Below are 140,336 nucleotides of genomic sequence, written 5' to 3' on the forward strand. Positions count from 1 at the left end.
GTTCGTTATTTCTACTAAAATAATCAAACTCGCGCGATCTTTCGCGGGTCTAGGGTTCCCTTCTAGACACGACCCTCTCTGTCTCTCTGTCAAACTACAGACAGCAGACTGTCTGTAAACAGCACGATGTTAAACTCTGCAGTGTTTCACACAAAGACTTTATTTGTGTGGACACTCAGGTTTGGTTTGTCACCAATTTTGGCATTTTTATTTTTTAAGCAGTCCGAGAGAACGACGGTATCAGTGATTGATTAGTGATCAGTCTGCCCTCCTCTCCTCCCTCACCTGTTCACTCTGCTGTGAGAAGATCTGAAAGTTTCTCACAGAGAAACACAGACTCTCCTGTTTTACGTATAGGCCTCCTCATACAGTTGTTTAATTTTATAAGTGCATCTGGTTGATGTCGATGTCATTAACCATCACGTTAGTTTCTGTTGTAATAAACTCCGTCATTAACATCAGTCTCCTCCACACGCAGCTTCTCTGCAGTTGGTCTGTGTGTTTCCTGATCAGATAAACCAGCGCCGGAAAGACTAGAAAAGTCGCACCAGTTAAAATCGAAGCATCACGTCAAAATTTAAAATCTATTAATAATTTATCGGTTATAGGTCCGGGTCCGTATAGGACGGCGTGTGGGTCCAGACTCGGATCGCGGTCCGCCTGTTAGGGACCCCTGGTACCAGAGGTTGTGCTAGTCTTTTTCATTGTCTGTCATTTTGACTGACAGGGTCATAAAAATCCCGTCATAATCTATTTTTACCTGTCACTTAAATTTTTAAAATGATAATAATTACATATTCAATAGCATTTAATTTTCATTCATTTTTAATTAATATTCAGTCCAAACAAGCTGAACAGAGAATCCACACCGTACCTCTTTTATCAACACCATCATCGTTATTGGGCTTTTTGAAGAAACTTCAGCTGCTGACACTCAGCTGCTGTGACACTAGGTGCGTTCGAGATGATCCAGGCCTGCGCAGAATTGATCAGCGGTGATCGCCGCATAGTGCATGCCGGTTAGATTTGTGTCTGACTTGATCCCGACTTGCACTGACGCCATGCACATGTGGGCAACGATAACCTCATGAGATCGAGGCGGCCGCAGTTTGTAGAGCCAGATGCCGCAGCTGCTCTCCACCAACTGCAAACGCCTGGCTGTCACCTGATTGACAAGCTGACGGGCTCTGATTGGCTCATAATTTTGACAACAAACACTACGTGTTGTATAAAATACTAATTTTCTGTGTAATTGTAATATTTAATGCTGGACATATCAGTCTTCTGTTCTGCAGTGAAGTTTTAATCTGTCAGCAAGCAGATATTTTGTCTGATAATAAAAAAGGTTATGACTTATCAAAAGAACAGTTTAGTGCTTTACAAGGCAGGTAAAAGAACAGATGTTACATGTATCAGAAGGAGGATCTCTTCTATTTTAACTTCAATCAACGATCAAGAACACACTTTATTTCTTCAGCTATGATCATGATCTGCAGACTACAGGTAACCTACAGGTGATCTAACAGGATGTTCGTGTCTCTTCCTCTACTCTCTCTTAAGTCTACTGAAAACTGTCCGACTTGACTGCAGCTTTTTGTCTCCACCTCCTGCTGCGGCCTCCTGATCTCGTCTACTCTCCAGGCGAGGCGCAGTTCATCTCGAACGAACCTAATAGCTAATTAATATGCTCACTCGCCACCAAGTGGTCAGGAGTGTGAATTGCAACCTGTCAAAATGACAGATGACCTTCAGATTTTTAAAAAAAAAAATATTCGGTTAATGCGACCCCTGCCTGGTACAGACAAAACCAGATTTTTCTTTTAGTCAAACCCATTTCACAAGTCAAACATGGTTATCTTATATTGTTACCCTATAAACTTGTCGTGTTTTTCCCCATTATTTTGTGGCCGCATCTCTCCCCATCTTTTTCCACGACACATTCCGTTTTGTTTTCCACTTGTTTGTACTCAAAGTATGTCCATATATCATGTCTTCATTTTCTCCCCGGCTGCCCGGCCATGATCCCACCACAGCTGCATCTAAATAATGCCGCGAGTGAGGATTGGAAGTGACGTCGCCTGCGTCAGTGCAGTGCAACACACAGCCTAGGAAACAGAAACACTGCAAAATAATAAACGCGACTAAACATTAAAACATTATTTCATCTCATTTTGTTTTGGTCAACGAAAATAAAAGTTTTTATTTTGTAAACCACATTTCGTCTCGTTTTTATTCTTCAACAGTATTGCATTATATATTTTATTATAGTTATCGTCACATAACCACCATTTACGTTTCGTCTTGTCTCATTTTCATCACGTGATAAAGATTTGTCGACGACGATATTTCATCATAATTTTCGTTGACGAAAGCAACACTACTGACATGTCACTTCAAATTACCTTACAAATACTTAAAAATTATGCCTATCCGCCCTGGACATGGTGGCATCCTTAAAATCTCAACTGAAATCAACAATAAAAGCAACCCCTTGGATAAATGAAGACATCCGGTCCCTCAAAAGAACATGCAGAAAAGCGGAAAGACAGTGGAAATCAAGTAAATTACAAGTGCATTATCAAACATTAAAAGATCTATTGCAACATTATAATAACAAGGTGAAGGAGGCTTGAGGCCAGTATTTTTCACAGCTTATTTCTGTTAACCAGCATAATCCTACTCTATTTAGCACGATTAATAACCTTGTCAACCCCCAGCAACCAGCTGCAACTGCCTCATCCACTGCAGAGTGAGAAAAGTTCCTCACCTTTTTCATAGAAAAAAATAAAATCTATTAGAGCACAGTTAACTCCCCCTGCATCACCTGCAGATATTCCCGGCCCTCACTTGGATCTAATGAACTGCTTTGAACCCATATCATTACAGGACCTCCTCAACACTGTGTCACATATGAGCATGTCATCCTGCCCACTTGACCCTCTTCCCACCAAACTTTTGAAAAAATCTATGGACGCTTTAGCTCCTCATTTGCTCAATATTATAAATAGCTCCCTTTCCTCTGGATGTGTGCCAGACCTCTTTAAGACAGTTTGCGTTCAGCCACTTCTTAAAGGGCCCACATTGGATCCGATGGACCTAAGAAGCTTCAGGCCAATTTCGAAACTACCTTTTATCTCAAAGATATTGGAAAAAGTGGTCTTAGCACAACTCTTAGAGGGACTAAGGAACAATAACATCTTTGAAAAATACCAGAGTCGCTTTTGAATGTTACACAGCACAGAAACAGCTCTTCTTCATGTGACAAATGACTTGTTACTGGCTGCAGACTCAGGTCACTGCTCTGTTCTAGTGTTGCTGGACTTTGCAGCCTTTGACACTATAGAGCACAGAATTTTTATTGAAAGACTGAGTACATGGGCAGGAATCTCTGGTGTTGCACTGAATCGGTTCTCCTCGTCTCTGGAAAACAGGAAGTTCTTTGTCTCCATTCAGGATTTTAAGTCAACAACAGTGGACATCACTTATGGACTACCCCAAGGATCAATTCTAGGACGAGTTTTATTCTCCCTCTACATGTTACCCCTTGGACATATCATTCAGCAACACAACGTCTCCTTCCATTGTTATGCCGATGATACACAGTTATACCTTTCATTTCATGTCTCAGCATACTCCATCCCTGTTTATCCAGTGTCAAAGACTGGTTGGCAATTAATCTTCTACAGTTGAACAGCAATAAAACAGAGATTTTGATCACAAATTACAGATACAATCCTCTCTTGGTTCACTCACCACCAATGTGAAATCTGTAGCAAAGAACCTTGGAGTAACTTTTGACAGTCAACTATCTGTTGAACACCACACCAGGAAGACCACACAGTCTTGTTTGTACCAGCTAAGAAACATCTCCAAGATTAGACACATGCTCAGTTTTAGTGACACAGAAAAAGTCATACATGCTTCTATATCGTCACGCCTGGACTACTGTAACTCTCTTTTTACCTGTTTAAACTCACACTTGGTCTCACAACTACAACTCATCCAGAACTCAGCAGCCAGATTACTGACTACATCTAGAAAGTCCCGTCATATCACCCAATTTTAGCATCCCTGCACTGGATACCAGTTGATTTTAGAACACATTTTAAAATTGTATTAATTACGTACAAGGCAATCCATGGTCTGGCTCCAGATTATATTAAGGAGCTCTGTACAGTCCAGCCAGGTCCTTGAGATCAGCTGATCAAAACCTTTTGGCTGCTCCTCAGACCAGACTTAAAACTAAGGGTGACCGTGCATTTTCAGTTATGGCCCCTCGGCTTCCCCTTAATGTGAGATCTGCAGACTCCACTGCAGCTTTCAAGTGACTTCTTAAATCTCACTTCTATTGGATGGCCTACTATTATTAATGTTTTATTGTTTTATTGTATTGTTGTTTTATTGTTTTTAAGGAAATTATGTTTGTTTCTATCTGCTCTAAATGCTATTTTAAATGTTTCTATATGATCTTTTATGCTCATGACTGTATTTAACTTTTGTTCTGTAAATCTTTTGATGTGGAAAGCACTTTGTGCATAAGCTTCAAAAGTGCTATATAAATAAAATTATTATTATTATTATTATTATTAAGTTTGTGTTTTGAGAAAATCAAGACATAGAAGTGGACATTTTTAAAGCAGGAGACTTTTGATAAAAGATGCAGACGAACTGGGTGATTACAATGGTCAAAGAATTTTGAGTCTACGCTGAAATGTTTTCAAGATAATTGCAAAAAATGTAAACTTGTTTCTTGTAGCGCCACCTTGAGGTCAATGCCTGAGTAGTGGGTGGAATTTGATGAGTTTGTGTCTGATACACTGCACAAACACTTTTAGCATTTGATTTCATTCTAAATACTATGTAAGTTCTTAAAATCTCTATGTATTTTTTCCTCAAATTCTTTTCTTTTGTCATTTTCATGAAAATTTGCAGTTCTTTTATTGTTTTTAATCTCTACATATAAGAAAAAAGTAACGTGAGAAAATGAACCTATGAAAGCTTCAAGATTCCACCTGGATGAGTTCCCTACACCAACGTCTGATGTGTCGTCCTCTGCATCCAAACAGTCTGTGCAGTAAATATGGTGTGTGACAACAAGCAGCAGGTTGATAATAATCTATAACTGCTCTTCTGAGGAAGTGAGATAAAATACACATGCAAGAATGTGGAAATTACATCAGAGAAACAGTCATGACCAGCAGAAAAGAATTATGAAAAACATTCAAAGTTCACACCCTGTATATGAATCTAGTTTAAGGGGACATATTTATTACACTCATTTCCAACTGTCATGGGCACAATTCTGAAAAAAAAACCTGAGTGTCTTTTTGTCAAATATTTTTTGTGAAATATGTTCAAAAATTAGATTAGATGAAAAAATATTGTGCACACAAGATAAAATCACTGAAAAATATTAAATATCACTACAGTCTCACCGTTTCACTGATCTGAACACAATTCAAAACATTTAACATGTAACAGCTTAGTGAACAGTCCTGAACACGTGTTTGGATTTTCAAGTTGATATCTTTTTATCTTTGTTTTTGCAAATTTCTGAAAATGAGTTATTTTGATAAAAAGCTGATTGGCTCATAAAATCTGAAGAGATTGATGAATCAAAATCCCTCTGATAACTTTACATCATCAAAGTCTGACTCAGTCAAGACAGAAGAATTTTTTAAAGCAGAAGTCTTTTGAGAAAAGATGCAGATGAATTCAGTGATTAAAATGGTGAAATAATTGTGAGTCTATACTAAAATATTTTCAAGATAATAGCAAAAAAAAAAAAAAGCATTTAAAATACTATTTCATTTTTGCATATTTTCTCTGAAATTCTTATTTTTTGTTTTTGTCACTCAATCACAAACTTGTAATTCTTTCAATTTAAAGGAATAGAGATTAAACAAAAAAAAGTCCAAATGATACAAAACATGTTGGTTTCACAGCAGTATTCTGTACACCTACAGTCCAACACTGTCTGCTTGTTACAGTTTGAATATTCATTTTCATGAATACTGCACAAACACTTTTAGCATTTGATTTCATTCTAAATACTTATAATTTCTTAAAATCTCTATGTATTTTTTCCTCAAATTCTTTTTTTTTTTTTGTCATTTTCATGAAAATTTGCAGTTTTTATTGTTTTTAATCATCTCTACATGTAAGAAAAATGTAATCTGGCAAAATGAACCTGTGAAAGTTCCAAGATTCTACCTGGATGAGTTTCCTACACCAACGTCTGATGTGTCGTCCTCTGCATCCAAACAGTCTGTGCAGTAATATGGTGTGTGGCAACATACAGCAGGTTGATAATAATCTATAACTGCTCTTCTGAGGAAGAGAGATAAAATACACATGCAAGAATGTGGAAATTACATCAGAGGAACAGTCATGACCAGCAGAAATGAATTATTAAAAACACAGTTCACACCCTGTATATGAATCTAGTTTAAAGGGGACATATTTATTACACTCATTTACATGAGTTTCCTAGAAAAATCTGTACCATTTTACATTTTTTCATTAGAAGTGATGCCCAGTCTCATTTTCCTCTTTCATTCCTTTGTGACTTCATTTGATTTAAATCTAAACACTAGTTCATTTTTAATTAAACACTATTTAATTGTTCTACATTTTCAGGGTGTTCCTGTTAAACATATTATACATTAGAAAATAATTGGTGGTGCTGCTGTGGCTCAGTTAATGGAGTGTGCTCGGTCCTCTGCAGTGGCTGACTGATTCATTTCAAGTATTTCACTTTGTCATGAAATATACTGCATCAACAGCCAGAACTTGTTGTTCCTCAGAGTTGACTGTCTTAGATTTTTTGGTAAACTTCCTAGTTTTCTTTTAGCCATAAAGTTATGCTTAATAGAAAAAAAGAGCAACAAACTATAAGCACAAGTTTCAGCTGGCAGACTGAGTGAGACTTAAGTTTTCTTAAGAGTCCTCAGCTGTGAGGCATTTCTCACATTAGAGAATTTCAAAATGTAATAAACACTCTCCCTAATGAAGCTCAGCGTAAGTTCGATCAGGAAGACTTTCTTTTACGCTGCCTTCATTCACAACTTCCCTTTACTGTGTTTCACTCCTCCTATTCCCTCTAATCAGCTATTTGTGGGCGTTCACCTTCCTCTTTACTATCCAATCAGATTTTGCCAAAGTCTCATTAGCCAGTCAATTTCCTGCTGCCAAACTTTAAATCGCCTCTGTCTTTGCTACATCAGTTGTCATTCAAACAGTCTCGCGACCCTCCTCCACCCCTCACCCCTCCAGTTTTCAGGTCCAGGCAGCCAGGAATCCAGAGCCACTTCACCTCACCAGTCTCTGCTTCACCACCTCATCTCCACAACCCCGGGGGGTTTTCTCTTCACTACAGCTTCATCACCCCCATTTATATATGTGCATATTGTGTTCACCATGATGGGGTGACTTTTCATGTTTCATATGTCATGCATGCGTTAATAAACTATTTCCTTTTACTCTGAGTCTCTCCTGATTGAATTGTAATTCTGCAGTTGATAAAATGGCATTCTAAGAGGAAAGACTTACAGGAACTGAAACCTAACTCTGTTCATGGAAGAAATATTAAGTCACAAACCTACTACTACTTATAGTAAAAGAAAAAATGACTCCACATGGGAAGTGACATTTATCTCATATACTGTTGACATGTTAAATGTAACATATTTGGATCATGTCTGTGATGATCATTATAATGATGCCTAAAGGTTCTATATTCTACAATGGTACTACAAAAGTTGAATCTTATTCAGTGAAGGTCTAGTGGAGTAGTGGGACGGTGCCTCAGACTAGCGCCCTCTATTGTCCAGCCACCACTGTCAGAGGTGCAGTTAAAATGATGAAGCTCAGGTTTTACCAATGACACATCATCTCATGAAAACTCCTCCCTGGTAACAGCAGGGTTGGGCTTTATGTTCATATAGACAATAGAGATTCATCAGTCAGCAGAGATATGTCTTCATTTATCATTTATTCATTCAGTGAGTTACTCAAAGGCAGACATTTACATTTTTGTCTAGAAACACATTTTAATTGAATATCCAGAAAATATTTCACATAAAATGAAATGGACTGTGATATAATATTTTATCTACATTACCAGGCAAACAACAGCTGCTCTGAATCTCATCCTAAAATGTATCTTGACTACGACTAAAACACCAGAATAAAACTTCTACTGTGGTAAAGATAAACAAACAGCATTTACTTTAGATTGATAAATGATAAAAATACAAAACAAATACAAAGCCATAGAGGCTACAATAGTTATAAGTAAGAATCAAATTAAATGTGTATGAGAGAACAAAAAAGAAAATAAAGACTTAAGATGCTCTCCCTGACATAGAGCCTTCATTAGTTAAAGAAAGACAATAAATAAATATAAATAGATGAAAGATCATGTTGAGAAGTTTATAGCATCAAATGTTCAAATGTGTCTTGTCAAAACTCTTGAGGTGTAAAAGGGTCAGATATATTAGAAATGATCATGTGAATTTATTTGATGTCACTTGTCAACCTCTCATTCAATATGTTGAGATGTCACCGAGCAGAACTGAACTCTACTTACAGCTCTTTGTTGCTGATATAAAGTTGGATCCTTTGGGTCAGAGCTCAGCAACCTTTATTATCAAAAGACACATTTTTTGGCCAAAAAAGAAAAAGAATCTGTCTGGAGTTGCAACTGTTAAATCTCTATTTTACTCTGAGACTTCCCTAAGACTATTTTGAGAGCATTTAATTAAATAGTTGACTGTTACTTTTAGTTGACAATAATCAATTATTTTGATAATCAAATAATCAATTTGTGTAATTTTTTAAAGGGGAACTATTATGCTTTTCCTCTTTTCTGACCTATAAATGTTGTCACAATGTCGGATACTGGTGTTAAACGATTCCAAAGCATCAAATATTGAGGTTCATGCATTTGGAAGTGAGCCCTGCAAGTTGTTTTGGAGGCTCTGCACGCTCTGTTTTACTGTCTTTTTTTTAACGGTGTAGTAACATTGACGTCAATGCGTGCCAGACTTACTTACATGGTCATACCCCGGCATGTGCTCTAGGCCTGCCCGCTCCCCCGCTCTGCTTTGGAAGTTATATCGCTGCTCTGAGGGGTGTAACTATGAAGCGAGATTAATGTGTTAGCGAGCTATGTTGAGTCTAAAGCCAGGATTTTCAGTGTCACGAAAGTGGCTCTCTTTTAACCTGGTAACCATGGTAACTTATACTAAACTCATAACCTGGTCGCGAGCAGGTTATGTTCAGAGTTTCAAATTAAATGGTCTGTAAAATGCGCTGTTCTTTAACTAATTATTGTTCTTAGCCTTTAAACTGAGGGAGGACGTTAACATTGAAAAATTACTGAGCTGTATGTTCGTAATATCACTGAATGAATCCATATAATGTAAAACATGTAACAGCGGCACAAACTGTATACATCACGCTGTCATGATGGTAACCTCCATTTGGTGATGCAGAGTCATTTTTCCTGTTTGCTCCAGATCATATTAACACTTTAAATTGACATGGTATATAATCCACACAGTAAAATAATGATGAAACAACTACAGACACTTTGAATACTTTTTACTGTTATCTGTTTTGTCTCCGTGATTTTGCAGCTCAGATCACTGATTAGAAAATTCATCATCATTTATCACAGACAGTCTTAAATCAGTTACACTCATTTTACGTTGATTTGGTCAAAAACTTCAGTGATGTCCACGTCTCTGTCATCATAGGACAGTGTCAGACAGACTTCACCATGTTTAAATCTGCTGAATGGAGTTTTATTGTTTAATGTGCAGTTTTCATGTTAGAATAAACGGCAGCATTAAGACCACATTTAGTCCATCAGTAATTTTCTGACGACATTCTTCTTCTCCTGCTTTATTTGCAGCAACAATGTTGCTTTTTGCCGTAATGTATTTTGTATATTTTCCACAGCTCATAATTATAACAACTTGATGATTATGACTTAAGTAAGCGGCTCGCGATCGCTTCATTTCATGCAGAAGAAGAGTCAAATGATGCAACAGACGCCCCTTTTATGTGAGCGCGCACAGAGTCTGAAGACAAAAGCCTGGATTAACAAAGTGAGTTGATAACCACCATCATGATACCCGTTATCTCTGATTGCAGTTTTAGGCTTTAGGCTTTGTCGATGCAGATCATGCAGAAAAGCCTGGCTGTGTTGAGCTTCCTTCGTAGTACACCCCCTGCTGTCTACAATGATTTCAGTGTTAGTACGTTGAGCAATGGCTCCCAGAAAATGATTGTTCAGGTGTGAGGGAAAGTTAACTTTGTTTAGCTTTCCTAAAGAGGCGAGCACCAGGCAGAAGTGGATAGAGTTGCTTTTTCCCGGCCAGCAAAGGAAAAATACCTCTATGTTTGTCTACGGCACTTCACAGGGGACTGTTTTGTCAACACGGGCCAGTACGAAGCTGGATTAGCCGGTAGCCGGGCTCGGCAGCGCTCGCCAGCCCTTCGGAAGTCCTCAGGAGTGTGACCAATCACAGCGGAGTGGGCTCGGCGGGAGGCGTACATGGAGGAGGGTCGGGGGTGGAGTAAATTACACAGACCGTTTTCGCGGGATGCAGAAAATACAAGGAAGAGATGCAGCGAGAGGCACAGCGTCCTGAAGATCTACAAAGCTTTCTGTGCAGGCGATCGTGTGTAGCTGCTCTATAGGAGTCCAAAATCAAATACAAAGGCCCGAAAATGAGTATAATAGGTCCCCTTTAAGAACAAAACCCCTACAAATTCTCTGATTTCAGCTTATTAAATGTTCTTTACTCCCCTGACAGTAAAGTGAATATTTTTGAGTTTTGGACAAATCAAGACATTTCAGCACATCACCTTGGGCTTCGGGAAAAACTGATCAACATTTTTCACCATTTTACTACATATGAGAAACCACACAACTGATCAATAAATCAAGAAAATGAATCAACAGAGACAATAATCATGAGTTGCAGCCTTACTTAAGACCAGCCACCAGCAAAATTTAGAGGAAAAGGTGCTGAACCATAGATGCTGGATATGAAGCACATTTTAGTTGATGAAATAATAAAATTTAAAAGTGGTGTATAAGCTGTATACTTTTACTACTGATGAAAGTGACAATGACTTCAGGCCAACAACAATGATTAATGAAGATTAAAATTTTTAAAAACATTTCTTCATTTCTAAATATTTTTTGTCAAAATCCCAGGGAGCCACTGGAGTGGAGCAACAGAGCCACATGCAGCTCCAGAGTCTCAGGTTGTTGAGCCCTGCTTTGGGTGATGTAGCTGGATGTGGGTGGGTTGGGATTTTTTTTTTCTTTTCTTCTACTGTATTTTATATTTGATTACCTGGTTTGCACATCCAGCCACAAACAATAGGTTTACTTCAAAACATGTGCATCAGACGCTTTCAGAGTGTTTGGGTCTTTGGGAATAAGACGGTGTGGCGCTATAATGATCTCAGTTCATCAAATAATAATATCTGATTCTTTATCCTTTCTATTTGTCTACATTTCTCCTTCTGTTTTCTCTCCTCTCTCTTTCTCTGCCTACATGAAACTGACTGTGTGAATGTTGTCATCATTCATACTGATGGACTGTTGGTATCATCACTGTCCATTCTGCAACAACACACAGAGGACAAAAGCTTGTCTATGATCCCTTTCCTCATGAAAACATACAGAATCAAGTCTGCAAGAGGACTCAACTTAAGAAATATGAAAGACACGCTGTCGAGGGTAAAGTTAAAGTCCTGTCCAGTTATCCATTCCATCATGAAAATAATGTTGGGCAGGAACAGCAGTGTGTAAATCAGCAGCACCAGAACCAAAACTGCCACAATCCTTCGCTTTTCATCAGTGGGAACACGTGTGGTGGACAGGGCTTTGAGGGTCCCACCCAGGAAGAATATGAACAGTGGAAATGGAAGGAGGAGGAAGACAGTGAAGGTAATATCACTATAATAGCTATAATATGTAAAATAAAAAATTAGCCCAAAGACAAGAGCAAGGACCCAGACCAGGACACAGACCCCCACAGAGATCTTGATGGTTCGTCTGAAGTGGTACCACAGTGGGTGGGCGATGACCAAATACCTGTAATACAAGATGGACACATAGTCTTTGATGAGTTTCAGAATTATATAGTAATATAATGGTGAGACACAGAAGTAGTTTCACACATACTGGACAGACAGATAGCTACCTTTCCAGGGCGATGCACACCATGAAACAAACACTGGCCACCAGAGCTGGGTAGTAAATATGAATGGAGATGTCATCTATCACTGAATCTTCAGTTGGTGTCACCTCTACGATCAAGCAGCAGAACTGAATGATGTCAGAGATGAGAAGGTTGATGATGTAGATCGGAGCAACATGATCATTTTGTACCTGCAGGAAAACATTGATAAAAGTAAACAAGCAGCTGTAAAAATGTTCTAAACTCCATCTTTACTATATTTGCCATCTTAGCTAAAATCTGCCAATTAGCAATGTAAAGTCCACCTGAGGCTGATGAAGCAACATATTGACCTGATGATGGCGCTAAATGAGTCACAGGATCACAGAAGTTATTATGATTCAACCTCTGGACACCATGAATGTCTGTATCATTATTTATGTCAAACCATCCAGCAGCTGTCGAGACATTTCACTAAAAATGAAAAACATCAACCATGAATGTCGACATGATTTGAAATGTTTCTGGAATGTTCTTGAAGCCACACATTTAAACTACATGTGTTTAGTGTCCAATCAACTGCATGTAAACTTTAATTATGATGTCAGATCAACATCCTTTACAAACAGACAGTCAGACTGTACAACAGACACATGATATAAATCTCAGTCATAATCTACATACCTGAGAGTAAAGAGCATAGATGGCTATGAGGGTCGAAAAAAGGCCGACACCAATGATGACACATGTCACCACATATATGATGTGCATAACTTGTTCATAATCACTGTAGTCGTAGGTGTTCTTGCTGTAATCATAGCTGTTGTTCTGTGAGGTGATGTTCATGTAGAAATCTTCCATTCTTCAGAGTGAAACCTGTTTGAGAGATCAGGTTATAGACAGAGAACAAGTTTCTAATATCTTCCAAACATTGTTCAGTGACATCACTGAAGTTCACACAAAAACAACCTGTAGCATCTTTACAATCATATGACAAAAATGGTCTTTTCAGTTTTTATTGTTCTTCTTTCATATTTGTGACATTATCTGTTAATAATATTGACTCCAATAATTCAGTGTTAGATGGAACAACAAGTTGTGGTGATGTATACAGATATTTTTATGTGCTGATGTGAGTTCATTACTGCAGCTACAGAACATGCTCCACTTGTTTCAGTCATTTAATGTCATCTTTAATCTTCATGTAGATTGTTTAGGACATTTTGTCTGTCTCCTGTCCTCGATGGTCCACCACTTGTTGAACATCCCTCTGCCCTCTGATTTTAGATGAGGATGTTTACATGACTTATTAATCCACTTGATGAAACATCTCTCAGTTTCACCGATCTGAACATAATTTTGAAACACTTCATCTCTACTATCTAGAGAACGTCTGTGTCCATTTTGGTAGCATTTAAAATAAAACTTGTGGAGATACAGATGTTAATTGAGTTTTCATAATTTTAAAACTATAGAGTGACGGACTTTAAAATTGACCCCACATTGCAGTGAGACAAACTTTTGTCACAATTCAGCAGATACGTTGAAGAAATTTCAGCTGTGGAGGACGTATGTAAGATTTTTTTGGAGTTTGGAAGTATCAGTAAATTTAGATTTAGATACATCATGCCCACCATCAATCAGATCAAGTTCATGCATCCACGGAATCATGACCCAAGATCCTGCAAAATGATTTTTGTATAAATCTATGCTGCCAATTACGAGATATAAACTTTTCAAATTTGTGGTGCCCCCTAGAGGTGAAATGCAATGCACTTGAATACATTAGCTTAGTGAACAGTCCTGAACACAACTTTTAATTTTCATATTGATATCTCAATGTGTTCATGAGGTATTGCAAATTTTTGAAAATTAGCTGTTTTCTTAAAAATTGTTTGGCTCATAAAATCCAAACAGATTGATGAATCAAAATTCCTTTTATATCTTTGGATCATCAAAGACTGTAGATGATGCCGACTCATTTTCAGGATGATTAGCCCAACAGTCTGAGACGAGTTGGCCAAAATAAGGTTATAAGAAAATCAAGAAAATGTCATGAAAGTTGACATTTTTAAAGCATAGCAAAGCAAAACATTTTTTAACTTTTGAGAAAAGATGCAGATGAAATGAACATAATCACAAACTTTTAATACTTTAAAAAAAATCCAAATGATATAAAACATTTTGGCTTCACAGCACTGTTCTGCACACCTTCAGTCCAAAGCTGTCTGCTTGTTACAGTGTTTTGTGGACTAAAAATCTAAACCTGACCTTAAATCGGCATGAGGGTGAGTAGATAATGACTGGATTTTCATTTTTGGGTGAACTATCCCTTTAACTGACTAACCTGTCTTATTTTCATAACTCCTGCTGGACACTTTTCATAAATTATCACGTTGTCATAACACACAAAACCTTTGCATATCTCACCTGGCACACACCTCAAAAAATAACTCTTACTGGTGGATCAGACTAATAGACATGATAGACATAACAACAACAGCAACAACAATAATAATAGGAAGAACACACTATATAAATATATATGTGAAGCAAGGTTGATAACAATCTGTACCTGCTCTTCTAAGGCAGAGAGAAAAATAGTGAGGCATGAATGTGGAAATGACATTAGAGGAACAGTGAGGATCAGCAGGAAAGAATAATTAAAACAGTCAGAGTTTATATACTGTACATTGATCTAGTTTAATATATATGGACTCCATTCCTGAAATGTCTGAACAGTAGTACTACTTCTCATTAATTGTACTTTATCTATAATGCTCAGTCTCATTTTCTTCTTTCATTCTTTCTTTACCTCATTTTTATTTCATTCAACATACTATGTCCTTTTCCCATGTTTTACTTTTTTTATATATTGTATTATATATTGCATATGTCGCTTACAAACTTGCAAATCCTTCACTTTAAAGGAAGTTTAAAAGAATTTAATGATAAAAAACATTTTGGTCTATACACCTACAGTCCAAAGCTGTCTGCTTGTTACACTTGAATATTCATTTTCATGAACATTTGCACTTCTTTTGTTTTTAATCATCTCTACATATAAGAAAAAAGTAATCTGACAAAGTTTACCTCTTAACGCTGCAAGATGAATTCCCTACACCAACGTCTGATGTGTCGTCCTCTGCATCCAAACAGTCTGTGCAGTAAATATGGTGACAACATGCAGCAGGTTCATAATAATCTATACCTGCTCTTCTGAGGAAGAGAGATAAAATAGACATGTATGAATATGGAAATGACATCAGAGGAACAGTCATGACCAGCAGAAAAGAATTATTAAAAACATTCAGTTTACAGCCTGTGTATTCATCTAGTTTAAAAGGGACATTTATTACACTCGTTTACACAAGTTTCCTGGGAAAATCTGTACCGTTTTACATGTTTTCATTGGTGTTAATAATTATTATTTCCTACTACACTGTGCATGCCCTATCTCATTTTCCTTTCATTCCTTTTGTACATCTGTCTTTTTAGCTATTTTCTCAAACTGCTGTTACATTGTGTTAGTGGCACTTCAACTTAAATATTACAGTTGCCCCCAGCCTCTCCGGTTTCAAAATAATGGCTTTGTATGTATGTCATTTTTTGGAATGTTTTTCATTATTTTGAGAAGATTTCTCATTATAATGCTTCATATTGCCTCTGGTACAGTGAGGTATTTGTAGATTTTATCTGTTGGAGGGCCGGTAGTGAGAAAGAAATAGACAGCCAGCTGTCTAAGTGACAGTGTATCGGGTATTGCCCAGATAGCACACAACGTCTGCATGATGAATAAAGTTTAATTGCATTATACTATACAATACTATACCCATACTTCACAAGTAAAAACAAAAAAAATAGACACACCAAGGAAGGAAAACGTCGCTGTCTTTTTTCCTGGCCACTGTCCTACCTTACAGAGCCACCGTAGTTGATAAGAGACCTGTAGCTAATAGTGTTAGCCCTATGCTCTTTAGCTATTAAACATGTTAAAAAGCACCACAACAAGACCTACAAATAACCCATGTTTAATACAGTGTCACAGGCAACACTGTATGAAGCACCAGCAGAAAGCATGAGTTGAAAATATGAACCACAAACATTTTGCATGTATTATTTTGCGGTGTGGTCTGACAGCCCCAGCTTCACTGTGGATAGCAGCTGAACTCCAGCCAGCTCTACAGGAGAGGCGGAGGCGTTGACTGGAGGGACATGACAGAAACAACAGAACCAGAGCTTCCCTTTGTTAGCTGCCAGTTAACTGCTAAAGTTAGCTCCGCAGCTGTAAAAACACCAAAGGTAACTAATGTTACCTGACCCGTTCCCAATTTCAACACTGATTCGTTGTCCAGATGGAGATTGTTTGTGTGCTGGAAGGACTTATGGCTACCTATCAATGGCTAAATTAAGTTGATACATTTGCTGCTCAGGTCTGTGACGTTTGCTAAGCTATCTAGCTACCCAGTGAGGGCTTAACAATACATGGTGCTAACCCTGCATGTCATATTTATATTTTTTATATATTTGCTTAAAATGAGCTTATCTGAAGACTAGTCCTGGCTGACATGAAGTAGCCTCTCTGTCTACAACACCTGCTCTCAGTTCCGTTGGCACCAGTTGGATAACGTGCAATGTATCGATCCATAGCCGACCTATCACTGACTTTGAAATGGAACACATAAACCCACCCTCTGGCAAACCATGTACCTGCTATGGGCTGATGCTTCTCAGATGTATTTACAGACTTTACGAGTAGAATGCTGACACATGATCTGAGGCTGACGTCGGCGAGACGTATGCGTGCTATCTGGGTGAGCACAAGATGTTCAGTGTTTCTCTTCACATTGCGCCACTCAACTTTATTGGAAAACAAAATAAATTAATTTTTAAATTAAATTTTTTAAATTTAAAAATTTAAAATTTAAATTAAAAAAAGCTGATATATATATATATATATATATATATATATATATATATATATATATATATATATATATATATATATATATATATATATATGCTCAGGGGGGTGAAGTGAGGGGTGCTTGTGGAATGTCAGCAGGGGAAGTGACTGGAGCAGGAGAGGTTGTGAGATGAGTGTTGACTTGGTTCATTGGGCTGCTGAGTTGAGAGACACTTAAGATAAGGGCTTGTGGATTCCCCACAACTTCCTGTATATCTGTTGTCCCACCTGAGTGCCCTGGGAAACTGCCACTTGGTGAAGTGAGTCCACTGGGTCCATAGTGGCCAGATTGTTTAGTTAAGGCAATTGTTTAGGACCCAAATGAAGACTTGGACACCAAACACAAAACACACACAGAGGGGAGGAGACACAGGGGAAAACAGGGAGAACACAGGAAAACAATGATCAAAGTCTGAGCTGTGACAGACCTACAATCTGTCACCTCTAACTTGCTTTCTTCTGGTGTCCTCCGCAGTGTTGATGTTCTTTCTGATGTCTTCAGCGTTGTGTCCCAGTAGCAGTGGAAGTGGTGTTTGTTGCAGATCAGATCAGATCAGATAGACTGGTTCCTGTAGGGACAGCTCAGGACTAGCAGTCCTCTCCAGTCCCTGTTTTCCAATCGGAGTTGGTCCGGGCTGGGGGATTGGGTGGGAAGAAAAGGTTACCACAGTTCACCATTAATTCACCATTAGTTCACCATCACCTCACCTCAATCGCCATAATTTTCAATTCATACCATAAAAGTGGTACAAAGAATAAAAGAATATTATAATTGTACCATAATTAAGAATAAGAGAAAGTATAATAATAAAAAGAATAAATAAATGAAAACTTTTATGATAAGAACCATAAAAAATTGTTGTCCTTTAAAATACTGCATATGTAATGTTGTCAGGTTACTGTGTCAGTACTTCACTAAGACACACAGGGGAGTGCTGCTGGGTAATCTGTAGCACATTTTTATGGTAATATTTTGGACAGTCTGGATTTTTGTGAGCTGTGTTGTCCCTATATTGCCCCAGGCAGGAAATGCGTATTCAAAGAGTGGTCTGATGTATGACTGATCCACCCTCACAGCTGTTTCAGGATTCGCTCCTCCTTGTTTTCTGCAGAGAACTTTCAGAGGTGCCAGGAGGTGTCAGAGGTGCAGTTAAAATGATGAAGCTCAGGTTTTACCAATAACACATTATCTCATGAAAACTCCTCCCTGGTAACAGCAGGGTTGGGCTTTATGTTCATATAGACAATAGAGATTTATCAGTCAGCAGAGATATGTCTTCATTTATCATTTATTCATTCAGTGAGTTACTCAAAGGCAGACAACTACATTTTTGTCTAGAAACACATTTTTAATTGAATTTCCAGAAAATATTTCACATAAAATTACATGGACTGTGATATAATATTTTATCTACATTACCAGGCAAACAACAGCTGCTCTGAATCTCATCCTAAAATGTATCTTGACTACGACTAAAACACCGGAATAAAACATCTACTGTGGTAAAGATAAACAAAGAGCATTTACTTTAGTTTGATAAATGATAAAAATACAAAACAAATACAAAGCCATAGAGGCTACAATAGTTATAAGTAAGAAAAAACAAACCAACCAAATTAAATGTGTGAGAGAACAAAAAAGAAAATAAAGACTTAAGATGCTCTACCTGACATAGAGCCTTCATTAGTTAAAGAAAGACAATAAATAAATATAAATAGATGAAAGATTATGTTGAGAAGTTTATAGCATCAAATGTTCAAATGTGTCTTGTCAAAACTCTTGAGGTGTAAAAGGGTCAGATATATTAGAAATGATCATGTGAATTTATTTGATGTCACTTGTCAACCTCTCATTCAATATGTTGAGATGTCACCGAGCAGAGCTGAACTCTACTTACAGCTCTTTGTTGCTGATATAAAGTTGGATCCTTTGGGTCAGAGCTCAGCAACCTTTATTATCAAAAGACACATTTTTTGGCCAAAAAAGAAAAAGAATCTGTCTGGAGTTGCAACTGTTAAATCTCTATTTTACTCTGAGACTTCCCTAAGACTATTTTGAGAGCATTTAATTAAATAGTTGACTGTTGTTGACAATAATCAATTATTTTGATAATCAAATAATCAATTTGTGTAATTTTTTAAAGGGGAACTATTATGCTTTTCCTCTTTTCTGACCTATAAATGTTGTCACAATGTCGGATACTGGTGTTAAACGATTCCAAAGCATCAAATATTGAGGTTCATGCATTTGGAAGTGAGCCCTGCAAGTTGTTTTGGAGGCTCTGCACGCTCTGTTTTACTGTCTTTTTTTTAACGGTGTAGTAACATTGACGTCAATGCGTGCCAGACTTACTTACATGGTCATACCCCGGCATGTGCTCTAGGCCTGCCCGCTCCCCCGCTCTGCTTTGGAAGTTATATCGCTGCTCTGAGGGGTGTAACTATGAAGCGAGATTAATGTGTTAGCGAGCTATGTTGAGTCTAAAGCCAGGATTTTCAGTGTCACGAAAGTGGCTCTCTTTTAACCTGGTAACCATGGTAACTTATACTAAACTCATAACCTGGTCGCGAGCAGGTTATGTTCAGAGTTTCAAATTAAATGGTCCGTAAAATGCGCTGTTCTTTAACTAATTATTGTTCTTAGCCTTTAAACTGAGGGAGGACGTTAACATTGAAAAATTACTGAGCTGTATGTTCGTAATATCACTGAATGAATCCATATAATGTAAAACATGTAACAGCGGCACAAACTGTATACATCACGCTGTCATGGTAACCTCCGTTTTGTGATGCAGAGTCATTTTTCCTGTTTGCTCCAAATCATATTAACACTTTGATTGACATGGTATATAATCCACACAGTAAAATAATGATGAAACAACTACAGACACTTTGAATACTTTTTACTGTTATCTGTTTTGTCTCTGTGATTTTGCAGCTCAGATCACTGATTAGAAAATTCATCATCATTTATCACAGACAGTCTTAAATCAGTTACACTCATTTTACGTTGATTTGGTCAAAAACTTCTGTGATGTCCACGTCTCTGTCATCATAGGACAGTGTCAGACAGACTTCATCATGTTTAAATCTGCTGTATGGAGTTTTATTGTTTAATGTGCAGTTTTCATGTTAGAATAAACGGCAGCATTAAGACCACATTTAGTCCATCAGTAATTTTCTGACATCATTCTTCTTCTCCTGCTTTATTTGCAGCAACAATGTTGCTTTTTGCCGTAATGTATTTTGTATATTTTCCACAGCTCATAATTATAACAACTTGATGATTATGACTTAAGTAAGCGGCTCGCGATCGCTTCACTTCATGCAGAAGAAGAGTGAAATGATGCAACAAACGCCCCTTTTATGTGAGCGCGCACAGAGTCTGAAGACAAAAGCCTGGATTAACAAAGTGAGTTGATAACCACCATCATGATACCCGTTATCTCTGATTGCAGTTTTAGGCTTTAGGCTTTGTCGATCCAGATCATGCAGAAAAGCCTGGCTGTGTTGAGCTTCCTTCGTAGTACACCCCCTGCTGTCTACAATGATTTCAGTGTTAGTACGTTGAGCAATGGCTCCCAGAAAATGATTGTTCAGGTGTGAGGGAAAGTTAACTTTGTTTAGCTTTCCTAAAGAGGCGAGCACCAGGCAGAAGTGGATAGAGTTGCTTTTTCCCGGCCAGCAAAGGAAAAGTACCTCCATGTTTGTCTACGGCACTTCACAGGGGACTGTTTTGTCAACACGGGCCAGTATGAAGCTGGATTAGCCAGTAGCCGGGCTCGGCAGTGCTCGCCAGCCCTTCGGAAGTCCTCGGGAGTGTGACCAATCACAGCAGAGTGGGCTCGGCGGGAGGCGTACATGGAGGAGGCTCGGGGGGTGGAGTAAATTACACAGACCATTTTCGCAGGATGCAGAAAATACAAGGAAGAGATGCAGTGAGAGGCACAGCGTCCTGAAGATCTACAAAGCTTTCTGTGCAGGCGATCGTGTGTAGCTGCTCTATAGGAGTCCAAAATCAAATACAAAGGCCCGAAAATGAGTATAATAGGTCCCCTTTAAGAACAAAACCCCTACAAATTCTCTGATTTCAGTTTATTAAATGTTCTTTACTCCCCTGACAGTAAAGTGAATATTTTTGAGTTTTGGACAAATTAAGACATTTCAGCACATCACCTTGGGCTTCGGGAAAAACTGATCAACATTTTTCACCATTTTACTACATATGAGAAACCACACAACTGATCAATAAATCAAGAAAATGAATCAACAGAGACAATAATCATGAGTTGCAGCCTTACTTAAGACCAGCCACCAGCAAAATTTAGAGGAAAAGGTGCTGAACCATAGATGCTGGATATGAAGCACATTTTAGTTGATGAAATAATAAAATTTAAAAGTGGTGTATAAGCTGTATACTTTTACTACTGATGAAAGTGACAATGACTTCAGGCCAACAACAATGATTAATGAAGATTAAAATTTTTAAAAACATTTCTTCATTTCTAAATATTTTTTGTCAAAATCCCAGGGAGCCACTGGAGTGGAGCAACAGAGCCACATGCAGCTCCAGAGTCTCAGGTTGCTGAGCCCTGCTTTGGGTGATGTAGCTGGATGTGGGTGGGTTGGGATTTTTTTTTTCTTTTCTTCTACTGTATTTTATATTTGATTACCTGGTTTGCACATCCAGCCACAAACAATAGGTTTACTTCAAAACATGTGCATCAGACGCTTTCAGAGTGTTTGGGTCTTTAGGAATAAGACGGTGTGGCGCTATAATGATCTCAGTTCATCAAATAATAATATCTGATTCTATATTCTTTCTATTTGTCTACATTTCTCCTTCTGTTTTATCTCCTTTCTCTCTCTCTCTCTCTCTCTCTCCCTCTCTCTCTCTCACTCTCTTTCTCTGCCTACATGAAACTGACTGTGTAAATGTTGTCATCAATTCATAGTGATGGACTGTTGGTATCATCACTGTCCATTCTGCAACAACACACAGAGGACAAAAGTTTGTCTATGATCCCTTTCCTCATGAAAACATACAGAATCAAGTCTGCAAGAGGACTCACATTAAGAAACATGAAAGACACGCTGTCGAGGGTAAAGTTAATGTCGTCTCTGATTATCAGTGTCAGCTCTAATATAATGGTGGGCAGGAACAGCAGTGTGTAAATAAGCAGCACCAGAACCAAAACTGCCACAATCCTTCGTTTTTCATCAGAGGGGACACGGGTGCCAGACAGCGCTTTGAGGGTCCCACCCAGGAAGAATATGAACAGTGGGAATGGAAGGAGGAGGAAGACAGTGAAGGTAATATCACTGTAATAGCTATAATATGTAAAATAAAAAATTAGCCCAAAGACAAGAGCAAGGACCCAGACCAGGACACAGACCCCCACAGAAATCTTGATGGATCGTCTGAAGTGGTACCACAGTGGGTGGGCGACAACCAAATACCTGTAATACAAGATGGACACAGAGTCTTTGATGAGTTTCAGAATTATATAGTAATATAATGGTGAGACACAGAAGTAGCTTCACACATACTGGACAGACAGATAGCTACCTTTCCAGGGCGATGCACACCATGAAGACAACACTGGCCACCAGAGCAGAGCCGTAAATATGAAAGATGTCATATATGTTCCAAGGTGCAGTTGGTGTCACCTCTACGATCAAGCAGCAGAACTGAATGATGTCAGAGATGAGAAGGTTGATGATGTAGATCGGAGCAACATGATCATTTTGTACCTGCAGGAAAACATTGATAAAAGTAAACAAGCAGCTCTAAAAATGTTCTAAACTCCATCTTTACTATATTTGTCATCTTAGCTAAAATCTGCCAATTAGCAATATAAAGTCCATCTGAGGCTGATGAAGCAACATATTGACCTGATGATGGCGCTAAATGAAAAGTCACAGGATCACAGAAGTTATTATGACTCAACCTCTGGACACCATGAATGTCTGTATCATTATTTATGTCAAACCATCCAGCAGCTGTCGAGACATTTCACTAAAAATGAAAAACATCAACCATGAATGTCGACATGATTTGAAATGTTTCTGGAATGTTCTTGAAGCCACACATTTAAACTACATGTGTTTAGTGTCCAATCAACTGCATGTAAATTAATAATTATGATGTCAGATCAACATCCTTTACAAACAGACAGTCAGACTGTACAACAGACACATGATAGAAATCTCAGTCATAATCTACATACCTGAGAGTAAAGAGTGTAGATGGCTATGAGGGTCAAAAAAAGGCCGACACCAATGATGACACATGTCACCACATATGTGATGAACCAAAGTGATGAGTAATACCCATCACTGTAGTCAGAGTCGTCATAGTAGTCGTCGGTGTTGTTGCTGTAGTCGTAGGTGTTGTTGCTGTAGTCGTAGGTGTTGTTGCTGTAGTCGTAGGTGTTGTTGATGTAGTCGTAGGTGTTGTTGCTGTAGTCGTAGTCGTAGTTGCTGTAGTTGGAGGTGATGTTCCAGTAATCATAGCTGTTGTTCTGTGAGGTGATGTTCATGTAGAAATCTTCCATTCTTCAGAGTGAAACCTGTTTCCTGAGAGATCAGGTTATAGACAGAGAACAAGTTTTTAATATCTTCCAAACATTGTTCAGTGACATCACTGAAGTTCACACAAAAACAACCTGTAGCATCTTTACAATCATATGACAAAAATGGTCTTTTCAGTTTTTATTGTTATTCTTTCATATTTGTGACATTATGTGTTAATAATATTGACTCCAATAATTTAGTGTTAGATGGAACAACAAGTTGTGGTGATGTATACAGATATTTTTTTATGTGCTGATGTGAGTTCATTCCTGCAGCTACAGAACATGCTCCACTTGTTTCAGCCATTTATTGTCATGTTTAATCTTCATGTAGATTGTTTAGGACATTTTATCTGTCTCCTGTCCTCAATGGTCCACCACTTGTTGAACGTCCCTCTGCCCTCTGATTTTAGATGAGGATGTTTACATGACTTATTAATCCACTTGATGAAACATCTCACAGTTTCACCGATCTGAACATAATTTTGAAACACTTCATCTCTACTATCTAGAGAACGTCTGTGTCCATTTTGGTAGCATTTAAAATAAAACTTGTGGAGATACAGATGTTAATTGAGTTTTCATAATTTTAAAACTATAGAGTGACGGACTTTAAAATTGACCCCACATTGCAGTGAGACAAACTTTTGTCACAATTCAGCAGATACGTTGAAGAAATTTCAGCTGTGGAGGACGTATGTAAGATTTTTTTGGAGTTTGGAAGTATCAGTAAATTTAGATTTCGATACATCATGCCCACCATCAATCAGATCAAGTTCATGCATCCACGGAATCATGACCCAAGATCCTGCAAAATGATTTTTGTATAAATCTATGCTGCCAATTACGAGATATAAACTTTTCAAATTTGTGGTGCCCCCTAGAGGTGAAATGCAATGCACTTGAATACATTAGCTTAGTGAACAGTCCTGAACACAACTTTTAATTTTCATATTGATACCTCAATGCGTTCATGAGGTATTGAAAATTAGCTGTTTTCTTAAAAATTGTTTGGCTCATAAAATCCAAACAGATTGATGAATCAAAATTCCTTTTATATCTTTGGATCATCAAAGACTGTAGATGACGCCGACTCATTTTCAGGATGATTAGCCCAACAGTCTGAGACGAGTTGGCCAAAATAAGGTTATAAGAAAATCAAGAAAATGTCATGAAAGTTGACATTTTTAAAGCATAGCAAAGCAAGACATTTTTTAACTTTTGAGAAAAGATGCAGATGAAATGAACATAATCACAAACTTTTAATACTTTAAAAAAATCCAAATGATATAAAACATTTTGGCTTCACAGCACTGTTCTGCACACCTTCAGTCCAAAGCTGTCTGCTTGTTACAGTGTTTTGTGGACTAAAAATCTAAACCTGACCTTAAATCGCCATGAGGGTGAGTGGATAATGACTGGATTTTCATTTTTGGGTGAACTATCCCTTTAACTGACTAACCTGTCTTATTTTCATAACTCCTGCTGGACACTTTTCATAAATTATCACGTTGTCATAACACACAAAACCTTTGCATATCTCACCTGGCACACACCTCAAAAAATAACTCTTACTGGTGGATCAGACTAATAGACATGATAGACATAACAACAACAGCAACAACAATAATAATAGGAAGAACACACTATATAAATATATATGTGAAGCAAGGTTGATAACAATCTGTACCTGCTCTTCTAAGGCAGAGAGAAAAATAGTGAGGCATGAATATGGAAATGACATTAGAGGAACAGTGAGGATCAGCAGGAAAGAATAATTAAAACAGTCAGAGATTATATACTGTATATTGATCTAGTTTAATATATATGGACTCCATTCCTGAAATGTCTGAACAGTAGTACTGCTTCTCATTAATTGTACTTTATCTATAATGCTCAGTCTCATTTACTTCTATATATTGTATTATATTTTGCATATGTCACTTACAAACTTGTAAATCCTTCACTTTAAAGGAAGTTTAAAAGAATTTAATGATAAAAAACATTTTGGTCTATACACCTACAGTCCAAAGCTGTCTGTTTGTTACACTTGAATATTCATTTTCATGAACATTTGCACTTCTTTTGTTTTTAATCATCTCTACATATAAGAAAAAAGTAATCTAACAAAGTTTACCTCTTAACGCTGCAAGATGAATTCCCTACACCAACGTCTGATGTGTCGTCCTCGGCATTCAAATAGTCTGCAGTAAATATGGTGTGTGACAACATGCAGCAGGTTCATAATAATCTATACCTGCTCTTCTGAGGAAGAAAGATAAAATAGACATGTATGACTAGGGAAATGACATCAGAGGAACAGTCATGAGCAGTGGGAACAGAGATAAAATAGACATGTATGAATATGGAAATGACATCAGAGGAACAGTCATGACCAGCAGAAAAGAATTATTAAAAACATTCAGTTTACAGCCTGTGTATTCATCTAGTTTAAAAGGGACATTTATTACACTCGTTTACACAAGTTTCCTGGGAAAATCTGTACCATTTTACATGTTTTCATTGGTGTTAATAATTATTATTTCCTACTACACTGTGCATGCCCTATCTCATTTTCCTTTCATTCCTTTTGTACATCTGTCTTTTTAGCTATTTTCTCAAACTGCTGTTACATTGTGTTAGTGGCACTTCAACTTAAATATTACAGTTGCCCCCAGCCTCTCCTGTTTCAAAATAATGGCTTTGTATGTATGTCATTTTTTGGAATGTTTTTCATTATTTTGAGAAGATTTCTCATTATAATGCTTCATATTGCCTCTGGTACAGTGAGGTATTTGTAGATTTTATCTGTTGGAGGGCCGGTAGTGAGAAAGAAATAGACAGCCAGCTGTCTAAGTGACAGTGTATCGGGTATTGCCCAGATAGCACACAACGTCTGCATGATGAATAAAGTTTAATTGCATTATACTATACAATACTATACCCATACTTCACAAGTAAAAACAAAAAAAAATACACACCAAGGAAGGAAAACGTCGCTGTCTTTTTTCCTGGCCACTGTCCTACCTTACAGAGCCACCGTAGTTGATAAGAGACCTGTAGTTAATAGTACTAGCCCTATGCTCTTTAGCTATTAAACATGTTAAAAAGCACCACAACAAGACCTACAAATAACCCATGTTTAATACAGTGTCACAGGCAACACTGTATGAAGCACCAAAGGTAACTAATGTTACCTGACCTGTTCCCAATTTCAACACTGATTTGTTGTCCAGATGGAGATTGTTCGTGTGCTGGAAGGACTTATGGCTACCTAGCAATGGCTAAATTAAGTTGATACATTTGCTGCTCAGGTCTGTGACGTTCGCTAAGCTATCTAGCTACCCAGTCAGGGCTTAACAATACATGGTGCTAACCCTGCATGTCATATTTATAAAATAGCTATTTTTTATATATTTGCTTAAAATGAGCTTATCTGAAGACTAGTCCTGTCTGACATGAAGTGGCCTCTCTGTCTACAACACCTGCTCTCAGTTCCATTGGCACCAGTTGGATAACGTGCAATGTATCGATCCATAGCCGACCTATCACTGACTTTGAAATGGAACACATAAACCCACTCTCTGGCAAACCATGTCCCTGCTATGGGCTGATGCTTCTCAGATGTATTTACAGACTTTACGAGTAGAATGCTGACACATGATCTGAGGCTGACGTCGGCGAGACGTATGCGTGCTATCTGGGTGAGCACAAGATGTTCAGTGTTTCTCTTCACATTGTGCCACTCAACTTTATTGGAAAACAAAATAGATAAAATTTTTAAAATTAATTCAAAAAGCTGCTATATATATATATATATATATATATATATATATATATATATATATATATATATATATATATACAGTATATTTTTCCAATCGGAGTTGGTCTGGGCTGGGGAATTGGGTGGGAAGAAGAGGTTACCACAGTTCACCATTAATTCACCATTAGTTCACCATCACCTCACCTCAATCACCATAATTTTCAATTCATACCATAAAAGTGGTACAAAGAATAAAAGAATATTATAATTGTACCATAATTAAGAATAAGAGAAAGTATAAAAATAAAAAGAATAAATAAATGAAAACTTTTATGATAAGAACCATAAAAAATTGTTGTCCTTTAAAATACTGCATATGTAATGTTGTCAGGTTACTGTGTCAGTACTTCACTAAGACACACAGGGGAGTGCTGCTGGGTAATCTGTAGCACATTTTTATGGTAATATTTTGGACAGTCTGGATTTTTGTGAGCTGTGTTGTCCCTATATTGCCCCAGGCAGGAAATGCGTATTCAAAGAGTGGTCTGATGTATGACTGATCCACCCTCACAGCTGTTTCAGGATTCGCTCCTCCTTGTTTTCTGCAGAGAACTTTCAGGTGGTTGAGTCTCCTTCTCGATGTGGGGATGGTCTGGAGAATTTGCCCATATAGGCTAAGATTTACCTGCTTATTTTTGCATGGATGTTTGGAAAAGAGCACACATTGTGTTTTTGAGGGGTTTAGTTTGACCCTCCCAGGCTTCCAGCTCAGGAGGCTAATAGGTCTGTAGTTGACAAGCAGGTGGGGGTCTTTGTGTGGTTTGGGCACCAGAAACACCAGAGCTGATTTCCAGGGTTTTGGGAAGTAACCAACATGAAGGCAAAGTGTGTACAGAGCCACAAGAACGGCGAAAAACTCTGCTGATGCTTCCTTGATAAGCTGATTGTCCACTGTGTCTTCTCCAGAGGCTTTCACTTTGAGCTTCTTAATGTGCTCCTGGAGTTCAGTTATTGTAACCACCTTGATTAAAGGGTGATTGGTTTCTAAATCTTTGATGGGTAAGTGGGTAGGTAGACAGATCTGCCGCTCTACTATTTCCTTCCACTCTGGGTCAAACAAGGGATCATCTGGACATTAATGGACATTTTGCAGGTGTTCCTTAAAACCTGTACCTTTTCTTTTTCTTCATCAATCAATTGACCATTATGTGTTAAAACTGTGCTTCTCTAATTAATTTTTCTTCCATTAAGCTGATTGATTTTTTTGCCAGAATGTTTTTGGATTTGGGTCATTGTTTAAGTTTGTGTAAAATCAGTTCCATGTCTTTTCTCATTCCCTCCTGATTGCTTTCCGTATTTGTGTTTGTAGTTGGTTGACTCTTTGTTTGATCTCCAGAGACCTTGTTTTCACAAATTCTCTCCTTAGTCTTCTTTTTACTTTAATAAAGCGTATCAGAGAAGGGGGGAGGTTGTTTGGGCCTTTAGGATCTCCTCTGAGGCCCACAGAGCGTTCTCTGGCAGTGAAGAGTATCTGTCCAAGCAAGATGGATCTGGTCCATGGCAGAAGGTTCTGGGTCGCATAGAGGAAGTTGGACACTTTGGTTGGTGGCAGAGAGTGAATGCTTTCCCTTGCTGATTTATAGTCATATCTTGGCTGTTTCTTAATAGCCTGGACTTCGAGACCGAGTGAGGTGAGTATTGGTAGATGGTCACTGCCGATGTCACCACAGACAGAAAACATTGTTACTCTTCCAGCTAATTCTGGGGTGTAGAGGCAAAGATCTAAGATGTCCACTGAGTTGTGTGTTGTGGAATAATATGTTGGCTCATCATTGTTCAGTACAACTAGATCAGTCTGCTCAATTAAACTATTTAGTACAGTGGAGGGATCTGTCTTTTCTTAGAATGTCATAGCCTAGTATGGAGAAGTGATGGGGAGAGAAACGTTTTATTTATTGAAGCTGCATGAACATCATTTTCCTGTAGGATGTGGAGAAGCTCTTTGTTTCATCTGATACCCCTTATATTTATATGTAAAATATTAAGTTGGTGTATATACAATAAGGGAATAAATAAATGAACTATTTACTGAAGGTGCTTCTCGAGGCATTTACAAATGGCTTCATATTGTTTTTTATCCTGGCATAGAGTCTTGAGGTCATTTTGGAGAGCAGGGCATTGTGTCAGGGGTCGAGGAGTTTTCTGGCTGGGGTGAAGATGGGGGAGAGGCTGGACCTTGGAAAAACCATTGAGCTGAATCATGGACAGGTAGGTAGGTTGCTTGGAGGCAGCAGAGTGATTGCGACCGCAGTTTGCGCAATTAGGTTCATGTTTTAGTCTTTCACGTGATTTATATAAGTGACCTGCCCCACATCTAACACATTTAGTTTCATTTTTACATTGCTGGGCTGTATGATAGAAACCTTGACAACTGAAGCATTGCTTTATCTTGGTTGCTGTGTGAGCTTTTTTCACATGGTAGTGGAAAAGAACCATGACGAATCCTTCACTGAGGAGATTGACAGAGTCTTCAGGGTTGGAGAGATGAACTCTGATGAAGTTTGTTGGTTGTTCAGTTTTCCTACTTATGATGCGGTGAGCTTTCTGGATTGGGATGCTTTGGTGGTTCGGTTCCTCTTTGATTTGTTCAATAGTGATATTTGGGGGTGGTCCTTTAATAACAACTTGGTTGGTAGTTTGGTTTGTGTTACTCTGATGGTTTGCCAACATTATGCTGAGTTTGGTGCTTTTGAATGCATCATCAGGCCATGGAGCCAGGAGCTGGTTCATTGAGCTTGGATCTCTTGGGAAAACCAGAAGCCCTCCTCTCTGCAAATTGACCAGCTTTTGGACTTTGATTGTTGGTTTGCATCACATTATCTCCTTTGCAATGTCTTTTTCAGTTTTTAAAACTGTTCTGTTGATGTTGTCTCTGATTATTGGTGGGGGTGAGTTGATACATTCCTATGATCTGCCAGGTGGTGTGTTTGTTTTGGGGCTTGTGCTGGGTCTGAGTTGCTTCTTTGGATTTTGTACAAGCATAAAGTCCTGGTCATCATGGTTGTCTGTTACTACTTATGTGTATGTTTTATGTCTACAAGCTGCAACTGCATTATTTTCATTTAATAATAAATTATTCATTCTTGTAAGTTTTTGCTGTAGGTCTGGCACAAATGAAGCAAGTGGTGTCTTTTGGATATGTAGACTTAGGTCTTTGAATGAGGTCTGGATTTGTCCAAAGATGGTTTTTAAAATCTCCTCTGATTTATTGTCGTGGTCCAAGCTGTCGCTGTTGTTGATGTTGATCAGAGGTGGGTCTGGGGCACTCGTTGATCTTTCCATTTGTTCAGTATTTTGTAGAGCATTTTAAAATAAAATTATCCAGGCTCTGGTTGGGATCTTGGTGGAGGTGTGCAGAAATGAGAGGTGATTTGGGCTTAATGCGTTGTTGGGGCTTAGGCTTTGTTGGTTTGGATGAATCAGTTTGTTTTTGATTGGTTTGCTTTGCTCTGGAATCAAAGGCTTTTGACCACACTGCTTTCCTCTGATCAGGTGTCAGTGTTTTTGAGACTTCCATGGTTGCCATTATGATAAATATCTCAAATTAGAAGCAATAGTAACAGTGTACTAAGGTAATTTAGTGAAAAGATGTGGCCCAACATTCCTCCTCCCCTGCAGCTGCTCTGCTGCAGGTAAACGCCTGTGTGTCGGTGCAGATATAGAGCGTGTACCATGGAAAACACGCAACTGGATCAGTGACATTTAATCTCTCCTGCATCAAGGGTCTTTCAGGATTTCAGATGTCTGCTGTGTTCGCTCGCCTCTGCTGTACTCGCTAGCCCTCATGTTTGTTGCACAGATTTGTCCCAACTTAAATACTGAATGCCACCATTTGCACAATTCTCCGCCTCCTTTTTGGACAGTGGTGAGTAAACAATCAAACCATTTGTACTTGATGATCAGACGACCATCGTCTCATATACATGCATGCCATCAGCAGCCGATGAGTGGCCAAGTAGACTTGAATAGGTTTCAATCTCATCAGATTCACAGGCAAATTAAGCACTGTCATAGACAGTCAGGGAGTTACAAAAGTTCATTTGTATCTGCTGCTAAAATTTGACTCTGATTTTTAGAATCTTCAATCAGCTGTGTGGAGATACTTCCACCAGGGAACTCGTCACAACCGAGACAGTCCCGCAGAGAAGCAATTGTGAACTCAACATGTACCAGTGGTATTATCTGACATGATCTGAGAGTGATTTTCCTCAAATATGGTCTCCCATACATTCTGTTGTTTCCAGCAGTTAAAATTACCCCAACAAGTAGCACTTACTGCATTTTAAACTCAAGTCAGTGCTTGTGTTTGGGTAATTTTCATGCAAAACTAATGTCTTTTGCTAGACATGTTAAAATGATGTTCACTGACAATGACCTCATTTTTCATATGATATGTCTGCAGAAGAAGTCACAACCAAGACAACCCCAAAGAGAAGCACTTATGGGTACCAAGAATCATCAGTGTCTCCATTTGAGGTGATCTGGATTTGATTCCAATGACATTTGTCTCAAGTTGCAGCCTTTTGTAGCATTAGTGACGTGCAACCGCCCCAACAAGTAGCACTTACTGAATTCAACAGCCAAGTCAATGCTCAGGTTGGGCCAATAACACAGACTTGCAGTGAGGAAGCTTGCTTTCTTCTGGTGTCCTCCACAGTGTTGATGTTTCTTTCTGATGTCTTCAGCGTTGTGTCCCAGTAGCAGTGGAAGTGGTGTTTGTTGCACAGATTTGTCCCAACTTAAATACTGAATGCCACCATTTGCTCAATTGTCCATCTCCTTTGTTGACAGTGGTGAGTAAACAATCAAACCATTTTTCCTCAAATATGGTCTCCCATACATTCTGTTGTTTCCAGCAGTTAAAATTACCCCAACAAGTAGCACTTACTGCATTTTAAACTCAAGTCAGTGCTTGTGTTTGGGTAATTTTCATGCAAAACTAATGTCTTTTGCTAGACATGTTAAAATGATGTTCACTGACAATGACCTCATTTTTCATATGATATGTCTGCAGAAGAAGTCACAACCAAGACAACCCCAAAGAGAAGCACTTATGGGTACCAAGAATCATCAGTGTCTCCATTTGAGGTGATCTGGATTTGATTCCAGTGGCATGTTTCTTCAGTTGTAGTTGCTAACATCTCTCATACAATCACCACAACCAGAAGCACTTCTTAAATTGAACAGTCAAGTAAATTTTGTGAATGGAATCCAGAGTTTCAGAGGTCACCAAAACTACCCCAACAAGTAGCACTTACTGCATTCACAAGTCAAGTTAGGGCTTGTGTTGGGATAATGTTGGTGACAAATTCATGTCTTCAGGTAGATAATGTCAACTGAAGTCACTCCATTTTTCAAATGATAAGCCAGTTGAAGGAGCACAACTAAGACAACCCCAATGAGAAGCACTTATGAGCACAAAAATCATCAGTGTTTCTATTTGAGGTGATCTGAATGTGATTCCAATTACAATTTGTCACGAGTTGCAGCCTTTTGTAGCATTAGTGACATGCAACCGCCCCAACAAGTAGCACTTACTGAATTCAACAGCCAAGTCAATGCTCAGGTTGGGCCAATAACACAGACTTGCAGTGAGGAAGCTTGCTTTCTTCTGGTGTCCGCCGCAGTGTTGATGTTCTTTCTGATATCTTCAGCGCTGTGTCCCAGTAGCAGTGGGAGTGGTGTTTGTTGCACAGATTTGTCCCAACTTAAATACTGAATGCCACCATTTGCACAATTCTCCGCCTCCTTTTTGGACAGTGGTGAGTAAACAATCAAACCATTTGTACTTGATGATCAGACGACCATCGTCTCATATACATGCATGCCATTAGCAGCCAAGTAGACTTGAATAAGTTTCAGTCTGATCAGATTCACAGGCAAATTAAGCACTGTCATAGACAGTCAGGGAGTTACAAAAGTTCATTTGTATCTGCTGCTAAAATTTGACTCAATTTTTAGAATCTTCAATCAGCTCTGTGGAGATACTTCCACCAGGGAACTCGTCACAACCGAGACAGTCCCGCAGAGAAGCAATTGTGAACTCAACGTGTACCAGTGGTATTATCTGACATTATCTGAGAGTGATTTTCCTCAAATATGGTCTCCCATACATTCTGTTGTTTCCAGCAGTTAAAATTACCCCAACAAGTAGCACTTACTGCATTTTAAACTCAAGTCAGTGCTTGTGTTTGGGTAATTTTCGTGCAAAACTAATGTCTTTTGCTAGACATGTTAAAATGATGTTCACTGACAATGACCTCATTTTTCATATGATATGTCTGCAGAAGAAGTCACAACCAAGACAACCCCAAAGAGAAGCACTTATGGGTACCAAGAATCATCAGTGTCTCCATTTGAGGTGATCTGGATTTGATTCCAGTGGCATGTTTCTTCAGTTGTAGTTGCTAACATCTCTCATACAATCACCACAACCAGAAGCACTTCTTAAATTGAACAGTCAAGTCAATTTTGTGAATGGAATCCAGAGTTTCAGAGGTCACCAAAACTACCCCAACAAGTAGCACTTACTGCATTCACAAGTCAAGTTAGGGCTTGTGTTGGGATAATGTTGGTGACAAATTCATGTCTTCAGGTAGATAATGTCAACTGAAGTCACTCCATTTTTCAAATGATAAGCCAGTTGAAGGAGCACAACTAAGACAACCCCAATGAGAAGCACTTATGAGCACAAAAATCATCAGTGTTTCTATTTGAGGTGATCTGAATGTGATTCCAATTACAATTTGTCACGAGTTGCAGCCTTTTGTAGCATTAGTGACATGCAACCGCCCCAACAAGTAGCACTTACTGAATTCAACAGCCAAGTCAATGCTCAGGTTGGGCCAATAACACAGACTTGCAGTGAGGAAGCTTGCTTTCTTCTGGTGTCCGCCGCAGTGTTGATGTTCTTTCTGATATCTTCAGCGCTGTGTCCCAGTAGCAGTGGGAGTGGTGTTTGTTGCACAGATTTGTCCCAACTTAAATACTGAATGCCACCATTTGCACAATTCTCTGCCTCCTTTTTGGACAGTGGTGAGTAAACAATCAAACCATTTGTACTTGATGATCAGACGACCATCGTCTCATATACATGCATGCCATTAGCAGCCGATGACTGGCCAAGTAGACTTGAATAAGTTTCAGTCTGATCAGATTCACAGGCAAATTAAGCACTGTCATAGACAGTCAGGGAGTTACAAAAGTTCATTTGTATCTGCTGCTAAAATTTGACTCGATTTTTAGAATCTTCAATCAGCTCTGTGGAGATACTTCCACCAGGGAACTCGTCACAACCGAGACAGTCCCGCAGAGAAGCAATTGTGAACTCAACGTGTACCAGTGGTATTATCTGACATTATCTGAGAGTGATTTTCCTCAAATATGGTCTCCCATACATTCTGTTGTTTCCAGCAGTTAAAATTACCCCAACAAGTAGCACTTACTGCATTTTAAACTCAAGTCAGTGCTTGTGTTTGGGTAATTTTCATGCAAAACTAATGTCTTTTGCTAGACATGTTAAAATGATGTTCACTGACAATGACCTCATTTTTCATATGATATGTCTGCAGAAGAAGTCACAACCAAGACAACCCCAAAGAGAAGCACTTATGGGTACCAAGAATCATCAGTGTCTCCATTTGAGGTGATCTGGATTTGATTCCAATGGCATGTTTTTTCAGTTGTAGTTGCTAACATCTCTCATACAATCACCACAACAAGAAGCACTTCTTAAATTGAACAGTCAAGTAAATTTTCAAGAAGAAAAGTTGCAGCCTTTTGTAGCATTAATGACATGCAACCGCCCCAACAAGTAGCACTTACTGAATTCAACAGCCAAGTCAATGCTCAGGTTGGGCCAATAACACAGACTTGCAGTGAGGAAGCTTGCTTTCTTCTGGTGTCCTCCGCAGTGTTGATGTTCTTTCTGATATCTTCAGCGCTGTGTCCCAGTAGCAGTGGAAGTGGTGTTTGTTGCACAGATTTGTCCCAACTTAAATACTGAATGCCACCATTTGCACAATTCTCCGCCTCCTTTTTGGACAGTGGTGAGTAAACAATCAAACCATTTGTACTTGATGATCAGACGACCATCGTCTCATATACATGCATGCCATTAGCAGCCGATGAGTGGCCAAGTAGACTTGAATAAGTTTCAATCTGATCAGATTCACAGGCAAATTAAGCACTGTCATAGACAGTCAGGGAGTTACAAAAGTTCATTTGTATCTGCTGCTAAAATTTGACTCTGATTTTTAGAATCTTCAATCAGCTGTGTGGAGATACTTCCACCAGGGAACTCGTCACAACCGAGACAGTCCCGCAGAGAAGCAATTGTGAACTCAACATGTACCAGTGGTATTATCTGACATGATCTGAGAGTGATTTTCCTCAAATATGGTCTCCCATACATTCTGTTGTTTCCAGCAGTTAAAATTACCCCAACAAGTAGCACTTACTGCATTTTAAACTCAAGTCAGTGCTTGTGTTTGGGTAATTTTCATGCAAAACTAATGTCTTTTGCTAGACATGTTAAAATGATGTTCACTGACAATGACCTCATTTTTCATATGATATGTCTGCAGAAGAAGTCACAACCAAGACAACCCCAAAGAGAAGCACTTATGGGTACCAAGAATCATCAGTGTCTCCATTTGAGGTGATCTGGATTTGATTCCAGTGGCATGTTTCTTCAGTTGTAGTTGCTAACATCTCTCATACAATCACCACAAACAGAAGCACTTCTTAAATTGAACAGTCAAGTAAATTTTGTGAATGGAATCCAGAGTTTCAGAGGTCACCAAAACTACCCCAACAAGTAGCACTTACTGCATTCACAAGTCAAGTTAGGGCTTGTGTTGGGATAATGTTGGTGACAAATTCATGTCTTCAGGTAGATAATGTCAACTGAAGTCACTCCATTTTTCAAATGATAAGCCAGTTGAAGGAGCACAACTAAGACAACCCCAATGAGAAGCACTTATGAGCACAAAAATCATCAGTGTTTCTATTTGAAGTGATCTGAATGTGATTCCAATTACAATTTGTCACGAGTTGCAGCCTTTTGTAGCATTAGTGACATGCAACCGCCCCAACAAGTAGCACTTACTGAATTCAACAGCCAAGTCAATGCTCAGGTTGGGCCAATAACACAGACTTGCAGTGAGGAAGCTTGCTTTCTTCTGGTGTCCGCCGCAGTGTTGATGTTCTTTCTGATATCTTCAGCGCTGTGTCCCAGTAGCAGTGGGAGTGGTGTTTGTTGCACAGATTTGTCCCAACTTAAATACTGAATGCCACCATTTGCACAATTCTCCGCCTCCTTTTTGGACAGTGGTGAGTAAACAATCAAACCATTTGTACTTGATGATCAGACGACCATCGTCTCATATACATGCATGCCATTAGCAGCCAAGTAGACTTGAATAAGTTTCAGTCTGATCAGATTCACAGGCAAATTAAGCACTGTCATAGACAGTCAGGGAGTTACAAAAGTTCATTTGTATCTGCTGCTAAAATTTGACTCTGATTTTTAGAATCTTCAATCAGCTCTGTGGAGATACTTCCACCAGGGAACTCGTCACAACCGAGACAGTCCCGCAGAGAAGCAATTGTGAACTCAACGTGTACCAGTGGTATTATCTGACATTATCTGAGAGTGATTTTCCTCAAATATGGTCTCCCATACATTCTGTTGTTTCCAGCAGTTAAAATTACCCCAACAAGTAGCACTTACTGCATTTTAAACTCAAGTCAGTGCTTGTGTTTGGGTAATTTTCGTGCAAAACTAATGTCTTTTGCTAGACATGTTAAAATGATGTTCACTGACAATGACCTCATTTTTCATATGATATGTCTGCAGAAGAAGTCACAACCAAGACAACCCCAAAGAGAAGCACTTATGTGTACCAAGAATCATCAGTGTCTCCATTTGAGGTGATCTGGATTTGATTCCAGTGGCATGTTTCTTCAGTTGTAGTTGCTAACATCTCTCATACAATCACCACAACAAGAAGCACTTCTTAAATTGAACAGTCAAGTAAATTTTGTGAATGGAATCCAGAGTTTCAGAGGTCACCAAAACTACCCCAACAAGTAGCACTTACTGCATTCACAAGTCAAGTTAGGGCTTGTGTTGGGATAATGTTGGTGACAAATTCATGTCTTCAGGTAGATAATGTCAACTGAAGTCACTCCATTTTTCAAATGATAAGCCAGTTCAAGAAGCACAACTAAGACAACCCCAATGAGAAGCACTTATGAGCACAAAAATCATCAGTGTTTCTGTTTGAGGTGATCTGAATGTGATTGCAATGACATTTGTCACGAGTTGCAGCCTTTTGTAGCATTAGTGACATGCAACCGCCCCAACAAGTAGCACTTACTGAATTCAACAGCCAAGTCAATGCTCAGGTTGGGCCAATAACACAGACTTGCAGTGAGGAAGCTTGCTTTCTTCTGGTGTCCTCCGCAGTGTTGATGTTCTTTCTGATATCTTCAGCGCTGTGTCCCAGTAGCAGTGGAAGTGGTGTTTGTTGCACAGATTTGTCCCAACTTAAATACTGAATGCCACCATTTGCACAATTCTCCGCCTCCTTTTTGGACAGTGGTGAGTAAACAATCAAACCATTTGTACTTGATGATCAGACGACCATCGTCTCATATACATGCATGCCATTAGCAGCCGATGAGTGGCCAAGTAGACTTGAATAAGTTTCAGTCTGATCAGATTCACAGGCAAATTAAGCACTGTCATAGACAGTCAGGGAGTTACAAAAGTTCATTTGTATCTGCTGCTAAAATTTGACTCTGATTTTTAGAATCTTCAATCAGCTGTGTGGAGATACTTCCACCAGGGAACTCGTCACAACCGAGACAGTCCCGCAGAGAAGCAATTGTGAACTCAACGTGTACCAGTGGTATTATCTGACATGATCTGAGAGTGATTTTCCTCAAATATGGTCTCCCATACATTCTGTTGTTTCCAGCAGTTAAAATTACCCCAACAAGTAGCACTTACTGCATTTTAAACTCAAGTCAGTGCTTGTGTTTGGGTAATTTTCATGCAAAACTAATGTCTTTTGCTATACATGTTAAAATGATGTTCACTGACAATGACCTCATTTTTCATATGATATGTCTGCAGAAGAAGTCACAACCAAGACAACCCCAAAGAGAAGCACTTATGGGTACCAAGAATCATCAGTGTCTCCATTTGAGGTGATCTGGATTTGATTCCAGTGGCATGTTTCTTCAGTTGTAGTTGCTAACATCTCTCATACAATCACCACAACCAGAAGCACTTCTTAAATTGAACAGTCAAGTAAATTTTGTGAATGGAATCCAGAGTTTCAGAGGTCACCAAAACTACCCCAACAAGTAGCACTTACTGCATTCACAAGTCAAGTTAGGGCTTGTGTTGGGATAATGTTGGTGACAAATTCATGTCTTCAGGTAGATAATGTCAACTGAAGTCACTCCATTTTTCAAATGATAAGCCAGTTGAAGAAGCACAACTAAGACAACCCCAATGAGAAGCACTTATGAGCACAAAAATCATCAGTGTTTCTGTTTGAGGTGATCTGAATGTGATTCCAATTACAATTTGTCACGAGTTGCAGCCTTTTGTAGCATTAGTGACATGCAACCGCCCCAACAAGTAGCACTTACTGAATTCAACAGCCAAGTCAATGCTCAGGTTGGGCCAATAACACAGACTTGCAGTGAGGAAGCTTGCTTTCTTCTGGTGTCCTCCGCAGTGTTGATGTTCTTTCTGATATCTTCAGCGCTGTGTCCCAGTAGCAGTGGAAGTGGTGTTTGTTGCACAGATTTGTCCCAACTTAAATACTGAATGCCACCATTTGCACAATTCTCCGCCTCCTTTTTGGACAGTGGTGAGTAAACAATCAAACCATTTGTACTTGATGATCAGACGACCATCGTCTCATATACATGCATGCCATTAGCAGCCGATGAGTGGCCAAGTAGACTTGAATAAGTTTCAGTCTGATCAGATTCACAGGCAAATTAAGCACTGTCATAGACAGTCAGGGAGTTACAAAAGTTCATTTGTATCTGCTGCTAAAATTTGACTCTGATTTTTAGAATCTTCAATCAGCTGTGTGGAGATACTTCCACCAGGGAACTCGTCACAACCGAGACAGTCCCGCAGAGAAGCAATTGTGAACTCAACGTGTACCACTGGTATTATCTGACATTATCTGAGAGTGATTTTCCTCAAATATGGTCTCCCATACATTCTGTTGTTTCCAGCAGTTAAAATTACCCCAACAAGTAGCACTTACTGCATTTTAAACTCAAGTCAGTGCTTGTGTTTGGGTAATTTTCATGCAAAACTAATGTCTTTTGCTATACATGTTAAAATGATGTTCACTGACAATGACCTCATTTTTCATATGATATGTCTGCAGAAGAAGTCACAACCAAGACAACCCCAAAGAGAAGCACTTATGGGTACCAAGAATCATCAGTGTCTCCATTTGAGGTGATCTGGATTTGATTCCAGTGGCATGTTTCTTCAGTTGTAGCTGCTAACATCTCTCATACAATCACCACAACAAGAAGCACTTCTTAAATTGAACAGTCAAGTAAATTTTGTGAATGGAATCCAGAGTTTCAGAGGTCACCAAAACTACCCCAACAAGTAGCACTTACTGCATTCACAAGTCAAGTTAGGGCTTGTGTTGGGATAATGTTGGTGACAAATTCATGTCTTCAGGTAGATAATGTCAACTGAAGTCACTCCATTTTTCAAATGATAAGCCAGTTGAAGGAGCACAACTAAGACAACCCCAATGAGAAGCACTTATGAGCACAAAAATCATCAGTGTTTCTATTTGAGGTGATCTGAATGTGATTCCAATTACAATTTGTCTCAAGTTGCAGCCTTTTGTAGCATTAGTGACGTGCAACCGCCCCAACAAGTAGCACTTACTGAATTCAACAGCCAAGTCAATGCTCAGGTTGGGCCAATAACACAGACTTGCAGTGAGGAAGCTTGCTTTCTTCTGGTGTCCTCCGAAGTGTTGATGTTTCTTTCTGATGTCTTCAGCGTTGTGTCCCAGTAGCAGTGGAAGTGGTGTTTGTTGCACAGATTTGTCCCAACTTAAATACTGAATGCCACCATTTGCTCAATTGTCCATCTCCTTTGTTGACAGTGGTGAGTAAACAATCAAACCATTTTTCCTCAAATATGGTCTCCCATACATTCTGTTGTTTCCAGCAGTTAAAATTACCCCAACAAGTAGCACTTACTGCATTTTAAACTCAAGTCAGTGCTTGTGTTTGGGTAATTTTCGTGCAAAACTAATGTCTTTTGCTAGACATGTTAAAATGATGTTCACTGACAATGACCTCATTTTTCATATGATATGTCTGCAGAAGAAGTCACAACCAAGACAACCCCAAAGAGAAGCACTTATGGGTACCAAGAATCATCAGTGTCTCCATTTGAGGTGATCTGGATTTGATTCCAGTGGCATGTTTCTTCAGTTGTAGTTGCTAACATCTCTCATACAATCACCACAACAAGAAGCACTTCTTAAATTGAACAGTCAAGTAAATTTTGTGAATGGAATCCAGAGTTTCAGAGGTCACCAAAACTACCCCAACAAGTAGCACTTACTGCATTCACAAGTCAAGTGAGGGCTTGTGTTGGGATAATGTTGGTGACAAATTCATGTCTTCAGGTAGATAATGTCAACTGAAGTCACTCCATTTTTCAAATGATAAGCCAGTTCAAGAAGCACAACTAAGACAACCCCAATGAGAAGCACTTATGAGCACAAAAATCATCAGTGTTTCTGTTTGAGGTGATCTGAATGTGATTGCAATGACATTTGTCACGAGTTGCAGCCTTTTGTAGCATTAGTGACATGCAACCGCCCCAACAAGTAGCACTTACTGAATTCAACAGCCAAGTCAATGCTCAGGTTGGGCCAATAACACAGACTTGCAGTGAGGAAGCTTGCTTTCTTCTGGTGTCCTCCGCAGTGTTGATGTTCTTTCTGATATCTTCAGCGCTGTGTCCCAGTAGCAGTGGAAGTGGTGTTTGTTGCACAGATTTGTCCCAACTTAAATACTGAATGCCACCATTTGCACAATTCTCCGCCTCCTTTTTGGACAGTGGTGAGTAAACAATCAAACCATTTGTACTTGATGATCAGACGACCATCGTCTCATATACATGCATGCCATTAGCAGCCGATGAGTGGCCAAGTAGACTTGAATAAGTTTCAATCTGATCAGATTCACAGGCAAATTAAGCACTGTCATAGACAGTCAGGGAGTTACAAAAGTTCATTTGTATCTGCTGCTAAAATTTGACTCTGATTTTTAGAATCTTCAATCAGCTGTGTGGAGATACTTCCACCAGGGAACTCGTCACAACCGAGACAGTCCCGCAGAGAAGCAATTGTGAACTCAACGTGTACCAGTGGTATTATCTGACATGATCTGAGAGTGATTTTCCTCAAATATGGTCTCCCATACATTCTGTTGTTTCCAGCAGTTAAAATTACCCCAACAAGTAGCACTTACTGCATTTTAAACTCAAGTCAGTGCTTGTGTTTGGGTAATTTTCATGCAAAACTAATGTCTTTTGCTAGACATGTTAAAATTATGTTCACTGACAATGACCACATTTTTCATATGATATGTCTGCAGAAGAAGTCACAACCAAGACAACCCCAAAGAGAAGCACTTATGGGTACCAAGAATCATCAGTGTCTCCATTTGAGGTGATCTGGATTTGATTCCAATGACATTTGTCTCAAGTTGCAGCCTTTTGTAGCATTAGTGACGTGCAACCGCCCCAACAAGTAGCACTTACTGAATTCAACAGCCAAGTCAATGCTCAGGTTGGGCCAATAACACAGACTTGCAGTGAGGAAGCTTGCTTTCTTCTGGTGTCCTCCGAAGTGTTGATGTTTCTTTCTGATGTCTTCAGCGTTGTGTCCCAGTAGCAGTGGAAGTGGTGTTTGTTGCACAGATTTGTCCCAACTTAAATACTGAATGCCACCATTTGCTCAATTGTCCATCTCCTTTGTTGACAGTGGTGAGTAAACAATCAAACCATTTTTCCTCAAATATGGTCTCCCATACATTCTGTTGTTTCCAGCAGTTAAAATTACCCCAACAAGTAGCACTTACTGCATTTTAAACTCAAGTCAGTGCTTGTGTTTGGGTAATTTTCGTGCAAAACTAATGTCTTTTGCTAGACATGTTAAAATGATGTTCACTGACAATGACCTCATTTTTCATATGATATGTCTGCAGAAGAAGTCACAACCAAGACAACCCCAAAGAGAAGCACTTATGGGTACCAAGAATCATCAGTGTCTCCATTTGAGGTGATCTGGATTTGATTCCAGTGGCATGTTTCTTCAGTTGTAGTTGCTAACATCTCTCATACAATCACCACAACAAGAAGCACTTCTTAAATTGAACAGTCAAGTAAATTTTGTGAATGGAATCCAGAGTTTCAGAGGTCACCAAAACTACCCCAACAAGTAGCACTTACTGCATTCACAAGTCAAGTGAGGGCTTGTGTTGGGATAATGTTGGTGACAAATTCATGTCTTCAGGTAGATAATGTCAACTGAAGTCACTCCATTTTTCAAATGATAAGCCAGTTCAAGAAGCACAACTAAGACAACCCCAATGAGAAGCACTTATGAGCACAAAAATCATCAGTGTTTCTGTTTGAGGTGATCTGAATGTGATTCCAATGACATTTGTCACGAGTTGCAGCCTTTTGTAGCATTAGTGACATGCAACCGCCCCAACAAGTAGCACTTACTGAATTCAACAGCCAAGTCAATGCTCAGGTTGGGCCAATAACACAGACTTGCAGTGAGGAAGCTTGCTTTCTTCTGGTGTCCTCCGCAGTGTTGATGTTCTTTCTGATATCTTCAGCGCTGTGTCCCAGTAGCAGTGGAAGTGGTGTTTGTTGCACAGATTTGTCCCAACTTAAATACTGAATGCCACCATTTGCACAATTCTCCGCCTCCTTTTTGGACAGTGGTGAGTAAACAATCAAACCATTTTTACTTGATGATCAGACGACCATCGTCTCATATACATGCATGCCATTAGCAGCCGATGAGTGGCCAAGTAGACTTGAATAAGTTTCAGTCTGATCAGATTCACAGGCAAATTAAGCACTGTCATAGACAGTCAGGGAGTTACAAAAGTTCATTTGTATCTGCTGCTAAAATTTGACTCTGATTTTTAGAATCTTCAGTCAGCTCTGTGGAGATACTTCCACCAGGGAACTCGTCACAACCGAGACAGTCCCGCAGAGAAGCAATTTTGAACTCAACGTGTACCAGTGGTATTATCTGACATTATCTGAGAGTGATTTTCCTCAAATATGGTCTCCCATACATTCTGTTGTTTCCAGCAGTTAAAATTACCCCAACAAGTAGCACTTACTGCATTTTAAACTCAAGTCAGTGCTTGTGTTTGGGTAATTTTCATGCAAAACTAATGTCTTTTGCTAGACATGTTAAAATGATGTTCACTGACAATGACCACATTTTTCATATGATATGTCTGCAGAAGAAGTCACAACCAAGACAACCCCAAAGAGAAGCACTTATGGGTACCAAGAATCATCAGTGTCTCCTTTTGAGGTGATCTGGATTTGATTCCAATGGCATGTTTCTTCAGTTGTAGTTGCTAACATCTCTCATACAATCACCACAACAAGAAGCACTTCTTAAATTGAACAGTCAGGTAAATTTTCAAGAAGAAAAGTTGCAGCCTTTTGTAGCATTAGTGACATGCAACCGCCCCAACAAGTAGCACTTACTGAATTCAACAGCCAAGTCAATGCTCAGGTTGGGCCAATAACACAGACTTGCAGTGAGGAAGCTTGCTTTCTTCTGGTGTCCTCCGCAGTGTTGATGTTCTTTCTGATATCTACAGCGCTGTGTCCCAGTAGCAGTGGAAGTGGTGTTTGTTGCACAGATTTGTCCCAACTTAAATACTGAATGCCACCATTTGCACAATTCTCCGCCTCCTTTTTGGACAGTGGTGAGTAAACAATCAAACCATTTGTACTTGATGATCAGACGACCATCGTCTCATATACATGCATGCCATTAGCAGCCGATGAGTGGCCAAGTAGACTTGAATAAGTTTCAGTCTGATCAGATTCACAGGCAAATTAAGCACTGTCATAGACAGTCAGGGAGTTACAAAAGTTCATTTGTATCTGCTGCTAAAATTTGACTCTGATTTTTAGAATCTTCAATCAGCTGTGTGGAGATACTTCCACCAGGGAACTCGTCACAACCGAGACAGTCCCGCAGAGAAGCAATTGTGAACTCAACATGTACCAGTGGTATTATCTGACATGATCTGAGAGTGATTTTCCTCAAATATGGTCTCCCATACATTCTGTTGTTTCCAGCAGTTAAAATTACCCCAACAAGTAGCACTTACTGCATTTTAAACTCAAGTCAGTGCTTGTGTTTGGGTAATTTTCATGCAAAACTAATGTCTTTTGCTATACATGTTAAAATGATGTTCACTGACAATGACCTCATTTTTCATATGATATGTCTGCAGAAGAAGTCACAACCAAGACAACCCCAAAGAGAAGCACTTATGGGGACCAAGAATCATCAGTGTCTCCATTTGAGGTGATCTGGATTTGATTCCAGTGGCATGTTTCTTCAGTTGTAGTTGCTAACATCTCTCATACAATCACCACAACAAGAAGCACTTCTTAAATTGAACAGTCAAGTAAATTTTGTGAATGGAATCCAGAGTTTCAGAGGTCACCAAAACTACCCCAACAAGTAGCACTTACTGCATTCACAAGTCAAGTTAGGGCTTGTGTTGGGATAATGTTGGTGACAAATTCATGTCTTCAGGTAGATAATGTCAACTGAAGTCACTCCATTTTTCAAATGATAAGCCAGTTGAAGAAGCACAACTAAGACAACCCCAATGAGAAGCACTTATGAGCACAAAAATCATCAGTGTTTCTGTTTGAGGTGATCTGAATGTGATTGCAATGACATTTGTCTCGAGTTGCAGCCTTTTGTAGCATTAGTGACATGCAACCGCCCCAACAAGTAGCACTTACTGAATTCAACAGCCAAGTCAATGCTCAGGTTGGGCCAATAACACAGACTTGCAGTGAGGAAGCTTGCTTTCTTCTGGTGTCCTCCGCAGTGTTGATGTTCTTTCTGATATCTTCAGCGCTGTGTCCCAGTAGCAGTGGAAGTGGTGTTTGTTGCACAGATTTGTCCCAACTTAAATACTGAATGCCACCATTTGCACAATTCTCCGCCTCCTTTTTGGACAGTGGTGAGTAAACAATCAAACCATTTTTACTTGATGATCAGACGACCATCGTCTCATATACATGCATGCCATTAGCAGCCGATGAGTGGCCAAGTAGACTTGAATAAGTTTCAGTCTGATCAGATTCACAGGCAAATTAAGCACTGTCATAGACAGTCAGGGAGTTACAAAAGTTCATTTGTATCTGCTGCTAAAATTTGACTCTGATTTTTAGAATCTTCAGTCAGCTCTGTGGAGATACTTCCACCAGGGAACTCGTCACAACCGAGACAGTCCCGCAGAGAAGCAATTTTGAACTCAACGTGTACCAGTGGTATTATCTGACATTATCTGAGAGTGATTTTCCTCAAATATGGTCTCCCATACATTCTGTTGTTTCCAGCAGTTAAAATTACCCCAACAAGTAGCACTTACTGCATTTTAAACTCAAGTCAGTGCTTGTGTTTGGGTAATTTTCATGCAAAACTAATGTCTTTTGCTAGACATGTTAAAATGATGTTCACTGACAATGACCTCATTTTTCATATGATATGTCTGCAGAAGAAGTCACAACCAAGACAACCCCAAAGAGAAGCACTTATGGGTACCAAGAATCATCAGTGTCTCCATTTGAGGTGATCTGGATTTGATTCCAATGGCATGTTTCTTCAGTTGTAGTTGCTAACATCTCTCATACAATCACCACAACAAGAAGCACTTCTTAAATTGAACAGTCAAGTAAATTTTCAAGAAGAAAAGTTGCAGCCTTTTGTAGCATTAGTGACATGCAACCGCCCCAACAAGTAGCACTTACTGAATTCAACAGCCAAGTCAATGCTCAGGTTGGGCCAATAACACAGACTTGCAGTGAGGAAGCTTGCTTTCTTCTGGTGTCCTCCGCAGTGTTGATGTTCTTTCTGATATCTTCAGCGCTGTGTCCCAGTAGCAGTGGAAGTGGTGTTTGTTGCACAGATTTGTCCCAACTTAAATACTGAATGCCACCATTTGCACAATTCTCCGCCTCCTTTTTGGACAGTGGTGAGTAAACAATCAAACCATTTGTACTTGATGATCAGACGACCATCGTCTCATATACATGCATGCCATTAGCAGCCGATGAGTGGCCAAGTAGACTTGAATAAGTTTCAATCTGATCAGATTCACAGGCAAATTAAGCACTGTCATAGACAGTCAGGGAGTTACAAAAGTTCATTTGTATCTGCTGCTAAAATTTGACTCTGATTTTTAGAATCTTCAATCAGCTCTGTGGAGATACTTCCACCAGGGAACTCGTCACAACCGAGACAGTCCCGCAGAGAAGCAATTGTGAACTCGACGTGTACCAGTGGTATTATCTGACATGATCTGAGAGTGATTTTCCTCAAATATGGTCTCCCATACATTCTGTTGTTTCCAGCAGTTAAAATTACCCCAACAAGTAGCACTTACTGCATTTTAAACTCAAGTCAGTGCTTGTGTTTGGGTAATTTTCGTGCAAAACTAATGTCTTTTGCTAGACATGTTAAAATGATGTTCACTGACAATGACCTCATTTTTCATATGATATGTCTGCAGAAGAAGTCACAACCAAGACAACCCCAAAGAGAAGCACTTATGGGTACCAAGAATCATCAGTGTCTCCATTTGAGGTGATCTGGATTTGATTCCAATGACATTTGTCTCAAGTTGCAGCCTTTTGTAGCATTAGTGACGTGCAACCGCCCCAACAAGTAGCACTTACTGAATTCAACAGCCAAGTCAATGCTCAGGTTGGGCCAATAACACAGACTTGCAGTGAGGAAGCTTGCTTTCTTCTGGTGTCCTCCGAAGTGTTGATGTTTCTTTCTGATGTCTTCAGCGTTGTGTCCCAGTAGCAGTGGAAGTGGTGTTTGTTGCACAGATTTGTCCCAACTTAAATACTGAATGCCACCATTTGCTCAATTGTCCATCTCCTTTGTTGACAGTGGTGAGTAAACAATCAAACCATTTTTCCTCAAATATGGTCTCCCATACATTCTGTTGTTTCCAGCAGTTAAAATTACCCCAACAAATAGCACTTACTGCATTTTAAACTCAAGTCAGTGCTTGTGTTTGGGTAATTTTCGTGCAAAACTAATGTCTTTTGCTAGACATGTTAAAATGATGTTCACTGACAATGACCTCATTTTTCATATGATATGTCTGCAGAAGAAGTCACAACCAAGACAACCCCAAAGAGAAGCACTTATGTGTACCAAGAATCATCAGTGTCTCCATTTGAGGTGATCTGGATTTGATTCCAGTGGCATGTTTCTTCAGTTGTAGTTGCTAACATCTCTCATACAATCACCACAACAAGAAGCACTTCTTAAATTGAACAGTCAAGTAAATTTTGTGAATGGAATCCAGAGTTTCAGAGGTCACCAAAACTACCCCAACAAGTAGCACTTACTGCATTCACAAGTCAAGTTAGGGCTTGTGTTGGGATAATGTTGGTGACAAATTCATGTCTTCAGGTAGATAATGTCAACTGAAGTCTTTGGTGGGGAAATCATATGTAAATGTGGATATCACAAGGTAAGGGAAATGAAGGTTGCCATAAACCATTGTTAATTAGCTTTTTTGTAGGCAATTTTAAAATATCTAGACAGGAAAATGCCAATTAATTGTGCTTGAATTGTTTCAATTGTTAACCAAGAAATTATGTTCCAACTTTGTGGAAAAGGCAAACTCAGAGATGCAGACAGAGGCACAGAGCAGCTCCAGTACTGGGAGGCAGCCGATGGACCCCGCCACACAGAGCAGCTCCAGTACTGGGAGGCAGCCGCAGCCGACAGACCCCGCCACACAGAGCAGCTCCAGTACTGGGAGGCAGCCGCAGCCGACAGACCCCGCCACACAGAGCAGCTCCAGTACTGGGAGGCAAACGGCTCAGAGCATTTCTAAAAATCAGATAAAGTGTGCTCTATGTACCGAAGCCATTGATGTGGAAGAATTCTCAGAACATTTGTCAGACTTCCATGCAGAGCAGTCTTGTGACCAGTGTGGGAAAAAAGTCATGGGTGTCGTTGGGCTTCTCAACCATATTCAGGAAGGCCATCAACCACAACAGAAACTAACACCACCACAACAACAGTTTCCTCCTCTTCCGTCACAACAACAACAGCTTCCTCCTCCTCCATCATCACAACAACAACAGCTTCCTCCTCCTCCATCATCACAACAACGACAGCTTCCTCCTCCTCCTCCATTACAACAACGACAGCTTCCTCCTCCTCCTCCATTACAACAACAACAGCTTCCTCCTCTACCATCACCACCACACCAGCTTTCTCCTCCTCCACCATTACAAAAACCACCACCACCTTGCCCTCCCACCACACATCCATATCCTGTCCACCTGAGGCCACCAGAGGTGAATTGGGTCAGTTTCCTCCCCAAACAATTTTATCGAGTTATTAAGCCAGCTGACCGTGAGTGGATTGCCCAGTGTTTGTATGAGCCCACTGAACAGCTTAAGCAACAGTTGTCCCAAAACTGGTTTTATCCCCCTAGTCCACCAAAACCAAGAGCTGCACCTCCAGATCCCACAGCCTACTTTAGGCAGCGAATGTTTTTGTGGGCGCCAATGCGCATGTGGGGTATTTTGCTTAAGTGCCATCAGTGCAACCATAAGATGCACCACTGTGGCATTTACACCAAGGTCCGAGAAGTCATTGATCTGGACTCCAGGTACTACTTGGTAGGCGGGGACTATCCTCGGTGCAGCACGTGCACGGTCCCTGTCTGCCCTTGGAGTACGGAGATATTAAAGCAGTTAGACCCTGCCCACAGAAACCAGTTCCCTGCTGTCCTCACTACACAGTTGGCACTAGACAGAAGGTGTGTCACCTTGCTAAATCACGAACTGTAGGTAATAGTTCAAGTTACCTGCAGCAAGCAATGGAGGAACTCTACAGTGAGGCGTGGGCAAGGCGCGTCATCGAGTACATGTCAGACTGTGAGCTGCACAAAAAGAGAAGTACTCTATCACAACCTGAAGAAACTGTGTATGATCAGCCACCACCCTTTTCCCCGCTACCTCTTGCACAGTGGTTCGAGACAGTGCATGCAAATGAGATCCTCCGTCAGCTGGATGAGATGAAGGCTGTAATCACATCCACTTATGGCAGGATCCTAAAGCTGGACTCCACAAAAAAGGTATAAACTTTTGTAAACCTGTAATAAATCTTTGTTTTCATTGATGTTTTATTGATTATACTTAATTGTGTTACATGGATGACAAATGTCAGAAATGAATTAGGCCAGGTGCTGAACTGCGTTCTAACCACTGGGGAGGGACCGGGGTTAGATGGCCTGTGCCAAGGCATTGTGAAATGATGCAGGGATGCTGGGGAGCCAGGGCCAGAAGTGATCTATGTGGATCGCGATTGCTGCAGTGAGACAGGTATGACCATCCTTATGTTAGTGTAACAGTGTAGTTTGATATAGCGCCTGAAGCAAGATCAGAGAGACGGAAGTGCGTTTTGGTAAAAACTGTTTCTTTATTTACGAAAAGCAAAAAAGGTTGCATTCTTCTTCTCCGGTTTCGACCATGGACCAGTCAAGTCAGGCTCGACATCTTTCACTTCATGAGGAGATTCACCGCTGGACTGACAACAGAACATCATCCTTTGTATGGTGTTTTCTGTTCTAAGTTGTCGAGTTGTATTTTTGAGTGGGACCAGGGCGACATCAACCATCTGAAAGAAGCCAAGAGGACTGAGCTCAGGAAGAAGCATGGTGGTCATACTCCAACTGAAGCTCAAGTTCTTGCCTACATCAGCGCAAGTGAAATGGCCAAGGACTGCAGGAGGAGAACTCGTGGGGTTGAGCAAACCCGTGGCCTGATTCAGGATTTGCTCAATTCCATGTGGGACCTGACAGACACATCAGGTCTCCGCCTGATCAACCCTGAGAGCATGGCACATATGTGGAAAATACAACAGAAGCCTTTGCCATGCATTCAGGATCCTCCAGGGTTTGAGCTCTACACAAAAATGGGCTCAGGCATACAGAAAGGAGACAAGGTCCTGGACAGTTTGAGATGTGGCAGAGGCTCATCTTCTCTGGAAAGTTTTCATCGCCACCAGTGCACCTTTATCCCGGGTAAGTAGACATACACTTGGGCATGATTCGTATCCTTTAGATCTTTTTATTGAATTATCCTCACGACATAATTTAATATTGCACACATAGGTAATTGGGTACCACCACTTAAAGTGTAACTAAATCCCTGAATTTCAAGCTACTCCCTGCTTGAAAATTCATGCAGAAGGAGGAGGTTGCTGGCAGGGTAAAAGAGGCTGGGAGGAGCTGAGGAGAGGGGTGTGATTTTAGTGTTTGATAATGCTTAAATAAATACAAGTAAAATCTCAATAATCTCAAACATTTTGTTTTTTCAAGGATGGAGATGCAATGCTATGCACACTCAGATGTATATGCTTGAGGGTGGATCCAGATGGAACATGAACCGAGCCCATGAAGCTGTGGATGTGAACGGTGCATCACAAACTAAAATCTACGATGTCCGCCTGATGTCAAACATAAATGTCCTCAGCAAAAGAGTTCTTGGTCGTGCACTCTTGCCAGAATTCATTCCCCCTGGGAGACCCACTGGTAAGATACTCACTCCAGGATGCAACATTGTACTTGATGCTACACCTTTAATATAACTCATTTGAAATTAATAAACTTACACTGTACTTTCTCACTTACTACCATGACAATTTTTCTTTCTTTTTCTAACTTTTTTTGTCTTTATAATGACTCTTATGGTAGGTGAGCGTATTGCTGTGGAGTATTTGCTAGCTCAGTCTGACAGAGGAGACCTGCTGGGACCACAACAGCATGGTGAACTTGGCATCATTATGCCAGACCTGCAGGTTGAAGTTCATGAGGATGAGTGTCAAGATGTCACAATCAGTGATCCAGCTGACATTCTCAGTGAGAGCCCACCTGAAGCCCCCCAAGGTGAAGCTGAGTTGGACATTTTACACCCTCGCAGTCCTTTTCTCCATGGTGACTTGCCCAACACGTCATCTTACACATCAGCTCAGGTAATCTTACCATTGCATGATTATCAGTCTTGGAAATTCCATAGGAAAAGTTAATAATTTGCACATACTGTGAATAAGATGTTTCATGAATGGTCTCAATTGGACTTTTTGTGTTGCATGCTTATATGCCAATGAATTTTGTGTAGAGGCAATTTTATATTCCAGGGACATCTCTTCTCATCACTTTCTCTCTCACGAATTCCCAGGATACCAGTTTTAACGTAAGCAGCATCTGTCAAAGTCCAGTTAGTCCAGCCACCGGTGTACTCACTGTGGACCACTCTTCTGGTCAACCCAGCACTTCAGATCAGGTAATCTTACCATTGCACAATCATCAGTCATTGAAATTCTACAGGAAAAATTATTGATTTGCAGATACTATAAATATGGTGCCTTATTAATGCAAATGCTATGATTAAGGGTTTTCATTCTTAAAAGTCTTTTGTATTGCATGCTTATGCCCCAATGCATTTTGTGCAGAGAAATGTTATAATCCAAAGACATCTTTTATATATATATATATATATCTATATATATATATATATATATATATATATATATATATATATATATATATATATATATATATATATTTCATAACTTCTTTCTCTCAAATTCCCAGGAAACCAGTTTTCGTGGTAGTGGCGCCGCCCACAGTTCAGCCAGTGGTGAACTTGCAGAGGACTATTCCTCTAGTGGATCGAGCACATCAGATCAGGTAATCTGACTAATGACTTGCCATTTGGTGGCGCTGCTCCATTTGTGACCAAGGCTTTTATGCAGCTTTAATGTATACTAGTGGGGTGTTGACTGTGTCAAATATTAAATATAGAATCTGTAATTGATTTCCTAGCTAGACCCATTTTCTCCTGTCTGTCTTTGTATGATTATGTAAAAAAAGAGGATCTTGTCATCTCAATTGGACTCACCTGATTAAACAAAGGTTCAATTAAAAAACAACTTGACATTTGTTAATTGTAGAGACACATTAGAGTACCCTACACTGATGTCCTGCAGATATTATAAAAGGAATCAATAACAACAAAATATTTCCCTACAAAGCTTGTGTATCCAGTACCATACAAAATCAGACACCACCAGATGTGTATAGAAAATACAAAATATACAAAGAAAAAAATGGAATAAGCACTCTCTCACTAATTCACTCTGTGTGTGTGCATCTTTATCAATAACCAAGCACAAACAAGCACCAACACAGGTTTTGGGGCTCAGCTTAAAACTGTTTATGAAACAATGTGTCACATCATCAGCCAACACTTACAAGGAGAATTGGGTATATCATCACATTGTATTCATCATTTGTTGTCCTTTTGTTCTTTATTTCTCAGGATAGCTGATGTGACGCAAGAGGTTTTCCTGGATGGGAAGCAGTCGATAAGTTGGCAGAGTATCTCGTAAAGCTCAACCACACAATAACAGCATTATCAACCACAGAGTCAGCTGAGATTGTGAAACTATATTCCAGTCTACACAACATGGACAAGTCTTCCTTTAAGTATACCCTAAAACGCAAGAAGACAACTTTGCCAGGGCCATGGAGAGCATCCAGGAAACGGAATGGCTCTGCGCCAGGTCAACAAGCAGCTGAAAGGTGAACTGTCCTATAGTGGATTACAAATGTATAGTTCACATTTATCATAATTGTAATTAATTCTTGGACAAGATCAAACAAGCATGTTGTTTTTGAATGCTAATGAAGTTGTATTGGGACACTTGTGTTCACACGTATAGGTCCTCCAGTGAATGTCAGGATACGTTGTAGCCAAGGCAGAAAGTTAAAAAAGAGCGCTAGGTTTACTTAAGGAACACTCACACTGAGCCAGGATGTAGGTTAAAATGCCTCTATTAGAGTATATAAAGATTAAAAATCAGTCACTGTGTATTATTGTGATTTCAAGAGCACCTCACATGATACAAGTTGGGCAAGTCTGGCAGCATGTTGACTGCAGAACCTGACGTGGGTCGAGTTTGTGGATTGTGTGCGTGTGTTTAATTGTATACTATTCTTTTACTATAAGAACAATTAATTTTACTCTGATTTCACTACAAGGAAAATTTGAAATCCTGACCTACACTATCAAGTATATTCAGCACATTATTACATTCATTTTGCACAGATGGAAAAATTGGTTTTAAAAAAGTATCATACCTCTCTACAAGAGCCAATATCATGTTTGTATAGTATCATAATGCATATTGTGTTGCTGTTAAAATGCATGATTACATACCTTAGATTATATATATATATACATAAACAAACACAGAGAGAGATAACAGTCTTTTGTAAAATTACAGTTGTACATTGTGTGGGTTTTTTGTTTTTTCTCTCTCTCCCACTTCAGCTGCCCAGAGACCAGATACCAACAGAATTTCAGAGTGTGTCTGCCTTAAGCTTTATAAGGAGTACCAACAAGCAAGAAATAGGCCAAAAGACTGCAAAGGTAAAACCTTGCCCATTTCACAGTCTATTGTGCAGACTTACTGTCACATCAAACAACTGCTTGAGGACAGCCAGCTAATACACACCCAGACAAAGTTGATGCTGGTTACCATCAATAACACCACTGTGTCTTTGGTGAGAGATGTTTTTGAATTCTTACATTCACCTAAACAGTTGGACTTGACAAATATAAATATTATTTTAACAGTTAATTTTAACGAGTGAGGATTTGATTTAGCTACAACCATTGTGCTAGTCTGAAATGGATCTGAAACATTTTGTGTTGATTTTTCTCCAGGTTGCATGAAAGGCAAAAACGAACAGGCCGGGACTCTTTGGTGCAAGGAATACAGCTTCCCCAGAAGGTCTCTGCGGCTAAGGATCCACTGCCAAAAGCAAGAGCGCGCCCTTCTTCACCTGTGGAACATGGACATGTAGTTATGGAGTTTATGGAACCAGAAAATCGGGAGGGCGAGGCAGTGATACGCCAGCGCCACAGTGTCAGAACTGGTTTGACACAGAACTGTCCTGGGTCATATGCTTGGCCTGGTTCCTCTGCCTCATCCTCACACCAGCAAGATCATCTGCCACCAGCCTCCTCTCCTGCCTGGTCCTCAGCGGGGCAGAGACAACCACCAGCCCCATATCCTGGCTGTTCCTCATACGGACAGAGTCCACTACAATCTCCACTACAATCTCCACCATCTGCCTGGTCCTTGTATGGACCGAGTTACCTGCCACCAGCTCCATACCCTAGCTGGTCCTCGCAGCTGCTGCCACCTTATTCTCAACAATGTGACCCTTCAGCCTACTATCATCAGTACAGTGTACCACCATTTCCACTATCAACACCAACAGCAACAGCATTATCATCAGACCAGTCATCAGCACATATGAATCGTCATCGAAAATGTAGGCAGCAAAAGGCAGCGCTTGAAGACCAGGAGCGTGTGGCAAGAGGGGAACCACCAAAAAAGCGGCAATGCAAAGAAAACTATTACTATCAGTGCCGAACCTGTGGTCAGTCCAAAAATAAAAGTACTGGCCATACCCAAATGAAGGGAAAATGGTACTGTCCTGCATCCGGACAGACCATCACAGAATGGAAGGAATATTTTGATAAGCAGTAAAGGTTGTCTTTAAGAGGCAAATTGGTTATCGGTTTGAAGATAATTGTTACTGTGTGTCAGTTTGAGGCACACTGTGTGTGTTCTTGGAGTTCGTTTTTTAAAAGTTTTAAAAAAAATAATGTTTAAAAGTCTTCAATTAAAATATGTTTATGGCTTTTAACAATAATATGACATAACTGTTTGGAACCTGGCCAATCAAAAAAAAAAAACAAGCACTAGCCATAGGACCCAAAAGTGGTACTGTCAGACTACAGAAGGGAAAAAGACTGTTGACAAAAAAGTTGTTTGGAATAATTTCAGGACCTCTGCATATTTACCTGTTGTGTTGCATCTGTTATGACTATCAGCTCAGAAAATTACTTCAGCATGGTTTTGCAAAGATGTGTCATTTTATTTTGCCAAGCCCAAAACAACCTTTGTGAAAATGATGCTGAAATGGTCTGTCATAAACAATAAAGGGTCTGAGCAGCACATGTTTACCTGTCAGTTTGTTACTTTTATGAAGGTAATTAAGTTTTGTGAGGAAAGGATAGAAGTGGGTGGAAAAAAAAAATAACATAATGTATGTATTGATTCCTTTCTTTTCTTTCCTTTGTTTTCCTTCCCCCCCCCCCCCTTCCCCACTTCCTTTCCCTTCTTCCCCCCACCCAAGCAATCCCTTTTGCCCCTTTTTTGTCCAAGTGGTTAAGGCGATGGACTGCTAATCCATTGTGCTCTGCACGCGTGGGTTCGAATCCCATCCTCGTCGCAGCTCGGTGGCTTTAATCTCCCCTCTTTACGTGTTGATAAGCAAACACGCTCTTGCTGACTTTCCGCACTTGTCCCAAACATGCACCTCCTGAATGAAACCTTCGTTAACGGGGCCGTCTGTCTTTCCAATTCGTGTCTCTTTTTCAGGCAAGCACAATGACGGCCCTGTGGCCAAACTTGCTGGATTATGGCAAACGGCCAGTGGCCTTGGCTTCCAGACTTAGACCGTACACTGGGTGGTTTAGGTCACCCGAGACAAGACGCGCCGCAGAGGTTAAATCGCTGGGACGCCCCACCGGTCCTTTACAGCTGACGAAGTCCCACGGATGAGAGGAAGAACCACTGTCAAGGGTCCACGCTCAAGTCGAGGCAAGTTGCCCTCCCACGAAGCTTCTTTGGAAATTTGACAGCCCATAAACTGGAGCGCGCCGTAAGGAAGTTAGCTCACTGGCTTCATTTCTGGTGGTGACAGGAGCCCCCAACGCCACCAACTGACTACACTGACAGTGTGTTGAACACGTCCTTCCAAGGTCTGCCTTGTGCCTGGCTGGTTTTCCCTCCTTATCTCCACCACGGAGGACAGTAAAGCAAAGCCTCGTGGAGAATGCGGGCATCGATCCCGCTACCTCTCGCATGCTAAGCGAGCGCTCTACCATTTGAGCTAATTCCCCTGTGAACAAGGGCGTCCTGCATTGCAAGAAAGGTTGGCTTAGCTGGCTTCAACTTTGTTTGCGCTCATTAGAACTGGCTGGGCGGTCACTTGGAAGCCAAAGGCGCCAAACGACGAGGTGGCCGAGTGGTTAAGGCGATGGACTGCTAATCCATTGTGCTCTGCACGCGTGGGTTCGAATCCCATCCTCGTCGCAGCTCGGTGGCTTTAATCTCCCCTCTTTACGACGTGTTGATAAGCAAACACGCTCTTGCTGACTTTCCGCACTTGTCCCAAACAAGCACCTCCTGAATGAAACCTTCGTTAACGGGGCCGTCTGTCTTTCCAATTCGTGTCTCTTTTTCAGGCAAGCACAATGACGGCCCTGTGGCCAAACTTGCTGGATTATGGCAAGCGGCCAGCGGCCTTGGCTTCCAGACTTAGACCGTACACTGGGTGGTTTAGGTCACCCGAGACAAGGGACTGAATTCACTCCTGGGGCGGACGGTCTGAAGAGAAGCGACCTGGCCTCCACAGCGTCGCCAGCTGAGTTCCACGCTGTTGCTGTGTGGTTGTGGCGATCCTCGTACGGCTTTGTGATGTGCAAAGGAGGCCAAAGGAGGCAGGAACGACAGCCATTCTCGCACGATGGTCTCGTTACCACAGCAAGGGACCGGGCGCTATGAATGGCTTCCATGACGCGCCGCAGAGGTTAAATCGCTGGGACGCCCCACCGGTCCTTTACAGCTGACGAAGTCCCACGGATGAGAGGAAGAACCACTGTCAAGGGTCCACGCTCAAGTCGAGGCAAGTTGCCCTCCCACGAAGCTTCTTTGGAAATTTGACAGCCCATAAACTGGAGCGCGCCGTAAGGAAGTTAGCTCACTGGCTTCATTTCTGGTGGTGACAGGAGCCCCCAACGCCACCAACTGACTACACTGACAGTGTGTTGAACACGTCCTTCCAAGGTCTGCCTTGTGCCTGGCTGGTTTTCCCTCCTTATCTCCACCACGGAGGACAGTAAAGCAAAGCCTCGTGGAGAATGCGGGCATCGATCCCGCTACCTCTCGCATGCTAAGCGAGCGCTCTACCATTTGAGCTAATTCCCCTGTGAACAAGAGCGTCCTGCATTGCAAGAAAGGTTGGCTTAGCTGGCTTCAACTTTGTTTGCGCTCATTAGAACTGGCTGGGCGGTCACTTGGAAGCCAAAGGCGCCAAACGACGAGGTGGCCGAGTGGTTAAGGCGATGGACTGCTAATCCATTGTGCTCTGCACGCGTGGGTTCGAATCCCATCCTCGTCGCAGCTCGGTGGCTTTAATCTCCCCTCTTTAGGTGTTGATAAGCAAACACGCTCTTGCTGACTTTCCGCACTTGTCCCAAACAAGCACCTCCTGAATGAAACCTTCGTTAACGGGGCCGTCTGTCTTTCCAATTCGTGTCTCTTTTTCAGGCAAGCACAATGACGGCCCTGTGGCCAAACTTGCTGGATTATGGCAAACGGCCAGCAGCCTTGGCTTCCAGACTTAGACCGTACACTGGGTGGTTTAGGTCACCCGAGACAAGGGACTGAATTCACTCCTGGGGCGGACGGTCTGAAGAGAAGCGACCTGGCCTCCACAGCGTCGCCAGCTGAGTTCCACGCTGTTGCTGTGTGGTTGTGGCGATCCTCGTACGGCTTTGTGATGTGCAAAGGAGGCCAAAGGAGGCAGGAACGACAGCCATTCTCGCACGATGGTCTCGTTACCACAGCAAGGGACCGGGCGCTATGAATGGCTTCCATGACGCGCCGCAGAGGTTAAATCGCTGGGACGCCCCACCGGTCCTTTACAGCTGACGAAGTCCCACGGATGAGAGGAAGAACCACTGTCAAGGGTCCACACTCAAGTCGAGGCAAGTTGCCCTCCCACGAAGCTTCTTTGGAAATTTGACAGCCCATAAACTGGAGCGCGCTGTAAGGAAGTTAGCTCACTGGCTTCATTTCTGGTGGTGACAGGAGCCCCCAACGCCACCAACTGACTACACTGACAGTGTGTTGAACACGTCCTTCCAAGGTCTGCCTTGTGCCTGGCTGGTTTTCCCTCCTTATCTCCACCACGGAGGACAGTAAAGCAAAGCCTCGTGGAGAATGCGGGCATCGATCCCGCTACCTCTCGCATGCTAAGCGAGCGCTCTACCATTTGAGCTAATTCCCCTGTGAACAAGGGCGTCTTGCATTGCAAGAAAGGTTGGCTTAGCTGGCTTCAACTTTGTTTGCGCTCATTAGAACTGGCTGGGCGGTCACTTGGAAGCCAAAGGCGCCAAACGACGAGGTGGCCGAGTGGTTAAGGCGATGGACTGCTAATCCATTGTGCTCTGCACGCGTGGGTTCGAATCCCATCCTCGTCGCAGCTCGGTGGCTTTAATCTCCCCTCTTTACGTGTTGATAAGCAAACACGCTCTTGCTGACTTTCCGCACTTGTCCCAAACAAGCACCTCCTGAATGAAACCTTCGTTAACGGGGCCGTCTGTCTTTCCAATTCGTGTCTCTTTTTCAGGCAAGCACAATGACGGCCCTGTGGCCAAACTTGCTGGATTATGGCAAGCGGCCAGCGGCCTTGGCTTCCAGACTTAGACCGTACACTGGGTGGTTTAGGTCACCCGAGACAAGGGACTGAATTCACTCCTGGGGCGGACGGTCTGAAGAGAAGCGACCTGGCCTCCACAGCGTCGCCAGCTGAGTTCCACGCTGTTGCTGTGTGGTTGTGGCGATCCTCGTACGGCTTTGTGATGTGCAAAGGAGGCCAAAGGAGGCAGGAACGACAGCCATTCTCGCACGATGGTCTCGTTACCACAGCAAGGGACCGGGCGCTATGAATGGCTTCCATGACGCGCCGCAGAGGTTAAATCGCTGGGACGCCCCACCGGTCCTTTACAGCTGACGAAGTCCCACGGATGAGAGGAAGAACCACTGTCAAGGGTCCACACTCAAGTCGAGGCAAGTTGCCCTCCCACGAAGCTTCTTTGGAAATTTGACAGCCCATAAACTGGAGCGCGCCGTAAGGAAGTTAGCTCACTGGCTTCATTTCTGGTGGTGACAGGAGCCCCCAACGCCACCAACTGACTACACTGACAGTGTGTTGAACACGTCCTTCCAAGGTCTGCCTTGTGCCTGGCTGGTTTTCCCTCCTTATCTCCACCACGGAGGACAGTAAAGCAAAGCCTCGTGGAGAATGCGGGCATCGATCCCGCTACCTCTCGCATGCTAAGCGAGCGCTCTACCATTTGAGCTAATTCCCCTGTGAACAAGGGCGTCTTGCATTGCAAGAAAGGTTGGCTTAGCTGGCTTCAACTTTGTTTGCGCTCATTAGAACTGGCTGGGCGGTCACTTGGAAGCCAAAGGCGCCAAACGACGAGGTGGCCGAGTGGTTAAGGCGATGGACTGCTAATCCATTGTGCTCTGCACGCGTGGGTTCGAATCCCATCCTCGTCGCAGCTCGGTGGCTTTAATCTCCCCTCTTTACGTGTTGATAAGCAAACACGCTCTTGCTGACTTTCCGCACTTGTCCCAAACAAGCACCTCCTGAATGAAACCTTCGTTAACGGGGCCGTCTGTCTTTCCAATTCGTGTCTCTTTTTCAGGCAAGCACAATGACGGCCCTGTGGCCAAACTTGCTGGATTATGGCAAGCGGCCAGCGGCCTTGGCTTCCAGACTTAGACCGTACACTGGGTGGTTTAGGTCACCCGAGACAAGGGACTGAATTCACTCCTGGGGCGGACGGTCTGAAGAGAAGCGACCTGGCCTCCACAGCGTCGCCAGCTGAGTTCCACGCTGTTGCTGTGTGGTTGTGGCGATCCTCGTACGGCTTTGTGATGTGCAAAGGAGGCCAAAGGAGGCAGGAACGACAGCCATTCTCGCACGATGGTCTCGTTACCACAGCAAGGGACCGGGCGCTATGAATGGCTTCCATGACGCGCCGCAGAGGTTAAATCGCTGGGACGCCCCACCGGTCCTTTACAGCTGACGAAGTCCCACGGATGAGAGGAAGAACCACTGTCAAGGGTCCACACTCAAGTCGAGGCAAGTTGCCCTCCCACGAAGCTTCTTTGGAAATTTGACAGCCCATAAACTGGAGCGCGCCGTAAGGAAGTTAGCTCACTGGCTTCATTTCTGGTGGTGACAGGAGCCCCCAACGCCACCAACTGACTACACTGACAGTGTGTTGAACACGTCCTTCCAAGGTCTGCCTTGTGCCTGGCTGGTTTTCCCTCCTTATCTCCACCACGGAGGACAGTAAAGCAAAGCCTCGTGGAGAATGCGGGCATCGATCCCGCTACCTCTCGCATGCTAAGCGAGCGCTCTACCATTTGAGCTAATTCCCCTGTGAACAAGGGCGTCTTGCATTGCAAGAAAGGTTGGCTTAGCTGGCTTCAACTTTGTTTGCGCTCATTAGAACTGGCTGGGCGGTCACTTGGAAGCCAAAGGCGCCAAACGACGAGGTGGCCGAGTGGTTAAGGCGATGGACTGCTAATCCATTGTGCTCTGCACGCGTGGGTTCGAATCCCATCCTCGTCGCAGCTCGGTGGCTTTAATCTCCCCTCTTTACGTGTTGATAAGCAAACACGCTCTTGCTGACTTTCCGCACTTGTCCCAAACAAGCACCTCCTGAATGAAACCTTCGTTAACGGGGCCGTCTGTCTTTCCAATTCGTGTCTCTTTTTCAGGCAAGCACAATGACGGCCCTGTGGCCAAACTTGCTGGATTATGGCAAGCGGCCAGCGGCCTTGGCTTCCAGACTTAGACCGTACACTGGGTGGTTTAGGTCACCCGAGACAAGGGACTGAATTCACTCCTGGGGCGGACGGTCTGAAGAGAAGCGACCTGGCCTCCACAGCGTCGCCAGCTGAGTTCCACGCTGTTGCTGTGTGGTTGTGGCGATCCTCGTACGGCTTTGTGATGTGCAAAGGAGGCCAAAGGAGGCAGGAACGACAGCCATTCTCGCACGATGGTCTCGTTACCACAGCAAGGGACCGGGCGCTATGAATGGCTTCCATGACGCGCCGCAGAGGTTAGATCGCTGGGACGCCCCACCGGTCCTTTACAGCTGACGAAGTCCCACGGATGAGAGGAAGAACCACTGTCAAGGGTCCACGCTCAAGTCGAGGCAAGTTGCCCTCCCACGAAGCTTCTTTGGAAATTTGACAGCCCATAAACTGGAGCGCGCCGTAAGGAAGTTAGCTCACTGGCTTCATTTCTGGTGGTGACAGGAGCCCCCAACGCCACCAACTGACTACACTGACAGTGTGTTGAACACGTCCTTCCAAGGTCTGCCTTGTGCCTGGCTGGTTTTCCCTCCTTATCTCCACCACGGAGGACAGTAAAGCAAAGCCTCGTGGAGAATGCGGGCATCGATCCCGCTACCTCTCGCATGCTAAGCGAGCGCTCTACCATTTGAGCTAATTCCCCTGTGAACAAGGGCGTCCTGCATTGCAAGAAAGGTTGGCTTAGCTGGCTTCAACTTTGTTTGCGCTCATTAGAACTGGCTGGGCGGTCACTTGGAAGCCAAAGGCGCCAAACGACGAGGTGGCCGAGTGGTTAAGGCGATGGACTGCTAATCCATTGTGCTCTGCACGCGTGGGTTCGAATCCCATCCTCGTCGCAGCTCGGTGGCTTTAATCTCCCCTCTTTACGTGTTGATAAGCAAACACGCTCTTGCTGACTTTCCGCACTTGTCCCAAACAAGCACCTCCTGAATGAAACCTTCGTTAACGGGGCCGTCTGTCTTTCCAATTCGTGTCTCTTTTTCAGGCAAGCACAATGACGGCCCTGTGGCCAAACTTGCTGGATTATGGCAAGCGGCCAGCGGCCTTGGCTTCCAGACTTAGACCGTACACTGGGTGGTTTAGGTCACCCGAGACAAGGGACTGAATTCACTCCTGGGGCGGACGGTCTGAAGAGAAGCGACCTGGCCTCCACAGCGTCGCCAGCTGAGTTCCACGCTGTTGCTGTGTGGTTGTGGCGATCCTCGTACGGCTTTGTGATGTGCAAAGGAGGCCAAAGGAGGCAGGAACGACAGCCATTCTCGCACGATGGTCTCGTTACCACAGCAAGGGACCGGGCGCTATGAATGGCTTCCATGACGCGCCGCAGAGGTTAAATCGCTGGGACGCCCCACCGGTCCTTTACAGCTGACGAAGTCCCACGGATGAGAGGAAGAACCACTGTCAAGGGTCCACGCTCAAGTCGAGGCAAGTTGCCCTCCCACGAAGCTTCTTTGGAAATTTGACAGCCCATAAACTGGAGCGCGCCGTAAGGAAGTTAGCTCACTGGCTTCATTTCTGGTGGTGACAGGAGCCCCCAACGCCACCAACTGACTACACTGACAGTGTGTTGAACACGTCCTTCCAAGGTCTGCCTTGTGCCTGGCTGGTTTTCCCTCCTTATCTCCACCACGGAGGACAGTAAAGCAAAGCCTCGTGGAGAATGCGGGCATCGATCCCGCTACCTCTCGCATGCTAAGCGAGCGCTCTACCATTTGAGCTAATTCCCCTGTGAACAAGAGCGTCCTGCATTGCAAGAAAGGTTGGCTTAGCTGGCTTCAACTTTGTTTGCGCTCATTAGAACTGGCTGGGCGGTCACTTGGAAGCCAAAGGCGCCAAACGACGAGGTGGCCGAGTGGTTAAGGCGATGGACTGCTAATCCATTGTGCTCTGCACGCGTGGGTTCGAATCCCATCCTCGTCGCAGCTCGGTGGCTTTAATCTCCCCTCTTTAGGTGTTGATAAGCAAACACGCTCTTGCTGACTTTCCGCACTTGTCCCAAACAAGCACCTCCTGAATGAAACCTTCGTTAACGGGGCCGTCTGTCTTTCCAATTCGTGTCTCTTTTTCAGGCAAGCACAATGACGGCCCTGTGGCCAAACTTGCTGGATTATGGCAAACGGCCAGCAGCCTTGGCTTCCAGACTTAGACCGTACACTGGGTGGTTTAGGTCACCCGAGACAAGGGACTGAATTCACTCCTGGGGCGGACGGTCTGAAGAGAAGCGACCTGGCCTCCACAGCGTCGCCAGCTGAGTTCCACGCTGTTGCTGTGTGGTTGTGGCGATCCTCGTACGGCTTTGTGATGTGCAAAGGAGGCCAAAGGAGGCAGGAACGACAGCCATTCTCGCACGATGGTCTCGTTACCACAGCAAGGGACCGGGCGCTATGAATGGCTTCCATGACGCGCCGCAGAGGTTAAATCGCTGGGACGCCCCACCGGTCCTTTACAGCTGACGAAGTCCCACGGATGAGAGGAAGAACCACTGTCAAGGGTCCACGCTCAAGTCGAGGCAAGTTGCCCTCCCACGAAGCTTCTTTGGAAATTTGACAGCCCATAAACTGGAGCGCGCCGTAAGGAAGTTAGCTCACTGGCTTCATTTCTGGTGGTGACAGGAGCCCCCAACGCCACCAACTGACTACACTGACAGTGTGTTGAACACGTCCTTCCAAGGTCTGCCTTGTGCCTGGCTGGTTTTCCCTCCTTATCTCCACCACGGAGGACAGTAAAGCAAAGCCTCGTGGAGAATGCGGGCATCGATCCCGCTACCTCTCGCATGCTAAGCGAGCGCTCTACCATTTGAGCTAATTCCCCTGTGAACAAGGGCGTCTTGCATTGCAAGAAAGGTTGGCTTAGCTGGCTTCAACTTTGTTTGCGCTCATTAGAACTGGCTGGGCGGTCACTTGGAAGCCAAAGGCGCCAAACGACGAGGTGGCCGAGTGGTTAAGGCGATGGACTGCTAATCCATTGTGCTCTGCACGCGTGGGTTCGAATCCCATCCTCGTCGCAGCTCGGTGGCTTTAATCTCCCCTCTTTACGTGTTGATAAGCAAACACGCTCTTGCTGACTTTCCGCACTTGTCCCAAACAAGCACCTCCTGAATGAAACCTTCGTTAACGGGGCCGTCTGTCTTTCCAATTCGTGTCTCTTTTTCAGGCAAGCACAATGACGGCCCTGTGGCCAAACTTGCTGGATTATGGCAAGCGGCCAGCGGCCTTGGCTTCCAGACTTAGACCGTACACTGGGTGGTTTAGGTCACCCGAGACAAGGGACTGAATTCACTCCTGGGGCGGACGGTCTGAAGAGAAGCGACCTGGCCTCCACAGCGTCGCCAGCTGAGTTCCACGCTGTTGCTGTGTGGTTGTGGCGATCCTCGTACGGCTTTGTGATGTGCAAAGGAGGCCAAAGGAGGCAGGAACGACAGCCATTCTCGCACGATGGTCTCGTTACCACAGCAAGGGACCGGGCGCTATGAATGGCTTCCATGACGCGCCGCAGAGGTTAAATCGCTGGGACGCCCCACCGGTCCTTTACAGCTGACGAAGTCCCACGGATGAGAGGAAGAACCACTGTCAAGGGTCCACGCTCAAGTCGAGGCAAGTTGCCCTCCCACGAAGCTTCTTTGGAAATTTGACAGCCCATAAACTGGAGCGCGCCGTAAGGAAGTTAGCTCACTGGCTTCATTTCTGGTGGTGACAGGAGCCCCCAACGCCACCAACTGACTACACTGACAGTGTGTTGAACACGTCCTTCCAAGGTCTGCCTTGTGCCTGGCTGGTTTTCCCTCCTTATCTCCACCACGGAGGACAGTAAAGCAAAGCCTCGTGGAGAATGCGGGCATCGATCCCGCTACCTCTCGCATGCTAAGCGAGCGCTCTACCATTTGAGCTAATTCCCCTGTGAACAAGAGCGTCCTGCATTGCAAGAAAGGTTGGCTTAGCTGGCTTCAACTTTGTTTGCGCTCATTAGAACTGGCTGGGCGGTCACTTGGAAGCCAAAGGCGCCAAACGACGAGGTGGCCGAGTGGTTAAGGCGATGGACTGCTAATCCATTGTGCTCTGCACGCGTGGGTTCGAATCCCATCCTCGTCGCAGCTCGGTGGCTTTAATCTCCCCTCTTTAGGTGTTGATAAGCAAACACGCTCTTGCTGACTTTCCGCACTTGTCCCAAACAAGCACCTCCTGAATGAAACCTTCGTTAACGGGGCCGTCTGTCTTTCCAATTCGTGTCTCTTTTTCAGGCAAGCACAATGACGGCCCTGTGGCCAAACTTGCTGGATTATGGCAAACGGCCAGCAGCCTTGGCTTCCAGACTTAGACCGTACACTGGGTGGTTTAGGTCACCCGAGACAAGGGACTGAATTCACTCCTGGGGCGGACGGTCTGAAGAGAAGCGACCTGGCCTCCACAGCGTCGCCAGCTGAGTTCCACGCTGTTGCTGTGTGGTTGTGGCGATCCTCGTACGGCTTTGTGATGTGCAAAGGAGGCCAAAGGAGGCAGGAACGACAGCCATTCTCGCACGATGGTCTCGTTACCACAGCAAGGGACCGGGCGCTATGAATGGCTTCCATGACGCGCCGCAGAGGTTAAATCGCTGGGACGCCCCACCGGTCCTTTACAGCTGACGAAGTCCCACGGATGAGAGGAAGAACCACTGTCAAGGGTCCACACTCAAGTCGAGGCAAGTTGCCCTCCCACGAAGCTTCTTTGGAAATTTGACAGCCCATAAACTGGAGCGCGCTGTAAGGAAGTTAGCTCACTGGCTTCATTTCTGGTGGTGACAGGAGCCCCCAACGCCACCAACTGACTACACTGACAGTGTGTTGAACACGTCCTTCCAAGGTCTGCCTTGTGCCTGGCTGGTTTTCCCTCCTTATCTCCACCACGGAGGACAGTAAAGCAAAGCCTCGTGGAGAATGCGGGCATCGATCCCGCTACCTCTCGCATGCTAAGCGAGCGCTCTACCATTTGAGCTAATTCCCCTGTGAACAAGGGCGTCTTGCATTGCAAGAAAGGTTGGCTTAGCTGGCTTCAACTTTGTTTGCGCTCATTAGAACTGGCTGGGCGGTCACTTGGAAGCCAAAGGCGCCAAACGACGAGGTGGCCGAGTGGTTAAGGCGATGGACTGCTAATCCATTGTGCTCTGCACGCGTGGGTTCGAATCCCATCCTCGTCGCAGCTCGGTGGCTTTAATCTCCCCTCTTTACGTGTTGATAAGCAAACACGCTCTTGCTGACTTTCCGCACTTGTCCCAAACAAGCACCTCCTGAATGAAACCTTCGTTAACGGGGCCGTCTGTCTTTCCAATTCGTGTCTCTTTTTCAGGCAAGCACAATGACGGCCCTGTGGCCAAACTTGCTGGATTATGGCAAGCGGCCAGCGGCCTTGGCTTCCAGACTTAGACCGTACACTGGGTGGTTTAGGTCACCCGAGACAAGGGACTGAATTCACTCCTGGGGCGGACGGTCTGAAGAGAAGCGACCTGGCCTCCACAGCGTCGCCAGCTGAGTTCCACGCTGTTGCTGTGTGGTTGTGGCGATCCTCGTACGGCTTTGTGATGTGCAAAGGAGGCCAAAGGAGGCAGGAACGACAGCCATTCTCGCACGATGGTCTCGTTACCACAGCAAGGGACCGGGCGCTATGAATGGCTTCCATGACGCGCCGCAGAGGTTAAATCGCTGGGACGCCCCACCGGTCCTTTACAGCTGACGAAGTCCCACGGATGAGAGGAAGAACCACTGTCAAGGGTCCACGCTCAAGTCGAGGCAAGTTGCCCTCCCACGAAGCTTCTTTGGAAATTTGACAGCCCATAAACTGGAGCGCGCCGTAAGGAAGTTAGCTCACTGGCTTCATTTCTGGTGGTGACAGGAGCCCCCAACGCCACCAACTGACTACACTGACAGTGTGTTGAACACGTCCTTCCAAGGTCTGCCTTGTGCCTGGCTGGTTTTCCCTCCTTATCTCCACCACGGAGGACAGTAAAGCAAAGCCTCGTGGAGAATGCGGGCATCGATCCCGCTACCTCTCGCATGCTAAGCGAGCGCTCTACCATTTGAGCTAATTCCCCTGTGAACAAGAGCGTCCTGCATTGCAAGAAAGGTTGGCTTAGCTGGCTTCAACTTTGTTTGCGCTCATTAGAACTGGCTGGGCGGTCACTTGGAAGCCAAAGGCGCCAAACGACGAGGTGGCCGAGTGGTTAAGGCGATGGACTGCTAATCCATTGTGCTCTGCACGCGTGGGTTCGAATCCCATCCTCGTCGCAGCTCGGTGGCTTTAATCTCCCCTCTTTAGGTGTTGATAAGCAAACACGCTCTTGCTGACTTTCCGCACTTGTCCCAAACAAGCACCTCCTGAATGAAACCTTCGTTAACGGGGCCGTCTGTCTTTCCAATTCGTGTCTCTTTTTCAGGCAAGCACAATGACGGCCCTGTGGCCAAACTTGCTGGATTATGGCAAACGGCCAGCAGCCTTGGCTTCCAGACTTAGACCGTACACTGGGTGGTTTAGGTCACCCGAGACAAGGGACTGAATTCACTCCTGGGGCGGACGGTCTGAAGAGAAGCGACCTGGCCTCCACAGCGTCGCCAGCTGAGTTCCACGCTGTTGCTGTGTGGTTGTGGCGATCCTCGTACGGCTTTGTGATGTGCAAAGGAGGCCAAAGGAGGCAGGAACGACAGCCATTCTCGCACGATGGTCTCGTTACCACAGCAAGGGACCGGGCGCTATGAATGGCTTCCATGACGCGCCGCAGAGGTTAAATCGCTGGGACGCCCCACCGGTCCTTTACAGCTGACGAAGTCCCACGGATGAGAGGAAGAACCACTGTCAAGGGTCCACACTCAAGTCGAGGCAAGTTGCCCTCCCACGAAGCTTCTTTGGAAATTTGACAGCCCATAAACTGGAGCGCGCTGTAAGGAAGTTAGCTCACTGGCTTCATTTCTGGTGGTGACAGGAGCCCCCAACGCCACCAACTGACTACACTGACAGTGTGTTGAACACGTCCTTCCAAGGTCTGCCTTGTGCCTGGCTGGTTTTCCCTCCTTATCTCCACCACGGAGGACAGTAAAGCAAAGCCTCGTGGAGAATGCGGGCATCGATCCCGCTACCTCTCGCATGCTAAGCGAGCGCTCTACCATTTGAGCTAATTCCCCTGTGAACAAGGGCGTCTTGCATTGCAAGAAAGGTTGGCTTAGCTGGCTTCAACTTTGTTTGCGCTCATTAGAACTGGCTGGGCGGTCACTTGGAAGCCAAAGGCGCCAAACGACGAGGTGGCCGAGTGGTTAAGGCGATGGACTGCTAATCCATTGTGCTCTGCACGCGTGGGTTCGAATCCCATCCTCGTCGCAGCTCGGTGGCTTTAATCTCCCCTCTTTACGTGTTGATAAGCAAACACGCTCTTGCTGACTTTCCGCACTTGTCCCAAACAAGCACCTCCTGAATGAAACCTTCGTTAACGGGGCCGTCTGTCTTTCCAATTCGTGTCTCTTTTTCAGGCAAGCACAATGACGGCCCTGTGGCCAAACTTGCTGGATTATGGCAAGCGGCCAGCGGCCTTGGCTTCCAGACTTAGACCGTACACTGGGTGGTTTAGGTCACCCGAGACAAGGGACTGAATTCACTCCTGGGGCGGACGGTCTGAAGAGAAGCGACCTGGCCTCCACAGCGTCGCCAGCTGAGTTCCACGCTGTTGCTGTGTGGTTGTGGCGATCCTCGTACGGCTTTGTGATGTGCAAAGGAGGCCAAAGGAGGCAGGAACGACAGCCATTCTCGCACGATGGTCTCGTTACCACAGCAAGGGACCGGGCGCTATGAATGGCTTCCATGACGCGCCGCAGAGGTTAAATCGCTGGGACGCCCCACCGGTCCTTTACAGCTGACGAAGTCCCACGGATGAGAGGAAGAACCACTGTCAAGGGTCCACACTCAAGTCGAGGCAAGTTGCCCTCCCACGAAGCTTCTTTGGAAATTTGACAGCCCATAAACTGGAGCGCGCCGTAAGGAAGTTAGCTCACTGGCTTCATTTCTGGTGGTGACAGGAGCCCCCAACGCCACCAACTGACTACACTGACAGTGTGTTGAACACGTCCTTCCAAGGTCTGCCTTGTGCCTGGCTGGTTTTCCCTCCTTATCTCCACCACGGAGGACAGTAAAGCAAAGCCTCGTGGAGAATGCGGGCATCGATCCCGCTACCTCTCGCATGCTAAGCGAGCGCTCTACCATTTGAGCTAATTCCCCTGTGAACAAGGGCGTCTTGCATTGCAAGAAAGGTTGGCTTAGCTGGCTTCAACTTTGTTTGCGCTCATTAGAACTGGCTGGGCGGTCACTTGGAAGCCAAAGGCGCCAAACGACGAGGTGGCCGAGTGGTTAAGGCGATGGACTGCTAATCCATTGTGCTCTGCACGCGTGGGTTCGAATCCCATCCTCGTCGCAGCTCGGTGGCTTTAATCTCCCCTCTTTACGTGTTGATAAGCAAACACGCTCTTGCTGACTTTCCGCACTTGTCCCAAACAAGCACCTCCTGAATGAAACCTTCGTTAACGGGGCCGTCTGTCTTTCCAATTCGTGTCTCTTTTTCAGGCAAGCACAATGACGGCCCTGTGGCCAAACTTGCTGGATTATGGCAAGCGGCCAGCGGCCTTGGCTTCCAGACTTAGACCGTACACTGGGTGGTTTAGGTCACCCGAGACAAGGGACTGAATTCACTCCTGGGGCGGACGGTCTGAAGAGAAGCGACCTGGCCTCCACAGCGTCGCCAGCTGAGTTCCACGCTGTTGCTGTGTGGTTGTGGCGATCCTCGTACGGCTTTGTGATGTGCAAAGGAGGCCAAAGGAGGCAGGAACGACAGCCATTCTCGCACGATGGTCTCGTTACCACAGCAAGGGACCGGGCGCTATGAATGGCTTCCATGACGCGCCGCAGAGGTTAAATCGCTGGGACGCCCCACCGGTCCTTTACAGCTGACGAAGTCCCACGGATGAGAGGAAGAACCACTGTCAAGGGTCCACACTCAAGTCGAGGCAAGTTGCCCTCCCACGAAGCTTCTTTGGAAATTTGACAGCCCATAAACTGGAGCGCGCCGTAAGGAAGTTAGCTCACTGGCTTCATTTCTGGTGGTGACAGGAGCCCCCAACGCCACCAACTGACTACACTGACAGTGTGTTGAACACGTCCTTCCAAGGTCTGCCTTGTGCCTGGCTGGTTTTCCCTCCTTATCTCCACCACGGAGGACAGTAAAGCAAAGCCTCGTGGAGAATGCGGGCATCGATCCCGCTACCTCTCGCATGCTAAGCGAGCGCTCTACCATTTGAGCTAATTCCCCTGTGAACAAGGGCGTCTTGCATTGCAAGAAAGGTTGGCTTAGCTGGCTTCAACTTTGTTTGCGCTCATTAGAACTGGCTGGGCGGTCACTTGGAAGCCAAAGGCGCCAAACGACGAGGTGGCCGAGTGGTTAAGGCGATGGACTGCTAATCCATTGTGCTCTGCACGCGTGGGTTCGAATCCCATCCTCGTCGCAGCTCGGTGGCTTTAATCTCCCCTCTTTACGTGTTGATAAGCAAACACGCTCTTGCTGACTTTCCGCACTTGTCCCAAACAAGCACCTCCTGAATGAAACCTTCGTTAACGGGGCCGTCTGTCTTTCCAATTCGTGTCTCTTTTTCAGGCAAGCACAATGACGGCCCTGTGGCCAAACTTGCTGGATTATGGCAAGCGGCCAGCGGCCTTGGCTTCCAGACTTAGACCGTACACTGGGTGGTTTAGGTCACCCGAGACAAGGGACTGAATTCACTCCTGGGGCGGACGGTCTGAAGAGAAGCGACCTGGCCTCCACAGCGTCGCCAGCTGAGTTCCACGCTGTTGCTGTGTGGTTGTGGCGATCCTCGTACGGCTTTGTGATGTGCAAAGGAGGCCAAAGGAGGCAGGAACGACAGCCATTCTCGCACGATGGTCTCGTTACCACAGCAAGGGACCGGGCGCTATGAATGGCTTCCATGACGCGCCGCAGAGGTTAGATCGCTGGGACGCCCCACCGGTCCTTTACAGCTGACGAAGTCCCACGGATGAGAGGAAGAACCACTGTCAAGGGTCCACGCTCAAGTCGAGGCAAGTTGCCCTCCCACGAAGCTTCTTTGGAAATTTGACAGCCCATAAACTGGAGCGCGCCGTAAGGAAGTTAGCTCACTGGCTTCATTTCTGGTGGTGACAGGAGCCCCCAACGCCACCAACTGACTACACTGACAGTGTGTTGAACACGTCCTTCCAAGGTCTGCCTTGTGCCTGGCTGGTTTTCCCTCCTTATCTCCACCACGGAGGACAGTAAAGCAAAGCCTCGTGGAGAATGCGGGCATCGATCCCGCTACCTCTCGCATGCTAAGCGAGCGCTCTACCATTTGAGCTAATTCCCCTGTGAACAAGGGCGTCCTGCATTGCAAGAAAGGTTGGCTTAGCTGGCTTCAACTTTGTTTGCGCTCATTAGAACTGGCTGGGCGGTCACTTGGAAGCCAAAGGCGCCAAACGACGAGGTGGCCGAGTGGTTAAGGCGATGGACTGCTAATCCATTGTGCTCTGCACGCGTGGGTTCGAATCCCATCCTCGTCGCAGCTCGGTGGCTTTAATCTCCCCTCTTTACGTGTTGATAAGCAAACACGCTCTTGCTGACTTTCCGCACTTGTCCCAAACAAGCACCTCCTGAATGAAACCTTCGTTAACGGGGCCGTCTGTCTTTCCAATTTGTGTCTCTTTTTCAGGCAAGCACAATGACGGCCCTGTGGCCAAACTTGCTGGATTATGGCAAACGGCCAGCAGCCTTGGCTTCCAGACTTAGACCGTACACTGGGTGGTTTAGGTCACCCGAGACAAGGGACTGAATTCACTCCTGGGGCGGACGGTCTGAAGAGAAGCGACCTGGCCTCCACAGCGTCGCCAGCTGAGTTCCACGCTGTTGCTGTGTGGTTGTGGCGATCCTCGTACGGCTTTGTGATGTGCAAAGGAGGCCAAAGGAGGCAGGAACGACAGCCATTCTCGCACGATGGTCTCGTTACCACAGCAAGGGACCGGGCGCTATGAATGGCTTCCATGACGCGCCGCAGAGGTTAAATCGCTGGGACGCCCCACCGGTCCTTTACAGCTGACGAAGTCCCACGGATGAGAGGAAGAACCACTGTCAAGGGTCCACACTCAAGTCGAGGCAAGTTGCCCTCCCACGAAGCTTCTTTGGAAATTTGACAGCCCATAAACTGGAGCGCGCTGTAAGGAAGTTAGCTCACTGGCTTCATTTCTGGTGGTGACAGGAGCCCCCAACGCCACCAACTGACTACACTGACAGTGTGTTGAACACGTCCTTCCAAGGTCTGCCTTGTGCCTGGCTGGTTTTCCCTCCTTATCTCCACCACGGAGGACAGTAAAGCAAAGCCTCGTGGAGAATGCGGGCATCGATCCCGCTACCTCTCGCATGCTAAGCGAGCGCTCTACCATTTGAGCTAATTCCCCTGTGAACAAGGGCGTCTTGCATTGCAAGAAAGGTTGGCTTAGCTGGCTTCAACTTTGTTTGCGCTCATTAGAACTGGCTGGGCGGTCACTTGGAAGCCAAAGGCGCCAAACGACGAGGTGGCCGAGTGGTTAAGGCGATGGACTGCTAATCCATTGTGCTCTGCACGCGTGGGTTCGAATCCCATCCTCGTCGCAGCTCGGTGGCTTTAATCTCCCCTCTTTACGTGTTGATAAGCAAACACGCTCTTGCTGACTTTCCGCACTTGTCCCAAACAAGCACCTCCTGAATGAAACCTTCGTTAACGGGGCCGTCTGTCTTTCCAATTCGTGTCTCTTTTTCAGGCAAGCACAATGACGGCCCTGTGGCCAAACTTGCTGGATTATGGCAAGCGGCCAGCGGCCTTGGCTTCCAGACTTAGACCGTACACTGGGTGGTTTAGGTCACCCGAGACAAGGGACTGAATTCACTCCTGGGGCGGACGGTCTGAAGAGAAGCGACCTGGCCTCCACAGCGTCGCCAGCTGAGTTCCACGCTGTTGCTGTGTGGTTGTGGCAATCCTCGTACGGCTTTGTGATGTGCAAAGGAGGCCAAAGGAGGCAGGAACGACAGCCATTCTCGCACGATGGTCTCGTTACCACAGCAAGGGACCGGGCGCTATGAATGGCTTCCATGACGCGCCGCAGAGGTTAAATCGCTGGGACGCCCCACCGGTCCTTTACAGCTGACGAAGTCCCACGGATGAGAGGAAGAACCACTGTCAAGGGTCCACACTCAAGTCGAGGCAAGTTGCCCTCCCACGAAGCTTCTTTGGAAATTTGACAGCCCATAAACTGGAGCGCGCCGTAAGGAAGTTAGCTCACTGGCTTCATTTCTGGTGGTGACAGGAGCCCCCAACGCCACCAACTGACTACACTGACAGTGTGTTGAACACGTCCTTCCAAGGTCTGCCTTGTGCCTGGCTGGTTTTCCCTCCTTATCTCCACCACGGAGGACAGTAAAGCAAAGCCTCGTGGAGAATGCGGGCATCGATCCCGCTACCTCTCGCATGCTAAGCGAGCGCTCTACCATTTGAGCTAATTCCCCTGTGAACAAGGGCGTCTTGCATTGCAAGAAAGGTTGGCTTAGCTGGCTTCAACTTTGTTTGCGCTCATTAGAACTGGCTGGGCGGTCACTTGGAAGCCAAAGGCGCCAAACGACGAGGTGGCCGAGTGGTTAAGGCGATGGACTGCTAATCCATTGTGCTCTGCACGCGTGGGTTCGAATCCCATCCTCGTCGCAGCTCGGTGGCTTTAATCTCCCCTCTTTACGTGTTGATAAGCAAACACGCTCTTGCTGACTTTCCGCACTTGTCCCAAACAAGCACCTCCTGAATGAAACCTTCGTTAACGGGGCCGTCTGTCTTTCCAATTCGTGTCTCTTTTTCAGGCAAGCACAATGACGGCCCTGTGGCCAAACTTGCTGGATTATGGCAAGCGGCCAGCGGCCTTGGCTTCCAGACTTAGACCGTACACTGGGTGGTTTAGGTCACCCGAGACAAGGGACTGAATTCACTCCTGGGGCGGACGGTCTGAAGAGAAGCGACCTGGCCTCCACAGCGTCGCCAGCTGAGTTCCACGCTGTTGCTGTGTGGTTGTGGCGATCCTCGTACGGCTTTGTGATGTGCAAAGGAGGCCAAAGGAGGCAGGAACGACAGCCATTCTCGCACGATGGTCTCGTTACCACAGCAAGGGACCGGGCGCTATGAATGGCTTCCATGACGCGCCGCAGAGGTTAAATCGCTGGGACGCCCCACCGGTCCTTTACAGCTGACGAAGTCCCACGGATGAGAGGAAGAACCACTGTCAAGGGTCCACACTCAAGTCGAGGCAAGTTGCCCTCCCACGAAGCTTCTTTGGAAATTTGACAGCCCATAAACTGGAGCGCGCCGTAAGGAAGTTAGCTCACTGGCTTCATTTCTGGTGGTGACAGGAGCCCCCAACGCCACCAACTGACTACACTGACAGTGTGTTGAACACGTCCTTCCAAGGTCTGCCTTGTGCCTGGCTGGTTTTCCCTCCTTATCTCCACCACGGAGGACAGTAAAGCAAAGCCTCGTGGAGAATGCGGGCATCGATCCCGCTACCTCTCGCATGCTAAGCGAGCGCTCTACCATTTGAGCTAATTCCCCTGTGAACAAGGGCGTCTTGCATTGCAAGAAAGGTTGGCTTAGCTGGCTTCAACTTTGTTTGCGCTCATTAGAACTGGCTGGGCGGTCACTTGGAAGCCAAAGGCGCCAAACGACGAGGTGGCCGAGTGGTTAAGGCGATGGACTGCTAATCCATTGTGCTCTGCACGCGTGGGTTCGAATCCCATCCTCGTCGCAGCTCGGTGGCTTTAATCTCCCCTCTTTACGTGTTGATAAGCAAACACGCTCTTGCTGACTTTCCGCACTTGTCCCAAACAAGCACCTCCTGAATGAAACCTTCGTTAACGGGGCCGTCTGTCTTTCCAATTCGTGTCTCTTTTTCAGGCAAGCACAATGACGGCCCTGTGGCCAAACTTGCTGGATTATGGCAAGCGGCCAGCGGCCTTGGCTTCCAGACTTAGACCGTACACTGGGTGGTTTAGGTCACCCGAGACAAGGGACTGAATTCACTCCTGGGGCGGACGGTCTGAAGAGAAGCGACCTGGCCTCCACAGCGTCGCCAGCTGAGTTCCACGCTGTTGCTGTGTGGTTGTGGCGATCCTCGTACGGCTTTGTGATGTGCAAAGGAGGCCAAAGGAGGCAGGAACGACAGCCATTCTCGCACGATGGTCTCGTTACCACAGCAAGGGACCGGGCGCTATGAATGGCTTCCATGACGCGCCGCAGAGGTTAGATCGCTGGGACGCCCCACCGGTCCTTTACAGCTGACGAAGTCCCACGGATGAGAGGAAGAACCACTGTCAAGGGTCCACGCTCAAGTCGAGGCAAGTTGCCCTCCCACGAAGCTTCTTTGGAAATTTGACAGCCCATAAACTGGAGCGCGCCGTAAGGAAGTTAGCTCACTGGCTTCATTTCTGGTGGTGACAGGAGCCCCCAACGCCACCAACTGACTACACTGACAGTGTGTTGAACACGTCCTTCCAAGGTCTGCCTTGTGCCTGGCTGGTTTTCCCTCCTTATCTCCACCACGGAGGACAGTAAAGCAAAGCCTCGTGGAGAATGCGGGCATCGATCCCGCTACCTCTCGCATGCTAAGCGAGCGCTCTACCATTTGAGCTAATTCCCCTGTGAACAAGGGCGTCCTGCATTGCAAGAAAGGTTGGCTTAGCTGGCTTCAACTTTGTTTGCGCTCATTAGAACTGGCTGGGCGGTCACTTGGAAGCCAAAGGCGCCAAACGACGAGGTGGCCGAGTGGTTAAGGCGATGGACTGCTAATCCATTGTGCTCTGCACGCGTGGGTTCGAATCCCATCCTCGTCGCAGCTCGGTGGCTTTAATCTCCCCTCTTTACGTGTTGATAAGCAAACACGCTCTTGCTGACTTTCCGCACTTGTCCCAAACAAGCACCTCCTGAATGAAACCTTCGTTAACGGGGCCGTCTGTCTTTCCAATTTGTGTCTCTTTTTCAGGCAAGCACAATGACGGCCCTGTGGCCAAACTTGCTGGATTATGGCAAGCGGCCAGCGGCCTTGGCTTCCAGACTTAGACCGTACACTGGGTGGTTTAGGTCACCCGAGACAAGGGACTGAATTCACTCCTGGGGCGGACGGTCTGAAGAGAAGCGACCTGGCCTCCACAGCGTCGCCAGCTGAGTTCCACGCTGTTGCTGTGTGGTTGTGGCGATCCTCGTACGGCTTTGTGATGTGCAAAGGAGGCCAAAGGAGGCAGGAACGACAGCCATTCTCGCACGATGGTCTCGTTACCACAGCAAGGGACCGGGCGCTATGAATGGCTTCCATGACGCGCCGCAGAGGTTAAATCGCTGGGACGCCCCACCGGTCCTTTACAGCTGACGAAGTCCCACGGATGAGAGGAAGAACCACTGTCAAGGGTCCACGCTCAAGTCGAGGCAAGTTGCCCTCCCACGAAGCTTCTTTGGAAATTTGACAGCCCATAAACTGGAGCGCGCCGTAAGGAAGTTAGCTCACTGGCTTCATTTCTGGTGGTGACAGGAGCCCCCAACGCCACCAACTGACTACACTGACAGTGTGTTGAACACGTCCTTCCAAGGTCTGCCTTGTGCCTGGCTGGTTTTCCCTCCTTATCTCCACCACGGAGGACAGTAAAGCAAAGCCTCGTGGAGAATGCGGGCATCGATCCCGCTACCTCTCGCATGCTAAGCGAGCGCTCTACCATTTGAGCTAATTCCCCTGTGAACAAGGGCGTCCTGCATTGCAAGAAAGGTTGGCTTAGCTGGCTTCAACTTTGTTTGCGCTCATTAGAACTGGCTGGGCGGTCACTTGGAAGCCAAAGGCGCCAAACGACGAGGTGGCCGAGTGGTTAAGGCGATGGACTGCTAATCCATTGTGCTCTGCACGCGTGGGTTCGAATCCCATCCTCGTCGCAGCTCGGTGGCTTTAATCTCCCCTCTTTACGTGTTGATAAGCAAACACGCTCTTGCTGACTTTCCGCACTTGTCCCAAACAAGCACCTCCTGAATGAAACCTTCGTTAACGGGGCCGTCTGTCTTTCCAATTCGTGTCTCTTTTTCAGGCAAGCACAATGACGGCCCTGTGGCCAAACTTGCTGGATTATGGCAAGCGGCCAGCGGCCTTGGCTTCCAGACTTAGACCGTACACTGGGTGGTTTAGGTCACCCGAGACAAGGGACTGAATTCACTCCTGGGGCGGACGGTCTGAAGAGAAGCGACCTGGCCTCCACAGCGTCGCCAGCTGAGTTCCACGCTGTTGCTGTGTGGTTGTGGCGATCCTCGTACGGCTTTGTGATGTGCAAAGGAGGCCAAAGGAGGCAGGAACGACAGCCATTCTCGCACGATGGTCTCGTTACCACAGCAAGGGACCGGGCGCTATGAATGGCTTCCATGACGCGCCGCAGAGGTTAAATCGCTGGGACGCCCCACCGGTCCTTTACAGCTGACGAAGTCCCACGGATGAGAGGAAGAACCACTGTCAAGGGTCCACGCTCAAGTCGAGGCAAGTTGCCCTCCCACGAAGCTTCTTTGGAAATTTGACAGCCCATAAACTGGAGCGCGCCGTAAGGAAGTTAGCTCACTGGCTTCATTTCTGGTGGTGACAGGAGCCCCCAACGCCACCAACTGACTACACTGACAGTGTGTTGAACACGTCCTTCCAAGGTCTGCCTTGTGCCTGGCTGGTTTTCCCTCCTTATCTCCACCACGGAGGACAGTAAAGCAAAGCCTCGTGGAGAATGCGGGCATCGATCCCGCTACCTCTCGCATGCTAAGCGAGCGCTCTACCATTTGAGCTAATTCCCCTGTGAACAAGGGCGTCCTGCATTGCAAGAAAGGTTGGCTTAGCTGGCTTCAACTTTGTTTGCGCTCATTAGAACTGGCTGGGCGGTCACTTGGAAGCCAAAGGCGCCAAACGACGAGGTGGCCGAGTGGTTAAGGCGATGGACTGCTAATCCATTGTGCTCTGCACGCGTGGGTTCGAATCCCATCCTCGTCGCAGCTCGGTGGCTTTAATCTCCCCTCTTTACGTGTTGATAAGCAAACACGCTCTTGCTGACTTTCCGCACTTGTCCCAAACAAGCACCTCCTGAATGAAACCTTCGTTAACGGGGCCGTCTGTCTTTCCAATTCGTGTCTCTTTTTCAGGCAAGCACAATGACGGCCCTGTGGCCAAACTTGCTGGATTATGGCAAGCGGCCAGCGGCCTTGGCTTCCAGACTTAGACCGTACACTGGGTGGTTTAGGTCACCCGAGACAAGGGACTGAATTCACTCCTGGGGCGGACGGTCTGAAGAGAAGCGACCTGGCCTCCACAGCGTCGCCAGCTGAGTTCCACGCTGTTGCTGTGTGGTTGTGGCGATCCTCGTACGGCTTTGTGATGTGCAAAGGAGGCCAAAGGAGGCAGGAACGACAGCCATTCTCGCACGATGGTCTCGTTACCACAGCAAGGGACCGGGCGCTATGAATGGCTTCCATGACGCGCCGCAGAGGTTAAATCGCTGGGACGCCCCACCGGTCCTTTACAGCTGACGAAGTCCCACGGATGAGAGGAAGAACCACTGTCAAGGGTCCACGCTCAAGTCGAGGCAAGTTGCCCTCCCACGAAGCTTCTTTGGAAATTTGACAGCCCATAAACTGGAGCGCGCCGTAAGGAAGTTAGCTCACTGGCTTCATTTCTGGTGGTGACAGGAGCCCCCAACGCCACCAACTGACTACACTGACAGTGTGTTGAACACGTCCTTCCAAGGTCTGCCTTGTGCCTGGCTGGTTTTCCCTCCTTATCTCCACCACGGAGGACAGTAAAGCAAAGCCTCGTGGAGAATGCGGGCATCGATCCCGCTACCTCTCGCATGCTAAGCGAGCGCTCTACCATTTGAGCTAATTCCCCTGTGAACAAGGGCGTCCTGCATTGCAAGAAAGGTTGGCTTAGCTGGCTTCAACTTTGTTCGCGCTCATTAGAACTGGCTGGGCGGTCACTTGGAAGCCAAAGGCGCCAAACGACGAGGTGGCCGAGTGGTTAAGGCGATGGACTGCTAATCCATTGTGCTCTGCACGCGTGGGTTCGAATCCCATCCTCGTCGCAGCTCGGTGGCTTTAATCTCCCCTCTTTACGTGTTGATAAGCAAACACGCTCTTGCTGACTTTCCGCACTTGTCCCAAACAAGCACCTCCTGAATGAAACCTTCGTTAACGGGGCCGTCTGTCTTTCCAATTCGTGTCTCTTTTTCAGGCAAGCACAATGACGGCCCTGTGGCCAAACTTGCTGGATTATGGCAAGCGGCCAGCGGCCTTGGCTTCCAGACTTAGACCGTACACTGGGTGGTTTAGGTCACCCGAGACAAGGGACTGAATTCACTCCTGGGGCGGACGGTCTGAAGAGAAGCGACCTGGCCTCCACAGCGTCGCCAGCTGAGTTCCACGCTGTTGCTGTGTGGTTGTGGCGATCCTCGTACGGCTTTGTGATGTGCAAAGGAGGCCAAAGGAGGCAGGAACAACAGCCATTCTCGCACGATGGTCTCGTTACCACAGCAAGGGACCGGGCGCTATGAATGGCTTCCATGACGCGCCGCAGAGGTTAAATCGCTGGGACGCCCCACCGGTCCTTTACAGCTGACGAAGTCCCACGGATGAGAGGAAGAACCACTGTCAAGGGTCCACGCTCAAGTCGAGGCAAGTTGCCCTCCCACGAAGCTTCTTTGGAAATTTGACAGCCCATAAACTGGAGCGCGCCGTAAGGAAGTTAGCTCACTGGCTTCATTTCTGGTGGTGACAGGAGCCCCCAACGCCACCAACTGACTACACTGACAGTGTGTTGAACACGTCCTTCCAAGGTCTGCCTTGTGCCTGGCTGGTTTTCCCTCCTTATCTCCACCACGGAGGACAGTAAAGCAAAGCCTCGTGGAGAATGCGGGCATCGATCCCGCTACCTCTCGCATGCTAAGCGAGCGCTCTACCATTTGAGCTAATTCCCCTGTGAACAAGGGCGTCCTGCATTGCAAGAAAGGTTGGCTTAGCTGGCTTCAACTTTGTTTGCGCTCATTAGAACTGGCTGGGCGGTCACTTGGAAGCCAAAGGCGCCAAACGACGAGGTGGCCGAGTGGTTAAGGCGATGGACTGCTAATCCATTGTGCTCTGCACGCGTGGGTTCGAATCCCATCCTCGTCGCAGCTCGGTGGCTTTAATCTCCCCTCTTTACGTGTTGATAAGCAAACACGCTCTTGCTGACTTTCCGCACTTGTCCCAAACAAGCACCTCCTGAATGAAACCTTCGTTAACGGGGCCGTCTGTCTTTCCAATTCGTGTCTCTTTTTCAGGCAAGCACAATGACGGCCCTGTGGCCAAACTTGCTGGATTATGGCAAGCGGCCAGCGGCCTTGGCTTCCAGACTTAGACCGTACACTGGGTGGTTTAGGTCACCCGAGACAAGGGACTGAATTCACTCCTGGGGCGGACGGTCTGAAGAGAAGCGACCTGGCCTCCACAGCGTCGCCAGCTGAGTTCCACGCTGTTGCTGTGTGGTTGTGGCGATCCTCGTACGGCTTTGTGATGTGCAAAGGAGGCCAAAGGAGGCAGGAACGACAGCCATTCTCGCACGATGGTCTCGTTACCACAGCAAGGGACCGGGCGCTATGAATGGCTTCCATGACGCGCCGCAGAGGTTAAATCGCTGGGACGCCCCACCGGTCCTTTACAGCTGACGAAGTCCCACGGATGAGAGGAAGAACCACTGTCAAGGGTCCACGCTCAAGTCGAGGCAAGTTGCCCTCCCACGAAGCTTCTTTGGAAATTTGACAGCCCATAAACTGGAGCGCGCCGTAAGGAAGTTAGCTCACTGGCTTCATTTCTGGTGGTGACAGGAGCCCCCAACGCCACCAACTGACTACACTGACAGTGTGTTGAACACGTCCTTCCAAGGTCTGCCTTGTGCCTGGCTGGTTTTCCCTCCTTATCTCCACCACGGAGGACAGTAAAGCAAAGCCTCGTGGAGAATGCGGGCATCGATCCCGCTACCTCTCGCATGCTAAGCGAGCGCTCTACCATTTGAGCTAATTCCCCTGTGAACAAGGGCGTCCTGCATTGCAAGAAAGGTTGGCTTAGCTGGCTTCAACTTTGTTCGCGCTCATTAGAACTGGCTGGGCGGTCACTTGGAAGCCAAAGGCGCCAAACGACGAGGTGGCCGAGTGGTTAAGGCGATGGACTGCTAATCCATTGTGCTCTGCACGCGTGGGTTCGAATCCCATCCTCGTCGCAGCTCGGTGGCTTTAATCTCCCCTCTTTACGTGTTGATAAGCAAACACGCTCTTGCTGACTTTCCGCACTTGTCCCAAACAAGCACCTCCTGAATGAAACCTTCGTTAACGGGGCCGTCTGTCTTTCCAATTCGTGTCTCTTTTTCAGGCAAGCACAATGACGGCCCTGTGGCCAAACTTGCTGGATTATGGCAAGCGGCCAGCGGCCTTGGCTTCCAGACTTAGACCGTACACTGGGTGGTTTAGGTCACCCGAGACAAGGGACTGAATTCACTCCTGGGGCGGACGGTCTGAAGAGAAGCGACCTGGCCTCCACAGCGTCGCCAGCTGAGTTCCACGCTGTTGCTGTGTGGTTGTGGCGATCCTCGTACGGCTTTGTGATGTGCAAAGGAGGCCAAAGGAGGCAGGAACGACAGCCATTCTCGCACGATGGTCTCGTTACCACAGCAAGGGACCGGGCGCTATGAATGGCTTCCATGACGCGCCGCAGAGGTTAAATCGCTGGGACGCCCCACCGGTCCTTTACAGCTGACGAAGTCCCACGGATGAGAGGAAGAACCACTGTCAAGGGTCCACGCTCAAGTCGAGGCAAGTTGCCCTCCCACGAAGCTTCTTTGGAAATTTGACAGCCCATAAACTGGAGCGCGCCGTAAGGAAGTTAGCTCACTGGCTTCATTTCTGGTGGTGACAGGAGCCCCCAACGCCACCAACTGACTACACTGACAGTGTGTTGAACACGTCCTTCCAAGGTCTGCCTTGTGCCTGGCTGGTTTTCCCTCCTTATCTCCACCACGGAGGACAGTAAAGCAAAGCCTCGTGGAGAATGCGGGCATCGATCCCGCTACCTCTCGCATGCTAAGCGAGCGCTCTACCATTTGAGCTAATTCCCCTGTGAACAAGGGCGTCCTGCATTGCAAGAAAGGTTGGCTTAGCTGGCTTCAACTTTGTTTGCGCTCATTAGAACTGGCTGGGCGGTCACTTGGAAGCCAAAGGCGCCAAACGACGAGGTGGCCGAGTGGTTAAGGCGATGGACTGCTAATCCATTGTGCTCTGCACGCGTGGGTTCGAATCCCATCCTCGTCGCAGCTCGGTGGCTTTAATCTCCCCTCTTTACGTGTTGATAAGCAAACACGCTCTTGCTGACTTTCCGCACTTGTCCCAAACAAGCACCTCCTGAATGAAACCTTCGTTAACGGGGCCGTCTGTCTTTCCAATTCGTGTCTCTTTTTCAGGCAAGCACAATGACGGCCCTGTGGCCAAACTTGCTGGATTATGGCAAGCGGCCAGCGGCCTTGGCTTCCAGACTTAGACCGTACACTGGGTGGTTTAGGTCACCCGAGACAAGGGACTGAATTCACTCCTGGGGCGGACGGTCTGAAGAGAAGCGACCTGGCCTCCACAGCGTCGCCAGCTGAGTTCCACGCTGTTGCTGTGTGGTTGTGGCGATCCTCGTACGGCTTTGTGATGTGCAAAGGAGGCCAAAGGAGGCAGGAACGACAGCCATTCTCGCACGATGGTCTCGTTACCACAGCAAGGGACCGGGCGCTATGAATGGCTTCCATGACGCGCCGCAGAGGTTAAATCGCTGGGACGCCCCACCGGTCCTTTACAGCTGACGAAGTCCCACGGATGAGAGGAAGAACCACTGTCAAGGGTCCACGCTCAAGTCGAGGCAAGTTGCCCTCCCACGAAGCTTCTTTGGAAATTTGACAGCCCATAAACTGGAGCGCGCCGTAAGGAAGTTAGCTCACTGGCTTCATTTCTGGTGGTGACAGGAGCCCCCAACGCCACCAACTGACTACACTGACAGTGTGTTGAACACGTCCTTCCAAGGTCTGCCTTGTGCCTGGCTGGTTTTCCCTCCTTATCTCCACCACGGAGGACAGTAAAGCAAAGCCTCGTGGAGAATGCGGGCATCGATCCCGCTACCTCTCGCATGCTAAGCGAGCGCTCTACCATTTGAGCTAATTCCCCTGTGAACAAGGCCGTCCTGCATTGCAAGAAAGGTTGGCTTAGCTGGCTTCAACTTTGTTTGCGCTCATTAGAACTGGCTGGGCGGTCACTTGGAAGCCAAAGGCGCCAAACGACGAGGTGGCCGAGTGGTTAAGGCGATGGACTGCTAATCCATTGTGCTCTGCACGCGTGGGTTCGAATCCCATCCTCGTCGCAGCTCGGTGGCTTTAATCTCCCCTCTTTACGTGTTGATAAGCAAACAAGCTCTTGCTGACTTTCCGCAAAAATCTGTCTGGAGCTACAACTATTAAATGCTCTCCTCAAAAAGACGAGCCACCATCACAATTTAGAGGAAAAGACACAGAGCCATAGACACAGTCTTTAATATTTATGTTGATGAAATATTGACACGCGTTATTTGAAATTTGGTGCATAACATACTGCAATAGGTTTTTGAGTTTTGTGCCCAACTCAAACTTTTACAAACTTTCTGCCGACCTTTAATTGAGATAATTTACTATTCTTCCTCAGATAAATTTATAGTAAAAGTTAAAGTTAGAGAAACTCAAACTTCAAAATTTGGTCACAGTTAACTGTGAACCTGATTTGTTACTATTTTGTTGTCTAAAAATTAAATGGTTTACTGTATATTTTTGTAAAACACAGCATTTTTCAAAAATTCAAATATAAATAAACTCAAATATTTAAATTCAGTAAATTATCTCAACAAAAGATCTGTAGTTTGTAAAACATTTTCAAAACTGAAGAATCTGATTTGGGCTCAAAACTGATGTACTGTGTATGTAATATGTTGGCTTGAAATTTTGTCTCAACATTTTCATAGACCTACAACAACGAAACATGAAAAATATTTAAAAAATATAATGTTATTCATTTCCATATCAGCAGATATGTTGCAGACCCCTGGTCTATGGTCGTTTTAAAACACATTTTAAAGTGTCCTTCAAGCAATTTCTTTACCACAACATTATGATGCAGGAAACTTCTAGCCTGTAATTGCCATCTAATATCACAAGATGGCAGTAGGAATATGAAGAACAAATGCATACCTGTGACTGCAAACCTCTGGCTCCTGTCATGTCTCTGACTATGACATAATCCCTCTGCCAATGAAAAGGAGGGAATTCTGTTTGAAATCAAAGAAGATGCAAGAAATGGGGAAAACAGAGAGTGGAAGCACACTAGTCATTTTTGATACATTTTCACTTTGTCAATAATAATGATGATTATGATTATAGTGTGTTCATTTAATTGAATTTAATTTCACATTTCACTCTCTGGCTGCCATTTCTCATTAAATAAGCCTCCATGCATCCCTCCATAAAAGATTGTGAATAATCCAATAATGTCTTTTTCTCCCATTCTCCCTTGTGCTACTTCTTGCTCTAGGGTGTGTGAGGAATGCCCTTGCTTTGCACCAACTATTAATTATTCAGCCTGCTAAATGAATATGCACATTGTGACTATAAAATCACCCACAAATAAGTACAACTGGTCTCTGCAGCACCTACTTCCCATTGTGTGTGTGTTAGCAGTAGTAGTAATTGTGATGGTGTGAATGGCAGGAAGCCAGAAGTGATTGTGTCAGTGTGTTTGGTCTGGGTCGCTGTTAAGTTGTTCTCTACACTATCTATCCACTCTAATGGAGTGGTAATTGTCGGCAGGGCGGGGGGAGGGGGATCAGTGCTATTTGTCATTGCTGTGTACGTCACCACACCTATGTGTGTGTGTGTGTGTGTGTGTGTGTGTGTGTGTGTGTGTTAGTGTGTGCAGTGTAAGCTTGACACATCAGAAGTTGAGGCTGGTCACCATGGAAACTCCCTACCCTGGAACCATTTCTCATTTGGCAACCGGCTGCTTGGGTGAGGTGGTCCTCAGTGAGGATGCTGATAGAGTATCCAGGGTGAAGCATCAGTCACTTCTCCCACAGGCTGGAGGTCCTATTTGAAAGCACAGCATGGTTCTTCACTGTACACTAATGATAAGAGAAATGTTCACTGAACAGATTTACTGTATACAGTTGACTGCTGGACATATGGACCTTTTTTTAAACATCGGCTAAGCAGCTACAATCACTTCTGGAGTGATTCATAAGATAGATTTACTCAACAGCTTACAGAAATCTGTATGACGATGCATTAGATAAAATAAATAAATAAATAATGGAGTTGGTGGTGGGAGAAAAAGTAGTGTAATTTCCCCATTTAAATGTATAAATGCAAGATATGTTATATATTTTCTTTAACTGTGCATTTATGTTATCCCAAATGTTTCCAACGATGTTGGAACATACTTTATTCAAGGTCACGGTGCGTTTCCTGTTTGCCATTTCTAGCTGGTTGCTCATATAACTTTCCTGGAAAACATGCATATGTGGGCTACGTCAGAAAGTGAGTAAGGAAGTCAGCGCACATGACTAAATGCAACGTGAAAAACACTTTAATATCAACTCCACCATGAACAGAGGCATTAATTTAACAGCCGATTAATAATTGCATCTCTAAGTATTTAATGTTTGTTGATAGGTATATTAGTTTGTCCAGCTGTTCCTTCCTTTGTTGGCCATAATTTATTCATTTAAAAAAATTTGAAATTTCCACCCAGTGAACCTCTTGTGAAAACAAGAGGCCATGATAATAAACTGGCAGCTGTGTGTGCACTGTGCATGGTGGTATATCGTTCTTTATTGTAAAATTGTAATCTTACTAGTAACCCCTACTTTTCCTGAATGTAACTATAATCTGGTTCTGTCTTTTTTTTTTACTGTAATGGAATACAGTTACCTATTTTTGTATCCAGACTACATAATCCCGTTACATGTAATCCATTACTCCATGATGTATGTACCATACATCCTCATGCCTGAACAGTAGTGTACTGTGCAGCAACACTGTGTTTGTGTATGCAGTTGTCTGGGATCAAACACAAGGGCCAAATGATTAGATATGCCTTAATCACTGACAAATCAACTGCAGCATCACCGTGCATGCCTCTAACACTCCAGGGAGCTAATAGATAGGACGCATCCTCCTTTCTAATTAAGACAGCTCTTTCACTTCCCTTATGTCTACTACATCACACTGTCAGAGGCCATTCCCTGCCTAATCCTGCACCCTGAGTAATGGCTAGAAAGATGTCGGGTGTTCAAATGCCAAGGCATTCGTTCGTGTGGCAGCCAGTGCAGCCCATTAAAAACTCATTTCTGAAATGTGACATTTGGGGTGTTGGCGACACTGAGCTGAGGAGATATGTTTCAGTGTTATTAACACGGTCAACACGGGCCAATTATCTGCTCCATCTTCATTTGGAGAGGGTCCAAGAAGAAGACTGAAAGACAAAGAAAGGGAAGGGAGAGATTATGAGCCAGCTCGAACACAATAAAGCCACAGAAAACAGATTATTATTCCTCTTGAATTATCTCTCTGAGTGCTGCGACTCATTCATTTTGATTGCATTTTTTATTGCATTCAGAAAAAAAAAGACTGAAAGAACTCAAATGAACATTATGCCACCGTCTTTGTAAACTCAACAGAATCACTGTACACCATTTTCACTTTCTTTTAATCCTTTGAACGCATCACACTGCAAACAATGTTGTGTAACATTAACTACAAAACTACGTTGACTATGTATGAGGTGAGACACATTAGAATTATTGGTTGGATTATTGGTCATCACCAATTCTTTTTCTTTAACTGATGGAAAATCAGACTAATTTATCTTTGGGTACAGATTTAGGATGTGTGTTCTCTCGGGACCATCCAGCCATGTTTGACATCCTGATTTAAATCTTTGCACCAGACTTACCGCCTCCTGTTTGGCATTTATTATTCAAATTTCATTTTTTTTTTTTTTTTTTTTTTTTTTTTACACCTTACATTTAAATACAAATACCTGTATTTCTACTCCTTACATTTGCAAAACAAGCTAGTTACTTCAGTTTTAAAGCATTTGATGGGAAATATCAATTATTTGTATTTTTCATCATTGTATCCTGCCTTCTCATCAAGTCTGATTTTAACTTAAATGGATGAGACAATAAGAGAGACAATTCTTCAGTCTGTCGATCAGTGCGTATCACAACAATCGTAACAATATGAAAGGTTTGTAAAAAATGTTAAAGATGTAACAAGATGAAAAAGATAGAGACAAAAAAGATGCAAGAAAACGATAACTGACACAAGATGACTTAAGTATTAAGATGCAAAAGACATAACAACCAAAAATGTAAAAAGACATAAAAAGGCAAAAAATTATGTAAAAAGACAAAAAAAAATTATGTAACAAGACAAAAACATGTAATAAGACCAAAAAAGACGTAACAAGACAAAAAAAACAAAGCAAGACCTAAACAATGCAACTGGACAAAAATCACATAAAAGCAGGACAAAAAAAGTGTAAAAAAATAAACATTATGTAAAAGATGTATCGGGATGAAAAAGACGTGACCAAACAGAGAACGACAGAAAAGACCTAACAAGATGTAACAGACAAGAGAGGGGGACTTGACTGTGGACAAAAAGTGAGGTTCAGTTAGCTTTGCACAGAAACAGATGGTAGAAATGTACTTCAGAGAAGTACTTTTTCACTTTTTAATTATTACTTCTGCTTTTACCAAGGTAATTTTTTACACAAGTATCTGTACTTCTGTTCACTCGAGTAAAGAATGTCTGCACTTTTGTTTACCTATATGGGTAATTTTGGTACTTTTAAACCTGGCTCTATTTTTGTTTTTGTTTTGTTTTTTACACATTTTGTTGTCTGAATGACTAATAGGTACAATTTGGACAGTTGATTGTCTCAGCCAGCAGACACCAGAGCTGATCAGCCACTTAAGACAATGCTTGTGATTCCACCCGACGCATCACACCTCGTTTTTAGAAGCTTTCCAGAGTCAGCTGTCCACTCTGCAACACTTAAAATACTCACCTAGTCTACATATCTGTGTATAGTTGAGGTTTCAGTTTGCTTTGAATGACAGAAATGCTCTGGAAGCACATGAGAAGAAGGAAAACTCGTGATAGCAAGGAGGCAGTATAGGGACAGTGTTGTGTAAGATGGCCTGTGGGTGACTTTGCTCAGTAGTCTTAGGAATCACAACCATCTGTGTAGGGAGAAGAGTTCATAACCTCATTGACATTATGCTACAGCCTGTCTTATTGTCCTTAAGATTTATGATGGGACGGTCTGATGCCCTTTAGGCTGAAACCCACTACAGTGTTCAAATGAAGACTTAAAGGTCCAGTGCAAGATTTACGGGGCTCTATCAGCAGGATATGACAGGAACTGAATATAGTGTTCGTATGTTTCCATTTGTGTATAATCACCTGAAAATAAGAATCTTGTTTCAATTACCTTACAATGAGCCGTTTCTAGAGGGCAAGGCTCCTCCTCCATAGAGCCTGCAATGTTGCACCGCCATGTTTCTACAGTTAACCAGACAGGACAAACCAGTGTGTCCACTGTAGGTTCTCTCACATGATTGGAGGGACATGGTGAGACAAGCAGTGTTCAGTTGGTTGCAATCTAAACCTCACCGAAAAAGGCCACAAAATCCTACACAGGCCCTTTAATTTACAATAAATAAATAAATTAATTAATTAAAAAAACAAATTCAACAAAATGAAATGAAGTTTTTATTTTAATCAAAGATTTTCAGAGAGAGAGAGTTTGTGTGGTCAGTCATCAAAATATCTTCATTTGCATCACTGCTCACAGCTATGCCTGTGTACTTGACAACGATGAGCAACTTTTCTGCATCACATTATAATATGTTGCTTTGCTGTTTGATCAATGGACAGTTACGTGATATATTTTACAACACTATAAGGAATGATATGACTTTTTATTGCAGTTGAATTTTAAGTTTGTTTGTTCTTGTGAACCACCTTTTTCTTTCATGACAATAAAGCTTGAATTGTATCAACTGCCAAAATAAAACAATGACTCAACAAAACAAATTGGTATGCCATCAAATGCACCAAAAACAATATTGAAAATAAATGTAGGCATTGATTTTTAAAACTTTGCATACATTCATATTTCTGTTTTAATTTGAAAAAAAAAATCATTTTTAATTAAACTGAATTTTCTTTTTTGGGTGAACTATCCCTTTAAGTTATTTATTTCTAGATTTATTTCTGCATTACTTCTCTTGCATTTATGGGGGGAAATGCAATGGGGAAATAAAGAACTGTGATAAATTATTTAAAAATGAATATATTAATAAATAAAATTCAACTGATACAAGAGTAAATAAATACATAGCCAATTTAAAATGTAAATATCAATTTATGCCACATTTTCTGAAAAAAAATAATCCCTACATTTATTTTTAATGTTATTTTTGGTGTATTTAGTGGCACATTTATCTATTTATTTATCAGGTTATTTATTGATTCATTTTTGATTTTCACAGTTACAGTCCTCCATAGAATTAAGTTGCAATGATTTGAAAATTGTAAAACAGTGCTAACTCTATAATATGTTGTAGCAGTAACAGTTTTCATCCACTTGTGGTGATGTTATTGTTCTGGAAACACTGCAGTGTGACATGGATTAACAGCATGGATAGGGTTTCATAATAATAACACATTTCATTGATTGTTGTTTGTGTGTGTGTGTGTGTGTGTGTGTGTGTGTGTGTGTGTGTGTGTGTGTAGCTGACCACCTGTGCGTTGTGCCTGATGACATCATGTCACCGTGGAGGCTCACCCTGTCTGCTGCCAAGTGGTACGTTGGCAGTGTCTCTCTTGCCCCCTTCTCATCCCCTGAAACACACACACAAGCAACAATGCATGCAAATGCTCATGCTAAAACACTCTCCATGTAATATGGAAATACACTGCCTCTCGCTCACATGCCGTGTGTGGGCTATATAAAGGCACATGGTGTCTCAGCCTTCAACCAAATGCTCTGATTGCTTTGGGCCTGAATCCAGCAACAGGCCACGCAGGTTGACCAACACACACATGCGCAGGCCATGCAGTGTTAGCAGAACACACAGGCTTTGGTGTGATTGGAGCAGATGGACCAGTAGACATGCGTCCAGGTCAGTGAAAGCCCCAGACGGAATGTAAACTCGGCTAAACCAGAATCATCAGAGGCCTGTTTAGGGACAGTTTATGATGGAGATCTGGTGGTTTTCTGCAGCCATTTTTATACTGTAGCACTGTTGTGGGTCATTTGTAACAGTGTGTCCTAGTTTTTACTTAAGTGCATTCGGTAGCACAGAACTTTGAGGACAAAAAGATGATTTTTTAATGGAAACATTAACTGAAAAACTAATTTGCTTGAAAGGTTCACATCCAGCAGCCAGATCTGAACCATGTGGTATGTTACATAATATTCTACAAAATTAGGTCAAAATACTGCCTGTACATATTTAATGATATATGCCAAAAACAAATATGGTCTGTGCTTACATAAGCTAAAAGGAACCACATCTATTAGATAAGACAGGCGTGTAGAAAGGTGAGTACACCAAAAAGTTACAAAAGGACTCCTGCACTCTGTCTAACTTAAAATATATAATTTATTTGCGAAGTTTTGGTTAGGGGCGGTGAAAAAAAATTGAATATTAATTAATCGCGATTATGTTATGGATGAGTATGAATCGATTATTAAAGTTTCAAAAATCTATTATTTTTTGCATTATTTTATTTTGTAAAAATGTTATCCCGCCGTCAACGGAAGTTGAACGACATGTGAGCGCGCCTAGTGCCAGTTCCCAAGTGCGTACAGCGGCCAGAGCAAGTGAGCGGTACGAGCAGGTGTGTAAAATGGACGAGGAACAACCAGCAACAAGCAACCAACCAATCCACCCAGCTCCATCTGGGCTCAAAGCGAGCGTGTGGATTCATTTTGGTTTTCATGGCAGGAGCTCTAAACATGTCGATAGAACGCACGCTGTCTGTCCACATTGCCACACTAAACTGAAGTACTGCGGCAATACGAGCAACTTGAGGGCTACATTGCTGGATGGGTTAAAGATGACTGCCTGAAGCCGGTCATTCCACCGAATCAATATACTCTGAGTGGTGGAGCACCAACGATCATGTGTATCCTCTCCCAGCCAAGCTGGCCAAATGATACTTATGTATCCCAGTTACAAGCGTTGCTGCGGAGAGAGTGTCCACTGCGGGGGACATTGTGTCAGCAAACCAGAGCACACTCACTCCACAACATGTGGACCAGCTGGTCTTCCTCCATAAGAATCTGGTCGTTCCAGAGCAATGAATGTTTAGTACAACTTGATCACTCACAAGTTACAGTGTGTTGCATTCTGTCACTGTGTTCTACAGTATATAAAACTAAAGCTACAGTAAGTTGGTTATACCTCTAAAAGAAATAAGCCTTCCATTTAATTGTTGTTGTTTAGTACAACTTGATCAGTCACAACACAATGTGTTGTGTTCATTTCTGTGTTCTACAGTATATAAGCTAGTAAAGATACAATAAGTTTTGCCAAGTTAAAACAAATTATTCTGAAGTTACAGCTACACTACACAGGAAGTGCTTTGAGTTGTTACTCAATAAAAGAGTTAAGTAAAACTGCAACTGACTTTTTTTTAATGGTGCAATAACTTTGTGGTGTATTTTGGGTTACTGTTGTCAAATGGAAAATCAATAATCGCTAATCGAGAATCATTAATAATCGAAAATCAGTTGGTAATCGAATTGGGACCTCAATCATCATAATCGGATCGGGAAATCAGACAGATTAACCACCCCTAGTTTCGGTACTCGACCTTAATCAGGCAAACAGTCTGTGTCGGTGAGAAACCATCTTAAATAGGGAGTGGTCGTCAGTCTGCAACCAATCACATTCCCCACGTTCAAAAAGAGGGACAAAATTATCATTGGGTTGTTGAAACTCACTACACTATCCAAAACAGAGATAGAAAAACTAAATAAAATACTCTGTATGATAACAATCAAATGTGTCCCCAACATGTTTGAATACACAAAGGTTAAAGTACATTCACAACAAATATACAAATTGCAAATAAAGTTGACAACAATATTATTTAATGAATTTGTCAAAAGTGCTTGAGCAGGATTCCTACCTTTTTTTAAACCAGGAAGCGAGACAGGGGTCCTTAGAGCATAGCTAACCCTTTTATGCCTGATTTAATCATGTTTTTGTATCTGAGTATCTGAGTTGACAGAAAACTAGGACACATGTTCTCCTCTTTTTTTTTTTTTTTTGTCTCACTACACTGATTTTAAATTTGTAGAAAACAATCAGTTAACAGATAATAAGCAGGTAACAGTGAGATCTAAAAGAAAACCAGGTGGTCTTAAATGAGATCTTAACTTTGTGTCCCTTGTAAAATGAAAGTCTTGTTGCTCTATACATCAAGGAGAAACTTCTGAGACACATATAAGCTCAACAAAATCTGCTTTGTTTTGCTCCCTTTCTTTTGTGTTATGTTGTTTTCATTGTAGTAGTGATGGAGCCATTATATTGAACTGCATAATACATGAGTATCTTCAGACTCTAGTGTCCCTACGAAGTCACAGAAAAGGTAATTCAACAAATCATAACCACAGTCACAGTCATCTGAAACAGTGAGACAACAAGAGTGTCCCAGCTGTGTCCTGCTTTGGTGTTCTCTGGAAGCTGATTCTGTTGTTGCTACTTGAAGTGTTTCTGCGTTTAGTTGGGTCGCAAAATTAGAGATGACCTAACTTCTGTATTTTGTCTGCCTGCATGTGTTTTAAGTTGGAGTGTGTTGAGCTCTGAGGGCCACTGTAGTGAAAAGTTACAGTGTGATCTGTCAATACCTATACTATTACCCATAAGGCCATGGCCTGCTCTCTGCCTGGTCCCACTTTGTAACTAGGCTATAACGTGGCAATGGCAGTGAATGAGGTTAAAAATATCTGACTAAATCTGGGTCGTAACAGTCATTTTAGGGATAGATCCAAAACGGCTTGTGTTGCACCACCAGTGTGCATCTTCAGAAGTCCAAATCACTTCCTGTCCTCACAAAGACACACTTACACCTCCTGTGCAGCTCAAAGTTGTGAGCTTGTCTCACTGTGATAAAAATAAATAACACAAAGGAGCTGGGAGTACAGAGAAAATGACAATCTGAACTTTCTCAGGATTTCTTTCTTTGTCTCTCTTACTGTCTGTCTCTGCTCCTGTATGAGTGTGTGTTTGTGTCCCATAGCCTAAATGAAATGTTTGCAGTGCAAACTACATGGGATGAGGGGTGTTAAGGGTTTCTCATCAAGCTAAATCCCCGGCTCATCCTCATCTAAAGTTAATGGATTTCTGAAATTCCGATCATGTCATGATTTTCCTTGCTCATGACTATTTTGTTTTATGTGAATGTAGCAGCATAGAGGTGTTCTTCCCCTATGTAATTGGCCACCACTTGTAATGAGGTGGGCCGATATAAAGGTGGCAGTCTTCCCACCAGGTTTTCCTCTTGCGCCCCTGTCATCATCGGAGCGTCACTTCCGTGTCAGAGGTCGTTTGGCCCATCAGATATGGCTGCACGCTGCTTCACCTCGCGGCTCGTGTTTTGTCGGTGTGCTTACGGCATTGTTGTGTTTTTGTAGGACAACTCTTGGGTGCGACTCTGTGCCTCCTGCACGTGCTGCCACGTTTGTTTGGTTGCGGTAAGTGTCCTCTCTCTTTGCGGTATGGGTGATGCTATTAGATGGACCGATTAAACAAAACGGTAAGAGCTTTCCTCTGGCTCTGAGATGGAGAACTATCAGTTGCCTACTGATGATGTCATCACCAAGAGACACACACCATGTGATCTAAATGACTGCTATAAATGTTAACCAGCAGGGGGTGCTAAGTGACAACTAAACATACTGATTAATAGAATAACACTGGTAAAGCAGAACAACATCAAAAGTCAAAAAAAGCTTACCAGAGAGGTAAAATTACTGTTTTTGTCAATGGAGTCTGGTTCTTTGAACAGAATAGTGTCCGTTTCTGGTTAAGCAAAAAGGTTTCATAGGGATCTTCTCCATTAGGTTGTCAGACACTTAGTGCAACAATCTGAGCTTGTCCGTGGCAAAAGCAAGTACCGTATTTTTCGGACTATAAGTCGCTCCGGAGTATAAGTCGCACCAGTCAAAAAATGCATCATGAAGAAGAAAAAATATATATATAAGTCGCACTGGACCATAAGTCGCATTTTTTGGGGAAATTTATTTTAACCGTTGTCTGTGCTCTGATAGAGAAGCAGTTGCGTTGCATGAAGTGGTAACACCAAGAAGGTCCTCCCGCAAAGTCATTCATATTCGTTGCCTTGGCAACTACCAGGGCGACCTGCACCGTTGACAAGCCTCTCCCGGCAGCACGTTGTTCAAGCACCCATCTGTGAACTTGTTCCACCAGCTGTGGCCATATTGCTTTTAGCCCGCGATTAGCTTTCTTTGTTTTATTCATTGCAGTAAGAGTAACCTCCGCTTTTCGCCAGTCCCTCACAAGTTTCTCACTCAGTCCAAACTTTCTTTTCTTCGGCTGCATATTTCACTACTTGCAGCTTGTAATCTGCAGAATATGATTTTCTTTTGAGGGGCATTTGTGTTAAGTCTTTCTCAGTTGTCTTTAAATTAATGTTTAAATTAATTTTCAGTGGTACAGGAGTAGCAGATACCAGTAGTTGTCACAAGCCTAGAGTGCCCTCTCGCTGCTGTAGGTAATGTTTACTCCTTGGTCATGTCGGTCAGTGTGAAATAACATTTAAGAACATGTGAAATTGTATATTTTAATTTATACAAGTCGCATCTGAGTATAAGTCGCAGGACCAGCCAAACTATGAAAAAAAGTGCGACTTATAGTCCGGAAAATACGGTACTTTTATTGGCTGTAATTTGATGGTGCACAATAATACCTGGAGGGATTACGTTGCAGCTCTCTTGACTCTGCCAGGTGCAATACTGGACCAATTTCAAATTTTTTTGTCCCCATTTTTGTCCCTATTAGCACAAAAATATAGGACAATAGAGTCCAGGTTGAAAAATGGCAAAGTTACCCTTTAAATATGGAGCTGGGTGGTGATTAGCCTAGCCTAATATAATTCTAGTCTTGCTCTGTCCACAAATATGCCTATGCCAAGAACTGAAGCGCACTAATTTCACACACCATTTTTTGGCAAACAGTATCAACATGAGGAGAGGAGTCATTGTTCCCAGCTGCTGTTTGCAAACAGCACATTACAACCCATAAAAAATGTGTGTGAGTAAACAAAAGGGATACAACATGTTAATTAAAGCTGCAAGTAGGATTGAACGGACCCTAACACCCATCAGGATATATGCCCACCATAACCCCATCACTGGTCCAGACCGGTCAACAAGGATCTGAATTGTCACATGTTTTGGACACTGCCAGAAGGAGTTTGATATCACTTCCTGTCTTCACAAGGTGACACTACAGCATAACCACTAATTATGTTATGTTCCAGTATATTAAATGTATACAACACTGAAAATTTCATGTAAATCAGATGATGACTGTCACACCAGGCTTGTTACCTGTTGCCAGTAGGTGGTGCAATGAATATAACTCCTGATTGGGATTTAAATGTGATCAATCTGAGTAACTCTCAAGGAGGAGTTTGTTAAAATACGAGGCGTAGGAAACACCAAAATTGATGATGAAATTCTAAAATGGCCAAATTCCCGTTGGGTCCATGAGGCGTTTTTGTACACGGACATTTTATGTGCCTACTGATTTTTCTTGATGAAACGTACCACAGAGGCTGGTTTACTGAAATATTGTGGGGGCGCAATGGAGCCCTTGACTAATGCAACATTGACTAAATATTGTCCTGTAGATGTATTTAGGCCTCGCCTCTTTCACGGCGAAACATCAAAATTTATGTCACACCATAGCAACATCCTTCAACGATAAACGCTAAATCTTTTAATAACTTTTAACAAAGGAGTAGAGTGAAGAGATCTGAACATTATGATGTCACAGTAAAGTTGACTTTTGAGTTTTTGGATAAAGATAAATACAAAAACCCACAGCAGCAACCTCAGGAGGTGTTCTTGATCCACGGAAGCGGCAAGAGGGTTGCTCACACCCCAGCAGCGATCTCAGGAGGCACCCTCAAGCTACTTTTTTGGCACCTTGATTGGCTCCTTCCAACATTGCGTCCAGGCTCTGTTCTTCACTCCAGAATCTTTCAGACCTCTTTCACAGCAACTGACAAGTTAGGCACTATTTTTGATGTTAATGAAACAGGCAGTGTTAGAGACACTTGCTTGCAAATAATTTGATCTACAGTTATATTTCAATTGTTATGTGAAGTCTTTAAATTTGGGGGGGATTTTTACTTCCCCTCAATATCATTAAATTATACAAGATTCAAGTATAAATTTGAGTTAATTTTAGTTAACTATTAATTTTATGTTCACAGCAGCATCTCTAAAAACCAATAAAATTTGCTGAATCTGCCTCACACATTTACCTCAGTCTACCTAAGTTACTGCAGAATTCAAAGGAAAGTCAGAGAAACAAAAGAAATCAGTAGAAGTAGAAAGGAGGACATTTGGTCTCACTGGTTTCAACAGGACATTAATGTAGAAACTTGCTACAGGTGATGTGGACATTGTGGACTACAGGAAATGGTGAAACATGTCACTTTATATTGCCTGAGATAAACATGAGACACTTAAAACTACACTTCAAATACACTAAATGACACTAGACATCAGAGTATGATGAGGTCTGTGCTGTGCAGACTGGACAAAAGATTTAAATACACACATGAGTTCAGGCACAGCCACAATAACATCTGTAAAAACTACAAAAGTAAAAGAAGTTATCCTCCATTTGTCACCTCTGACATTAACACTCAAACATTTCAAGTAATTAATTCATGAATTAATTATTGAACATACCTGAGTCCATAAAAAGTCTTTTTCATGGAGCAGCTGTCTCTGTGGACAAGGAAGGAACACACTCTTGTGTCCTCTTCATCTTCTTTCATTTTAATGGCAGGCAACAAACCAACATTAAAGGTGCATGTCATGACCTACTGTATTGGAGTGTGTAACATCATAACTTTACAATAAATACACACTGTTGTGGAGGCAGCAGCAGTTAACCTATATAGTGACCAAGACAAACCAAATTACACACAAGGGGGAAACAAGATGGACGTCAACTTTAACTAACACAAGGCAAAAACAAACTAAAGCCTGACGCCCCCTCTGACTTGGCAGCACATGGTTTGGTCGGATGAGCTGGCTTTAGGATTTATAAGTCTCCACCCCTCAGACACACCTTTTGCTCAGCCAGGAAGTGAAGAGCCCCCAACAACCACAGTAAGTCAAAGACAAAGAAACACATGGTTAATATAACAGAAAAGAGTTTAACTCCACAGTGTGAGAATGTGTTCAATTCATTTACACAGGATACAAGCAAATTAACAAGATTCACATCAGACAAACTGTGTCATGTGAATTGTTTGAGTGTGTTTGACTGCAGATGAAATGAACCTGTGTAGGTGAGTGTGAATGGCTGTTAGCATGTGTGGCTGTTAGCATGTGTGGCTGTGGTCATCAAACATTTAGCAATCTTTTTCAAGACACCACTCATACAGAGCAGCAAAATATTCTCTGCATCTCCAACCGTGTACAGAACTGTACCAAAAATGTTAAAGCCACTGGTGTTACAATGTTTGAAGGGACATTAATCAACAAATCCATTTTTTTACTGACCAGTTTTGGTGAGTTTTGGAAATGTCTGTCTTCTCTTGAATATAATGACACTAAATGGCACCACAGTTGTGGTAAAAACATACCACGCCCATTGATGAAAGTCATGTCACTTGTTCAGGTCTGGACTGTTATCAACCATGTGAAGTTTCAGGGAGATTCGACCATGTACACTAGTTAAGTTGGTACAACTTCCTGTATTTTGGTGAAACATGTAAGGTCGCCATGCTGTCATGGCAATGCGGTTTGATGATATATCACAATCTTCACAATATAGTGTTACCAAGGTCTTAACCAGATTTTAGTTGGATATTGTTAACCTTCTAGGAGGAGCACATCAGAGCCAAAAACATGTGATTTCCTGTAGCTAGTAGGTGGCACTATGACCAAATACTGTCATGTAGATGTGTTCAGGGCAGGACTTTTATTAAATGTGAAGTTTGGTGTAGACTGGATCATTTATACTAAAGTTAAGCAATTTTGTATTTCATAGCAATATATCAACATTAAGTGCCACGCCATAGCCCCTCAATGATAGCTAAATCTTTTAATAACTTTTGATCACAAACTACTCTAGATGGCTCACTGATTTTGAAGTTGTTATAATGAATTCTGTAGGGTGACTTTATTAAAATACAATGCATGGAAAATGCCAAAACTGACTACTAAATCCAAAAAGACCAGCTTCCTGTTGGGTTTAGGCTGTGGATCCCCACAGATTTTTTTGTGCATCTTGTGTGTTCTGATTTTCGCTTGATGTTGGTGGAACGTGTTGGGGGATCCACAGAAGTCACACAATAACACAATCAAACTAACTGAGGTAGACAAGCACCTCCTGTGTTCTGCAAGGTAAAGTGACTGTTTTTGCCAGAAGATTCTGCTTGCTTTGGAGAGAGCAATATTTGGCTTATATGTGGTTTCCCATCAAAAAAAGCTGTTTAACGGCAAGGTAAAGTGGTGCAAATATTCTAAAAATAGCATACACTTAAACTGATAATGTTTTTTTCTTTTTTAGGTGTCCACAGCAGTACGTTGCTTGCCGTACACTGGTATTCCTGCTGCTTCTCCAAACTGGGGGTGTGCCGATCGCTATCTACTTTAAGTAATACCATATACAACTCCACTTCAAACAGGTGAAACTACCCCAAATTACGCTGATTTTACGAGATGTCATCTGTCATCTAGCTGATTACAACAACACCCATCTGGGCATGAGCACCAGGAGAGGACAGTGTGCTTGAGCTGCAGCCACAGCTAGTGGCGGGGGCAACCACGCAACAACAATTAGCTGGCATTGAACATGCATGCGTGCAATAATTAGTTTAACTACTAGTACTTCTGGTGCCAACTAGCAAGCATATCGACATTTAATCATTCAGTCAACTCATCACACACATTTCTAGTATTTATAGAATGGCAATGTCCTGGACAGAGAAGTATGAGTTAATGATTGTTGCCATCCACACCTGTTTTGTGATTATGAAGAGTGGGTTTGTCAAGATAAGCCATTGGGGCACCAATTCTCCAGTTAGAAAACCATTATAAAATTGCAGAAGAAGAGGGCACAACAAAATGAAGTAATTCAGAGTGCCAGTCCAACCCCAAATGTTTTAAACAGAATTGAAATATGTATGAATGTGAGGAGGGTCCCATCATATCTGTGTGGAACGATCATGGATGTGTTATAGAACCATGATGGCAGTGATGAGAAGACTGTCAGTGTGGAAACAGCTCATCTGCCATTAAGTGTTTCCATCTCTAACAAAGTGTGCCAACTCTTTTTTCGATAAAGACAAAAATCACCTCAAATTAGGGTCAAAATATACCTCAAAAAGCACATAAAAATATGTTGATGGAAACAAGGCTACTGTATGTGATCCCATCCTGCTCCTCATGAGGGGTGTGGAGTTCAACATGTCAGTGAATGGGAGGCAGAAGCTCCAGCTAGCAGCGTGTGTCTTTACTCTGAGAGCTTCATTAAAACACCAGCTGGGCCCACTTTAGTCAGCAAACTTGTCTTGTAAGAAAAATGAGTGCGATGAAGAAGGCAGTAATGAACTACTTTCTTTTTCGACTTTTTATAGGACCATACCACTGATATCCAACAGAGCACAAGGGCAAGATACTACAGCAGGAGGACAATCTTTCATTACTGATGTTGAACAACTGCTCTGGTTCATTGTAGAGAATTGTCCCTTTTCCTGTGGGGATGGGACAGTCGAATATTCTCACAGCAGGAGTGACATTTAGTTTTCAGCTGCTCAGACATCACTGAGCAAGTGCACGGATCGTGATCGCCAAGACACAGTATATGCACATCTGTAGGGCATCTGTGTCGGAATGAAGAACCAGCATGAACCAGGCATTATATCCTTAGATTGTTCTTGTCACCATAGAACAATATGAAGGAGGTCAGAACATATTGTTAGAGAGCAGGCAGAGGTTTTGAAGAGTTTTTGTGATTTTCCATCATACAGCTGAAGTCACAGAAAGGACACACATCGAGAATCAAATCAATCAGATCAGACCATGACCTGGAGTTATGGGGATTTGCTCTTTAGACCAGTACAAGGGTTCTGACATTAAAATGAAGGTGAGTCACCACAGTTCGACTGGGGCTAAACTAGCCCTTTGAACCACTAAAAGATTTTACAAATTAGGCTACACATGCATTGGTAGCCCATCTTCACCAGAAAAATTACTGTCTAGGCCCCCTTTCCAGGGGATCCCTGTGGCTTTGACAAAAAATAAAAGGAAATGAATATTGGTTCTTATTTTAATTTTATTATTTTTATTTATCATTGTCACTTACATTCTCCAGTTCTAAAAATATGTCATCTATACTGAATGACAAACTGTGCCGACTAAAATGTGTGTCATAGCACTACATCAATGCCTCAGTGCAGCTTACTATTTTGGTCTCCCTGGGCTGGCTATGGATGCTAAATCCAAAAACAGTTAGTCTAAAAAAATAAAATAATATAATATAATATTATAATTTAATAATTAAGGCTACAGACAGATTTTTTTCCCCTTTTTAGCCAAAAGTGGCTTTTTGATTGTAAAGGTTGCTGACCCTGGTCAAGGTCGACTGTGCAAGCAGTTTATTCCGACTCATATTTCTATTTATTAGGTGGCGACCTCTGCTGGGGATACTTAAGTATAACAGGAAAAGTATAAAGAGTGACAAAATTCTGCCTATGGAGGAGGTGGGTTGGATGGATGGCTTAAACAAACACAGTACTTTCACTAAGGAGTTCAAGATTCTAGTCCTTTCTTTAACAAAAAGTAAACTACTCAAGTAGTTTTATTATTATTTATTATACTAAACATAACCAAACTGTGACCATTTTAAAATGTTTGCCAATTGTGTAATGTCACATACCTAACATATGTAGCTGCAGTTCAGTAAGCCTGTCGTTGCCAGTCCTCTCCACTGGTAAGAGTGATGAGTAATTGGAAATTCTGCTTTTCTGTCAGGTATGAGGATGTGTTGGCACTGGACAGATTATTTCTTCTTCCCTTATTCTAAACAAATTTAGTGAAAAGACTGAAGCCAACATTAACTACATTAATATGTTTCTCACTATTGTCCAACTTCCCTGCCCAGTGTGTGAGATTGGCTCCAGCTGAATTTTTTTAAGAACAGAAATATTTTTTTTTTTTTTTTTTTTTTGGTAAAGGTGAAAGTTTCCTCAAACAGCAGGTCACTGCAGTTCTTAGCAGATGTTAAGGTGCCCACATGACTGTGAAGCACTACCCTTGGTGAGGCACACTGAAGACTGCACTCCAAGTTCAAATTATTTCAACTCTGATCTTGGTTGCTGCTGACCTTTCAAAGATCGACCAATGAGATGACCGCTGTATGTGACAACGTAGTGACACATGCAAACATGGAGGGAGAGAGTGAGGGAAGAAAAGTTCTATAACACAACATTAAACATATTATGATCTCGCCAGTAAAAGTAGTGCCTGGCAACATGTCAGCAATCAAACAGGGCTTCCAGACTTGTGAATAACCATATGGGTTTATGATCTTAGCTAAATTCAATGCTAAAGTTAGCTTCACTTATGTATGGTGGGCAGGCATGATGAATCACAGTTCTTTGCCTCTGCAAGTCTCTGCATCCTATTTTGTAGTAAACCCAGAGCAAATTCTTATCATGTGAGGACAGCTTTACTGAAACAGTACAGAGCATTTGTTAGGGACTATTGTCAGTTGCAGATTAATCCACATTTGGTGCTCTAGTGAGTATTTGGGGCAGCGGGGTGGTGCATGTAGAATTGAGTCCAAATAAACTGTGTTCATTGTGCTCATGATAATGAGGGAATATGTCACCCCGTGGAACGGCATGGCTCACTGCTGTGTTTTAACAGTTTTTAGATGACAATTGAATATGCACGCTTCTAAGTAGATAGATTCATTCTTGGTTTTGGTCTTTTCATATGGTTTGTTGACAAGAATAAAAACACAGAAAATTGCCAGCTATATCCTCTAATTAATTATACATAGACTTTCCCTAGCAAAAATAGCAATAACTTTGGAGGTTACTTTGTCCATGTGTGTTCATATTAAAAGAAAACAAAATTTTAGAGGTGCAGCAATTGCATCTAGTCAGTGCAGAGAGTGGAGCTTCTGCAAATCTTTTCTTCTATTGGAAAGAAAGTGGTTTCAGTAGATTATAGTCGAGTTCCTACAAGAAACTGTTCACAACAAGGTCTGTGGATTATGTTGAGAAACTAGGTCATGATCTTTGGAAAGAGACAATGATTTGGAATTTTTCAAATGTAATGTGTTGGTGTTTTGCGCACCACAAGTGAGTACTCTTTAGTCCCATTAGATTTGGAATGAAGGCAGACATCTCTATGGGCGATACCTCCAAAACTCTGCAACTCACACCAAAAATCTAGATGGATAAATAGCACGAGAGGCCGTTTTTGAATTTGTGCCTTTAACTCTAAACAGAAAACAGGCAAACTAAAACTAACGTCCCACACTGGAATAGAATTTTCAAAGGAGAACATGCTGGCTGCAGCATTGTTGTTGGAGAAGCCAATATTACAACTTAGTATGTTCCCTTCATGGTCATTTTAGAATTTAGTGCAGTAAATATATTCCTTTTACCTCTCTTTTCTGATACTAGCTGCATCATGTTGGAGCCCATTCTGCCTTTGTTGGGAGCAGCTTTTTTGGCAATGCACACACCCAGAACTGATAAAGATTTAGTTCAAGCGGCTCCAGCACCAGAACCTGGTCCATGGCACAGGGGCAGCAGTTGTCTTCCCTGTCCCACGAGGCCTTGGGTCATTGTGTTTGATGTGTGCGTAGAAGCTCCAGGATCATTCTGTGATTCCTGTCTGACAGACTGTGCTCTGGCACTTCATAAATACAGCAGCCAGGACCGCACGTTATCTACAGAGGACCATTCTGCAGCAATATGCTCTCTCTCACACACACACACACACACACGGGCAGTGGGCATGCTGTAATGAAGGAGTGTTGGCTGCTTTAAAAGGGATTAAGGTTTTTCAGATAAGCAGCCATTTGATTTGAGTTATTGTGTGGACATAGAGGATTAGAATACTTTCATCCATTCTCGTTGTGATTTTGTTCATGAATCAGATTTGATTTTTACAGATCAGATGAAAAATTAATCCAAGTATCTAAGATACAGTATATAGTGGTTTTTTTTTTCATTTCCCAAATAAACTAAGGTATTAACCGAACCCTCCCCCTTCACAACCAATAAAGATAACAACAAAATAAATACACAGGTGAATTCAAATGCCAACAAATTCAGAGGGATAAAAACAAAAAGCAACACAGATGAATGTAATGATAGGAGAAACATGAATTAAGTCAGAGGGAAAATATGTGCATGGTATGGAGCAGCAGGGTGTTAGCAGAGATGGCAAAAGTACATCTTTTTTGTCATGTCTTTTTGATATTGTTATATATATATGCACTTCATTCAAAGTTTTTTTTTGTTTGTTTGTGTTTTTTCAGTCTTAGTTGAAGTTTAAATGTCAAGTGTAAATTGATGGGCCTGGTGCTTGGACTGAGTGTCTCCATGTGCACCTACTTTGGTTTATGTATGCGCAGCAGCGCAACATGCAAAAGAGCTGGGTGAAGCTGAATATAGATCAACAGGTGTGGTGATCATTAAATAGTCTCTGACCAGTCAACTTGTATATTTTTGAGCCTTTTTTAAAATTTACCTCTTCAATGGAAACAATGTTTGAGTCGAGTGTTTCAGACTCAGGGCTTTGTGGAGAATCGGAATATTCCTATGAATACAAATGGATTTTTCCTCATAACAAAATGACCCATTGCTATATTATCATAGTTTTAATTTAGAACTTAACACCTTGTCAAAGTACATTATAGATAATTTCACCCATAGCTGCTACTGAAATACTGTGCAGTGGATCTCCATGCATCACTGGCTCATGTGTGTGTGCGTGTTTTCTGTGCATGCGTGTGCAGCATGTGTGTGCTTGAGGGGCACTTAACATTCTGATGCCAAGTCAAGCATGACACTGAGTGACTTGAGATGGAGGTAATCATGACAAACGCTGCCATTCAGACGTTGCAGCTGTGCGTGGGTCAGCCATGCAGAGAGGAGGAGAGATGTGTGATATTGAGCAGAACAGACACTTTTTATTTTCTTTAAATACAAATCTACCACGGAGTGTTTAGAAATGCTTATATGAAAACATAAGGTCAACTTGCAGTATCATGGATGTGGTTCTTTTAAAATGGGCAGACAGTCCTTTCATCAACCTGTAAATAAAACATCCATCCAGCTATCTAGACATTTGCCAGCTACATTTATATATTTTTATTATACTTTTTAACATTTTTATCATCTATTTTGCTCACATATATTTCTTTTTTCTTTTGTTTTTTTTAATATTTTGTTTTATTTGCAGCATTATTATATATTTTTTTTATTATTTCTGTTATCATTGCTGCAATTATAACTATTATTACTCCCATCATCATTACTATTATTATTTTTATACTGTTCCCTGTATGCCTTGGAACTCTAAATAAATAAAATCAAAATACAACCACTGTTGTCTGTCAGTGTCTAATCAGTGTTAGCTAGTGAGATTCAGTACTGTGACAAAGCACCTGTGCTTAATTACAAATGCAAAACATGTGTTTTCAATTTTTGAAAAATTATAATAATGATGTCTCACATTGGTGGTTTGGTCCACTGCCTGACTTTAGCCACGAGTCTCTTTTTACTGCCAAAATGCTATATATGAATTAAGTAACTAGTGACAAATCTCCTGAGTCATTCAAACCATCAGGAGGAAAGTGAGAAATTATTTTGTTATTTATTCCATACATGCTGTAATCTCAGTCAGCACTCCTTTGGCAGCAGCAAAACATATTTCCGTTTCCCCTGGCACCATGCAGCTCAGGCAGGAGTACATTGTTGAACAAGTTACTGAAATTTAGTTATCAGTTACAGTGAGTAGGTACTTCCCTCAAAAGTAACTAAATTACTTTACCAATTATTGCATATAAAAGTAATTAGTTACTATGGAAAGTGCTTTACTTTTAAAAGTCTGCTTCAATTCTCTTATTAATGTACAAGTCTAGTTATAATGTAGCAAACTCGCTCATGAACATCCCTCATAGCTTCAAGAGGACATCTTTAATGTTCCCAACAACCATGGCATGAAATATCCACCCTTGATTTAATCTATGAGTTAATCCTCTTCCCTTTCCTGCCTCTTCTGCTTTGCAGTCATCGTGCAAAGAAAACTGCAGGATCAGATCCAGCTGCTGGCGTTTGTCACATTTCATCCTCATGCTCCTCCGTATTCCCATGTGTCGCCGCTGTCAGGTGAGGCAGAGATCCTATAAAGATAATCTTTAAAATGAAGGAGACATGTCTGGAGGCTGGGGTTGTGGAGAGCTGACATCTTCCTCACCGCTAATATGAGCTCTTATTTTGATGGTTCCATCCCAGCAGGGGCAGCTATGCACTCTTGTCATGCAATCACACCAACTCATGAAGTGATTGATTAGTGCAGGATAGTAACAGGTTTAATAGAGGCCTGCAGCTTGTGTCTCAAGTTCAGGAGCTTTGAATGATGATTCAGATGAGATCAGCTGTGTCATCTTAGAAATAAGAAACATGAAAGTTTTTAAGGCAAGGCATAATATTTGTTGAATTTCATGTTGTACATTCAAATGAAAAGTTAGAAATTGAAATAACACAGAAAAATTTTGATTCACTTTGATTTGATTCACCATGTCCACATAGCATTTTTTCTGGCAGAAAGATACTAGCAGTGTGCTGCAGCACACTAAGATAAAGTGTCTCAGCCGTTCCAAAAAAAAGAAAGAAAGAAAAACTGTACTCATGGGTTTTGTTTCTATGACAACAATATCTTTAAATTTCCAACCAGTGGATGTGCTACCTTGACCTTGATTTGACTCACCAAGTGTGGCATGGATTTACATCTGGGCATTATCTATTTCCTATGAATTATTCACAATAAAAGTCCCCCAATATATTATCATCTAGAAGCTTTTATTATGAAAAAAAAATCAGGAAATGTTGGGTTTCGTGAGCAGTAACTTAACATGGCCTGTGTTTTCACGCAGGGTGTATGGAAACTCCTGCCTAAACACCAGCCTAAACCATTGTCAGTGCAGAGTCATAATAAGTTTGACCATTTGCTGTTATAATTCTTCATTAAAATGATAAAGTAAGGTGAAAACACTGTAGGTAGCAGTTACTGGCATTGCTGTGAGGTGTTAATAAACCTGCTTTTAACTAACTTATCAAATAGCATTTTTAACAAAATCACCTAATATAGTATATTTAACACAATCAGAACATTTTATGTTTCATTATAATATTTTTATTTGATGAACACAGCCTGAGTATGTAAATACCAAGGAGACTTCCACAGTTCTCTGTCTTAATTGTTGACCTTGGTCATAAATACAGATAGCACAGAGCAACTAAAACAGGAGAGGACTAAATGTTATGGTCTGTTACCACCAGCCACAGCCGGAGGGCTAAAATATGGCAATAATTCTCAGGATACATCATTGTCTCTTTATCCACAACCTCCCCTTCTCTGTCTAGGCTGTGGCCCAGAATGGTATTCTGTCCTGAGAGAGAGGAGGTGGGAGAGAGCCCTGGAGATCCCTGGAGAGTTGTACCTGCTCAGATTAGAATGTTGTGTGCTTAAAGGTTAAGGTCAGTGATTCAGCTTCAGCAATGACACTTTGCTCTTGCTGTGCATTCAAATCAGTATTTTTCAGGTATACCAGTAATGCTTGTTGTGTAAAAGACTGAGTGTCTCAGGCCATACAAATCAATGCTGACTTAATCAAGCATATTATACATTTATGTTGACAGCTCTCTCTGTCTGTCATTCAGTGGGTTTTCATCCACCTGGTTTTATGCGCATTTTCAATTTGTGCATGAAAAGTGAAAACGCTGAAAATGTAATCAAAAGTCCCCTTCTTAATATTGCAAAATATGTCCAAAGCTAACTGCGAAAAGTGGCTTAAGGATGAAAAAGCACTATAATGTGATTGAGGTTGGAGGCGAAGGTTATGTTACTGTAGAGGAAGTAAACAATGCAGTTCATAAAAAAATTCAGACTGTTTCTGTTCATCCTGAAAGAGGCCAATAGAGAGGCAAAGTCCCTCCCCTTCAAGTGGACCACCATGAGACCTTACCTCAGAAGAAATGTGGATATTAGTCAATGGTGAAGGACAATTTTCTGATTCTGTTTGAATTGTGTCACAAATTACACACGATGTCTGTCATTTTAAAAGCTAACTTTACAAGTCAAGAAAGTCACCATTTGTTATAAAACAGTTGAAGATACATAATTAGAATGACTACATACCCAGAAGTTGAATAGGTGATGTCATGACATTCTCCCTCCAAATTGTACCCAAATGTAGTCACATGACCGACAGGTCTTCCTCATTCTTGCTCTTCCTGGTGTTTTGTTGATATATAGCAACTGAGATATGCTACCTTGCGGTTCTCTGGCTACAGGGTAACACTGGCTGATAAAACATCCAGGAGATGCTGGATAAAACACTTCAGGTAAGATAACATTACAAGGGACATGTTGGTGTTGGTGGCGTATATTGTGCAATTCAAAAGATGTAGTTAACTGAGCAGTTTCTCACGAAACTAAACCACAGCAGAGCTACTATATACTGCAACTTTCTTGTGTTGCAAAGTTACAAAAGGGACTTCATAATTTCATCACTCACTCACTCACTCAGCTAAAAATTGCCACATGACACAGTGAATTTAGCTGCTCCTTTTGTTTATTACACATTTGAATTGACAGGCTTTGGGTTTCTGCGACAGCTGGGTTCCTGGTAAATCCCAGGCCTGGTATCTATTTTTAAAGTGCTACCCAAAAAGAAATGGCGAGTCATTATCACCGTGTCACTCGGCTCTACTACATCTCTATTTCTTGTTTGCTTTCTCTCTTTGTCTCTCTCACATACACACACACACATTTGGCATTGGTGCCATTATGAAGGCAGATGCCATCATCCATTAAATACTGCTACTTTGCCCGCGGCTCCACAGACAGCGTCAGGTTAGGGAGGGTGGGCTCCTACCTCTCATTACCCCACCTCGACAGTTAGGGTGGTAGTCCCAGCCATATCAATCAAGCCTAATTGGTCTAAGCCTGCTGAAAATGCTGCGTTAACATATTAATGATTCCCCAGGGGAGAGAGGGGGAGTATTATAAAATGCAAACGGTGTGAGTAGGTAATGGGGTTTCCTCCTGGGTCATATACATCTTCCTATTTTAGCATGAAGATTAGTGAAGGCCTCTGATAGCTACTTTATGACTTACAACATGTAACTTATGAGTAATGTAATATCAGCCTACTGATTTAGTTTCAAGTACTGGTTTTAGTACATTGTGTTTGTTTCAGCTAATTACAGCCACTTCATTAAAGACATTATTTGTTGGGAGTGTATTATTGTATTAAGTGTTTTCAAATAATAATTTAATATCTCATCTAACCGCATCTGACTGTGGGTTCGTTGGCAAACAGGTGTTTTTCCCCAGATGCCAGATTGCTTCTTTAACTTTGTGCCAATGATGTACATGGGTGGCCTCTCCAGTCTTCATGCTCAGGGGAGTTAGAGATGTCAGGGCTTGTTAAAGGCCCTGTACCCACACTTGTTCTTTCAGTTATTGTGGCTCATTAAAGTTACGGTTCCATCCTGCAAACAAGCAAAACTTTCATCCAAGAGACTGGGGTTCCTGTCCCATTTGAAACCAGAAGTTGTAAGCTACATAATGTATCATACGCCTTGTGACCTTTGTCTTGTGAGTCATTTTAATAACACATGACTTTTGTCATGTGTCTTTTGTCACAGGGACAACAGCCTGACCCTCAACCCCAATAATACCAAAGAGCTTAATGCGGACTTCACCAGCTCTATGTTGCTGGATGTCCACATGTCTAAGGCTGTCTCTTGGACAGATCCATGGAGCTATTCTACACTAGAGTCCTGCGTCCAGTGAATGACCAGTAAAAACTCTGTGTAACAGGTAAAACATATATTTATATAAATTAATAATAATAATAATCAGAAATGAAAATGATAGTTCAGTATTTTAAACAGTATTTTCGTTAATACAGTAATATCAAGCCTAATCAGCCGCCAGGGTTAATGTGAAACCTTTGACCCCACCTGACAGTGATGTAGGCTAACTGATAGCTAAAACTGATTACATAAAGGCAAAAATAGCAAATAAAGAACATCAAATTGTGAACAACACATCGTTGAAGGCCAAATCAGATGTCTGGGAGGATTTTGGTGTGCTCAAAGACTGAGAATACAGTTGTCATTGGCTTTGCTGCTTGTTAAAAGTTTCAAAAAGTAATAGCTGTTGCCTACATCAACAGCTGCAGCAACACAGCTGTGTGGTGCTGCACCAGTTCCAAATACAAGTGAGACTGTGTGTTTATTCACACGTGTGGGTGGGGTCGCAGGGCTTATAGTCACACTTCCAGGCAGGTGCGGTTCTGATTTGGAAATAATTACAGATAACGAGTTGGTTCTGGTTTTCAGCTTTGCAGGGGCGGGTCTGCAAAACTTAGTCTCGCATAGCCAGACCTCGCTCTGCAGCAGTCGGCGCTGGAGAAAGGCCTGATTCCACACATACACATCCTGCCTTGTTTGCCTTTCTTTAAAACAATCACAAATGTCTTGGGTGGCAGTAAGCGCAGGATGCAACGATGATGCAGCTCCAACATTGTGTAGTGAAATGAACTTGTTTTAGTGGAATGTTTGCACATTGGAAGGTGAGCTCTGGCAGCTGTTAGCTTGTTTAAATTTGTACCATTAGCATCCCAGGCGCTAATTTGCTTTACATGTAGGTTGCAGCTTGGAAGTTTTTTGTTGTTTCCCAGGGACTCTGAAAACAGACACCACATGGCTGCTTCAAGCAAGTGACCACTGGCAGGACTTATAACAGGAGTGTGCATTCAGTGAGTCAGACCATCCAAACTGGACCTGTGCAGGACCTTGTTCTATACACCGCTTAGGCAGCCCTGCACCACATCCCAAAAACCGCTGCTCCGTTCTGTCTATTTGTGACGAATGCCACATCAAGCTGCCCAGACCAGATCGAGCAGGCAGGAAGTCAGACACAAGGATAGCATTGGTCTAGTCAATTTTCAAATATAAAACACCATGTGCAGACCACAATCATAGAAATAGACAAAAAAGAAACTATTTAACTATGTAGCCTACTTGGAAGCACTAAAATCAAGGAAAAATGTCCAAATCAACAAAATCTGAGCAAATCTATGTAATCTAGTCTTGCCTTTATATATACAAGCAGTATGCATCTGTTTAATCGGACTAACATAATCAGACCGGCAAAACATTAAGCTTCTGCGGTGGGGCATGCAGCCACATGGAGGGACAGATCAACACTGTGGTGCAGATGCAACATGCCTGGTGGAGTAACACCTGTGGGGACCATTGATGTCTAGTGCCTATCATATGAAGGCTTTTGCTGACTTTCATTTTTATATGATGTCCATACTTTCACTTTCTTGACTGTTAGTCAGCTGGTATCCATTAGACAGAATGTCCACTTGTATATAGTATTTAATCTCTACCTGGCAATTTGTCTGTAGATGACGCCACAATACTTAGAAACACAATTCTGGTTAATGTGTCAGATGAAAACCTTGCATCTCTTGGAAACTTAACAGAAATCTATTCTTTTGCCATTAAATCTATGTTTTGAATGGGGTTTATGGGCTTGGAAGACAACCAACTTTGTCAGCTATTACAGGACAATCCAAAAAGTTTCTTATGCAACAGCAGTAGAATGCTCTCTCATGCTCAGTATTTCATGTTATACAACTCAATGTTGTGCAAGTGCAGTGATCATATTGTAAGCCTCATGGCTCATTTCTCTCACACTCACACACATACAGTGGGATTTTTACCCTTGAATGAGCATGTGTGCATACACACTGACACAAATGCACACTGAGAGGTGGGGTGATGAATGGGACGATCTAATGCCCACATTTACATATCATTGCACAGCACTGCAACATTTTTGATGCAGGAAGACTGATGTAGAAATTCACATATTCCTATTACTTGTTTCTTATAAGTATTCTTCCCAAAGGCACACAGAAGGATTTGGATACTTTGGTTGTTTGTGTGACAGTAAATAAAAATTGCCCTATGCAGTCCTCAAACAGCTATGCCCTTTGCCTCTCAAGGCCCATTATTTTGCTGGTGGTGGTGTATTTTACTGCTGTGGATACTGGCCAACCATATTGTACGTGAGGCGATGTCGTGTCAAGATATTTCCAGCAGATACAGCGCAGGCTGACAGGAGAAACAAAAAGGTTTTGGAGTTATCCTCTCCAAACCAAAGAGCAAAGGCCCCTTTCAAGAGTCACAATATTTCACTGACACCTCACAGGCTGGAAAACATCCATCAGAGAAGAGGCACAAAGACCAACCTATCTTCCACAGCACAAAACATGGTGTGTATTACAGCGTTTTTCTTCATGAACAGCTGAGATGATTTACTGCAACTGTCATGAGTCCTATTACTTCAATTAAGCTAGTGCGTGGCTCTAGATGTTGGTTGGTTGGTCAGTCCATCCAAGTAGATCAATACTTATAGTATCAACACTACCAATACTAAGTCTTATTTTTCAGATAGATAGCGGAAAAAAGGGTGAGTCTCATGTTAAATCATGTTGTGGGTTCTTGTCTTTGTGTTATACCATGATTTTTTAGTTTATCATCAGAGGAATCACACAAGAAACATTTTTTTTATTTGACATTAAAAACAGTCCTGTGGTTTAATATGCATGTGAGAAAGAGAATAATCTAAAAACGTGTAATGTTCTAGGTAGTTCAGTGGTAATGAAAATGTCATGGCTTGGGTTTTTGTGTTTGTTATTATCTGTTTTACTTTGAAGTTCTTGCATTTACTCTTATTTCTGTGTCTTTACTTCTTGTGTTTGTCTGTTTTCCCACCCTTTTTATTTCTGATTGTTTGCAACTGCCCCTTGTAGTCTGTTTGTGTTCCCACTTTCAGTTGTCAGGTTGTCTGCGTCCACTCCCCTGTGTTTCGTGTTCCTCCTGTTCCTACATTTTCTGTGACAGTGACACAGAAAAGAAGAAGGAAAGCCCCAAGATGTAAACAGGGAGAAAAGCTAAAGTATTTTGTTTGTCCATTCTGGACTGTAAAGTTCTGAACTGTAGAAACAGGGTGGTACATGGCAGCGTCCAATGGAAGAGGACTCACGCCCTTTGACATACAGGCCTCATTCTGAGGTAACAAATACAACAATTCTTATTTTCAGGTAATAATACACTAATGAAAACATATGAACAATGAACATGAGTGCCATCTACAGGGGGCATTGGGTTTTATGCCCCCCCCCCCCCCCAAGTTAAAAATGGCGGCTTCAACAGCTCCATGTGGTTGTAAAGCGTCTTTCACTGAAGCAAGACACCAAAATCCATCCGAAACCTCACAGTTGAGTGAGTGAGAGCTTTTTGGAGTTTTGCTTTTTTAACTTTATTAAGTCAAATATATTGGACATTGTGTTGCGCATGGTGGAAGCCCTCCACTGTGCACAGCAGCAGCCTCTAAACACAAACAGAATATGTAATCTGTCCCAGTTTAACATCATTACATTGAAAACGCTAAATGGCTTGTTTTAATTAATTTCTTTAAAAAAAGTTAAATATCACTTCAATGAGGCTCTTCAGTCAGACAGTGACGTACCATAGGCAATAACCTTAGTGACAATCAAGGTACATGCAGAATGCGCAGTTTAAATTTTGTCCTTTATGATGTTGAAACAGCGTTCTGTCTTAATAATTATTACCGCCAGATAAAACACTGAAGTGGTCAGGCTGGAACCCACATAATCTGGGATAGTGTGCTTCTATTCCCAGGATGGAAAAGTCTCATTTGTTTGGAGGAATATTAATCCCTACTCCTCACCACATATAGGCTGATATTCCCCCCTTCCTGGACCTTTAATGGAACATTTAGCAGCACCGTTTTAAGAAAAATACTAATAGACATCTTATGGTTTATATGTAACAAAATCATCCATCTGTAAAAGTGAAGGTAGACAATTTGACACCACGGTAGTTAAAGGGATGGAGCAAAGTAAATTACAGCAATTTAAAGTAATCAATCAATATCAACTTCACACACTGATGATTTATAACAGAATAAGGTGTTCCGACACAGCTGTCTCAGCCCCATATTGAATCCCATGATGCATCATTCTCAGATGCAATCTTGGGGCTTCACACTAATTCTTCTCAGCCAAGTTGCCATCTGATGCTGCCTCATTTGGTGAGTAAGCCCCTGGGATCTTTATTATGTGTCTATACTTAGATTGGAAGCTGTTCACTGTGACACTAAAGGTCCAACTGCAGAGACACGAATGCATAACAACTCTCTGATAAAGAGTGAGTGTGTGAGATTGTCTGTCCATGTGATTGCTGTGTGCATTGTGTGTAGGACAGACACACACAATTAAGGAAGGTGATGGACTAAGAGGTTCTTCTCCTTCGTCCTTGGTTACACTGTTTCCACAGATGAAAGCTTGGGACTAAAAAAACATCTTAGCAAAGCGCCAATCAGAGAGAAAGATGGAAGATGGGGAAAGAGAAGGCAGGGAGAAAAACAGGCAGAGATGAAAGAAAATGAGAGTTAAAGTGATTGAAAGAGGAAAAGAAGGGTGATGGAAAGTAAAAACAAAAGAGATAAGATCTAAGGCAGTGTGGTAGAGATTTTGCAGTCCGCTTGACACCACGATTCCTTTGAAATGTTACTGAGTCTTTGCTCTTCTGGGCTGAGACGATTCATCTCAATTTGCTTAGCTGACAATGGCGATACAAGGCTCCCAGTATCCTCCCTCTCTCTTTTATTCTTCTTATTTTGATCTGCCTTTTTTCACATTATTCTGTTATTTTCCCCATGTCCCAGCTGTCTTGCTTTTCTTTTCTTTCTTTTTTTTTGTAGTTTTGCTTTTGTCCTCATGGTTGTCAATCCTGATTTTACATGACTGCAATACAACACACAAACGTCTTCATCATCTGCTTCCACACTACATCAACTCAAACTATGGAAGATCTAAAATGCCTCACTTCCAATGCGTTAAATACTCCAGCTTGGTCAGTGCCCATATGCTTCAAACTATGACACTGTACACTTTTAGAAATGCCACAAGCCCTTTTAAAGGTTTAATCTAGAAGCCACCTAGAAGCTGTTTATTATATGGTGAAAAAAAACCCTTGACGAAAGAGTTCTTCATGAATTTCAACAATCTTTCTTTAAAAAGAGGTTCTTAGAAAGAACCCTTTTGGAAGCTTATTTCTTATTTTTAGTCTTTTATAGTGTAATTTTTGGAGGCACCCCTCTAGTATTATGCTGTAATTTGCTGCGGAAGTCGGAGAGTGATAAATTTTGTATTTGGAGGCAATGGAGGTGATGGATGTGTCAAACAAACACAGAACCCAGGAGACTGGGGTTTGTGTCCTTTTTAAAACCACTAATCAATGTTGTCGTCCTCTTAAGTTATGTACTCGAACTTGCATAACAAAGTTACTTATTTTTAACCCAAACTATCTTACTTTTATCTTTTGTATCTTATGTATTTTTGATTGAACTGCCCCTTTAAGCTTATCTGTTGCCTACACACAAGACAATTAACATTTGAACCTGTGTGCTTCTACATTTAATATTCAGCTTGATACGTATTTTAAATGACTGGTAAGGTGTTTCATTCAACTATGTGTGACAGCTGCTTTATAATGCGATGGCGTCACTGGACCACAGCAGAGAGGAGAGGGTGAAACAAAGGACAAATCTGCAAAAACAACGTGTGTGAAAAATTGAAAGCAAAGATAAGTGAAAATAAATAGGTTTAAGAGAACAAATGTACTATTGAAAGGCATACAGGCTGACACCTGCCACTGTTCAGTCATTAGTTTCAGCACAGAACCATATGAACGAGCACACAAAGACTTCCATTTACTAGAAGAATGATGTTTAAACAGCAATCTATAAAACTGACTCGTGGAAAAGAATAGAGAATTGTATATGGGTCCATTAGGCTTACAGGCCCTTAAATACCAAAGGGAGATGTGATAAAACTAAAATATCGTCTGAGAACATCTGAGTAATGATCGCTGTGGTCCTTCCTGCTGAAAAAGGTCTCTTTGTCTTTTTTCTCCTTTCTCCTTCCCTCTTTATCCATCTCTTGTTTTTCTATCACCTTGTTTCTTCCTCCCTGGCAGCGTCAGAGTCTGTTTATCACTGTTCACTCACACGAGACACTGCTCACCCGCCAACTACGACCACTGTCAACAATAAAACCCAAATTTAATAACGGCGATATCTCACCAGCCAACCAGGCCAGCTCACTGACTGCTCTAGTGCCATAAAGCCTCACAAAAAGACGTGGAGGCAATAAGTCTTTTATGTGCATCTCTCTTAACAGCAATGCATTGGCTGGAATTCATCATAGACAAGAAAAATAAAGAGAAGAAAAATATCTCAGTAGTTTGCAAACAGATTCATATACAATCATATCTCTCCACAAGCTTTGACAAGTTTAATTCAATTACTAGCACTATTGTATCAAAAAAGATGTTGCAATTTTATTGCAAATCCTAAAATTTATCTGGAGTGTACAGTGGCTTTCATTTGAAAGACTTATATTAGAACCAGGCCTTTATTTCTAATTGATGCTGGTTTCTGTTTTCTCCCTCCATTTTTACCTGGTGTCTTGACACTTCCTGCAAAGACATTTCACATTCAAGTTATAGGGCCATATTTAGACAATCTATAGCGCATGGTTTAAAGTGCATGATGCAAATTTCCAATTCCACTTTGCTATTTATACGGTGCATAATCTGGGTACGAAGTAAGGCGTAAGGTGCACAAAAGTTATATTTAGTCTCTTAATTAATCATAGCTTTGTAATCAGTGTGTCATCTCCCATTCCCTTTAAGAGACTGTTGCACTTGCCTCTGGAGCATTCCTACTGAAATGATGGATTTGGCAGGTTGGAGGAGCAAATAGGGGTTTTGAAATGACCCAGTCATTGTGTAGACACTGCAGTAGACACTGCACTTAATCCACATTTTGGGCGGGCAGGGTCATGAAAATTAACATTCTGATTAATAGCGGATGGGTTGCAGGTGAGTGAAATAGGATGAATGATCTCCCTGTGCACATTTATCGACTGTGTGCTTCAAAATGTTACTGTTAATTACTGAAAGCAGCCTGTGTAATCATTAAAAGCAAAACACCCAGCACACCACACAATAAAGAAATCACCTGGAAAGCTCATGCTGCATAATCAAATAAACAAAACATAACTTAATGATTAGAGAAGCTGCTTTCAGTTGTTTTAAACATTTCTATGCACACAGTAATGTCACTACTCCAAGTAAAGATAAAATTTAAGCAGCACAACTGAAGCTGTAAAATTGACAGGACAAAGAAGACTCAGGGAAACAGAGGAAATATTGTTTTAGACAGCTCTGATGTTAGTCAGGATTTATGCTGGCTGATCATGTCATTTTTAACAATCAATTATATTAAAACTGCTGTGCTTCATGCATAAATGCGCACCCCATTTCACCCATCTGCAACTCAACCATTATTAACCAGAATGTTTTTATGACCTGTGGATCAACTGCAGTGCTCTAGAAACAGAGTGTATGTGCATCGTGTTTATGTAGGCTCATCTTACAGTCTGAATGAAGCACTGCACCACTAACAATGAAAATCATTTTATGATGCCTCAAGATAACAATGTGTCAACGATGCACCTGACCATGTCCCATTTTAAGACCACACAAATGGGCACAAGTACATTTCTACTTACACAACGCAGCAATGACAACGGCGTTGGTCGGAAAATAGCAACAGAAGCTGCAGTCAGTGCTGCTATGCACTAGGTGGAAGACAGAGCACATAATCCTTAAAAAAAAAAAATCAATTCAAACAAAATGGTCAGGTATTTTTTACCCACAGCAAAGTAATGTATTTACATTCAGAAAGTATTGCTCCATAACTGCCTTGAGCTGCTGGTATGATTAAACCTGCATTCTGCTGAGTTGTGGTTATGGCTTCTGTTACACAGCAGTTGGAGTTTGTGTGGTTCAACATGTTGGAGCAGCTTGTACACAGCCCAAAACCTGCCTGCTGTCATGTGGTGTGAGACTGGAACCCATTACAAGAGAGCGGACTAACAAATTAACTCCACACCATTAACACTTTTTTTTTTTTTAGAAAGAGATTTACTTGGATATATTGTGCTGTTCTTGCTTAAAAAAAGCTAAGCTATAAAGAAAAAAATTGTTAATTTCATCTTCACGGCTATTTTGCATTATTACTTAGCTTGCCATATAGAATCCCATGTGTATTTACTTTCTTGTGTTAGCTTTACTAAAGTGCCTTTCGGGGCTGAGAGGGCTATAGAAGAGCCGTCGAGGGTCTGGTTGTGTTTAGTATTCAGCTTTCACTCGTAAGCCCTCATTCTCCAAGGCAATTTCTACAGCCTGAAGCATCTTCAAGGTGTCATCCAGCTAATTTCCAGTGAATTGAAGCTTTGACAACAGGCAGCATGTGTGAGCATGGATCAATAGCAGGGCCTCTTCCCCAGTCAGCGGGGCCAGCTCAGTGAATTGGACCCTGTCACCAATGTCATTTTCTGTTAGCACAAATTGGCTGAATGGCATCAGATTACTTACAAGTCTATCGCACAGTGATCCCCTCAGCAGGCACACACACACGCACACACACTCACACACACGTACATACAACAAGATTAACCTTCAGATGTGCTGCCTAAGCTGTTTATCTTGGTTACCTCACTGGTAACCTTTTCACAAGCATCCTTGACTCTCATTTTTTTCCCCACAATCCCTTGCAGCTTTTAGCTGTCAGCCTGGTGTTATTAGAACCTGGCTTCTGTCAAAACATTTCAATTATTTACCCCTATAATTTCATTCTGCTCACTGACCAGTCCTGCCAATGAGGCTTTAATGTGTATCTGAAATGTACGCAAAGAAACAAATTGGTATGGTCCCATTGAAATTGCTAAAATGTTGAAACTTGAGTGTGGACTTCCCTTCAACTGTGCATTTTGATCTAAAATATATAACCCAAAATCATCTATAGCATAGAGTATAATGTAATGAGTACACTTGTGTGGTATTTCCAAAATGTCAAAAAAGATATTAGTATTCATCACATGAACGCACACACTGCAGGCTAAAATTCATACATAGCCCAATATTGATTTCAGCTCTTTGTGTGATGTGGTCATAATGATCTAAATTAGAGGTTTCAATCTTTGGACAGAATTGAAAGAAAAAAACACGCTGTGACACAAACATTCACAGTTAAATGTCAGATTATTCCACTGTGAAAATGAGATTATACCATATGACAGTATAATATGCAGCACAAACAAAACTGTCTTTTTCATTAAACTGCAAAGCACTGAGCTAAAACACCGCCTGGAATGAGTGAAAGAGACAGAAACAGAGATATATAGAATGTGTTACTCAGTGCTTCACTAATTGTGGAAAAGTCAGCTTTTATGTAGGCTTCAAAATAAGGCTGTCATTTAAGTTTCATGTCTGAAATTTGAATTTAAAATAGGTTTACACAACCAGTGGACAGACCTGGCAACACTGTGTGGAAGTTACAATAAACTTTACAATCTAATGATCTATTTCTGTGAATATCAGATTTCACTTCATTCAGCATATTCACAAGGTGGCCATTTTCCTTTGGCGTCATGCTCAGGGTGGGAAGCTAAAATGCTGTTATCAAAAAAGGATGATGTTGTACCACTGTGTTCCAGGCTGTAAGTCATATAAACGTATGAAATCAGATAAATGATTATCATTTTACTACTTGCCAATTCATTAGCAAGTGATATGACAAATGATAGTGAAAATTCAGAGGGATATCGGGCCATATTTCAAGGTATAACAACATATTTAATAATCCATTAGCTTGCGTTAGCCAACAGCTAACATTAGCATTAACCACTTCCTAATATTACCATTTGATAGTGTTACTTGATACAATAAGAAAGACATAAATAAATTCTTCCACTGATATTTAAGAATTAATCTAAACCTTCCCTGTTGCATCATATAATGCTATCAAATGGTAATGTTAGCTAGGAGGTCTGGAACACTGAAGTTGCATTATCCTTTTGATAACGCTATTTTAGCGTCCTACTTTGAATGTGATGTCAGTCAAGTTCTGAGTTTTTATGAGCACCATTAATTAGTTACCTTATTCCAGAACTCTGTAATCTCTGACTAACTAAATTAAGCCATGTTCATGACAGCTACTTAAAGTCTGTGTAAAGGAAAGATGATTTTGTTTTTTGTCTAAGCACATTTATACATGTCAGAAAGTTGTTGATGAAAACATGTGAAAAGACTGGTAACTATGCAGTACTGAATTGTGGAGTTAGACCATTTAAATATTGCTCATGATTTCTGTGTGCAGGATTTTTTGGTTGGACCTGAAGCATGGCTCGGTGATGTGCCGGAGCGACTCTCTCAGTCCAAATCAGCCCAGCGGTTCACTTCAGCTCACTTCAGCTCCAACCACCCAACACAGAAGAAAAAAAGACCATCCTGTCACCGTCCTCTGGGTGGGACAGAAACAGTCAGGAGTGATAATCCTCTCCCCCACAGACAAGTTCCAGCACAACATATGCACACATGCATGAGTGATCACATGATCTGTAAATAATAAACACTTTTGATTGGCCAGACAAAAACCAGAACACGTGAAAATATATCTGACTTACTGTATATACTTTGGGAGCAAACACAGAGGATGCATAGTTATGATATAATTAATCATACTCCATTTTTGCCAGTAGCTGTGGCATTCTTACTGTTGTGACATCCAGACACTTCTGAATGACTTATGGAGGAAACACAGGGAAAAATCAGTTTTTGTTTTCAGAATCAGCCCCTTAAATACTTGACGAGCCCCCAGTAAAACAAGAAAAGACTAATCGGTGCAGGACTTACAGCCTCCGGTTGTGTGCTTGTTGGTGCTCAGAAACAATCTTGTTGTGAATGAGTTTTAAAGCCAGAGGGGAGACCAGCATCTCACTCTTTACAACAATACTGTGTACACTGACATGTAATACACCCATAACAATTTGCACCCATCATAACCTCTGTCCTCTAGCAAGTGTTAATAACTGCATTGTTAAATCAGTCAGGTTGCAACATACACCTGAAACATGCAGCAAGTCACGGGCCATTTCACTTTCCTATAATGAAATCACAGATTAACTCTGCAGTGAGATGTCCTCTGGTACATGTTTCGGTCATGTAGCTGCAGATTTACAGCAGCTGCAGGCACTTCTGTTTTTGCTGAGACTTACATTAATTTGAGTTTTAACAGGATTTCAGTTCTGCTCGGTGGGTTTTGACAGGATAAATTACTCCAAATGGGCATTTCTATACTTTTAAAATGGAGAACATGCATAGGCAAAGACATGCATGTAAAAAAATGATACATGGTAATATCAAGGAATGGGTTATTAAACCTACATGAAAAGATGTAAAACCCATCAACCTGAAAAACCCAGACATCCTGCACACCCAGGAAGAGAAAAGCAGCAGCTTCACCTCATTTGCTCAATTAGAATCTAATATTAGTTTGGTAAACTGGTGAGAAAACTTGCATCAATGCTTAAAAAAAGACATGAAAAAAAAAATCACACATTGGAAATATGCCTCAAGGGGCTTTACAATCTGCATAGCATGTGGCACCTTCTTCCTTATTATGAGTTGACATGAAAACCAATAAAATTCTTTGTGCAAGTAGATTGCATACAAAGTTAATGTAAAGACAAGAATAAAAGCAAAATTATTGAAACAATACTGGGGCTTTTGCTGAGGCACAGGGAGCCAGAGAGCAGTGGAGAAGAGAGCCAGGGACAGACCAGAGATTTCGAAGGAAGAAACACCAGAGTGAAACTGAATTGCTCTGATGCCGACTACTTCTCTGGCAGGAGGAGGACTCAGAGTTGATGTTTTGAGATTAAAACGTGGATTTAGCTTCACTCTTGCTTCTCAACCTGTCTGCAGCACCAACTCACGGAGGAGTGGCAGACCTGTTTACCAAAGGAGAGCTCAGGGTTTCTTTTTTAAACTTTTGGGATTAAAACGTGGATTTATCCTCACTCTTGTTTCTCCACCTGTCTGCAGCAGTGACCCACAGAGAGGTCATGGACCCATTTACCACATGTACATGTGTTTAAAATTGATTGTGCCATTGCACACAGGCGATTGGCTGAATAAACCAACAGCAGTTAGGTCATCTCAGTATTCAAATTTCACTGTGCTGTTGCAGACAGGTGATTGGTCAATTTCACCAGCCTGAGTTCTTAGCAATTAAAACCTCATACAATTAGACAATTACACCTGAAGCAGCTCAAGGTTTGAAATTATTAACAGTTTAAAATGACTGTCTGTCTCTCTGTCTGCCTATCTGTCTGTTTCTGTCTGTCTTTGTCTTTATGTGTCCAAATTTGACATTTTTGTCTGTGGTCTATTTCAACTGTTCATAAATTCAAACCTTGATCGGCTTCAGGTTAAATTCTTTGTCTTTCAGTCCTTTCAGTATTCAGATTTCTCTGTGCTGTAACATACAGGTGATTGACCAGTTTCACCAACCTGAGGTTGGTCCTGTCTTCTGATTGGTGGATTGACCTAAAGCTGTTTTTTGACAGTTAAAACCTCATACAGAGAGAATTACACCTGAAGCAGCTCAAAGAGTGAAGTTATTAACAGTTTAAAAACACTGTCTGTCTGTCTGTCTGTCTCTGTCTGTGTCTTTCTGTGTCCAACTTGGACATTTTAGACTGCAGTCTTTTTTAACTGTTAATAAATTTAAAGTTTGACCTGGTTAATGTTAAATTCATTCATTCATTCATGAAATGTCCATCTTGTCTACACAGTGGATACATGTCCACTCACAGTTGCTGGGCAGAAATTGACAAGGCTGATTGTGATTGGCTTAACTGAATGTCCAGCTCTAAGTCTAATATCTATGGCTGCCTAGTGACATTTTTAATGTCAGCCATATTGTTCTTCTGTCCCACTTATTTACACACCTACTCATACACACACACACAAAAGCTGTTCTTTGTGTTTGTAAGGGGACTTTTATTGACATGCACTCATCCATATACATACAAACACTCATGATAATGCATGCACACACACACATAGACACACACTCGCATACATACACATGTGTGTGTGACAGCAGGTGCACAGAGACACACACAACCTCAATGATACATCTACTGCTATTAATACTAATGGCAATATGGTGGGGATACTAGTCGGCAGCGAGCATCAGACACACTCAAAATTTCATTTGAAATTTTCTGGTGTATGTTAAAGTTACTTCATGCACATACAGGAAGGACAGGGAGGATAAGGAGACAGAAAAAGAAAAACAAAAAGAACAGAAAGAACTGGCATCTCTGGTGAGTGCTGTCAGATGCTGACACACAAACACACACACTTACTGTTAGGATGTTGCTCATTAGCTTACGGCTAGTTGAGGAGGGTGAGTAAACACACTTGCGCGAGTGACGTGAATAATTACAAATGTTCCCAAAATGATCTGCTGAGGACAAGGGACATAAAGTAGCTTCATGTGTCATCAAACAGTCATAGTCATTCACATGGGAAGAAGAAAAGAAATTAACACATGTAAGGACAACATGTACACAACAGAGCAACTTTACATTTCTGTATCAAGACCAGAGATGGGAAAATTCCCTCCCGTCCCACCAATTCTCACCCAGCACACTACCAATTTGCTCTGCCAGATGTATTTTAGAAGCTCCCTGGATTTTGTTTGGTGGCAACAGGTTTCCCAATCCAGGACATATGATGCTATTATGCTGCACAGAAGTTGTGGGGAGGAAGATGAAGTGGAAGTGCAATAGGAAGTACTGGACTCTGACACCAGAGACCAATAGCCAGCATTATGTTTCCACCTAATGCACAATATTTGCTGATGCAAATAAGAGGCTCTGTATATGAGAATCATTTTTCGGAGTCTGCTTTCTCACATTGTTCCTTTTCACTGTTTTTCTCAGCTACACCCTGTTCATCTCTCCAGTCTCTCTGACTGATTCTCTCCCAGTTTTTGCACATCAGCTTCCCTCTGTGTTTCTCTCCTCCCTCCTTCTCACTTCCCCTCCCTGCTCAGAGTCTTCCCTATTTCACACCCCGCAGAGCGAGTCGGGCTTCCATCTCGTCTGTATGCTGAGATACAGTATGTTCTCACAAGCTGTTTCACTTCTCACCTTTGGCTCGTACCTGATTTGCTAACGTTGTCACCTTTTCTATTACCAGCTCTGCCTGTCGTGGAATAGAAAAGAATATTTATATCTGGAGAAATGCAACTTGACCTGCTGTGATTGACAATGCCAAGAGCTCAGAATGTGTTGAGATACACAATAATCAGAAGTATATTCAAACTTCAATGCGTCAACAGCTAAATTCAGGTGAAAAGAGATTTTTAATTAAAATTCATCCATCAGTCTTGTAGATAACTGCTCACTTGCAACCCTTAGATTTTTCATGTTTCACTTTGAAATAAGAATAGGATAGGAATTCTGTAAAATAATCAATATATCTATTAGTTGTACATATATAAGAATCAATTAAAGCCACATACTGTGGTTTATAATTATTATTAATTAATTAGAGCTTAGTGCTATAATTAGTGCTTTTCTTATCATTTTATTATTAACATAAAAAAATAAGCCAAGGCTGTTCCACCAATTTTAAAGCAGCAATAGCAGATTTTTTTGGCCACTTGGGGGCAGCAGAGCAGGCTGTAAACACATTACATTTTGTGAGATTGAACTGGCAGATGTGTTAGCAAACAGTTCCAGGCAGACAGAGCAATGTTATCAAGTATAATACTGACTCTCTTTCAGCTACAAAAGCAAGCTTTTATTTACAACCAGTTGAATCCCCTCATTTCAGATATTGATTTATTAATGATAATTTACCATTGAACAGCTCAACTTATCATGCTGGTTCCATACACACCAAATAAAATATGTCAAGAATCCTGTGTCACATACTTAAAGACTGGAAAAAACAGAACAAAACAAAAAAAAAAAAAGTCTGAATTAGCAATAGCTGCTACCAGCTATTCTGAATTAGGTACATGCATGCAGCCACGTGTGCATGCATTCACACACACACAACCACTTGACCTCTGCAGCCTGAGTATAAGGAGGGGGACTAAGTCTCACCAATGGAAAAAGAAACTCTCACAAATCCAGTGACACCTGCCACACAGCTCTATGACAAATGGCTCATGAGTTATAAAAGAAGGTGTGACGAAAGTGTAGGCTAATCTTCAACATAGAAAAATTAACTCTGTTGAGTGTAATGATGTTTGGCTATGTTTCAGTAACAGGTAATGGCTTATGAATTGGGCATGGCTGACGTATCGGGGACTGGGCTAACACACCATTGAAATAGGAAATGACTGCTGAGACTGATGGTGCCTCCCAAAAGAGTCTATGAAAAGCTGCTCATGAATTCTGAAAGGGGGTCTGGTTTAAGTGTAGAGGGCAGGGTGTAAGTCACTAATGAAAAAGAAAGTCTGTGACAAACAGTTCATTAGCTTGGTCACGTTTCATGAATCCATTTGGAAGTTATGAGCCTGTTTGCAGTAGGCCACTCCCACTGCCCCGCTCTTTTTAGCCAGTTGACATTAAGACAAACACACCCCTTCTCACAAACACACACACACACCCGCATGTCCTGTTACTGCTTCCTAGGGCAAAAACTGTGGCTGCCAAAACAGTGAGAGATTTTTGTAGACTGACTGACCGACCAGCTATCTGGAGCTACCTACTGAGCTGCTGGTGGCAGCTAAAAACCAAACTGCTTGTTCGACTGTAACAGTGAACATATATTTGGCCACATGTAATACAAAACAGCATGGATTTTAACCCCCCACCACACAAATTATCGATTTTCATTGAAAAAAAAATCATTCTATTGGGGCTGTCTGATAATGTGTCAGTAGTAATTGTCACTCGCAACCAACAATCCCCACAAAGGAATTTTTGTGTTGTCTCAGAGAAATCCTGTGCTACAACAGTAGTAAAACACCTTCAGAAATCTGATAGTGTCAGAACATTTATTAGGTGAAATACATTGGAAAGAAGCACTCTTAATTTCTTCTATTTAGTATTTGTTCAGAACATTTCTATTGTGCAACAAACAGTGTAATGATCTTAACAGTTTGATTCACTGATAGAATATCCCTCTGTCCACTGCCTGTGAATTCCATCTTTATTTCGTATCACATTACAGTCCTTCATTGAGCACAACACTACTCTGAAAGTAGTAGTCTAACTGCACAACATTGCCTGAGGGCTACAAAGAAAAAGCTTTTCTTTCCTGAGGGCAGCAGCACACAGTTACTATTATTATAAATAATATTATCATTTGTTTTAGCTGGAGAAACAGACACTTTCATCAATACCTGCCGATCACATGGGTGCTTCAGGGTTCGAGCACCCACCGAAAAAGTTGAGCACACATGGGGAATGTGGCCACTGGGTATTCATTCAGGTATTGTTTTGCTGGGGAATTGCTATCGGTTTAACTACCATACACATGAGAGATATAGTGTTATGTTAGCCTAAGTGCATGTAAATACTGCTCCCTACAGACTGTGTGCTGGTATGGTGCAGCCTGTCATAATTTCCAGCAGAACAGTGTGGCATTTCGTTGCAGTTTGTGTCTACGCCTGACAGATGATGGTAGCCATGATAATTACTGAAGCAGGCGCAATAAAAGTAATTTTGTGAGTCATCACCTTGGTGGTACACACTTAATTTGGGCACCCATGGGCAAAAACATAAATCACACCTATGCTTTTATCTTGCTTGATGAATGAAGTTCAACATGTTGCATATTAAGGAGCTTGTTAGTGAAAGCTCTGACTGCATTTTAAAACATCTATTAAAAACTGAGAAATTGTCCTGCATATCTAATATTCCCTCAGACTGAATAATTTAGCAGCATATTTATGCTAGATTTACATCCTATGATAAATGCATTCTATTTTAAAAAATACTCTGTGCACTTTGAAGTATCATTAAGCAGGTGAGTGTGGAGAGCTGTTCTTTGAGCAATGACCACCGAGACAATGTTTCAACCTCATTTTCTTATCGCTCGTCTATCTCTTAAATCTCCATGTAGATAGATGAACAGTGCCTACCTGAAATCACTAGTCGAGTTGGTTTTATTTATACAGCCCAAGATCACATATTACAAAATTACCAAAAAATTAAGCATACAGCACCCTCTGTCCTTTGATAAGAAGTACACACACACACACACACACACACACACACACACACACACACAGAAACCTTCAAAGGGGAAAACCATAACCCTAACCTCGAGGAAAACCAACAGAGGAGAGACCAATCAATAGATCAATAGACCACAATTCACTGCAGTGACCCCTGACGTAGAAGACTGTTCAGAGTGATGTCACACCAGATGACTATTCACTAGTTTATTTTAATAAAACTTAATTATAAACCAAACTGAATAATAAATAACCTTATTTAAAAGGGGAAAAATGTATCACATTAAGCCAGTTCACTAATACATTAATGTTGTGTGAAGTGAACACAAGCACACAGTTGGCTAACACTTCATCATCTTGTGTCATGCTTGCCAACCCTCTCGATTTTCCCAGGAGACCCCAATTTTCTTTGCCCTCTGCCTATTTCCTCCTAGTTTACAATTCTCCTGTATTATCCTGTTTTTCTGACACGTTTTCACACCTTTTTTTCCATTCTCATTATCACAACCCGTTTCTCACACTGAACAGTGTGTATCCCTACACAACTCTAAAAGTCTACAGTTTCCACCCAGCAGACAGTAATACAGCTAAACCAAACTGTACTACCTAAGAAGAATTCCTGTTTCTTAAGAACACTTTTAAAGGAATGGGGGCTGCATTTTGTAAAATCTAGCATGATATTTTCACTCTAGAGGGATACATTATTTTGTATTCTTTACTGAGAATTAAAAGAAAAAATAAAAGTATTCCATGTAAAAGTGCTGTTGCTGTGTACCTATTACTTTATTTTCATTCTTCAGAAGTTATCAGAATGCAGGAAACAAACTTTTTTGATATCAAAATCCTCCCTATTTTTGAGGTCTCAAGGTTTGAAGTGGGCATCAGTTTGTGCTATATGCAGCTGCCACACATTCACCCATTAACCATTAACAGATGTTCTTTAACTTGTGATTTGTGATTTGCCAATAGGGCAAAGTTTTGGGTCAGTTTCCAGTTTTGCTTGTCCACTCCATTGTACAAGCTTAAACCTGTTTTATTTTTCCACAACTTGCCTTAAACAGCATTTTTCATTGCGAGACATTCTGGAAAATTAAAAAGAGACATGAAGTAGCTCTTAGCAATGTCAGCCTTTTCATGACATTCATCACAGGGGACAAGACCTTAAGGATACTTTATCTTATCTATTATCCAGCTGGATGTCATGATTAAGAGGTTTTACAAGAAAAGTGCTTCCCTTTGCTGCCATAAGCACCGACCAGGGACCAAGGCTCATGGTGGGATGGGATAGAGCTAATTGAGGCTTTAGAATCAGCTGTGGGGCGGAATTGGTTGCAAGAGAGGGAACGATGCCATCATGGTCTTGGTCGTCACAGCTTGTGCTGGGCTGAAGATGATGGTATCCATTAGCTTCTCATCTTCCTGGATATGGTAGATTAGCAAAGCTGACAAATGGGGTGATGGATGGGGAGGTGAGCAAAGCCATGGATTGTAAGTAGAGTGACTGGGGAACAGACACAGAGAGAAGGTAAGTACTAGTAGTAAAAGCGCAGAAATGACAGTTAGCAACCAGCTATGAAAGGTAGCAACCACTGAAAGGGGGGGCTCAAGCACTTACTTAGGGGCTCCAATCCAGATTCTTAAAGTGACCCACAGAAAGAATATCAAGAAGGCCAAAAAATATCAAGAAGACCAAACAAGTGGTCCACCTGCAGTAATTAGGCTTCAGTTGGTACCAGCTGTTAACGCATTGACAGCCCGTATCTGCAGTCCCTGTTGGCTTGCTTGCTCACATGCTAAAAACAAGCCTCTAGCCGCTATCTCATTTGCTGCAAGCTATCCTGACTGGGTAACTATTAACTTAAAATCCAAGCAAATATTTTAACTTAAAGAATATAAGCAAACCAGCCACACTTTAAATGGTGTAATGTAAAATGTGACCTAACATGGAATAAAAATATTTAAAAAATCAGCCTATAGCTCTGCAGGAACGCAGGAGGTGCCCAACATCAACAATAAGAAGCGACAATGAACCATCCACTGTATGTTAATAAGGTGTTTATAACTGTCAGTTGTCTTACGCCCATTATCCTGAAAACAAGAGCCCACTGCTCTGAATATACACAGTCTGGACTTTGGGTTAACGTGGCTACCTGTTTCACTGCCTGCCAAACTCCATTAACATATTTCTCAATAGAAATAGAAAAGTAGTGTTACAATTAGAGCACACACTACACAAAAAATATTAAAATGTAACAATAGAAAACAAAAAAAAAGTGCACAATAAGCACAAAATTCAATAAAACAGTCCATAAATCGGCAATGTTTGGCTCAACATGAGTCAAAAGCCAACGAGAAGAGATGAGTCTTCAGCAAAGACTTAAATATCTCAAGAGTCTGAGCAGATCTAATATACAATGGTAAGCTGTTCCACAATTTAGGGGCAGCCACTATGAAGGCTCGGTCGCCTTTGGTTTTGAGCCTAGAGATCTAAAAGCAACTCATGTGATGACCTCAGTGCTTTAGCTGATGTGTGAACATGGATGAGTTCAGCTAAATACTCGGGGGCCAGACCATTCAATATCTTAAAAACAATCATCAAAATCTTAAAATCAATCCTGAAGTGAACAGGAAGCCAATGCAGAGAGGCAAGAACCAGTGTGATGTGGCCATCAAAAGGTGAGCAGCAGCATTTTGCACTAGCTGCAAACGCCACAGAGAACGTTTGTCTAAGCCCACATATGGAGAGTTGCAGTAATCAAGCCTAGACGTGATGAAGGCATGGATAACTCTCTCAAAGTCTTTGGGTGAGAGATAGAGCTTTACTTTGGCAAGCAACCGAAGCTGAAAGAATGCACCTTTGACTACAGAGCCAATTTGCCTGTCAAATTTAAAAGCACTATCAAAAGTGACACCAAGGCTTTTAATAAAAGAACAGTTTTTGGAAGCCAGGGGGCCCAGAGCACCAACAGACTCATTTACACGTTCCGGATGTCCAAACACAATAACCTCAGTCTTGTTATCATTTAGATACAGGAAAATTAGGTCCATCCAAGTTTTTATGTCATTAAGACAAGCTACCAGAGGCTGCAGAGAGTCCTTACATTTTAATTTTAAATGACGGTACACTTGGACATCATCTGCAAAGCAATGAACAGAAACATTATGTTTACGGAGAATGGAACCTAGGGGCAGCATATATAAAGAAAACGATAAAGCACCACTCATAAACAGACACTTACTCATTCAGCAAGCATTCGTTTTTAATTTGAACTCTAATTAACATGACACAGGTGAGTATTTCAACTTAACATTTTTCATTGATCCTCCATGACATATCATGGGCATTTTATGATTTATCACAGTATTAACAGATTTCTGCTTTAAATTTTTTATACTGCCTCCTGTTGTTATGAATTGTGACACAGATTGTATCAGTCTGTGCTTTATCATTTTGCAACCTTGGGGATTAGGGTCAGGGTGCAGGGTTAGGGACTGCATGCAACCCCTCCCCCTTTCAGTTGCATGCAGTCAAAGAATAAGGTTCAGCCCCCCACCCAACTAATTTTCAGACAGTGTCTTACAAAGACATCAACATGCACATACAGAGATAGGAAAAAGGCATTTAAGTTACACATAACCTAAAAAAGTACATATATTTCTTTCAACATTTAAATGCACTACTTTGTTTTTATGAATACAGTGAATTTAGCTCACTCTATTGGCGAAACTATAAGAACACCTCTTCAACCATCAAGGTTTATCAATATAAACAATGAGGTGAGAGGTCAGAGGTCACCCGATCAATAACAGTGTTCTCAATTACTTTCAAATACACCGTCTCTCTGTGCTTTCATTAGTGGGCTCTATTTAACGAAGCAAGCGAGGCATTAAGGAGCCATAAGTCTGCTTTTTACGTGCTTTCTCAGACAGAGAGTGAAGGAGATTTCCATGGAAGATCTGTTTGGCCTTGTTCATTACTGCAATTTCGTCTTGCCTCATTGGGGAAATAACAACATGACTGCAGTTGAGCGCTCACAAAGTAGGAGTGAGGGCTGTAGAGAATTGATTTGATGATGTTTGCATTGCGACGGGGTTGTTTACAAGCTGTTTGTTTTCACAGGAAGGAGGAGAGGAGTGATGTATTTGGAGCTGTCAGTTGTGTCCTAAAAAGGCCTATAAATCTGTACATCAGGGAAAAGAGAAAAAATGAAAAGAATCCCAATAGCATCCTCACTGCAGCAATTTTTCATTTTAATTTATGATTACAACAAATGTCAAGCTTTTGTCGATAATATATGACACATTTATTATTATATTATTATTATTATCATGACAAGTCTAGTATATTTATAGTAATCTACAAATGACTTAAGATAACCTTTCAAAAAGTGTGCCCTGCACTGCATTTTGGTGTCTATTGATAACAATATTGAGGGCTTGCTAAACCCCTCCCCCAAACCATGATTGTCTAGTCATTGCTTAGCATTTGTATATGTCAACAACTCGAATGGATTGCCATGAAATTTGGTCGACACATCCTCATACCTAAACGACAGAATAGATTGACTGCCAGCAATTCCCACGACACATAAGACCACACCAGCAACAGGAACCAGACCTTGAGTATGTTACATAAGTCACGTTACATTAAACACGTGATTACCATTGTGAACCCCACCAACAAACCTACCCCTTAGGTTTAGGAAAATATAAAGGTTTGGATTAAAATATTAAAATAAAGTTATGTTATGGTACATTACTTTATTACATGGCTTTGTTAAATACTTGATACAGATTCGTCAATAACACCATTCTACGGTCTGTTATTTCTAAATAGTGGACCATCCCTACGAATAACAGACCGTTGCTATGGACACAGTTCAGATCATAGACTTTGAAGGAGCAATAAAATCATTTTTAAATGAATATTTTGTGTCAAATTATTGATTTTTTTAAGTTGTGTAATAAGCAGGATAATGTACAATAAGCTGTTCATTATTGCAAATAAACCCTGACAGGATGATGTGGGATCATCACATAAATTACATGACATAAGTGATTTATGGAACGCAGATTTCAGTATGTCAGTTTTGACTTTTGGGTTCACATGTGATATAAACCCCTGTCTCCAGGGTGAAAATCCTGTGTTTGATCCATCCACCATGTCCTCCTCCCCATTTTTTGGACCATGATATAGTGCATGATATCATGTATGTACTCTTCAAATGTATATTTAAGATCCTTCCACCCAAGGTCTCTCATTGTCATGTCAGTCATGTGTAAACATAAGTTAGCTGGAGAATGACTTTGTTAGCAAGTAAGCTGGTTAACGATCATACATTTGTATTTGAATTCAAGGTCCTGTTGTTTCACAAATGACCACATATTTTGCACGTTAAATCTTCCATGGTTATCATTGTAAACTTCGTATATGCAGTGGCAGATTGAAAAGCTTAACAGGCAGGGCTAAACAGAGGGTCAGTAGTGGGAATGCACTTGATGGCAGAGTCACTGCAGTTACACACACTGGGAGGCTAAAAGACAACGGAGCGGCAGCGTTTGCTTTCAGCTTGAATGCCATGAAAACACATCTAAAATGGGAAAGAACTACAAACAAATATATTCAACAAGAATTCAGAGTGATTCTTTTACCAGCTGCCAAAAGCTAAAGAAAAAAGAAGCAAATGGACCACTGCAGTTCACATAAACAACTGAAATCCAGGAACTGAAATGTGGATTTGTAGTTGCTTTTTTGGCAGGTATGTTAGATTTTTGGGTAAAATCACACCTTAGGTTATATATTGTATTGACTAACGTTACTCATTAATTAAATATTTACCATCTTCTGTCAATATCTACTGACCATCATTCCAACTAAAAGTCAGGTATAGTTTTTTAGTCAACAGATACTGTTGGAGTTTCACAGGAAAACAGTGTTGCAGAATCTTCCCAACAATGGAAGTCAATGGTGACCAGTTTTCAAATGTCAAAAAACAACAAATAAAAAATAAAAACATAAAATGCCTCCATACTGCTCATCTGGTGTAATCCAAGTCTCCTAAAGCCTCGACATGCCAAGTTGAGTTGAAAATCGTAATTTACACCACGTTTTCACATTTTTAGCCTAAATTTTCACTATACATCCTTAGCTTGAAGCCACGTTCACATGCACACCATCTGAAGTAGGTGTGTGTGGTGTGACGGTGTGAAAACAGCATGTTGGAGTTTTAGGAGACTTAGTTTATGCCAAATGAGTAGCATGAGGGCCTTTGATGTTTTTTTTCTTTTTCTTTTTTGTTTCTTCGTTTTTTTTCCATTGGTCATCATTTACTTCCACTGTTTGGGACATTTTACAACACTGATTTCCTGTGAAACTCCAGCAGTGTTTTGTGGACTAACAAAATAAACCCAACCTTCAATCAACATGAAGGTGAGTAGATAATGTCCGAATTTTCATTTTTGGGTGAACTATTCTTTTAATTTTGCCTACAAACCGTGCCTCGAAATAACATCAAACCACCACTTTTATATGCCTTCTTTGCTTTGTGTATTTCAGTGTCGAAAATCAGTTACACATAAATGCCAGAAAACCTGATTCCTGTCCACATGTAAACATCCATGAATCACTGTGTCTTTGTTAAGATGTAAGGATCACTATCATGTCCAGCTGCCTTGTAATTTAAGCAGATTATGGATCGTTTTACTCCCGGTTTTGCAGTTTCCCCTCCTAAAGGCAGCCATGTTGCAGGTTGTTTCGCCATTCAGTCAAACCGAGGGGGCGTGTCCCTGTAGGACACTGTGACATCAGCGCACACCCTCTATCGCTTTGGTTAACTTACTCCTCTTTTCCTTGGAGTGTCACCTCACTTTTGTACCTCCATTGTGTGCAAAAGACTAGAGCCATCTTTTCTTGAGTGGCTGTTGACATATCAGCCACATGCCAGCTCAGTAGAAATATGCTCCTCGCTGGGAGGGATAATTTATCACCTAGCCGTGACCTTTCATATGTCAGGGTTCAAGGGTTAATGCTACATCATAACTCAGTACAGTCTGTGGTGCTAATAACACAGTCTGTGGGGACAGGCATCGACAGAGGAAGACAGGACTTGATTTACTGAGGATAGAAAAACACCACATTCAACATAAGTTTACTGCCTGTACTGTCCAGACCAGGAGGAAAAGTATGTGGAAAATGTTTTTAAAGTGTTGCTTTACCCTACTTAGTTGTTTCAACCCATAAAGTTCCATCTGGATAGAATATAATTGAACGTCAGTGTACATTTTTTATCATTTCCTCACATCTGTTCATCCAAAGAGATTAAAACAAACACTGACATGAAATTAAAATTGACCCAGTGCATAATGGGACAACTGTAAGAGCCCATAATACACTGCATTTTTCCATGCTGGTGAGTGTGTGTCCAAACACATGCACATAGTCATAGCAATAAGTGTATGCTATATTCAATACATGTGTATCTGCCAATAAAGAGAATATTTTAGAAGCTATATGTAATTTCATCATTCTTTCTGTGGATTTTTTTCTCCTCTCATAATTTACCCAGAAATAAACACAGTCCACATTCAAGAATCTCATCTCCTCTACATCATGAAACCACCCACTAACTCTCAACCAGCTGGCATGATATATAGGCTATGGCTCTTTGTAACTAACTCTTGTATCAAAGTATTTATGCTTACCTGAAATATGAAAATATATAATTGCTGATATGCACTTTGACCAGAACAAACAAAGACAAGTCTTTATTTGTGCACTTTTAATAATCTAAATCTCCATATTACTATGTCTTAAATGAGATATACTTGGTTTGTTATAATAAACTTCCTATGGATACTGGTTGCTTCATTTCAACCTAAAGCATTATGTTGGCTGCTAATGGCAGCTAGTTAGCAAAGCTGAAGGAGTAGTGTGTAGAATTTAGTTGCATCCCTAGGTAAAATTGTAGATTGCAACCAACTTGAATACCCTCCCCTTCCAAGCATGAAGGAGACCACAAAACCAAAAAACATGAAACGCTGCATCTAGAGAAAGTGTTTGTTTTGTCTGTTCTGACCTACTGAAATATTCTAGTGCAACAAGGCAACCTCCATGGAAGACTGCACCAGGCTTGTAGTGTTATTTATCCATACTGTTTTGGTGTGAGTTGTGGAGAATCTGCCATATCAGCTGTAGAGATGTCTGCCTTCTCTCCAGTATAATGGGACTAGATGGCTCCTGTTGTGCTCAAAGCGCCAAAAAACATTTCGAAAACTCAGATGAAATCATTACCCAGTTGCTCAAAATAATCCACAGACTTTTTTGTCAGCAGTTTCATGTAGGAACTACAGTGTTTTCTTTCTGCAGTAATATCTGCTGGGACTACTTTATTCCTAATAGAAACTGCTCACAACAAGTTCTGTGGATTATCTTGAGTAACCGGGTCATGATTTCTGGAGAGAGACACTGGTTTTGATTCTTTCAAATGTATTTTTTGGCTCTTTGAGCACAACAAGCTGAGTGCCATTTAGTCACATTATACTGGAGAGAAGGCAGACATTTCTACGGCCGATATCTCCAAAACTCTGCAATCCACAACAATCATCCATCTAGATGAATAAATAGCACCACAGGCAAGGGGATAAATCTGTATTTCTGATTTTGGGGTGAACTGTCACTTTAATCCATCCATGGTGGAAGAGGACCTGCTATATATATGTGAAAGACTCACTCTAAGGCAATGAAAACACAACTATTCTGTCTCTCTTTCACATAATTATTCGCAACAAAAAACAAGCTTATGATAATATATTCCATTTCTGTCACATTCTGCCAATAAATCAGTGAAAATCTTGCACATTGGACCTTCAAAGGTTAGCTTTAGGTCTTTCTTGTTTTTGTTTTTTTTGTGCTCAAAATCAAATCCATATACTTGTAGATTTCTTTATAATAATTTCTGCTGTCCATTCTGGCCCTACACTGTTAGCACAGATATTTTATGGGAAAATATTAGGAACAACTTCCAAAATCACACTACTGTCTGTGGTCCTCAAAGTTTGGTAATTACTAGCATGTTTGTGTTTTTTTTGTGTGTTTTTTTTGGTTTTTTGTTTTGTTTTGGGTTTTTTTTTGTTTGTTTGTTTTGTTTTTTGCTGAGATCAGATCTGAGATCAGACTAAATGCTGGTCATCTAGATATCTGTCAAAGCTTATTCTTGACAATAGAGATAAAAGGTGAGTAAGAAAACAAATGGTTGTGCATTGAGGAGGTGACAGTGCTTTATGTAGACGGTGTGTGACCTCCCACTTGTAGAGGAGCTGTATGACGGATCTGGCTGTTCCTGGAGATGACAGAGACAAGAGTATTAGCCGGCAGTGTCCGGCGGAGTACGATACAATATCTCGCTGTGTGGGCTCTCATTGAGCTGTGATCACCCTGACAGATTAGAGGTGTCAGAGTCTGAGGGTCAACACTGCAATGAGGGATGGTGGCATTAATCACTTCACTGTCCCACACTTAATACAGAGACAAGCGTTTATACACACACAACAAAATGAACCACATCATCTGTGCTTTTTTTGTTTAGGGATCAGCCTGTGTGTTCACTGTGAAGCAAGACAAAATATCATTGATTAAACCTTAATTAACACTCAAACAACTTCTGTTATGATATCATATGAACACAAAATAACACAAATATCAACACACTCTGACAAGTGATCATGATTTTTACAACTATAAGATGACCAATTGATTTCAGGGGTGTTTCCAGATTTTTTTAATATAATAGAATGTAAAGCTGGTACCTCCATTATACACACACACACACACACACACACACACACACACACACACACACACACACACACACTGTCCTGCAGTGTCTGTCAAGCTAAATATTAGTGACATAAATTGATTGATTTATTAAGATGTATGTCTCATTTGACAAACATTTAACATATTCAGTATTAGTTTTAGCTCCATGCAGACTGAATAAATGTGATGTTTCCCAGATAATGTGTCTAAAACTCACTAATTTTTTTTCATTGAGCGACTAAGACAAAAACTAAATCAAAAATTCTTGCCACAGTTCACACTGGTTTAAATTAAAGTCCACCCTCTCACTGGACAGAGGGCATCTGGGGTGGAATGGAGGAGGACAGTCAGATTTCAGGGGTGGCCAGTGCCCCCTCATTCCTCCCCTCTAGAAACACCCCTGGCTGGTTTATGTCTAAAACAATGGCCTTCTAATGTGCTAAATCCTATACAAATGTTATAACTATGTCACACAAAAGAAACTGCTAATTAACTTGAAGAGCTTTCTTTATCTTTTCTCTATTTGTCTCAGTGAAATGGGGAAGATAAAGTTAATTATGCTCTTTTTTGACTACTCTATCTTACCAAATTGTGGCTGTAAATCAGTTTTTGTAGAGCCTTGGGACTGTCCGAGCTGTCTCTTTGGTGGCTTTGAGAGCAGATAGCAGCTTGTCTCCATCATAATCCCTCTCAGTTTGCCATATACTGCCCTTCCTGTAATCCGAGAGATTAACAAGATATCAAGCAGCTGCTCTGGCGAGCCGTGCACAAAATTGAGAAACTACAAATGCGATAGAACTAAAGTAAACATGTGATGATTCCACAATTGTTAGGCTTTAACACTTGCTGCTTTAAGCACATATATCTGGTATGGTTTTACCAAGAAAAAATCCTCAACCATGTTGGCATATTTGTCATTATATTCAATGTTGTCTTGGTTCTGTCCTCCAAATCTTGTTGTTTGCATCCTAGTCTTACCAGAAAACTGTAAGACAAACTACCTGATCCCAGGTTATGATGTTGGTGGCAATTTTAATTTTTCTATAGACCCCTTTTCTGCTGGAAAACATAATGTTTTTGTAAAGGAGGACATTACATGGAGGTAAAATAATTCCCTAAACACGTTAGCTAGAACTGGCTAGCAAGTTTTTCTGGCTTCTTAACAGTGGCTGAAGAAAATACAAGCTCTTTTGAATATGAACGCTCACTCACTGTCCAGGACCACGATTGTTACCTTAAAAAGTTCACATTAGCCAATGGGAGCAGACTGGCCTACTCACACGGACTCATGGACAGTCTTACTACGACTGTAGGACTGTGGGCAATTTGACAAATAAAATAGGGAGCCCATCTAGTCCATTGAATTTTTTGAGTGGTAGCGTTTCTATCATTAGAACAAAATATAAGATCAAAAATAAAATTATGTAAGTAAAAATCTCTTCCTGTTTCATTTTAACTGGCTAATATACTACTCACTGTAACTTTATTAGAGTGTATTGAGTCTTGATTTGTAAAAATCAACAGTTGTTTCTATGTCACAAGTGCATAGGGATGGAGGGAAAAAATGCTGGGAGAACTTTGCCTTTAATTTTGATTTCATTTCTATTAAAATTATTTCAATTGATTTGGAGCTTTAATAAAGCCATCTGTCATATATGCGTCAAACTAAACAAGATGATGGACCCAAAAAGACATACAAGGAAGAACAGTACTAGTTCAACAAAATCTAATAAAGAAAAGGAATGTTCAACAGTCTTACAATTAAGTGTTGCAGGTCAAATAAAAGTCCAACAAACAAATCCAAATGAGGAACACAAAGTCCTGCACACACAACATTTTAAAACTCCTCACAGTAGCTTTAATGGTCTGCACAAGTGACAGTAGCTGCTCTATGACGCACCCTTACTGTGGCACAGTACACACACTGAGCTGGAGGACTATTTTCACATCTAACACACTGAATTAAGGATTTGTTTCAAATCAGTGAGAATCAGACTCAAACCAGAGTTGGTGGTTGTTATATTAGACTGACCAAGATGGTTTTGGTGAGTTTTATTTTGTTGCTCATCTTTTCTTCTGCAGAAGACAGAAAGTTGAATTCAGATGGTGATCTGTTCTATTTTTCTGTTTAAAAAACGTGTGAAATCATTTCCTTTCTTGTCATTTTTGCATTTGTTGTAGTTTGCACACATCAATCAGCCATTAGATTGCATAACATTATATATACCCACAACAGACAATACTATTCAGCCCTTCCTGATATGAAATGTGTTCTACACACATGAGCATTTTTGATGATCGCCTCAGTCCAATCATTTGGTCTTATCACATTTAACCATATTGGTCTGTTTTGTTTTTTGTTTTGTTTTGATTTGTTTTTTTTCTGGCAGTGGCAGATGTTATGTGACAAAACTTCAATTTTAAGCCATTACTATTTTGATTCTGGCACCCAACAACACAGCAAGATGACACTTTGGTTCTGTGGCCCACTACTCTGAGGTGACTCATGTTTTGCCTCCAGCTAACATGATGACGTACATGATGTCAGCACTAAAATTGTCTATTTTAATGACCTATATTGTAATTACCATTTTTATTTTTGGCAATTACACCCATAAAACAGGTTTTTATTGCTTATTTTATTTCATGATCGCCTTTTAGTTGCAATAGCACTGAACAATGCGAGTGAAGAATCATGTTTCCAAAGCAATTTCATAAGTGCTCAAGGGTTTAGAAGAAAAACT

General features: G+C 42.3%; 2 protein-coding genes and 52 non-coding genes across 57 annotated transcripts; 26 read left to right on the forward strand and 28 right to left on the reverse strand.

Annotated features, from left to right (window-relative positions):
- Positions 1–10,240: 10,240 nt before the first annotated feature.
- LOC146315794 (G-protein coupled receptor 68-like) lies at positions 10,241–13,196 on the reverse strand. The gene is made up of 3 exons (XM_084736079.1): positions 12,891–13,196; positions 12,231–12,418; positions 10,241–12,121 (listed from the first exon to the last, which is right to left on the reverse strand). The coding sequence occupies exons 1-3, from the start codon at positions 13,065–13,067 to the stop codon at positions 11,611–11,613; spliced, it is 876 nt and encodes a 291-aa protein (XP_084592205.1). The 5' UTR covers positions 13,068–13,196; the 3' UTR covers positions 10,241–11,610.
- Positions 13,197–22,070: 8,874 nt separating this feature from the next.
- Positions 22,071–23,729, reverse strand: LOC146315795 (uncharacterized). Of its 4 annotated transcripts, none has more exons than XM_084736111.1 (4): positions 23,653–23,729; positions 23,403–23,511; positions 22,742–22,926; positions 22,071–22,632 (listed from the first exon to the last, which is right to left on the reverse strand). In XM_084736111.1, exons 1-4 carry the CDS (start codon positions 23,727–23,729, stop codon positions 22,122–22,124), a joined length of 882 nt encoding a protein of 293 aa, XP_084592237.1. In that variant the 3' UTR covers positions 22,071–22,121. The 4 variants fall into 4 exon arrangements, with proteins under 4 accessions (XP_084592237.1, XP_084592236.1, XP_084592238.1 ...); XM_084736110.1 differs by having other exon boundaries at positions 23,403–23,505; positions 23,647–23,729; XM_084736112.1 differs by having other exon boundaries at positions 23,403–23,486; positions 23,628–23,729.
- Positions 23,730–56,904: 33,175 nt separating this feature from the next.
- On the reverse strand, positions 56,905–56,977 carry trnaa-agc (transfer RNA alanine (anticodon AGC)). Its single transcript has one exon. It is a non-coding gene; the product is annotated as a tRNA-Ala (tRNA).
- Positions 56,978–57,088: 111 nt separating this feature from the next.
- Positions 57,089–57,170, forward strand: trnas-gcu (transfer RNA serine (anticodon GCU)). Its single transcript has one exon. It is a non-coding gene; the product is annotated as a tRNA-Ser (tRNA).
- An 821-nt stretch (positions 57,171–57,991) lies between these two features.
- On the reverse strand, positions 57,992–58,064 carry trnaa-agc (transfer RNA alanine (anticodon AGC)). The gene has a single exon. It is a non-coding gene; the product is annotated as a tRNA-Ala (tRNA).
- Positions 58,065–58,175: 111 nt separating this feature from the next.
- Positions 58,176–58,257, forward strand: trnas-gcu (transfer RNA serine (anticodon GCU)). The gene has a single exon. It is a non-coding gene; the product is annotated as a tRNA-Ser (tRNA).
- An 818-nt stretch (positions 58,258–59,075) lies between these two features.
- trnaa-agc (transfer RNA alanine (anticodon AGC)) lies at positions 59,076–59,148 on the reverse strand. Its single transcript has one exon. It is a non-coding gene; the product is annotated as a tRNA-Ala (tRNA).
- Positions 59,149–59,259: 111 nt separating this feature from the next.
- trnas-gcu (transfer RNA serine (anticodon GCU)) lies at positions 59,260–59,341 on the forward strand. Its single transcript has one exon. It is a non-coding gene; the product is annotated as a tRNA-Ser (tRNA).
- An 818-nt stretch (positions 59,342–60,159) lies between these two features.
- Positions 60,160–60,232, reverse strand: trnaa-agc (transfer RNA alanine (anticodon AGC)). The gene has a single exon. It is a non-coding gene; the product is annotated as a tRNA-Ala (tRNA).
- Positions 60,233–60,343: 111 nt separating this feature from the next.
- trnas-gcu (transfer RNA serine (anticodon GCU)) lies at positions 60,344–60,425 on the forward strand. The gene has a single exon. It is a non-coding gene; the product is annotated as a tRNA-Ser (tRNA).
- Positions 60,426–61,243: 818 nt separating this feature from the next.
- On the reverse strand, positions 61,244–61,316 carry trnaa-agc (transfer RNA alanine (anticodon AGC)). Its single transcript has one exon. It is a non-coding gene; the product is annotated as a tRNA-Ala (tRNA).
- A 111-nt stretch (positions 61,317–61,427) lies between these two features.
- On the forward strand, positions 61,428–61,509 carry trnas-gcu (transfer RNA serine (anticodon GCU)). The gene has a single exon. It is a non-coding gene; the product is annotated as a tRNA-Ser (tRNA).
- Positions 61,510–62,327: 818 nt separating this feature from the next.
- trnaa-agc (transfer RNA alanine (anticodon AGC)) lies at positions 62,328–62,400 on the reverse strand. Its single transcript has one exon. It is a non-coding gene; the product is annotated as a tRNA-Ala (tRNA).
- Positions 62,401–62,511: 111 nt separating this feature from the next.
- Positions 62,512–62,593, forward strand: trnas-gcu (transfer RNA serine (anticodon GCU)). The gene has a single exon. It is a non-coding gene; the product is annotated as a tRNA-Ser (tRNA).
- Positions 62,594–63,411: 818 nt separating this feature from the next.
- On the reverse strand, positions 63,412–63,484 carry trnaa-agc (transfer RNA alanine (anticodon AGC)). The gene has a single exon. It is a non-coding gene; the product is annotated as a tRNA-Ala (tRNA).
- A 111-nt stretch (positions 63,485–63,595) lies between these two features.
- trnas-gcu (transfer RNA serine (anticodon GCU)) lies at positions 63,596–63,677 on the forward strand. The gene has a single exon. It is a non-coding gene; the product is annotated as a tRNA-Ser (tRNA).
- Positions 63,678–64,495: 818 nt separating this feature from the next.
- trnaa-agc (transfer RNA alanine (anticodon AGC)) lies at positions 64,496–64,568 on the reverse strand. Its single transcript has one exon. It is a non-coding gene; the product is annotated as a tRNA-Ala (tRNA).
- Positions 64,569–64,679: 111 nt separating this feature from the next.
- trnas-gcu (transfer RNA serine (anticodon GCU)) lies at positions 64,680–64,761 on the forward strand. Its single transcript has one exon. It is a non-coding gene; the product is annotated as a tRNA-Ser (tRNA).
- Positions 64,762–65,579: 818 nt separating this feature from the next.
- Positions 65,580–65,652, reverse strand: trnaa-agc (transfer RNA alanine (anticodon AGC)). Its single transcript has one exon. It is a non-coding gene; the product is annotated as a tRNA-Ala (tRNA).
- A 111-nt stretch (positions 65,653–65,763) lies between these two features.
- On the forward strand, positions 65,764–65,845 carry trnas-gcu (transfer RNA serine (anticodon GCU)). Its single transcript has one exon. It is a non-coding gene; the product is annotated as a tRNA-Ser (tRNA).
- An 818-nt stretch (positions 65,846–66,663) lies between these two features.
- Positions 66,664–66,736, reverse strand: trnaa-agc (transfer RNA alanine (anticodon AGC)). The gene has a single exon. It is a non-coding gene; the product is annotated as a tRNA-Ala (tRNA).
- Positions 66,737–66,847: 111 nt separating this feature from the next.
- On the forward strand, positions 66,848–66,929 carry trnas-gcu (transfer RNA serine (anticodon GCU)). Its single transcript has one exon. It is a non-coding gene; the product is annotated as a tRNA-Ser (tRNA).
- An 818-nt stretch (positions 66,930–67,747) lies between these two features.
- trnaa-agc (transfer RNA alanine (anticodon AGC)) lies at positions 67,748–67,820 on the reverse strand. The gene has a single exon. It is a non-coding gene; the product is annotated as a tRNA-Ala (tRNA).
- Positions 67,821–67,931: 111 nt separating this feature from the next.
- Positions 67,932–68,013, forward strand: trnas-gcu (transfer RNA serine (anticodon GCU)). Its single transcript has one exon. It is a non-coding gene; the product is annotated as a tRNA-Ser (tRNA).
- An 818-nt stretch (positions 68,014–68,831) lies between these two features.
- Positions 68,832–68,904, reverse strand: trnaa-agc (transfer RNA alanine (anticodon AGC)). Its single transcript has one exon. It is a non-coding gene; the product is annotated as a tRNA-Ala (tRNA).
- Positions 68,905–69,015: 111 nt separating this feature from the next.
- trnas-gcu (transfer RNA serine (anticodon GCU)) lies at positions 69,016–69,097 on the forward strand. Its single transcript has one exon. It is a non-coding gene; the product is annotated as a tRNA-Ser (tRNA).
- An 818-nt stretch (positions 69,098–69,915) lies between these two features.
- trnaa-agc (transfer RNA alanine (anticodon AGC)) lies at positions 69,916–69,988 on the reverse strand. The gene has a single exon. It is a non-coding gene; the product is annotated as a tRNA-Ala (tRNA).
- A 111-nt stretch (positions 69,989–70,099) lies between these two features.
- trnas-gcu (transfer RNA serine (anticodon GCU)) lies at positions 70,100–70,181 on the forward strand. The gene has a single exon. It is a non-coding gene; the product is annotated as a tRNA-Ser (tRNA).
- An 818-nt stretch (positions 70,182–70,999) lies between these two features.
- trnaa-agc (transfer RNA alanine (anticodon AGC)) lies at positions 71,000–71,072 on the reverse strand. The gene has a single exon. It is a non-coding gene; the product is annotated as a tRNA-Ala (tRNA).
- A 111-nt stretch (positions 71,073–71,183) lies between these two features.
- trnas-gcu (transfer RNA serine (anticodon GCU)) lies at positions 71,184–71,265 on the forward strand. The gene has a single exon. It is a non-coding gene; the product is annotated as a tRNA-Ser (tRNA).
- An 818-nt stretch (positions 71,266–72,083) lies between these two features.
- trnaa-agc (transfer RNA alanine (anticodon AGC)) lies at positions 72,084–72,156 on the reverse strand. The gene has a single exon. It is a non-coding gene; the product is annotated as a tRNA-Ala (tRNA).
- A 111-nt stretch (positions 72,157–72,267) lies between these two features.
- On the forward strand, positions 72,268–72,349 carry trnas-gcu (transfer RNA serine (anticodon GCU)). Its single transcript has one exon. It is a non-coding gene; the product is annotated as a tRNA-Ser (tRNA).
- Positions 72,350–73,167: 818 nt separating this feature from the next.
- Positions 73,168–73,240, reverse strand: trnaa-agc (transfer RNA alanine (anticodon AGC)). Its single transcript has one exon. It is a non-coding gene; the product is annotated as a tRNA-Ala (tRNA).
- Positions 73,241–73,351: 111 nt separating this feature from the next.
- trnas-gcu (transfer RNA serine (anticodon GCU)) lies at positions 73,352–73,433 on the forward strand. The gene has a single exon. It is a non-coding gene; the product is annotated as a tRNA-Ser (tRNA).
- An 818-nt stretch (positions 73,434–74,251) lies between these two features.
- trnaa-agc (transfer RNA alanine (anticodon AGC)) lies at positions 74,252–74,324 on the reverse strand. The gene has a single exon. It is a non-coding gene; the product is annotated as a tRNA-Ala (tRNA).
- Positions 74,325–74,435: 111 nt separating this feature from the next.
- On the forward strand, positions 74,436–74,517 carry trnas-gcu (transfer RNA serine (anticodon GCU)). Its single transcript has one exon. It is a non-coding gene; the product is annotated as a tRNA-Ser (tRNA).
- An 818-nt stretch (positions 74,518–75,335) lies between these two features.
- trnaa-agc (transfer RNA alanine (anticodon AGC)) lies at positions 75,336–75,408 on the reverse strand. The gene has a single exon. It is a non-coding gene; the product is annotated as a tRNA-Ala (tRNA).
- A 111-nt stretch (positions 75,409–75,519) lies between these two features.
- trnas-gcu (transfer RNA serine (anticodon GCU)) lies at positions 75,520–75,601 on the forward strand. The gene has a single exon. It is a non-coding gene; the product is annotated as a tRNA-Ser (tRNA).
- An 818-nt stretch (positions 75,602–76,419) lies between these two features.
- On the reverse strand, positions 76,420–76,492 carry trnaa-agc (transfer RNA alanine (anticodon AGC)). Its single transcript has one exon. It is a non-coding gene; the product is annotated as a tRNA-Ala (tRNA).
- Positions 76,493–76,603: 111 nt separating this feature from the next.
- Positions 76,604–76,685, forward strand: trnas-gcu (transfer RNA serine (anticodon GCU)). Its single transcript has one exon. It is a non-coding gene; the product is annotated as a tRNA-Ser (tRNA).
- An 818-nt stretch (positions 76,686–77,503) lies between these two features.
- Positions 77,504–77,576, reverse strand: trnaa-agc (transfer RNA alanine (anticodon AGC)). Its single transcript has one exon. It is a non-coding gene; the product is annotated as a tRNA-Ala (tRNA).
- A 111-nt stretch (positions 77,577–77,687) lies between these two features.
- On the forward strand, positions 77,688–77,769 carry trnas-gcu (transfer RNA serine (anticodon GCU)). The gene has a single exon. It is a non-coding gene; the product is annotated as a tRNA-Ser (tRNA).
- Positions 77,770–78,587: 818 nt separating this feature from the next.
- trnaa-agc (transfer RNA alanine (anticodon AGC)) lies at positions 78,588–78,660 on the reverse strand. Its single transcript has one exon. It is a non-coding gene; the product is annotated as a tRNA-Ala (tRNA).
- Positions 78,661–78,771: 111 nt separating this feature from the next.
- On the forward strand, positions 78,772–78,853 carry trnas-gcu (transfer RNA serine (anticodon GCU)). Its single transcript has one exon. It is a non-coding gene; the product is annotated as a tRNA-Ser (tRNA).
- Positions 78,854–79,671: 818 nt separating this feature from the next.
- On the reverse strand, positions 79,672–79,744 carry trnaa-agc (transfer RNA alanine (anticodon AGC)). The gene has a single exon. It is a non-coding gene; the product is annotated as a tRNA-Ala (tRNA).
- A 111-nt stretch (positions 79,745–79,855) lies between these two features.
- trnas-gcu (transfer RNA serine (anticodon GCU)) lies at positions 79,856–79,937 on the forward strand. The gene has a single exon. It is a non-coding gene; the product is annotated as a tRNA-Ser (tRNA).
- Positions 79,938–80,755: 818 nt separating this feature from the next.
- On the reverse strand, positions 80,756–80,828 carry trnaa-agc (transfer RNA alanine (anticodon AGC)). The gene has a single exon. It is a non-coding gene; the product is annotated as a tRNA-Ala (tRNA).
- Positions 80,829–80,939: 111 nt separating this feature from the next.
- On the forward strand, positions 80,940–81,021 carry trnas-gcu (transfer RNA serine (anticodon GCU)). Its single transcript has one exon. It is a non-coding gene; the product is annotated as a tRNA-Ser (tRNA).
- Positions 81,022–81,839: 818 nt separating this feature from the next.
- Positions 81,840–81,912, reverse strand: trnaa-agc (transfer RNA alanine (anticodon AGC)). Its single transcript has one exon. It is a non-coding gene; the product is annotated as a tRNA-Ala (tRNA).
- A 111-nt stretch (positions 81,913–82,023) lies between these two features.
- Positions 82,024–82,105, forward strand: trnas-gcu (transfer RNA serine (anticodon GCU)). Its single transcript has one exon. It is a non-coding gene; the product is annotated as a tRNA-Ser (tRNA).
- Positions 82,106–82,923: 818 nt separating this feature from the next.
- On the reverse strand, positions 82,924–82,996 carry trnaa-agc (transfer RNA alanine (anticodon AGC)). Its single transcript has one exon. It is a non-coding gene; the product is annotated as a tRNA-Ala (tRNA).
- A 111-nt stretch (positions 82,997–83,107) lies between these two features.
- Positions 83,108–83,189, forward strand: trnas-gcu (transfer RNA serine (anticodon GCU)). Its single transcript has one exon. It is a non-coding gene; the product is annotated as a tRNA-Ser (tRNA).
- Positions 83,190–84,007: 818 nt separating this feature from the next.
- Positions 84,008–84,080, reverse strand: trnaa-agc (transfer RNA alanine (anticodon AGC)). Its single transcript has one exon. It is a non-coding gene; the product is annotated as a tRNA-Ala (tRNA).
- Positions 84,081–84,191: 111 nt separating this feature from the next.
- trnas-gcu (transfer RNA serine (anticodon GCU)) lies at positions 84,192–84,273 on the forward strand. Its single transcript has one exon. It is a non-coding gene; the product is annotated as a tRNA-Ser (tRNA).
- Positions 84,274–140,336: the final 56,063 nt, after the last annotated feature.

Source organism: Lutjanus erythropterus, chromosome 14 (genome assembly GCF_056507025.1).
Source record: "Lutjanus erythropterus isolate fLutEry1 chromosome 14, fLutEry1.hap2, whole genome shotgun sequence".
NCBI classification, from domain to species: domain Eukaryota; kingdom Metazoa; phylum Chordata; class Actinopteri; order Lutjaniformes; family Lutjanidae; genus Lutjanus; species Lutjanus erythropterus.

Bases quoted from the DNA above. Each gene is read 5' to 3' on its own strand.
- LOC146315794 (XM_084736079.1), bottom strand. From the start codon at position 13,067: ATGGAAGATTTCTACATGAACATCACCTCACAGAACAACAGCTATGAT. The intron at 12,419-12,890 runs GTATGTAGATTA...GTTTTCCTGCAG, and splicing joins TCTATGCTCTTTACTCTCAG to GTACAAAATGATCATGTTGC. The intron at 12,122-12,230 runs GTAGCTATCTGT...CTTGTATTACAG, and splicing joins GTGTGCATCGCCCTGGAAAG to GTATTTGGTCATCGCCCACC.
- LOC146315795 (XM_084736109.1), bottom strand. From the start codon at position 23,729: ATGGAAGATTTCTACATGAACATCACCTCACAGAACAACAGCTATGAT. The intron at 23,499-23,615 runs ATCAACAACACC...GATGGGTATTAC, and splicing joins GCAACAACACCTACGACTAC to TCATCACTTTGGTTCATCAC. The intron at 22,927-23,402 runs GTATGTAGATTA...GTTTTCCTGCAG, and splicing joins TCTACACTCTTTACTCTCAG to GTACAAAATGATCATGTTGC.